This window comes from Salvelinus alpinus, chromosome 9 (assembly GCF_045679555.1).
Source record: "Salvelinus alpinus chromosome 9, SLU_Salpinus.1, whole genome shotgun sequence".
NCBI lineage: Eukaryota > Metazoa > Chordata > Actinopteri > Salmoniformes > Salmonidae > Salvelinus > Salvelinus alpinus.
This window is the reverse complement of record NC_092094.1, coordinates 76,876,055-77,020,233: the sequence shown is the minus strand read 5'-3', so window position 1 is coordinate 77,020,233 and position 144,179 is coordinate 76,876,055. Positions and strand designations below refer to the sequence as shown.

General features: G+C 42.9%; 3 protein-coding genes, 2 long non-coding RNA genes and 1 pseudogene across 5 annotated transcripts; 3 read left to right on the top strand and 3 right to left on the bottom strand.

Moving 5' to 3' along the window:
• Positions 1–410: 410 nt before the first annotated feature.
• LOC139530651 (uncharacterized) lies at positions 411–2,200 on the bottom strand. The gene is made up of 2 exons (XR_011666091.1): positions 1,934–2,200; positions 411–1,262 (listed from the first exon to the last, which is right to left on the bottom strand). It is a non-coding gene; the product is annotated as an uncharacterized lncRNA (long non-coding RNA).
• Positions 2,201–27,165: 24,965 nt separating this feature from the next.
• Positions 27,166–29,567, bottom strand: LOC139530650 (uncharacterized). The gene is made up of 2 exons (XR_011666090.1): positions 28,596–29,567; positions 27,166–27,980 (listed from the first exon to the last, which is right to left on the bottom strand). It is a non-coding gene; the product is annotated as an uncharacterized lncRNA (long non-coding RNA).
• Positions 29,568–29,858: 291 nt separating this feature from the next.
• LOC139530991 (isoleucine--tRNA ligase, mitochondrial-like) lies at positions 29,859–38,359 on the top strand (annotated as a pseudogene).
• A 6-nt stretch (positions 38,360–38,365) lies between these two features.
• Positions 38,366–65,896, bottom strand: LOC139530649 (rab3 GTPase-activating protein non-catalytic subunit-like). Its single transcript, XM_071327236.1, has 34 exons — positions 65,491–65,896; positions 64,552–64,634; positions 58,527–58,647; positions 58,314–58,395; positions 58,032–58,079; positions 57,841–57,916; positions 57,648–57,749; positions 57,445–57,544; positions 56,023–56,121; positions 55,610–55,758; positions 55,366–55,445; positions 55,003–55,092; positions 54,669–54,808; positions 54,311–54,500; positions 54,021–54,164; positions 53,805–53,887; positions 53,635–53,699; positions 53,441–53,531; positions 53,210–53,337; positions 49,383–49,596; positions 48,767–48,864; positions 48,398–48,503; positions 47,926–48,086; positions 47,672–47,846; positions 45,147–45,314; positions 44,951–45,057; positions 44,612–44,678; positions 44,444–44,514; positions 44,039–44,074; positions 43,838–43,912; positions 41,308–41,523; positions 40,919–41,221; positions 40,616–40,780; positions 38,366–40,451 (listed from the first exon to the last, which is right to left on the bottom strand). Exons 1-34 carry the CDS (start codon positions 65,597–65,599, stop codon positions 40,299–40,301), a joined length of 4,095 nt encoding a protein of 1,364 aa, XP_071183337.1. The 5' UTR covers positions 65,600–65,896; the 3' UTR covers positions 38,366–40,298.
• An 8,372-nt stretch (positions 65,897–74,268) lies between these two features.
• Positions 74,269–92,352, top strand: LOC139530648 (mitogen-activated protein kinase kinase kinase 7-like). The gene is made up of 15 exons (XM_071327235.1): positions 74,269–74,537; positions 74,644–74,726; positions 75,131–75,241; positions 75,539–75,604; positions 75,838–75,883; positions 78,655–78,793; positions 79,068–79,196; positions 79,363–79,487; positions 81,744–81,874; positions 86,706–86,793; positions 86,986–87,113; positions 88,675–88,825; positions 88,992–89,053; positions 89,297–89,412; positions 89,721–92,352. The coding sequence occupies exons 2-15, from the start codon at positions 74,664–74,666 to the stop codon at positions 89,890–89,892; spliced, it is 1,527 nt and encodes a 508-aa protein (XP_071183336.1). The 5' UTR covers positions 74,269–74,537; positions 74,644–74,663; the 3' UTR covers positions 89,893–92,352.
• A 6,242-nt stretch (positions 92,353–98,594) lies between these two features.
• LOC139530647 (transcription regulator protein BACH2-like) lies at positions 98,595–143,507 on the top strand. The gene is made up of 5 exons (XM_071327234.1): positions 98,595–98,912; positions 123,984–124,265; positions 133,861–135,414; positions 138,998–139,204; positions 139,443–143,507. The coding sequence occupies exons 1-5, from the start codon at positions 98,910–98,912 to the stop codon at positions 139,944–139,946; spliced, it is 2,550 nt and encodes an 849-aa protein (XP_071183335.1). The 5' UTR covers positions 98,595–98,909; the 3' UTR covers positions 139,947–143,507.
• The last annotated feature ends 672 nt before the right edge of the window (positions 143,508–144,179 follow it).

Genomic DNA, 144,179 nt, shown 5'->3' with positions numbered 1-144,179 from the left:
GCAAGACCAAGTGTCAAGAAACTAGTTAGTTCAAACATACTTTACAGCCAGCCTTCCCCTGAACATCTTTGTAGGCTAGTTTGTAAATGACTGGTCACAGGGCAATGTAGCTAGGGTAAAGTACAATCTAATTAAAGCAGCCTACAAGTGAGTCTACTGTCAGGAAGCTTAACTGTTTAGGCCAAGACATGTCCTAGTTGACATGGCATAAATGTCACAACTGGCCAAAGGCGAACATTCCTATACCCAATTCTAAAATATGGATTTAAATTGTGGCACGTCAAACCTAGTCTACCTTATGAAATCCCTGGGCTTAGCTATGTGATCAATAAAGGGGCTGGAGACAAGTGGAACAGAGCAAATTACTTGGCAGGTCAAGCTTTAGAATTTAGAGACAAGAGAAGGCAACATTATGTTAAAGTATTTTTATTATACAAGAAAATTGTCACAAGTTGCCTACATTTCAAAGGTTTATTGAACCTGGCCATAAAAACAAATCTAAGCATATCACATCATGATTTACACAATTAAATCTCACATATGCTAACTCCATATTCTAGAAATAAATCACAAGTGTACATCAAGCCTCTGACAACGTACTCACTGCAGTTGCAGAAATACCACTGTTAGTGCATTTATACCTTATTTTCAAAGTGCCTCAACCAACATTTCTTTAGATATGTTAACTTCTTAAGAAATTACTAAACTACCCCCTGGTGTCTACACAGGAACAGCGGGACCAAACGGTTCAAAGAGCAGAGTTCCGTACAGTACATCCTCATCATGGACTGCCTCCATGGAGAGGACCGTACCGTTCGGCCTATGGGCATGGGGCCAGTGTGTGAGGTGTGAAGGCCTACTGGTTTGAAGCGGCCGGAAGGTGTGAGGGCAAATAACAATTCCCATCAGTGAAGTAGAAGTGGGTTATCCTCCAGCACGCAACTCCACCCAATCTCTTCGGTTAGGAGCGCACATGACTGCCTTTCTGAAATGCATTTAAAAAAGTGTTCCCCATCTGTTAAAGTCTTGCCGGTGTCTGTTCACTGCTCAACAGCCCTCTAGAAGCGCCCCTGTAGTGAGCCCCCCACCATGATGGGTATGATGAGCGCGACCGAGCTGGACTGAAAGGATGCACTGGCTCCTTTGGGAATGTTGTTGTTCTTGGTGACCTCGGGCATCTTGGTCATGTTGGAACTCGCGCCGCCAGCTTTGGTCGTAGCATTCATGGCAGGGGACTGTGTGGTAGCGTTTTGCGCGTGGACCTAAAACAGGAGAGCAGAGGGGCTTGTCACATGTGAAAAACACGTAAACCTGAAACATTTGACATATCAAGATAATCAATAGGACCTACTTCCGTCCAACTAATTTAAAAAAGGGCAAACGTTCAACTAGGCACACGGAGTAGCCTAGGCAGTAAAAACACAATAGCCCTATGGCAATATGTTCCAACAAAATGCACCTTAGAAAACTTAGACATGTCGTAAGTGCCATCACCTTGTGGACAATGTTTTCCATAGCCTATAGGGTAACGGGCAACGTCCTGCATTTGAATTGCGCAGTGGAGGATTAAATAAATTACATTAGCCCTCCTACGCATGTTGTAGTAACTTTACATCAAGGATTCAGTAGCCTATCTGAAGAGGCGTCACCGTTCCACATTGCGCTGGCACTCTAGATTTTGCCAACATGTCGTCAATCATACTGACTGAAAACATCTGAGGCCAATTATACGCGCCATCATTCGCTTGTCAATGAGAACAGTCAATTATACATGATACATTTATGGTAACAAATGTCTGAGCCATATTGAATGTTGCACCTGTCCTGTTGAAATGCATTTGCTTTCCAGAATAATGGGTAGTCTAATTCAAATCTGGGTTAATCTGAAACAAACATGGTAAAAAGTACATCATTTTAGAAGAAAAGTTCTTACCTGTGATGAAATATGCATGGCAAGGAGAAGAAATCCAATGCAAGCCATCCCAATTTTAGTCATCTTGTTATCGGTTTCTTCCCAGGCACAATTACGCGTAATGTAGCTTTCCTGCCTCCGGCTTTTCTCAAGATGAATGACTGGAGGACAAACCCAGGGGATTTTATACCACCACCGAGTGTGACGTTAGGCAACACTGCGCATCCCCCAAACCACCTGTACAGCCTTCCAATCAAATGGAAACCTACAGTTTATCAGAAACTTCCCATAAACTACACCTCTGAGACCTCTTCTTCTACATCTTAGGGTGTGACTGTCAGCAATACAAATAGCCTTTGTGTTTATAATCATTGTCTTTTGATATGAATTCACAAGTAGCCTTTGTGTTTATAATCATTGTCTTTAATATGAATTCACTGGTTTACAATTTGAAGAGTTTGAGACAATTATTCTCTCTACCTTCCTCCTCAGAGAAGGTTGATTCCATGAGCATGATGGGGACATTTTTCAAACAATAATAATTATACAGGTAGTCTAGTTTATGTTGTTCAAAATATATTTATGGGGATATTTTGCCTGGTAAATGGCAAAGAAAAGTTTTACACACAAGCAGCTCTTATAGCGACCTCTTGCGGTAAATATAAGCTTTTTGCCACAACGCAATTCGGTTCATATGTCCATTCCTCGTCCGTAGTAGTAGGCCTATTGGTCTCACATGGAAGCTATAATTCACCGGCGGTGACTAAAGTCAAGTGAATACTCGAAAAGTACATTTCCTAAAGAAAATGTGTGCGCTTGCTAGCTTGTCTTGAAGTAATATGGTTGATAGAATAGGATAGCTGGAACAGGTGAAAGTTGGTTGGGTGTCTCTAGCTTGAACGGTTCTAGAGTTAGACCTATAATATTACTGTTGGTGGGTTATTTATGCTAATTTATGAACATGTAAATAGTTATAATTTATAAAGTTTTGAAAATGTTGAAGTTGTTTTAATGTTTGTAGCTGAAATGGTGAAAGAGCAGTAGCATTTCAAATGTCTATCACTGTGTCATTATGGTTGGCATTGGGAGATTCTCAATTGGTCTAAAGCCCATCCTCCATAGCTGCAGGAAGTAGGGGGGCTGGGGCTGCGGTGGAGATGGAGATGTAGTTCTTTGAAATCAAATCAAATTTTATTCATCACATGCTTCGTAAACAACGACATGAGGGGAAACAGAGGGTTAAATACACATGTAATTGATGGGGTTGGAACCAGGTGTGACGGAAGACAAGACAAAACCAATGGAAAATGAAAAATGGATCAGCGATGGCTAGAAGGTCGCCGAACACCGCCCGAACAAGGCGAGGGACCGACTTTGGCGGAAGTCGTGACAGAATGGTGTGCCTGTTGAACAAGTTGAGAGTAAATTACTTACTGTTACCTTAGATTGTAAACTGTCATGGTCAAAACATATATATTCAATGTTTGTAAAGATGGGGAGAGGTATGACCGTAATAAAGAGATGCTCTGCTTCTTTGACACCACCCTTGTCGTGGCTGAATCAGAATTAGTTAGGTAACATATATAAGATGTTTTAGATATCTTTATGCTTGTCATTAGAATGTCTTCTTTTGGACTATACTGTTGGCAGTTGAATTTTCCTTTCTCTCTAGTGAAAAGTCACTTGGGGCCCAGAGAGGGGAGAGGTCAGGCTTGTCTTTTACATGTCTGGTAATATGTGAATCATCTGTGAAACCATGTGAAGGGCTCCATTATGTCTGTAATCCAGTCACTCCCTTCTTTTTCCTTTCTGGGGAGGAGTATGGCAGTGTCTGGAACCATTATACCACCTCTTCTGATGTTGAACTTATCTTTCATAGTATATGACCTAGAGGTTCACTCCCCTTAGTGAGCTTCTCCAGGAGAGGGGAGAAGAGGGGGTGTATTTGAGATGGGGGTATCTAGAATTGACAATTGATATATGCCATTGGATGAGGTAATGTTTTGGTACCAAGCACGAGATTGGAACCTCGTTTTAGGAGACCAAACTGAATGATAATTTATAGCTAATGCTATCTAGCTATGGGATACTCCTCTTTCAAGTAAAAGGTTCTTTGTAATGTTCCTAAGATCTGTTATTCGTCTTGTAAGTTGAGAGGGGTGTATCTTGACTATAAAATATTCTAAGAATTGTGTTGTAAGCACTCTCAGAGAATTCATTCATAGACACTGAATTGACCAGAGTCAAAAAGGGCTATGGTGAAGCTCATATATAATTAAAGATGGACTTTATAATATAACTGACTTGTGTGTGGTTTGCTCTCTCTCTCCATTGAGTAATACAGGAAATTACCACAACACCCTCCAAAAAGCAAGTCCTGCAGGTTCTAGTTTTGTCTGATCTTGATTATTGTCCAGTCGAGTGCTTCAAGGAAAGACCTAGTGAAGCTGCAGCTGGCCCAGAACTGAGCGGCACGTCTTGCTCTTCATTGTAATCAGAGGGCTGATAGAAATACTACGCACGCCAGTCTCTCTTGGATAAGACTTAAGACCGACTGCCTCACCTACTTTTATAAGAAATATTGTATTGACAAGTCCAAATTATTTGTATAGTCAACTTACATACAGCTCTGACACACACACTTACCCCACCAAACATGCCTCCAGGGGTAATTTCACTATCCCCAAATTTAGAACAAATTCAAGAAAGCGTACAGTATTATATAGAGCCATTATTGCATGGAACTCCGTTTCATCTCATATTGCTCAAATGAACATGGTTTTAAAAAACAGATAAAGCAACACTTCATAACACAATGCCTCTCCCCTATTTGACCTAGATAGTTTGTGTGTATGTATTGATGTGTAGGCTTTTGCAACAGCTAATGGGGATTCTAATAAAATACCAAATACCTCCTAACTAGCTACCAAGCCATTTTAGGCTATCAATCCAGTTTGAGTAGCTTGTCTATTTTAGTTGGTATGTCTGCTAGACTTTTAAAAAAGCAAGCGATTAAATATTCTTCTCAATATTTTAGCGGAGATGCAGATTTAGTATGAACCACCAGTCAGGATACAGCTAGCTCAAGGTGAATGCTTAAATATGCAGAAAGATACTTGGTTTAAATGGAATCTGGCATCTTATGAGTATCCTAGCAACGGTTCCATTTTGGAATCTCAATGACAGAGGTTTTAGAAGATAACAGGAAATGGGTTACTAAAACGGCGCTATCTAGAAATAGTACACATGATTCCAAATCCAATTCCGGATTCGAAAAGCATGGGAATGTTTTGTATCTTTGAAAATGTCTAACTTATTGCGTTAGTGGTCAAAACGGTAGTTGTTCAGGAAAAGTTGTTAAAGCTGTATTGCAAGTTCCATGGTCAATATTTTGATCCCGCGAACAGACAGACATGAATATCAGAGAAGTAGAAAAATACTACATACCCTCTAACTTTGTCTGAGGTAGTGGTCAAAACAGCAGTTTGCAAAAATGTTAGATTTTGATGCTGAAACTTTTACTTTATCAAAATACATTTTGTTCCAACGACAGATTGTAGTAGCGGAGATTTAGACGATGTGCAACTTTGTCTAAGTTGTTGCAAAGTGGAATTAGCTGATGTGGAACACCGTACAAAACACAGCTATGCTTCCGCCATAGTGAAACACCAATCAGTGACAGCAGAAAGGGTTCAAGTACAGCTTGACAACCACAAGTGTGACTCTTACAATGTGGGAGTAAAAGTACATATAATTCTACAAATGTATTGTAAAAGCCCATCAATGTGTGCGAAACTGAGGCAAAGAAACGGTCACGTGAAGTCATATTTATAAGTTTGGTAGCCTACTCAAGGATGCATCTTGAAATATTTGAACACTACACCTTATATTTTAAAATGTTTAGTTAATCACTTAGCACGAGGGGAAGTGGAATAAGTATTTCTGAGCAGCCTACTAGAGAAGTCTTGCATTTAGCAGGCAAAGATGAGCATGTTCAAAGTGCCATGAAACTGAAAGTTGAGCTAGGCACAGAAGGCAACCCAATTAAGCTAGTCACATGTAGTTAATGGCTGAAAACTTGCCCAAAAGGCAGACATGACACTAGAGCCCATGCTGCAGGCCTAATTGTGGGAAGTCAAGACAGTTAACTTTGAAAACCCTAGATGTGTAGGGTCTGGAGACTAAAAAGTGACAGCCAATTAGTTGGCATTTCAAGCTTTAAAATACTAAGGACTATGTTCATTTCAAATGTTATTGTAGCCTATGAGAAAGTGGAAACATACATTGTCACAAGTACATGTCAACTTTATTGAACAATCTATGCGCATATTAGGCTGCAACAGTTATATATCATGATGAATTTACAATATAAATGTGATACGCAACTAAAATCACAAGTGTACATCAACCCTCTGACAAAGTATACTTTGCAGTTGCAGGAATAGAAATACCACTGTATGGACACATGCAACAGGTCAGACGAATGGATGCTTAAGCATCAACCAACATTTTCCCCTAGCACAGCAAAAATGTACACTGCAAAACAATCAACGACCCCTGTCGTCTGTACACAGGAACCAAACAATTAAGGCGTTTCGTACAGCCTCATGGCCTGCCTCCATAGAGTGGACCACACGTTAGGCCATATGTGCTTGGGGCCAGTGTCGACGGAATGGGTAGGCCTACTGGTTTGAGGCCTACTGGTTTGAAGCGCAAATATGAATTCCCATCCGTGAAGTAGAAAGGTGTACTCGTCCGGTACTTGAACCTCTTAATTTGCGCACATGACAACCCTCAACAGAATTGTAAAAATTGATTTGTGAAACAGTTTGCCCAGCTAGGCCGCCGATGTTAATCGTGGCTGTGTGTTCAGTGCACATAAGTCCTCTAGAAGCGGCCCTGTATGAGCGAACCCGCCACCGCAATGTGGATGAGGAGCGTGACTGCGCTGGACTGCAAGGACGCACTGGCTCCTTTGGGAATGGTGATGTTCTTGGTAGTGACATCGGGCATCTTGGTCGTGACATCGGGCATCTTGGTCGTGACATTGGGCATCTTGGTCGTGACATTGGGCATCTTGGTCGTGACATCGGGCATCTTGGTCGTGTTGGAACTCGCGCCGCCAGCTTCGGTCGTAGCATTCATGGCAGGGGACTGTGTGGTAGCGTTTTGCGCGTGGACCTAAAACAGGAGAGCAGAGGGTCGCGTCATTGACTGAGGATTGGCGACACACTTCACATGTTAAAAACAAGTCAAGCTTAAGCAATTGACGATTCGGGACAATTCGCAATATGCCTACATACCTTCCGATTAAATCCAAACGGCAATAAACATGTGCATTATGTTCGTAGAACATATTGCCATGCGCTTTACAAAACTTAAGACATGTCGTAAATGCCATCACCTTAGGGGAATGTTATCCACAGCCTATAGGGTAACTGCCAATACCCTGCATTTGAATTGCGCAGTGGAGGAGAAAGAACGTCACTCTCAAGTTACATTAGCCTATGCATCTTGGAGTAACTTTATAGCAAGGATTCAGTATTTGATGGGAGGTGTCACCGTTTCACATCGCGCTCGCACGCTACATTTCGCCAGTCAATCAGACAAAAAACATCGGATACCAATTATATGCGCCATCATTAGCTTGTCAATGAGAACACCCGTCGATAGTCTAAATAAAGCCTACATTGATTCATTTTCTATGGTTCATCAACAATAATCCATATTGAATGTTGCAGCTATACTGTTGAAATGCCTATACAGAATGGATAGCCTAATTAAATACACTTTGTTCAACCGAAACAAACATGTTAAAGAGTAAGTAATCTTAGAAAAGTTCTTACGTGTGATGAAAACTGGATGGCAAGGAGAAGGAATCCAATATAAGCCATCACAATTTTCGTCATTTTGTTATCCGTTTCTTTCTCAACCTCAATTACGCGTAGTGTGACTGTCCTGTCTTTTCTCACCGGGAATGACAAAAGGACAAATCCAGGGGATTTTATACCCCCACAGAGTGTGACGTCAGGTCAAAAGTGCACATCCCCCAAAACCAACTGTCTGGCCTACCCCTCAAATAGAAACCGATAGTTGATCAGAAACCTCCCATAAACCAAAGGGCTGAGACCTCTTCCTATATACAGTATATCATCTTAGGGGGTGACTGTCAGCAATACAAATAACCTATGTGATTTTAATTACTGTCTTTCTTTATATAATGTCAGTGAATATTAGGCAAATTCACAGTCTAATAATTTGAAGGTCAAGACTATTATTCTCTAAACCTTCCTCGGAGAAGGTGGACCTCAATGAGCATGATGGGGACATCTACAATACTACTCCTATAGGTAGTTTAGTTTATGGTGCTGAAAATATATTTATGGAAGATATTTTGCCTGGCAAATGGCAAAGAAAAGTTTTACACATAAACAGGTCTTATAGCAACCTCTTGCTGTAAATCAAATCAAATCAAAGTTTATTTGTCATGTGCACCGAAAACAACAGTGAAATGCTTACTTACAGGCTCTAACCAATAGTGCAAAAAAGGTATTAAGTGAACAATAGGTAAGTAAAGAAAAAAAAACAATATCAACTACTTACCACAATACAATTCGATTCATACATTATGTCCCTTCCCCATCCGTAATAGTAGGCATACTGGTCTCACATGGAAGCAATGGCGGTTCTAGCTTGTATCGCTCTCTGGGCGAACCCCCCCTTCAAAAATGCAACAATATGTCTGTGAAACTATATATTCACACTATTATGAATGAATTGTGGTTTAATTTGGTAGCATTATTACTGTACAAAGTTAGAGGTGCGCTATTTGATAGATTCCCCTGCTCCCCCTACCTCGGGCTTCCAGTGGGGAGACCTGAGGTCAACCTACCCCCGCACCCCCTCCCCATCTCGTACTTTGAGTGCGAGACCTTCCCAGGCAGTAGCCTACCTAGCTCACAAACTAGAATCAGGGCGCCCACGCCGATAAGGTTAATTGACCTACAGTCCCACACGGTCACATAATATCATTGACGTAATGTGCAAATGAGAGATAGAAAACCGATCGCGCAAATGTCACAATTCCAAATTTTTTTGTGCGGGCGCCCCGTGCCGCCCCCAGCAAGATGACGCCCCGGGCAGCTGCACATGTCGCCTATACCTAAATCTGCCACTGCATGGAAGCAACACTTCACTGGTGGTAACTAAGGTCAAGTAAAAACTAAAAGTACATTTCCTAAAGAAAATGTGTGTGCTTGCTAGCTTGTCTTGAAGTAATATGGTTGATAGAATAGGATAGCTGGAACAGGTGAAAGTTGGTTGGGTGTCTCTAGCTTGAACGGTTCTAGAGTTCGGCCTATAATATTACTGTGTGTTATTTTATGTTATTTTATGCTAATTCATGCAAATTTGAATAGTTCTAATTTATAAAAGTGTATCCATTTTTTATGTTGTTTTAATGATTGTAGCTGAAATGTTAAAGAGCAGTAGCATTTCAAATGAATATCACTGTGTTCTTATAATTGGCATTGGGAGATGCTCAATTGGGTTAAAGTCCATCCTCCATAGGGGAGCTCCAATACCCTCTGTGGTGAAATGGCAAAACGGCAGCACCCGCTGCAGAAGAGGTAAGAATTTGTGTTGTTGCATTAAAAAAACATTGCAACTATTTTTCTGTTGCATATTTGATATAAATAATAATGTGATTGGAGTAGGGGAGAGAGAAAAACATGGGAGTTCTTTGAAGCAGTGGCTGTGGTGCAATCAGAAGTGGAGAGAAGATTCGACCAGGAAAAGCTTGGGATATACGCAAAATAAGAGAAAACCATAATTGCCGCAGCAAAAGGAAGCACAACTCAACTGGATGCACAATCCCTTGACTCCCTTCACCTCCCCATGCAGCTAGACATAGACCGCCTGCTGCTCCAACTCCAACTGTTGCGAGAAATTACTAAAAATATCCCTTGCAGCACTGTCCCATGGGTTACTTCAACTCGCCCAACTTCACCCACAAACAAGAGGTCTCTTCAGAGAAGTAGAAACCCTAATCATACTTTGCCTCTGTCTTCCGATCTCTGTCGTGTCCTCGGAGAGGACGTTCTCCACCTTTCGCCGCCTAAAGGCGTGGATGGTCTGCTTAGTTCATTGACTGTATATGAACCACAAAAAGGAGGGACTGGGATGTCTCGCTTCCTATTCAGTATCTGGATGGACGTGTTCGAACACTTTTCCATGAGAGCAGAAGTCATGTTCTGATAATCACGCCAACTAGTAGGGAGTTTCAAGACAACTCTGGAACTCTGAGTTAAAATGTACATACGTTTTTTGCGTAGTGCTTCCTATTGGTCGATTCTGATATTTTCCAAGTAGGAAATTTCAGAGTTTCTGAGTTCTGGGTTGTCTTGAAAAGGGCGTTAATCACGTGTTTGACTGGGTGGTCATATACAGTTGAAGTCGGAAGTTTACATACACGTTAGCCAAACACATTTAAACTCAGTTTTTTGCAATTCCTGACATTTAATCCTTGTAAAAATTCCCTGTCGTAGGTCAGTTAAGATCACCACTTTATTTTAAGAACATGAAATGTCAGAATAATAGTAGAGAGAATGATTTATTTCAGCTTTTATTTCTTTCATCACATTCCCAGTGGGTCAGAAGTTTAGGTTTGTAGGATCCTTGCTCGCACATGCTTTTTCAGTTCTGCCCACAAAGTGTCTATAGGATTGAGGTCAGGGCTTTCTGATGGCCACTCCAATACCTTGACTTTGTTGTACTTAAGCCATTTTGCCACAACTTTGGAAATGTGCTTGGGGTCATTGTCCATGTGGAAGACCCATTTGCGACCAAGCTTTAACTTCCTGACTGATGTCTTGAGATGTTGCTTCAATATATTCACATAATTTTCCTACCTCATGATGCCATCTATTTTGTGAAGTGCACCAGTCCCTCCTGCAGCAAAGCACCCCCACAACATGGTGCTGCCACCCCCGTGCTTATATGGTGTTTTTCGGCTTGCAAGCCTCCCCCTTTTTCCTTCAAACATAACAATGGTCATTATGGCCAAACAGTTCTATTTTTTTTCATTAGACCAGAGGACATTTCTACAAAAAGTACGATCTTTGTCCCCATGTGCAGTTGCAAACTGTAGTCTGGATTTTTTATGGCGGTTTTGAAGCAGTGGCTTCTTCCTTGCTGAGTGGCCTTTCAGGTTATGTCGATATAGGACTCATTTTACTCTGGATATACATACTTTTGTACCCGTTCCCTCCAGCATCTTCACAAGGTCCTTTGCTGTTGTTCTTGGATTGATTTGCACTTTTCGCACCAAGTACGTTAATCTCTAGGAGACAGAACGCGTCTTCCTGAGCGGTATGATGGCTGTGTGGTCCCATGGTGTTTGTACTTGCGTACTATTGTTTGTACAGATGAACGTGGTACCTTCAGGCGTTTGGAAATTGCTCCCAAGGATGAACCAGACTTGTGGAGGTCTACCATTTTTTTGTCGGAGGTCTTGGCTGATTTCTTTTGATTTTCCCATGATATCAAGCAAAGAGGCACTGAGTTTGAAGGTAGGCCTTGAAATACATCCACAGGTACACCTCCAACTGACTCAAATTATGTAAATTAGCCTACCAGAAGCTTATAAAGCCATGACATTGTCGTGTCTTTGGTATCGTTAAATTGAAGACTTTTAGTTTTATCATAGATTCCTGTAATTAGGGATTACGCGATCACTTTAGTAATAACGTAACTAATTAACTATGAATTCGAGGGCACCAGGGAAAGTTATTAGATTACAAAGTTATCATTTCCCAATATAACCTTTCAGATATTTCATATCTGATCAATGGTCTTCTAATTAAATTTGTATTTACTCTACCTTACGTCAGTCTCATTCCAAACGTCGTAAATCGCTGATCTGCACGAACCCAGTCTTCACTATGAGTCATCCATACATCAATTGTCTTAAATCATTTATTTATTACTAACTAATTAATTCACAGAAATGCATAAACAAACAAACTTAAAATAAAGTAGTTACATGAAATGATGGGAGAAAATATGCCCTAGTGGGCTAAACCGGCATGGCGGCTGTTAGACAAAGGGAAAGTTGCGTTCGACTAAGAATTCACTACAGAGTCCATAATTATAACAATTGACATGCTAATCCTTACACATGAACGCTCACTCATTCGGGAACAATTGCAATCAATATATATATAGTTACGTCCAGTGTGTGTGTGCCTTGGTCGTTGGAGAGAAGTTCGTTTTGGTTGGAGTGAAGTTCTGTCTCGGTTGTGGATTGTTCAGAGGGACATTCGTTATAGAATGATTGTTTCGGCGGTTGTCTTTCTTCGCGTTCAATGATACCGAATTCCTAGCTGCAGACTAGAAGTCAATATCAAAGACTTGTTCTCATTCGTCTTAAGAGTTTAACCACGTGGTATGGTTAAAAGATTCCGCAGTCTGGTCTCAAACCTTGGCCCTCTCGTTATCGAGGTAAGCTGGTCTGCAACCTTTGTCCTCTCGTGATTGAGAGAAACATGGTCTGGGGTAATTTCTTAAGAGTTGGCTTTTATTCAGATAGCAGAGAGGGGTGGTCCCATGGTCTCTGACCCAACTGGCTCAGGGGCGGTCCTTGGATTTAGTTCAAATACAACCAAATAGTTCAAATACAAATACAATTGTATTTTCCTTCATTAAACAGTTCAAAATCATATTACACAATTATACAAACAGTATCATACTCACTCATTCATTTTATACAACAAACAGATGTTAACCTCATATCTGAGGTTATTATATAAACAGCGCTATGGTAATGTGGTCCCACAGTCTCACGTGAGTTTCCCACGTGGTGACAAATGGACATGTTCATAGCTGGACCTTCACCGATCATTCCTACTTGTGCAGGAATATGAAATATGTTCGTACCTCAAGTTCTGTGAGGTGGAAGAGAATTCCTTTGTCCTGAAAGTTTACCCTCTGTCTTAATACTGTTTGTGGTGGGGAGATTCTCAGGAATTTACGACATCTCTCTGTGATCACAGCATGGGTTGAAGGAGTGGAGGCAGGGAGAGGGGGATGGGGTTTGCTATACCCACGCAGGCAACGTCATGACAACATCATTTTCTGGAATTTTCCAAGCTGTTTAAAGGCACATTTGTGGCCGGCTGGAGGTCATTTTGCAGGGCTCTGGCAGTGCTACTCCTTGCACAAAGGCGGAGGTAGCGGTCCTGCTGCTGGGTTGTTGCCCTCCTACGGCCTCCTCCACGTCTCCTGATGTACTGGCCTGTCTCCTGGTAGCGCCTCCATGCTCTGGACACTACGCTGACAGACACAGCAAACCTTCTTGCCACAGCTCGCATTGATGTGCCATCCTGGATGAGCTGCACTACCTGAGCCACTTGTGTGGGTTGTAGACTCCGTCTCATGCTACCACTAGAGTGAGAGCACCGCCAGCATTCAAAAGTGACCAAAACATCAGCCAGGAAGCATAGGAACTGAGAAGTGGTCTGTGGTCACCACCTGCAGAATCACTCCTTTATTGGGGGTGTCTTGCTAATTGCCTATAATTTCCACCTTTTGTCTATTCCATTTGCACAACAGCATGTGAAATGTATTGTCAATCAGTGTTGCTTCCTAAGTGGACAGTTTGATTTCACAGAAGTGTGATTGACTTGGAGTTACATTGTGTTGTTTAAGTGTTCCCTTTATTTTTTTGAGCAGTGTATATATATATTTCACCTTTTTTTTAACCAGGTAGGCTAGTTGAGAACAAGTTCTCATTTACAACTGCAACATGGCAAAGATAAAGCAAAGCAGTGCGACACAAACAACAACACAGAGTTACACATGGAATAAACAAACGTACAGTCAATAACACAATAGAAAAAATCTATATACAGTGTGTGCAAATTAGGTAACATTAGGGAGGTAAGGCAATAAATAGGCCATAGTGGCAAAGTAATTACAATTGAGCAATTAAACACTGGAGTGATAGATGTGCAGAAGTTGAATGTGCAAGTAGAGATACTGGAGTACAAAGGAGCAAAAAAACAAAAAAACAATATGGGGATGAGGTAGTTGGATGGGCTATTTACAGATGGCTATGTACAGGTGCAATGATCTGTGAGCTGCTCTGACAGCTGATGCTTAAAGTTAGTGAGGGAGATATGAGTCTATAGCTTCAGTGATTTTGCAATTCGTTCCAGTCATTGGCAGCAGAGAACTGGAATGAAAGGCGGCCAAAAGAGGAATTGGCTTTGGGGGTGACCAGTGAAATATACCTGCTGCGTGCTACTGGTGGGTGCTGCTACGGTGACCAGTGAGCTGAGATAAGGCGGGGCTTTACCTAGCAAAGACTACAGTGACCTGGAGGCAGTGGATTTGGCGATGAATATGAAGCGAGGGCCAGCCAACGAGAGCATACAGGTCGCAGTGGTGGGTAGTATATGGGGCTTTGGTGACAAAACGGATGGCACTGTGATAGACTGCATCCAATTTGCTGAGTAGAGTGTTGGAGGCTATTTTGTAAATGACATCGCCGAAGTCAAGGATCGGTAGGATAGGCAGTTTTACGAGGGTATGTTTGGCAGCATGAGTGAAGGAGGCTTTGTTGCGAAATAGGAAGCTGATTCTAGATGTAATTTTGGATTGGAGATGCTTAATGTGAGTCTGGAAGGAGAGTTTACAGTCTAACCAGATACCTAGGTATTTGTAGTTGTCCACATATTCTAAGTCAGAACCGTTCAGAGTAGTGATGCTGGACAGGCGGGCGGGTGCGGGCAGCGATCAGTTGAAGAGTATGCATTTAGTTTTACTTGCATTTAAGAGCAGTTGGAGGCCATGGAAGGAGAGTTGTATGGCATTGAACCTCGTCTGGAGGTTAGTTAACACAGTGTCCAAAGGGCCAGAAGTATACAGAATGGTGTCGTCTGCTTAGAGGTGGATCAGAGAATCACCCGCAGCAAGATCATTGATGTATACAGAGAAAAGAGTCGGCCCGAGAATTGAACGCTGTGGCCTACCACTGTTGTGTCATCGGCAAACTTAATGATGGTGTTGGAGTCATGCCTGGCTGTGCTGTCATGAGTGAACAGGGAGCACAGGAGGGCACTGAGCACGCACCCCTGAGGGGCCCCTGTGTTGAGGATCAGTGTGGCGTATGTGTTGTTACCTACCCTTACCACCGGGGGCAGCCCATCTGGAAGTCCAGGATCCAGTTGCAGAGGGAGGTGTTTAGTCCCAGGGTCCTTAGCTTAGGGATGAGCTTTGAGGGCACTATGGTGTTGAATGCTGAGCTGTCATCAATGAATAGCATTCTCACATAGGTGTGTTCCTTTTGTCTAGGTGGGAAAGGGCAGTGTGGATGCAATAGAGATTGCATGATCTGTGGATCTTTTAGGGCGGTATGCAAATTGGAGTGGGTCTAGGATTTCTGGGATGATGGTGTTGATGTGTGCCATGACCAGCCTTTCAAAGCACTTCACGGCTACAGATGTGAGTGCTACGGGTCGGTAGTCATTTAGGCAGGTTACCTTAGTGTTCTTGGGCACAGGGAATATGGTGGTCTGCTTAAAACATGTTGGTATTACAGACTCGGACAGGGAGAGATTGAAAATGTCAGTGAAGACACTTGCTTGTTGGTCAGCGCAGGCTCGCAGTACACGTCCTGGTAATCCGTCTGGCCCTGCGGCCTTGTGAATGTTAACCTGTTTAAAGGTCTTACTCGCATCGGCTGCGGAGAGCGTGATCACACAGTCGTCCGGAACAGCTGGTGCTCTCATGCATGTTTCAGTGTTATTTGCCTCGAAACGAGCATAGAAGTAGTTTATCTCGTCCGGTAGACTCGTGTCACTGGGCAGCTCTCGGCTGTGCTTCCCTTTGTAGTCTATAATGGTTTGCAAGCCCTGCTCATCCGATGAGCATCGGAGCCGGTGTAGTACGATTCGATCTTAGTCCTGTATTGAAGCTTTGCCTGTAGGATGGTTCGTTGGAGGGCATAGCAGGATTTCTTATAAGCTTCCGGGTTAGAGTCCCGCTCCTTGAAAGCGGCAGCTAGCCTTTAGCTCAGTGCGGATGTTGCCTGTAATCCATGGCTTCTGGTTGGGGTATGTAATAACGGTCACTGTGGGGACGACGTCATCGATGCACTTATTGATTAAGCCAATGACTGATGTGGTGTACTCGTCAATGCCATCGGAAGAATACTGGAACATATTCCAGTCTGTGCTAAGAAAAAACAGTCCTGTAGCTTAGAATCTGCTTCATCTGATCACTTTTTTATTGACCAAGTCACTGGTGCTTCCTGCTTTCATTTTTGCTGGTAAGCAGGAATCAGGAGGATAGAATTATGGTCAGATTTGCCAAATGGAGGGCGAGGGAGAGCTTTGTACACGTCTCTGTGTGTGGAATACACGTGGTATAGAGTTTTTTTTCCCTCTGGTTGCACATTTAACATGTTGATAGAAATTTGGTAAAATGGATTTAAGTTTCCCTGCATTAAAGTCCCCGGCCACTAGGAGCGCCGCCTCTGGATGAGCTTTTTCCTCTTTGCTTATGGCGGAATACAGCTCATTGAGTGCGGTCTTCATGCCAGCAACTTCTTGCTAGCTTGTTAGCATAATCAATTAATCAAAAGTATTTATAAAGCCCTTTTTACATCAGCCGATGTCACAAAGTGCTATACAGAAACCCAGCCTAAAACCCCAAACAACAAGCAATGCAGATGTAGAAGCATGGTGGCTAGGAAAAACTCCCTAGAAAGGCAGGAACATAGGAAGAAACCTAGAGAAAAACCAAGCTCTGAGGGGTGGCCAGTCCTCTTCTGGCTGTGCCGGGTGGAGATTATAACAGTTCATGGCCAATATGTTCAAACGTTCATAGATGACCAGCAGGGTCAAATAATAATAATCACAGTGGTTGTAGAGTGTGCAACAGGCCAGCACCTCAGGAGTAAATGTCAGTTGGCTTTTCATAACCGAGCATTCAGAGTTCGAGACAGCAGGTGCAGTAGAGAGAGAGAGTCGAAAACAGCAGGTCCGGGACAAGGTAGCACGTCCAGTGAACAGGTCAGGGTTCCATAGCCGCAGGCAGAACAGTTGAAACTGGAGCAGCAGCACGACCTGGTGGACTGGGGACAGCAAGGAGTCATCAGTCCAGGTAGTCTTGAGGCATGGTCCCAGGCTCAGGTACTCCTGGAGGGGAGGGAGAGGGAGAGAGAATTAGAGGGAGCATACTTAAATTCACACAGGATACTGGATAAGACAGGAGAATTAGGTTTATTTTCTCACCTGCGTATTCTCGTCAGGGAGCCCGCTCTTGCACCGTCACTTCCCCTTTTGAGTCCCGGGGATTAGGGTCCGAAATGTGCAGTACGTCCACAGCTGCCGACTCGTTGAAATAGAAATCTTCATCCAAATCGAGGTTCGGGATCGCTGTTCTGATGTCCAGAAGTTGCTTTCGGTCATAGGAAATGGAAGAAATATTATGTACAAAAAAAGTTACGATTAGCGTAAAACACAAAATAGCAGAATCGGTCAGGAGCCTGTAAGACGGCAGCTATCGGTTGCAGCGCTGTCTTCATAATATAATTTGTTTCCACGTTCCCTCTCCTCGCTGCCTCTCCTTGATTACCTTTTTCAAAATGAGGTGAGGAGAGGACGAGGCAGGAGGCGAAGAAAACCAACTAAGATTCTCCCATTGAATCAATGAAGTTGCATATTTATGCCAATTAATTGTTTATAGTTTAAAATGAATAAATTGTATCAAAAAGCTGTATACACGTAAAGTTGCATCAGTGTGCTCATTTCAACATTGATTGATTTGATAGCTTAAGCGGTTCAAGAAGTAGCGTCTAGAATTGTGAACGTTTGACCATTAAAGTAGATGGTCATTGACATGCATTGAGTTTCATACAAATATGGTATTACAAAAAGTATAAATAGTATCAAGCAGTCTAAGTTGGGGCCATCTGTGCATTTTAAAGTTGATTGTGTTTATAGTTTAAAGCGTTTTAGTGCTCGAGGAAAAACAGAATAATAATAAAAGTAAGTAAGAGTAGCCTACTAGACTAGTCTTGCTTTCAGCAAGCACACAAAATGTCGACCAAGATTACAGTTTACAGTGCCTTCAGAAAGTATTCACACCCCTTAACTTTTTCCACATTTTGTTGTGTTACAGCTTGAATTTAAAATGGATTAAATTTAGATTTTGTGTCACTGATCTACACACAATAGAATACCCCATAATGTCAAAGTGGAATTATGTATTTAGAAATATTTACTAATTAATAAAAAATGTAAAGCTAAAATGTTTTGAGTCAATCACTATTCAACCATTTTGTAATGGCAAGCCTAAATAAATTCCGGAGTACAAATGTCCTTAACCTATTACAGTCTAAGCCGGGGGAGGGGGCTCTACTAAACTATATGGAATTGTTTTAAGGTCATACCAAGGATAATTTTGCTGTCCCCCCAAAAAATCTAAAGGAAATTTGTTATGAAATATCTGTGCTATGCCTGAGAGATAAGATCAGGAAACATTTGTTATTTCTTTTTACATGTATTTAACCCCTTATTTTTGGTACTAACCAGTCTAAGCCCTGTCTAAGCCGGGGAGCGGGACTCAGAATAAAATTATTCCAAAACATGCATTCTGGTTTGCAATAAACAAATATTATTGGTCGAGTACACATATTTTGCAGATGTTTCCATGGATGTAGTGAAATGCTTATGTTCCTAGCTCCAACAGTGCAGTAATACCTAACGATACAAAACAATACACACAAATCCAACAAATAAAAATAAAGGAATTAAGAAATATAGAAATATTAGAACGAGCAATGTCAAAGTCCGTAAAATAAATATATACACTGAGTGTACAAAACATGCTCTTTCCATGACATAGACTGACCAGGTGAATCCAATGGCATTCAGAGGGTGAATGGGCAAGACAAAATATTTAAGTGCCTTTGAACAAGGTATGGTAGTAGATGACAGGTACACTGTTTTGAGTGTGTTAAGAACTGCAACGCTGTTGGGTTTTTCACGCGCAACAGTTTCCCGTGTGTATCAAGAATGGTGAACCACCCAAAGGACATCCAGCCAACTTGACACAAGTGTGGGAAGCATTGGTGTCAACACGGGCCAGCATCCCTGTGGAAAACTTTCTACACCTTGTAGAGTCCGTGCCCTGATGAATTGAGGCCGTTCTGAGGGGAAAATGGGGTGCAACTCAATATTAGGAAAGTGTTCCTAATAGGTAAATCACAACAAACAAACCTCCTGCAGGTTGAGTTCATTAACTACAGGCAGAGATGTACGGTGAGATGCCGGAGGAAGCTTTGAATAGGTCAGTAGCTTACAGAGTAATATGAGAAGAATACAATTGCTACATTTATGTAGATATTCTAAACTAAGTGTTTTGATAACTTTCAAATGCCGTAACAGGTCCATGTAAAATAAACAACCCTTTACATAATACCATAGAAGCAGTGGTCTGCTAATATAACAATGTGCACCTTTCATCTTTCATTGTCATTCTCAGCTGATACAGATACTGTGCCTATCAGCATTTTGTCTGGTGGTAATGGGGAAACCATGGAAAACATGTCAGGGTGGTCATAACTTCCCGTGTGGTGTCCAGTATACAATTGGAGTTCCCTGATCCTGGTGCAGAATACACAGGGTTTCTCACTCCCCAATTGACTGACACCATTCAACTCAATAAAAAAAAAGACAACACAAGTATAAGTTGTGTCTAGTAACATTTGTATGCAGAGTGCCAAGTCTCTCTTCATTCAGAGACATCAGTATCAAGTATGTGCTGGCTCCATACTTGTTTTTGTGAACACATACTGTACACACATAGTCACTGTTCTACCAGTGGCAGTTAGGATAGGTAATATCTGACACACAAAACAGCTACTATGTTCCCCCTCAGGAGACTGAAAAGATTTGGCATGGATCCTTAGATCCTCCAAAAGTTCTACAGCTGCACCATCGAGAGTGGTTACATCACTGCCTGGTATTGTAACTTCCCAGTACATCACTGGGGACAATCTTCCGGCATAGTTCAGCTTCTGACCCCTCAAAGATACTGTCTCTCTCACTGATTACATTACATTATGATTAGCCTGGTGGAACCAACCTGATCGCTGCATTCCCCTTTCTATTTCACTTCAGACATCATAAAATGTGAAGTGAAATAGAATGGTGAACTCAGTGATCAGGCTGGTTCCACCAGGCTAGATTATGCCTTGGACACTATACTGCCCTACCAAGCAAAAAGGCAGTAACTGCTCAAAGGGTGGAACTGAAAAAAATGGCTTCAAAGTTTTTTTAAATTGTCCAGCCAAGTGAATTCTAGGGAGATCATCGGAGATGTAGTGATCTGTTGTCTTACTATGAGTTAATGTTTTATTCATGTTGACCCTGACATGACCTTAGACCCTTAAACAGCAGTTACTGCCTTCTTCCTTGGCATGATATGATACAAATTGCAGTGTAATACCAAAGCAAAGAGCAGTATCTACCATTTTAAATTTGTTAGTTTACTATACTTCTCATTTATGCTATTAATAAAAAGCAGTGTAATTACTGACAGTGTAGCAGAGTTGAAGCTGCATCCTTTGTGTATCTTCCACTAAGATACCAGTTTCATTTCCATAGAGATGTAGGTTCTGGTCAGTCCCAATACATACTGTGTTTGACAAGTAGCCCATGTCTTGTTATAAGAATGTGAAAAGCAGCACTGCAGTTGTTTGAGTTACATTAAATGATGAACTATCTTGTAATATACAATGATGTATTGGAACATGATAGAGGTATGATGTAGGGTAATACTAATTATAAAAAATGCCCATGATACTGCAAATTAAATTATTTGTATAGATTTTTTTTTGAATGACACTTACATAGACAATTTTGAATAAATAACAGCTTTAAGAATTAATTTTAAACATATTTACATATTCATAAGAGGACACAAATTACATTTAGCTACAATTGATAAAATGCTGAATAGTTTTTATATGACATTTAAAAAAAAAAAAAATTTAAGTAAAACTTCTTCAGTGCTCTTCCATATCACTCCTCATCCTCAGCAATTATGTTCACAGCCAAGGCAAATCGAAGAACTGCCTTCGATTTGCAGGCATCAGAGGGCACAGCTTGGTGATGATGTCCATCTTTTTGGACTCTTATAGCCCTAATGCTTATTTAGATTGCATGGACGGACACTGACAGGAATACAACTTAGTACTGACGTGGTTGTACAGTCCTAACGCGCCCTCACATGGCAACTTTGATCCGCATAGATACTATTTTCATCTAGGCCACAGGGATTGGTGGAAGTCATTTTGGCAAAACAGTTTTTTCCCGCATTCATGTAATGATGGCACCGAAGCAGACACGTTGAGCACACATTTGGCATGCCAAAGCTTGGTGTGCTAATTACAACAAAGGTGATTGATACAATTTGGGATTTTAACTTTCCTGACTGGGACAGTCACTCAATACTGGAATATAAAAGAACTAGAAACCCTGGAAATGTGACTAAATATATTATTAATGAGGTAGCAATGCTGTGCGTGTGCTCAACCGGAAAATTATCTACGAACATAGACAGGACTCTAACTCCCCTAGCTCCACAATGAAATAGGGTGCAGGCTAGGCAGCAGGCTGTTAGCCAGCCTGCCAGCTTAGTGGAGTCTGCCACTAGCACAGTCAGTGTAGTCAGCTCAGCTATCCCATTTGAGACCGTGTCTGTGCCTCGACCTAGGTTGGGCAAAACTAAACATGGCGGTGTTAGCCTTAGCAATCTCACTAGAATAAAGACCTCCATTCCTGCCATTATTGAAAGAGATTATGATACCTCACATCTCAAAATAGGGCTACTTAATGTTAGATCCCTCACTTCCAAGGCAGTTATAGTCAATGAACTAATCACTGATCATAATCTTGATGTGATTGGCCTGACTGAAACATGGCTTAATGGATGAATTTACTGTGTTAAATGAAGCCTCACCTCCTGGTTACACTAGTGACCATATCCCCCGCGCATCCCGCAAAGGCGGAGGTGTTGCTAACATTTACGATAGCAAATTTCAATTTACAAAAAAAAAACAGACCTTTTCATCTTTTGAGCTTCTAGTCATGAAATCTATGCAGTCTACTCAATCACTTTTTATAGCTACTTTTTACAGGCTTCCTGGGCCATATACAGCGTTCCTCACTGAGTTCCTATCGGACCTTGTAGTCATAACAGATAATATAAAAAATGTTGTTGACTTTAATATTCACATGGAAAAGTCCACAGACCCACTCCAAAAGGCTTTCGGAGCCATCATCGACTCAGTGGGTTTTGTACAACATGTCTCCGGACCTACTCACTGCCACAGTCATACTCTGGACCTAGTTTTGTCCCATGGAATAAATGTTGTGGATCTTAATGTTTTTCCTCATAATCCTGGACTATCAGACCACCATTTTATTACGTTTGCAATCACAACAAATAATCTGCTCAGACCCCAACCAAGGATCATCAAAAGTCGTGCTGTAAATTCTCAGACAACCCAAAGATTCCTTGATGCCCTTCCAGACTCCCTCTGCCTACCCAAGGACGTCAGAGGACAAAAATCCGTTAACCACCTAACTGAGGAACTCAATTTAACCTTGCGCAATACCCTAGATGCAGTCGCACCCCTAAAAACTAAAAACATTTGTCATAAGAAACTAGCTCCCTGGTATGCAGAAAATACCCGAGCTCTGAAGAAAGCAATCAGTTTGTCTCTGTGGATGGTTTGTCCTCTGACAAATCAACTGTAAATTTCGGTGTTCCTCAAGGTTCCGTTTTGGGACCACTATTGTTTTCACTATATATTTTACCTCTTGGGGATGTCATTCGAAAACATAATGTTAACTTTCACTGCTATGCGGATGACACACAGCTGTACATTTCAATGAAACATGGTGAAGAACCCAAAATTTCCCTCGCTGGAAGCCTGTGTTTCAGACATAAGGAAGAAGATGGCTGCAAACTTTCTACTTTTAAACTCGGACAAAACAGAGATGCTTGTTCTAGGTCCCAAGAAACAAAGAGATCTTCTGTTGAATCTGACAATGAATCATGATGGCTGTATAGTAATCTCAAATAAAACTGTGAAGGACCATTAGTTAGTGCTAAATACGGCTGCTAGAATTCTGACTAGAACCAAAACATTTGATCATATTCCTCCAGTGCTAGCCTCCCTACACTGGCTTTCTGTTAAGGCAAGGGCTGATTTCAAGGTTTTACTGCTAACCTACAAAGCATTACATGGGCTTGCTCCTACCCATCTTTCCGATTTGGTCCTGCCGTACATACCTACACGTACGCTACGGTCACAAGACGCAGGCCTCCTAATTGTCCCTAGAATTTCTAAGCAAACAGCTGGAGGCAGGGGTTTCTCCCATAGAGCTCCATTTTTATGGAATGGTCTGCCTACCCATGTGAGAGACACAGACTCTGTCTCAACCTTTAAGTCTTTATTGAAGACTCATCTCTTCAGTAGGTCCTATGATTAAGTGTAGTCTGGCCCAGGAGTGTGAAGGTGAATGGAAAGGCACTGGAGCAACGAACCGCCCTTGCTGTCTCTGCCTGGCCGGTTCCCCTCTCTCCACTGGGATTCTCTGCCTCTAACCCTACTACAGGGGCTGAGTTACTGGCTTACTGGTGCTCTTCCATGCCGTCCCTAGGAAGGGTGCGTCACTTGAGTGGGTTGAGTCACTGACGTGGTCTTCCTGTCTGGGTTGGCGCCCCACCTTGGGTTGTGCCGTGGCGGAGATCTTTGTGGGCTATACTCAGCCTTGTCTCAGGATGGTAAGTTGGTGGTTGAAGGTATCCCTCTAGTGGTGTGGGGGCTGTGCTTTGGCAAAGTGGTTGGGGTTATATCCTGCCTGTTTGGCCTTGTCCGGGGGTATCATCGGATGGGGCCACAGTGTCTCCTGACCCCTCCTGTCTCAGACTCCAGTATTTATGCTGCAGTAGTTTATGTGTCGGGGGGCGAGGGTCAGTCTGTTATATGTGGAATTTTTCTCCTGTCTTATCCAGTGTCCTGTGTGAATTTAAGTATGCTCTCTCTCGGAGGACCTGAGCCCTAGGACCATGCCTCAGGACTACCTGGCATGATGACTCCTTGCTGTCCCCAGTCCACCTGGCCGTGCTGCTGCTCCAGTTTCAACTGTTCTGCCTGCGGCTATGGAACCCTGACCTGTTCACCGGACGTGCTACCTGTCCCAGACCGGCTGTTTTCAACTCTCTAGAGACAGCAGGAGAGGTAGAGGTGCTGACCTGTTGCACCCTCGACAACTACTGTGATTATTATTTGACCCTGCTGGTCATCTATAAATATTTGAACATCTTGGCCATGTTCTGTTATAATCTCCACCCGGTACAGCCAGAAGAGGACTGGCCACCCCTCATAGCCTGGTTCCTCTAGGTTTCTTCCTAGGTTTTGGCCTTTCTTGAGAGTTTTTCCTAGCCACCGTGCTTCTACACCTGCATTGCTTGCTGTTTGGGGTTTTAGGCTGGGTTTCTGTACAGCACTTTGAGATATCAGCTGATCTAAGGGCTATATAAATACATATGATGATTGTATCACAATAAAATGTTTTGATACCAAGGTAATTGGCAGTAACTGTAGCCAAGGGCAGGTTAAAACCAAGCCAAAAGGCAGTAAGTTCAGTTACTGCCATTTACCTTGGTTTCAGTAACTCTTTACAGTTACTGCTAATATGACCCCCATTTTCTCCAAAACAATACAGGATACTTGTCCACATGATTAAGCATGTATTTAATGTAGCAAAAATAACTCATTTTTGACCAAATGAGCAGTTACTGCCTTTTTGCTTGGTAGGGCAGTATAGGCATCTAAGTAGAAAATAATAAAATGTCTGTTAACCCAATTGTGAAACATTTATGTAAAATGTAAAGTAATGAAGTGGGTTACCGTTTGTATTTGTACAAATGAGCCTGTGAAAGCCGTTGCCGCTGACAGGTGAAGGTTGCTGGCCAACATGTGGCCAGCTGTTCCATTCACAGGAATGCTCACAGCGAGGGCATGTCTGCATGATGCTAATGAGGGCCCCCTTTTATTTAATCAGGTAGGCTAGTTGAGAACAAGTTCTCATTTGCAACTTCGACCTGGCCAAGATAAAGCAAAGCAGTGTGACACAGACAACACAGAGTTAGAGTAAACAATAAAGTCAATGACACAGTAGAAAAAAGAAAGTCTATATACAGTGTGTGCAAACCGCATGAAGTAGGCAATAAATAGGCCATAGGAGCGAATAATCACAATTTAGCAGATTAACACGAGTGATAAATGAGCAGATGATGTGCAAGTAGAGATACTGGTGTGCAAAAGAGCAGAAAAGTAAATAAAATAAAAACAGTATGGGGATGAGGTAGGTAGATTGGGTGGGCTATTTACAGATGGACTATGTACAGCTGCAGCGATCGGTTAGCTGCTCAGATAGTTGATGTTTAAAGTTGGTGAGGGAAATAAGTCTCCAACTTCAGCGATTTTTGCAATTCATTCCAGTCACTGGCAGCAGAGAACTGGAAAGAAAGGCAGCCAAAGCAGGTGTTGGCTTTGGGGATGACCAGTGAGATATACCTGCTGGAGCGAGTGCTACGTGTGGGTGTTATGGTGACCAGTGATAAGGCGGAGCTTTACCTAGCATAGACTTATAGATGACCTGGAGCCAGTGGGTCTGGCGACGAATATGTAGCGAGGGCCAGCCGACTAGAGCATACAGGTCGCAGTGGTGGGTGGTATAAGGTGATTTGGTAACAAAACAGATGGCACTGTGATAGACTGCATCCAGTTTGCTGAGTAGTGTTGGAAGCTATTTTGTAGATGACGTCGCCGAAGTCGAGGATCGGTAGGATAGTCAATTTTACTAGGGTAAGTTTGGCAGCATGAGTGAAGGAGGCTTTGTTGCGAAATAGAAAGCCGATTCTAGATTGGAGATGTTTAATATGAGTCTGGAAGGAGAGTTCAGTCTAGCCAGACACCTAGGTATTTATAGTTGTCCACATATTCTAGGTCGGAACCGTCCATGGTGGCGATGCTAGTCAGGCGGGCAGGCGAACGGTTGAAAAGCATGCATTTGGTTTTACTAGTGTTTAAGAGCAGTTGGAGGCCACGGAAGGAGTGTTGTATGGCATTGAAGCTCATTTGGAGGTTAGTTAGCACAGTGTCCAAGGAAGGGCCAGAAGTATACAGAATGGTGTCGTCTGCGTAGAGGTGGCTCAGGGAATCACCCGCAGCAAGAGCGATATTGATATATACAGAGAAAAGTCGGCCCGATAATTGAACCCTCCCCCCCCATGCTGGTCTTCTCTAGGCTGCAAACTGGACATTTCAAATAACTGCAGCAGGCAATCTGGTAGGTCCCGGCGTCCGTTCAGAACTAGGAGATCAGTCTGGTATCCAACTGTGCACTAACAGAAACAGAGTCAATGATTGTCATCCCTCAATTATAAAAATAGCTTGAGAAATACTTGGACGCTAATGTGACACTTTAGATGTAGACTGGGTCCTGAATGGATTAGATTCAGGCCAGTGACACCAACTGACATGTTTGCTATGGCCCTGGGTTGTTTTAGTTCTGCTGCTCAGTACACTCGTCAGACGAGTACCACCATAACTGCATTCATTTTGTGCCCTAGACTGCACCCCAGGCTAATGTGACAGTTGTCAAATTACACTTGGTGGCATAACACCGTACGATGACATTAAAGGCAAATTAGGAAACTGCCATGTGAAATTTACTTTAGACGGCAATGTTCCAATTACTAGCAAATTGTCAAAAATAGCTAGCAATGCTAATATTTGCTAGCTAAAATAATTCCAATCTTAAGGGTGTGTTCAAGCCTAGCGGTACCTATTTGTTTTAACCCCATCAAACCTTATCCGTTATAACATTCAAAAAGAATAGCTAAACGTAATGTTTCAACCCCATCCAAAACCTTAACTTCTAAAGGTGACAGAAACTGAGTACTGCACAGGAGTCAACCCAGGGTGTCAGACATTGAGAAATTGTCAAATTGGTGAAACCAAGAGATCGTTGCATAAAGTATCAAGCAAGGTGTTCAGTATGCGCCGTTCCTACTAGGCCTAGATAGCCTAGCCAGGTCTGGAGACAAATGGAACAGAGATATTTAGTTGACACGTCAAGCTTTAGACTAGAGACACAAATCAGTTAGGCCCATGTAATTTTATTGTAGCCTACAAGAACAAATACATTTTGTCACAAGTACATTTCAAAGAATTAGTTAACACATGGCAATTTAAACAAAAATGATATTCTTCAAATAATAATCACATACGCTTTAGTGTCCATTGCAGGATTAGAAACACTACCGCTAAAGCCATGCATGCCAAAGATCAGACAACATTATGTTCCACAATACACCTCAACCAACTTCTTTATATTAGTAGACTACCCAATCACTGTGCAAATTTACACTTCATAAGTTAAAAAAACGACCCTGCCATCTACACAGGAACAGTGGTAACAAACGAGTCAGAGTCCAGTTTCACACATCCTCATCATGGCCTGCCACCATGGAGGGGGTCCACACCATAGGCCCTGTGCACAAGGTGTATAGGCCTACTGGTTTGAAGTGGCCAGGGAGGTGGGAGCCCAAATAAGAAATCCCATCAGCAAATTAGAAATATGTTCTTGCAGCACCCCAATTACACTGAATCTATGATTAGGGGTACACATTACTGCCTTTAAGTTATAAAAGTGTGCTCTTTCTAAAACAGTTTTCCCCGTCTTTGCAGTGTACAGGAAGGAGCCTTCTAGAAGCGGCCGTGTAGGAGAGCGCCAGCCAACACTATGGGAAAGAGCGTGACCGAGCTGGACAGCAAGGACACACTGGCTCCTTTGGGTATGGTGATGTTCTTGGTAGTGACAACATCGGGCATCTTGGTCATGTTGGAACTCGCGTCGCCAGCTTCGGTCATAGCAGTGATGGCTGGTGATTTTGTGGTACTGTTTTGCGCGTGGACCTAAAAGAAGCATGGGAGCGTCACTGACTGAGCATTGGCCACAAAGTTCACATGTGAAACTATTTAAAAAGTAAATGAAACATTTGAAAAATCAGTAAAATTCCCAATACATCATACTTTCGTCAGACTAATTAAGTTGCAAAAAAAGCATGCGTAAAGTTAAGATCTAGGCTACACTTGGTGTAGTCCTGTGCCTAAGAATATAACCCCACGGCAAATGTTTCCCAAACAAAATGCACTTCAGATAAAATGGTTATTAAATTAAGTCGAGCCCTCACCTTGTGGGAAATGTGTTCATAGCATATAGGTCAACTGTCAAAATCTTGGATTCAAATTGCGCCGCCTAAGGCACGTTAGATTTCGAATACATTTTGGCATTATAATAAGACTCATCCGAGGACAAGTATCCACGCCATCATTAAGTTATCAATGAGAAAACCCACCAATTGCCAATAAACCCTAAAATTAGATTCAGTATGATCCATTTATGGTTTCAAAAGCCAATGTTGCACCTGTTGAAATGCATTTATTATACACAATGGACACCATAATTAAAACAGATCATTAGAAACAAACATGGTAAAGAGTAAGTCAATTTATAAGATTTTAACCTACCTGTGATGAACAAGGCAAGGCAAGGAGAAGGAATCCAATGTAAGCCATCACCATTTTAGCCATTTTGTTGTCGGTTTCTTTCTCAGCCGCTTAGTGTGACTGTCCTGTCGATGGCTTTTTCATGGTGAATGACTGGAGGACAAATATATGGGATTTTATACCCCCACCGTGTGACGTCAGGTCAAAAAGGCGCATCCCCAAAACCACCTGTCTTATCCTCCAATGGAAACCTACACTTTATCCTAAGACCTCTTCTTTGACAAAATGTAAGGGTGTGACTTTCAGCAATACAAATAATAGCCCTTGTGTTATTAATCATGGTCTTTTTTTTAGGCCTATATGCCTGTAAAGGTCAATGAATATCCCTATTAATTCACAGGTTTATAATTTGAAGATCTTGACATATTAGGCTAGGGTCTCCCTTCCTCCTAAGATGTATCACGGTTGTTCTCCCTGAACATGATGGGGGAATTTTCTACAATACTATTATAGGTAGCCTATGGTGTTCAAAATGTTGGCTATTATGAAAGACATTCTGCCTTAAATGGCAAATAAATGTTTTACACATAAACAGTTCTTATGGCCACCTCTTGCACTAAAAATAAACAAATTAACACAATGCAATTCAATTAATTTGTCCCTTCATAGTGTCGGTATAACTCTCTTATGGAGGACCATATCACAACAACAAACCAACCAAACGGTCTCTTTTTAAAAATTTTGGTAGCTAGATCTGAAAATTACAAAGTGCTTCCTCTCCATGCTGCTGTGCCGCATCTCAGCAGTGACCCTGACCGTAGTGAGATGGTGACCGAGTGCCCGGAGAGGCGCCCTACTCCACCCCCGCACTCTCTTTCAACTCCAGCTGCTGTCAAAATGTCAGCTCCACCGAAGGCACCGTTCTGTCTGCAGCCGCCGTTCATCTCAGGATCTGACTGTTTGTTCTTGTGTTGTCATTTCCAGGGGCTGATCGACCAGGACTATACACCAGTGTCCTGGTCTCCTTCCTCCCCGTAGGCAGCACTGAGTGCCTTCTGGATATCACAAGTCTTTGCTACACACCTTTGGTGGCTTTCTCTGTCCCTCCTCATTCTTAGCCCCCCTCTCACCCCTCCTTCCATTCTCCCCCTCCATACTTCTATTTCTTCCTCTACCTTCTATCTCTCCAGGACGGCTCTTTCGGAGGCAGAACTAGAGTATAACCCCCAGCATGTGAGCAAGGCAATCTACACCACCTTCGCCCTGGTCAACCTGCCTCCTAACATGGCAGAAGCTGCAGGGGAGTTGGGCAACATTTCTGTGTTGGTGTGGACCACCCAACCATGGACCATCCCAGCCAACCAGGCTATCTGCCACTGTCAACAGACTACCTCCAGACTGCACATTCACTAGAATCACTAACATGATAAGGTATATCTCCTATCTGTTGTAAATGTTGGTGCTCCCAAGTGGCGCAGCAGTCTAAGTCACTGCATCTCAGTGCTAGAGTCATCACCACAGACCCTGGTTCAATTCCAGGCTGTGATTGGGAGTCCCATAGGGCGGCGCACAATTGGCTCAGTGTTGTCCGGGTTAGGGTTTGGCCGGGGTAGGCCATCAATGTAAATAAGAATTTGTTCTTAAATGACTTGGCCACAGAGTGCGTTTCGAGCCTGGCAACTCTGCTGGGCACAGAGCTGGAGAGTGTTGGCACCTTCACAGGTAAACTATACAAACACTCACCTGTCATTCTAAAGCTTTTTCTTCCCATCCCCACCTCTAGGTGCAGAACTTGAGGGCGCAGTCTGCCAGCATCCCACCATTTCCGGGAAGGAGGTTCCATTGCTTCCAGCTAATCTTTTGACCATGGGAAAAGGAACAGGATTGGTCCACACAGCTCCTGCCCATGGGATGGAGGACTACAGTGTGGCCTCACAATTTGAACTAACAGTGGTGCGTTCTTTTAGTTGACTGATATAGCAGCTGGATTGACAGAGCTGAGTGAATTCACCAGCTTGGATGCCAGTTAGTATCTGATGCGCCAACTCCTGAAACAGTCTGGCGTCCAGGCTAATACAGTAGGTTGTAAGTCTTTATGAACTTCCAATGATATATGTACGGCTGTGTGTGTTTCTCCCGTTCCAGGAGTGTATGGTGGATGAGGAAGGTAGGTTCAATGAGCTAGCTGGGCCTGAGCTACAGAATCAGTCTGTGATGGGGGAGGGATACGACACGGGTAGGAAGAAACTGTATGTGTGTGAGCGACAGAGAGTTCTAGTTCAGCTTCTGCCACTCTGTACACGCTTTTGTTTGTTTTCTGTGTGTGTGTGTGTCAGTGATTTCCATGCTGAAGGCGGTCGGTGCTCTAGTGAAGGAGGAGGAGTGTGTCCACAGCTATCCGGACGACCGGGGGAGTAAACAACCTGTAGTCATCAGACCCAGCAAATAGTGGTTCATCAACACCGCAAGCCTCAAAGACAAGGCGAAGGTAGGAGTCGTACACTGGGAATAACTCTTATAAACAGCGAATGATTCTCAGTTCTCACTGGGATAAATGTAAGAAATATTATTTCAAACAGGCGATGACTCTAACTCACTTAACTTAGAACAAGTCCCACACAGTTAGTTGGACTCTTAGAAACTGAGAATGTGTCTTGCTCTAGGATTAAGAAACTCTTTCTGACTGTGTGTGTAGGACGGGCTGGCAAAGATGCGTGTAATGCCAGAGTCAGCGAGAGGCAGTCTGTTTGCAAAGCTGGACAGGAGAACGTCCTGGTGTATCTCTCACCAGAGAAGCTGGGGTATGCCCATACCTGTTTTCTACCACATAGAGACATGAGAGCCTCTCATGAACAAGCAATTACATACACGCACGCACACACACAAACCACAACCCCACTCTGACCCCTGCACTCTCCCAATGTGGCCCAGTTGTTCTCAGAGAAGGGAAGTGACTGCTGGTGGGAGCTCCCCCTGGAATCCCTACTGCCCTCTGAGGTGCTCAAGAAGGTGAGTCACTGCAGTGCAGAGCAGGGAACAGTAGATATACAGTGCCTTCAGAAGGTATTCACACCCCTTGACTTTTTCCACATTTTGTTGTGTTAAAAAGTGGGATTAAAATGGATTGAATTGTAATTTTTCTGTCAACGATCTACACAAAATACTCTGTCAAAGTGGAAGAAAAGTTCTGTATTTTTTTATGAATGGAAAATAAAACACTAATATATCTTGATTATATAAGTGTTCAACCCAGTGAGTCAATACATGTTGGAATCACCTTTGGCAGTGATTACAGCTGAGAGTCTTTCTGGTCAAGTCTAAGAGCTTTGCAGACCTGGATTGTACAATATTTGCCCATTATTCTTGAAAAAATGTGTCAAGCTGTGTCAAGTTGTTGATCATTTTACATTACATTTACATTACATTTTAGTCATTTAGCAGACGCTCTTATCCAGAGCGACTTACAGTAGAGTGCATACATTTTATAACATTTTACATACTGAGACAAGGATATCCCTACCGCAAGCAGTTACAGTTGATCATTGCTAGACGGACATTTACAAGCCTTGCAATAGATTTTCAAGACGATTTCAGTCAAAACTGTAACTAGGCCACTCAGGAACATTCAATGTTGTCTTGGTAAGTAACTGCAGTGTATATTTGGCCTTGTATTTTAGATTTTTTTCCTGCTGAAAGGTTAATTTGTCTCCCAGTGTCTGTTGGAAAGCAGATTGAACAAGAATTTCTTCCAGGATTTTGCCTGTACTTAGCTCTATTCTGTTTACTTTGTCCCAAAAAACTGCCTAGTCCTTGCTGATTACAAGCATACCCACCACCATTCTTGAAAATACCCAGTGATGTGTTGTGTTGAATTTGCCCCAAACATAATGCATCGTGTTCAGGACAAAAAGTTATTTTCTTTGCCACATTATTTACAGTATTACTTTTGTGCCTTATTGCAAACAGGATGCATGTTTTGGAATATTTTCCTTCTTTTCACTTATTTTAGCATTGTGGAGTACCTACAATGTTGTTGAGCCATCCTCAGTTACCTCCTATCACATCCATTAAACTCTGTAACTGTCTTTAAAGGTCCCAAACAGTCATTCTGATTCCCATGTAAAACAGCCTTTTTAAATGACTAAAATATCACCCATAATATTTTGGGGGGATGTAAATGCTCAACATTTTTGAAAAAGTACTCTTTTTTTTTCATGGCTAACTACCAGGAAGTTTGAAAAGACAAGCTGAGTGGGAGGGGAGCTTATATTCATGAGCTCGCCTTGACTGACAGATCTTTGAAACGCCTATGTTAAGAAACTTGAATGCAGTGAGCCGTGTTGCAGTAATATCATCTCAAGCAAATTTGGTGATGAACAAAGCAACTCAAACAAAATTGATAGCTTTTTTTTGTTGCACAAAGCAACTCAAACAAAATTGATTGCATTTTTTTTAATACATCTCCCATTTGGCATGTCTCTTGTAATGCAGTTCATAACAGCACTGATGGATGTGTTGACATGACAACTGCGTCAGAGTTTTGAATGACCCTCCCCTCTTTTGTTCCATGCCGGCTGAAGACCTAGCTAGCCAATAACTAGCTAACACCAGACACAGACAAAAGTATATTTGCCATAGATGAATAGTGTAAACTTAATTATATTTGCTAACACCCTACAGTAAAATTTTGGCACCAGTAGAGTAGATATCTAGCTATATAAACCACGCCCATCCAAACACCTTTTCCACTGTTGGTTACAAGGGGGTACTTATTTAGATTAGGTAAGAGAATATCATGTTACCATTGGTGTATTAAAATTAGAGTTAGCGTGATGTCACCCTATCCCCTTAAAAATCCTGCCTCCTAAATCCAAATGTTTGAAATGAGAGAGTGGACCAGTAACTTTATGATCAAACTTTATCAATGTAGAAGACACAGTCATTTTTAATACTTTGATCTGGTTTCATCCAAATATCACCCAATTTCATGAAAAACATGATTTTGACTGTTCATGACCTTTAAATCACCATTGGCCTCATAGTTTAATCCCTGAGCTGTTTCATTGCTCTCTGGCAACTGATTTATGAAGGGCACCTGTGTCTTTGTAGTGACTGGGTGTATTGATACACCATCCAAAGTGTCAAATTAATAACTGCACCATGCTCAAAAGGTATTCATTGTCTGCTTTTTTTTACCCATCTACCCTTTGCAAAACATAGGAAAACTTCCCTGGTATTTGAGGTTGAATCTGTGCTTGAAATTCACTGCTCGACTTGTGGGGTACAGAGTTGGGGTAGATTTAATAATCATGTTAAACACTATTATTGCACACAGTGAGTCCATGCAACTTATTATGTGACCTGTTAAGCACATTTTTACTCCCAAACTTATTCAGGCTTGCCCTAACAAAAAGGTTGAATACTTATTGACTCAAGGCATTTCATTTTTAATTCATTTGTAAACATTTCTAAAACGTTATAGGGTATTGTATGTAGATCAGTGACACAATCTTAATTTAAGCCATTTTAAATTCAGGCTGTATAACACAACAAATGTGGAAAAAGTCAAGGGTTGTGAATACTTTCTGAAGGCACTGTAACTGCTACATTCACTCACAAGTCAGTGAATACAGTTGTATAATTTGGAGATGCTTTTAGCGCCGTGTGTGAAGGTTAACATGTTGTGTGTTTGTCAGAGTAAAGCAGGAGTAGGTAACAGACTATGAGCGTGGAGAAAATGTGTTGGACATCTGGTTTGACAGTGGAACCTCCTGGGCTGCTGTTTTTGAAGGTGAAGCTCAGTGTTAGCTACCCTGGCAAAGCTACGTACTACTGCTGCCAATTATTCTTACACTAGTGATTACTTTAATTTCTTAGAATTCAAGGTTGTTTCTGAAGGTTGCGTCTTCTTAGTTAGGGCTAGCTAAATCCCAATTTGGTAAGTGCCTACCTATACCCACACAGCCAGTAATGCTAAGTCTCCTTACTGCACTACACAGTTACTGAGGACTTACAAACTGCCTGGTAATGCTGTCTCTATTTGCCACATTGATCATTGTGAATAGCAATTACTTAAACTCTATCTCTACATAATATGTAGCAGCTTAGTCCTCTTACATCAACAACTAGCTTAGTCTCCCTGTGGAACACAAACTGTGACACCGTACATAAGTATTTATTGTTGATGGTGAGGATGATTGTACAAAACATGAAGAACTGCTCTTTCCATGACGAAAATGTGTATTCATTAGTCATTTCCCTCTCTCAGGGCTCTAGTGGTACATGACTGTGGTCAGTGAGAGAAGGTTTTAGGCAACTTAGTAGACCCAGATACAGCCATCCACAGCGGGAAGGTGAGAGGCAGTGGATATTATTCATTTTTTGTATTTTTTCCCCACCTTTATTTAACCAGGTAGGCCAGTTGAGAACAAGTTCTCATTTACAACTGCGACCTGGCCAAGATAAAGCAAAGCAGTGCGACACAAACAACAACACAGTTACACATGGGATAAACAAACGTACAGTCAATAACACAATATAAAAATCTATGTACAGTGTGTGCAAATGTTGTAAGGTTAGGGAGGTAGGGCAATAAATAGGACATAGTGGCAAAATAATTACAATTAGGCAGATGAGATCCACTTACTGGAGAAACAGATACACACTCATGGGGTGGTAAGGCCCCGATCTCTGTCTAGTTCCCTCTCTCTCAGGACCCCAGTGTGTCTCCTGCCTATGAGGCGGATGTTTTGCTCTGGTGGGTGGCAAAGTCCAAGGTCTTCTCTGAGGTCCAGATTGGCTCGATCGTGCTCAACTCAGCCAGAGACAACATCGATAAGGTGAGTCTCTCATGGTGTCTTCTGTGTGTGTCTGTTGGTCTGTCAATTTGTCTGAAAATATGTCTGTCTGTGTGGAAGTTTGCCTCTCCCTGCATTAGGCGGCAGCCCATGGCGGCAGATTGACGAGGGCGGAATTAACTGAGCTAAACTGACCAAGACGCACCTTCAACAACAACACAAAACCTCACATAATGCTGCCCCAAAACAATTACAATTTCTCTCAACCAGTGGCATGAGGGTTTTTTAGGTGAGGGTTGATGCCGCCCTGTGATAAGCAGTGCTCACTTTGTCCCAGGGTGCTGTTGGAGAGACGCATCGCTGCGGCGCTCCACCAACGTTCCGTCAAAGAAATCATCTCACATGAATCATGTAGCAGAAAGAGTGTGTGTCCTTTTCTGTAGCCTACAGGCTGGATATAAAATGGATGACAATGTAATGAGACAGACACTTTTTAAATCATGCAGATTTCTCCAATCAAATAGCCTAACCTAAATGGCACCCAATCAAATAAAAAATGCCTTGTCATGTTAACAAACATCCTAAAAACAGGACAGATCAATGTCAAATGGACAATATGGAATGGACAATCACAACTGTTGTCCAGGAGTTTCACCGCATTGTCATAATCAGTGGTTTCAAGTTTGTATCCGTCAATTTTTGACAAGCTGATCATAGTGAAAAATACTCCTGCATTTCCTGCTGTGTAAACAGACTAGACTCACTATAACTCCTGATAAAGTTGGGTAGCTGATATTCAGAGCTTAAATAGCCAAATTGATTAGTCACAAGAATCAGGACTAATGCCAATGCAACGGCCTGTTTTACAAATGGTGGCCCTACCACATGGACGAGCCGACGTCTTTTTTTGTTTGTTTTACAAATGGCAGGCTTACCACAGATGGGCATTCATAAAATTCAATTTCAGGCAACACTGTAGGCTACACCTCAGTAAGCACGGGCAGATGCCTTTTGGACTTCTTTTTTTGGTGCTGTCTGGACCAGCGTTGATTTCCACATCCAAATCTGAACCAATCATAGACATCTATTTGGTTTCAGATTTTGTCAGGTCTGGACCAGCCTTGATTTTGCCCAAACATAGACATCAATAAATTACGTCTTTTCATCTTTCATTCAAATAAAAAATGAGCCTAAAAAATTAGCCTGATTTCAACATCCGGAAAATGTATTTTTAAACAGCTTTTCAATGTCATTTTGCTTACTGGGACTATTCTAGTTTGGCGGGGGAGGCATTTTGTTTGGTCTCACCTAGGGTGGCAGAACGGCAAGGACCGGCCCTGACTCGATTACACTGTTACTAGAACACTACTACTAATGCACTGTCATTAATGAATAGTCTGATACGTCTACTCTTCCCCCTCCCAGGTTGTACTGTGAACCTGAGGACTCGTTGGGTCGGCGGTCCTGTCAGATGGTTGTAGAGGCGATTCTGGACGCTCCCATCCTGCCTCACCTGGTCGAGGAGGTCTACCTACACACCTCAGGACATGACGGTATGGCCATGTGTGTACGACTTAGTGACTCAAAGTAAATCCCTGTATCTCCAGAGGGGGAGACCCTGTTCAGGAGTGGCTGGATTAAGAGCAGTCCTGTGTGGCGGAAGCATGTGCTATCAGGGATTCCTTCCTGTCCTCTATACCAGGACGCAGCGCAGCCGAGTATGAGCTGACCATAGAGATTGAGCCTGGCCTACTGTTCGAACTCATTCAGGTAAGGGGGCAGAATGCACTCTGATGTCCTCATAATCACTATACCACAAACAGCTGAGCTGTAGTTGTATGAAAATGACAGTCCTGCCACTAACTGTACCTATCTACTCTCTCTCTTTCTTCCAGTCTCTCCAGGACGAGCCTACTTCCTCATACACCCAGCTAACGGAGCTGATGGTGTCATCATGGACCACCCTGAACAGCGCCCTGCTCGGAGACATGCCCTTGCCGATGCCCTCATCAGCAAGGTCAACTTTCTCATCAACCTGGAGGGTGAGTCCCAGACAAGCCGCTAACACTAACAAATTGACAGTACTGTGGCAGCTGTCTCCATAATGAAACATAGTGAGTTCAAAAGACCCAAGTATTTTAGAGGTCATACAGTAGCCTGGGTCATATTCACTACTGGAGACACTAAATGGAAAAAAAATGGACCAAAACAGAGAGTAACTACCTGATCTTTTCGAATAAGAAGTGTTTCTGCTACAAAATCTTTTACTACGGTGTGCACTAATTAATACGACCTTGGTAAGCTTCCTAATCATAGCCCCTAGTAACCTTCCTTCCCTCTGTCCAATCAGATGGGGTTATCCGTGAGGACAGTACTTCCCAAGTAGCGGCAGTGCCCACCTCTATGGTCCGGTGCCCGAGGTGCCGCCGTTACACCTCAGTCTCCCCGGACTGCCCCTGCCAGACCATCCTAACCAGGGCGCAGTGACACCCTCACCCGTCATCATTACAACCTGCAAATGACCCTCTGATCCGGTCGGTCTGCTTGAACTTAGCCCAGACAACCAGGGGTCAACAAAGAAACACGCCCTGGTTAGCAACAGTACTGAGAGCGACAGCCACTGTCTAGCAGTGCCAAAACGACATTACCCACAATACTTTAAGTGACATTGACTCTGGCATGTTGTTACTGCATGCAGACTGAGGATGAATGGTTCAGCACTCATTTTGTGTTATTTAAGAAAGGAGAGAATTATCATCTGCTGTAAGAGCTATGCAGTCCTTTTGGATTGACACGACACCTCTCCCAAAAAAGGGCACATGTCAGTGATGTTCTCTGGAAAGGGAAACATATTTACTTCTGAATCACTCCTATGAGGCACAGAGTACAGTAAGATACCTACTGAGAGAATCAAGTCAAAGAGCAGACATGAAGTCAGATTAAAGTTTGTGTGTGTGCGTTGAGAGGATATATAGGGGATGGTACAATTCTGAGTAGATTGGTTTTTATTTTTATTCAAGTTTAATGTTGAAATGGAAGTCATAATGTAACTCATGTTATAATGTGACAAGTAAAAAAAGAATGTGGAAGAGATATTTGAGTTCATTAACAAACTATAATGATTATGGTTTTGGGTAATTGTTCTTCCATATTTTTACTTGTAAATGCAAACCTCTGTATTATACGCCTATACCAAACTCATTAAATAATGAATTATTTATTTTAGTTTGAATATTGACGAACACAATACACATGGAAGCCAGATATGGTATGTTGGGAATTGCGCTATCGTACAGTAATCATTAAATAGTCGGTGATTCCCATCGCCCTCTGGATGAGGTCAGTGAGCTACTGTACAAATCCAAGAAAAAAACTGTCACTCATTAGGGTACCACCCACCACTGCGACCTGTATGCTCTAGTCGGCTGGCCCTCGCTGCATGTTCGTCGTCAGACCCACTGGCTCCAGGTCATCTACAAGGCTATGCTAGGTAAAGCGCCGCCTTATCTCAGTTCACTGGTCACGATGGCAACACCCACCCGTAGCACGCGCTCCAGCAGGTGTATCTCACTGATCATCCCTAAAGCCAAAACCTAATTTGGCCGCCTTTCCTTCCAGTTCTCTGCTGCCTGCGACTGGAACGTTGCAAAAATCTCTGAAGTTGGAGACTTTTATCTCCCTCAACAACTTTAAACATCTGCTATCTGAGCAGCTAACCGATCGCTGCAGCTGTACATAGTCCATCGGTATATAGCCCACCCAATTTACCTACCTCATCCCCATACTGTTTTTATTTATTTACTTTTCTGCTCTTTTGCACACCAGTATCTCTATTTGCACATGATCATCTGATGATTTATCACCCCAGTGTTAATCTGCTAAATTGTAATTATTCGCTCCTATGGCCTATTTATTGCCTACCTCCTCATGCCTTTTGCACACATTGTATATAGATTCTCTTTTTTTCTACCATGTTATTGACTTGTTTATTGTTTACTCCATGTGTAACTCTGTGTTGTTGTCTGTTCACACTGCTATGCTTTATCTTGGCCAGGTCGCAGTTGCAAATGAGAACTTGTTCTCAACTAGCCTACCTGGTTAAATAAAGGTGAAAAAAAAAAATATATATATATGTTTACGAAACGTTATACACAGTCTGTCTACCTGAATGGTCTGGAGAGAATACTGATTGGAAAGTACCACCATGACCAGCGTTGACTGCTCTTACCCCAGACCCAGAGAGAAAGAGACCAAAGATAGACCATGCTGAACATTAAACCTATTTAGTCTGTTCTGTCTGCCCCCAGTGGGGTTCCTCAGCCAGGGTGTAGAACTACAGAACAGTACAGAGGGTACAGGCACAGCTAGTACAGTACTGCAGCATGTATAAATAACCAGATCATCCATTCTGTCTATCATACACCATCATTACTAATCTGAGGGACAGGTGAAGAGAAAGGGATGCTTACTAAACAATGATATGGCACACAAACACACTCTGCAACCCCCTTTGATTGGATCGTTAAGTCTGTTAGAATGGGCAGTACAGGGGCTGCTAGGTATAGCTGACAGACAAAGTAAAAAATAAGTAGGAAGTGACAAAAACAAATGGATATATAACACCATGCTCATATAGCATATCCCCTTCAGAAATGCAGACTTCAAACAAAACAATTATCCCTCCATCTTTCATTTACAATTTGATTCTTTCAACTGAACACATGAGCCTCCTCTCAAACAGGGTGGCCATTTCCCTGACATCTCCTTCCTGTACATGATAGGTGTATAATCCTATATATTTCCTACTTCAACAGTTTACTACCTCACTCGCTCACTCCTATCCTGGATATTAGCAATGAAAGCAGGAACGGAATTGCACACAGGCCATCTCTCTTCCTGAGCCTCTTGCTCTCCTCCCCCCTCTCACTCAGTCCTCTCCCTGCAGGACCTCCACAGCCTCCAGTAGGTGTAGTGCCAGGCTGTACTGGCCGTGGTTCTCAGGTAGGATCTCCATGAGGCGGCTCACCAGCCTGCTGGTCTGGCTCAGGGGCACCGACGGGCACCCCAGCTCACTGGGATCCTGGGGATAACACACACAGATAAACACACACACACAGAGATAAATACAAACACCATCAGTAAACCAGGCAACACTAGCGGGTTGAATTAGGCTAAGAGAGATGCTTTGAATCACCTTGAGACAGTTGTTCTAGCATGTTGTAAGGTAACAGAGGTTGGTCTCACCATAGCCTTGAGCCAGGTGCAGAGTGTGGGGGGGAGGCGTGCCAGCAGCTCCATGGCGGGCTTGGTCTGGGTCTGGGTGTGAAGCAGGGAGTAGCTCAGCCTCTGGCCTGTTAGAACCAACAGCTGAGAACCCAACACGTCCTTATCCTCCACCTCCAACATCACCTGACAGATAACACACACACCGGCTAGCTTCCGCTTTTTTAATATACTTTATGAGTGATCATATTCATTTGATTAATGTGTGTATAATGTTACTTGTATTTTGTAGTGAGGGAGTTGTTGGTGTTTATGACTACCTACCTGCTCTGCCCGGGGGTCCAGGCCCTGGTTGTACAGCTCACACACCAGGTGTCTGCGCAGGATGTCTGGGTTGACTTGCAGCAGGGTCCCCAGGTCCAGACACAGAGAGGGCCACGTCTCGTCCCCTGAGTCAAGGTCCAGCCGGGTGGATGCAGGAGCCGTCCCTGCCTCACTCTGGGTCTTCACCCAGCCTGTCAACACCCTGAGCAGGAACTCCTGTCTAAGAGAGACCAGTCCAGGGTCCATATCTCCGCTGGGCATCAGCTGGATGGACACCAGCTCTCTGAAGAAGGCACTCTTACCCTGGAAGAAGGAAAGACTTGCAGTGAGTATACTGTAGGTGTTATGCATGTGTGTACTCTTTGGTTTACGCCACGTGTTTGTCTCACCTTGCTGTCGAACAGGCTGAGTGGTTTGACCCGGAGGTTGAAGGTCATAGCAGTGTGTAGTAGAGTGGCCAGGAGACAGTGGTGTTGTACAAGGGGGTAGTGGATTCCCCTCTGCTCCAGGGCTAACTCTACTATGGAGGCAGGACCCTCCGCTCCGCCCCACACCTCCTCCACACACAGCTCTGGAGGGGTCACCTCTTCTATCCCTGAGTCTGCCTGGAGGAGGGGGGAAGGGGTTCAGAGTTACCAAGGAAAAGCCTCACTTGCCACTATCAATCTACAAATGCTTTAGTACAAAGGTCATTTTTCAATGCTGCAGCAATGGTACCAGGGCTCGCGACTAACTTTTTCCCTCACCGTCCCGAAGTGCAATTTCAACTGTCCCAAACTGAAGTTGAACTATCCCAAAATTAAAATATCATTATATATATATTTTTTAATGGTTTTGATATGCCAACATGGGTCTAGGTCATTTGCAGTGCTTTTGTTGTGTGTGTGTGTATTTCTGAGACAGATACAGTCTATATTATTTATTTAAGAAAAAAATGTTGAGCATCTTAATTAAAACAGACAAACATGCATTACATTATTAATAATAATAAATTAATTGAACACGTTAACCATATGTATACAACATATCTGAAAGAGAACTATGCTATTGTGAACTGGTTACTGAATAAACTTAAGTTAGCGACATTACATTCCACAACCAGCTGCCCCATTAAACAACATAACACAACAATAGCCTATACAATAAAGAATGTGTGTTCCCCAGCCTTCACTTTCTCTGCTTCACCCTCCCTCTTCAGTCACTGAAGAATGGTGGCCTTGACCTTTTTGAGCACCACCACTTACATAACAGCCAGGGCCTAAAATGTACTTTTTGTACATAACAGCCACTGTGGCAGGTAGATTGAAAAATCTACCAGCCACTCATATTTCTTACCAACCAAAATAAAATAAAAATCTCTCAAATTAAACAAACAAAACAGACAAAAAAGAGATGAGCATGCTTTGTAATGTTTCTAAAATAATACATGCATAACTAGTAAGTAGTAATGTGGTATATTGTTTAATGAACATGTTTTCTTTGAACACAAAATATCACAGACGAGACTAAATGTTCACCTGCCGCTTTAAAGGAGGTTACCTTGGTAACGCGATTTGAGTCATGTTCGTGACTGAGATTAAGAGTGACTAGTATCCGCGTTGCTTCTCTTCCCTAGCTGTTGAAACTCAAACATTAAAAAACAACCTAGCTTGTGAACAAAACAATGTAAATAGCCAAGAAGCCCAAGGACAAAATGTTACTTCAGTAGACTTTCGTTTAAAGTAAATTAAACAAACTGTTATGCCTGTGCGCGGCGCTTCAAATCTTTTTATCTGTCACTCAGCTCTCCACGTGCGCACACACAGCCACCAGCCAGGCAGTATTGCAGCGCGAGGAAGAAATACTTTGCAAATTTTACAGTGTGCATTCGATACAGGCCACGGAGATACAACCATATTCTCTGGAATACCATAGTAGCTAGCCATAGCGTAAAGACAATGCAAATTCCACAGCAACTCCCGGCACACGCAACCTAAACTCCAGGCCAGCAGACAGGCTGGGAGAGAGTAGCATGTACATTTCAATAGGCCTATTTGCCCAACATTGTAATGATATTTTAATATTAAACATTTCCATAACCAAAATAATAACATATACAAAGCCTAGACAGTCATATCATTGTTGGACGTTTTACATAGCCTATTTTACCTTGCTTTTAATAGCCTACAACTAAAATTAGACCATAGACCATTGAAACCAAAGGCAGTAAGGCACAATCCTATTGTTGCATCTTTAGATATTCCCTCTTTCCAAGTTTCTACCATTAGGCAGTATATCCCGTCTGTATCACAACCGGCCGTGATTGGGAGTGCCACAGGGCGCCGCACAATTGGCTCAGCATCGTCCGGGTTTGGCCGGTGTAGGCCGTCATTGTAAATAAGAATTTGTTCTTAACTGACTTGCCTAATTAAATAAAATAAAATATCCATCTCCATCGCATTTTAAAAACCGCTCGCATCAGGTGCACGTTTGGGAATGCTGTTCTCCCGTAATAACATTTTGGAACATTCACGCATATGCCTGAGAGGAGTGAACACATTGCTGCTCCTGTAATGTGAATTATTCATAGTTTAGCAACTTTTAAGCTAAATGTTGTGATCTGTTTCAGCAGCCTCGTCTTTGTGTTTAAACATTTTAGTATGGAACCACTGTTGTATGCATTTTATATTTTTCTGGCCTATCGTCCCCCAACTTCTATTTAGAACCGTCCCAACGTCTGTTTTGAACTATCCCAGACAACAACAAAAAATATTGTGCCCGGGAAGACGGGACACCCTTAATTTCGAGCCCTGAATGGTACATCATTGCTGTGACAAATCCTCTTCTACTTACATCCACTTTGCATGCAGCACATGCTTTTTACCTGTGCTGCAGTTAATCTGCCTAACTGTATGCATCCATCCATCTATTTATGTGTACCTCCATCAGAATCTGTAGCAGCTCAACACAGGACCCCAGGAATGATGTCATGGCACCGTCTCCCATTCCCACATCCTGAATACACACAGAGACACCACGAATGTTATATACTGTTATGTGCACGTCTATTCACAGCCCAAGCTCAACAAGTCTCAATCAGAGAGGTAGACGTGTAGCTGAATAGAGCAGTGCTCTGCTCACCCGTCGACACAGGCGGTCTTTAGGGGCCTTCCCCACCTGTGGAGAGGAAACACAATCTTTCATGAAACAAAAATATAGGACACCAGTTTTCTTTTCTGTTAAAAACAGAACCCATTTGAGTCCCACACTATGAAACACTAATCTTGTAACAGTTGTAATAGCGTGAGGATGTTCAGCTATGCAAATATATTGGTACATTTCAGCTGATGTCTGCAGAAAACCCTACAACTTCGACCAAACTAAATGTAAATCATATTTCTACACAAGTGAAATGTTAGTTATCGCCTTTAGTTGGCTAGGTAGTCACAAGTGAAAAGCATTATAAAAATAATTATGATCGTGATGTTTCATGCATCAGAACTCTCTCACATACAAACACACACAAAAAAATGAATTGCTGCTCACCTTCTCCATAAGGAAAGCAGCAGCTGAGAAACGTTTAACGATGAACGTGTTCCACATCATTGAGGAGATGCCTGCAGGAGAAAGAGAGAGAGAGTATTATAGTACAAACCAAGGGACACACTGAGGAAACACCGCGTGAATATTAAATACGATTCTGTATTGTCTGACCCAGCTGGATGTGAGGACTAGAGACTAGCTTCAGGTGTTCCACTGCACAACACAGATACCGCCCCTCCTTCAGAGAGAGAGATAACAAAACATTAGATTTTACACCTTAAACTGTGTGTGTATAGATGTGAGTGTGTATAGATGTGTGTGTGTGTGTGTGTGTGTGTGTGTGTGTGTGTGTGTGTGTGTGTGTGTGTGTGTGTGTGTGTGTGTGTGTGTGTGTGTGTAAGGGAAAGGGGGATAACCTAGTCAGTTGTACAACTGAATGCATTCAACTGAAATGTGTATAGATGTGTATGGATGTGAGTGTCTGTGTGCTGGTACTGTTTAGAGCCAAACCTCTGGGTATTTGTTCCACTGCACCACGTACTCCCAGCAGCAGTGGGCAAAAAGCAGGTCAGGAGAGAGGGAGTCTGGGAAACGCTGACACACAGACACCAGCAGCTCTGGAGGAACACAGTAAACACACTCTTTAATACAACAACCACACTTCCTATAGAGGAATCAGTTTAGTGACCATAGAGTACCCACTCACCTGCTGCCCTATTGAAGTCTGCATCCTCCTGGCTTTTCTCCCTCAGCACTGGCTGGGAGGGCTGTTCTGTTCCCTGGGCCTCCCCCCTCCTCTGCAGCATGTCCTTCAGCTGCTCAGGGGCCAAGTCCTGCCTGAACACCCACTTAGCCACACTGTCTGCTATACCACCTGAGAGAAAAAAAGGGGGGGGGGGGGAAGAGAGAAAAAGGGATCTACTGTTCATGTGATTGGATTGGTGAAAGCAAAGTTTCACCAATCCACTCTCACCAATCCCAAGCCTCTCAGATCTGAGGTTCCTTCAAGGATTTAAGGTAAGGATTATGGGATTTTTATTCGAAGTGGCTGCGGATCTGACTTTTCTAGATCTTTCTTCCTGGGGGTTAAAGGTCTAGAAGCTTCTGCGCATGTGTGGGATTCTGTACTTTACACACAGTCTCTGCTCTACTCGTAGAGAACAGGCTACTCTGGCAAATGGTGCTTGTTTATTAGTTACCGGTAGATCAAAGCTGAATCAGTGTCTGCAAGATCACAATGACAATATATAATAGCATAGTATACCGTTATTGGAATGAAGCTGAAACGGTCTAACCACAAGGACACCGTAGTGAAGATGCACGACAGCGACTCTTCAACCTCAGGATGCTAAAGAAATTCGGCCTGTCCCCGTGGGCCCTCTCAGTGTTCTATAGGAGCACCATTGAGAGCATACTGTCGTGCTGCGTCACAGCCTGGTACGGCAACTCCACCGCCGTGGACTGCACGGCTTTTCAGAGGGTGATACGTGCAGCCGAACGCACCATTGGGCGCACACTGCCTACCCTACAGGGGAAGGCCAAGAGGATCATCAGGGACACTGACAAACACTGACAGTAGAATGGCCTTACTGAAGAGCTCAGTGACTTTCAACGTGGCACTCTCATAGGATGCCACCTTAGTTCGTCAAATTTCTTCCCTGCTAGAGCTGCCCCGGTCAACTGTAAGTGCTGTTATTGTGAAGTGGAAATGTCTAGGAGCAACAACAGCTAAGCCACGAAGTGGTAGGCCACACAAGCTCACAGAATGGGACCGCCAAGTGCTGAACGCGTAGCGAGTAAAAATCGTCTGTCCTCGACTGGAACACTCACTACCGAGTTCCAAACTGTCTCTGGAAGCAACGTAAGCACAAGAACTGTTCGTCGGGAGTTTCATGACATGGGTTTCCATGGCCGAGCAGTCGCACACCAGCCTAAGATCACCATGCGCAATGCCAAGCGTCGGCTGGAGTGGTGTAAAGCTCGCCGCTATTGGACTCTGGAGCAGTGGAAACGTGTTCCTGGAGTGATGACTCACCCTTCACCATTTGGCAGTACAAAAGACGAACCTTGGTTTGGCGGATGCCAGGAGAACGCTACCTGCCCCAGTGCATAGTGCCAACTGTCAAGTTTGGTGGAGGAGGAATAATGGCCTGGGCTGTTTTTCATGGTTCAGGCTAGGCCCCTTAGTTCCAGTGAAGGGAAATCTTATCGCTACAGCATACGATGACATTCTAGACGATTCTGTGCTTCCAACTTTGTGGCAAAAGTTTGGGGAAGGCCTTCTCCTTTTTCAGCATGACAATGCCCCTGTGCACAAAGGGAGGTCCAAACAGAAATGTTTTGTCAAGATCGGTGTGGAAGAACTTGACTGGCCTGCACAGAGCCCTGATCTCAACCCCATCGAACACCTTTGAGATTAATTGGAACGTAGACTGCGAGCCAGGCCTAATCGCCCAACATCAGTGCCCGACCTCACTAATGCTCTTGTGGCTGAATGGAAGCAAGTCCCCACAGCAATGTTCCAACATCTAGTGGAAAGCCTTCCCAGAAGAGTGGAGGCTGCTATAGCAGCAAAGGGGGGACCAACTCCATATTAATGCCCATGATTTTGGAATGAAATGTTTATTCCTAATAATGGTGTGGCGCCATTATTCCTCCTCCACCAAACTTGACAGTTGGCACTATGCACTGGGGCAGGTAGCGTTCTCCTGGCATCCGCCAAACCAAGGTTCGTCTTTTGTACTGCCAAATGGTGAAGGGTGAGTCATCACTCCAGGAACACGTTTCCACTGCTCCAAAGTCCAATAGCGGCGAGCTTTACACCACTCCAGCCGACGCTTGGCATTGCGCATGGTGATCTTAGGCTGGTGTGCGACTGCTCGGCCATGGAAACCCATGTCATGAAACTCCCGAGAGAACCAGGTGTCCACATACTTTTGGTCACGTAATGTATGTGCTTTGATTAAATCAAAACACTTGTATGCTGCAGTTTGTTAACATCATCTGCTCAAAAGTTCGCTCCAAAAAATAATTATCATTCACGATTGACAGTGAGAAAAGTGTCAAGGGAGGGAGGGTGAACACACAAATTTGTGCGCCAAGTAACACATGCGCAGAACGTGATCCGGATCTTTCCATTGGGTTCTAGGGGGGTGAGACGGGGCGGAAAGGGGCGGTTAACTACGGATTTGCAGCCACAGCCTTTTTATTTCTCAAGTATTCGTTCAGTACCTCGGCCCCCCTCCAGCAGGGCTTTGACTGAGCAGTGTGGTGTGGCGCCCCCTGGTGTTCCTTTAAGAGGCGCCACACACAGCAGCGTCTGCAGGGCCAGCACGTCCTCCAGCTGTCTCACACACACCGCCCACTGCTCCAGCTCCAACGACACAGCCTCCCACTCTGACTGAAACTGACACACACACACACACAGAGAGTCAGTGACGAAGCACACACACATCAGTGTGTGTGTGTGTGTGTGTGTATGTTACCTTGGTCTCGGCCAGGCTGGTGATGTTATCCTTGGCAACGCGGTGAGCCACTATTGCAGCCAGCAGGGCAGCAGCAGCACTGTGTGACTGGACACAGGCAGACCGCACCTGCTGCCACCAGGGGGAGACACACTGCATGTCCCACGACGACTCCACCGCACCTAAGGAGAGGAGGAAATACAGACGTCTCTGAAAGTCAATGGAAGTCCACCACAGGATGCTGCTGAGGGGAGCATGGCTCATAATAATGACCGGAACGGAACAAATGGAATGGCATCAAACACTTCGAAACAATACGTGTGATCCCATTCCACAATTCTGCTCCAGCCATTACCACAAACCTGTCCTCCCCAATGAAGGTGCCACTACCCTTCCTGTGGACTCCACTACCTATTATCTAACCACAACCCAACTGCTAACTCAATTGTATCACAGCACAGACCACCTTACAAAATCCGATGTGATCGCACACCTTTCATGGAGCTGAGGGCAGTGAGGAGTGTGTGTAGGTGTCTGACGGCCTTTGGTTTCTTCAATACTTCCTTCTCTCTGTGCAGCCATACACTCAGCAGCAGAGACTGAGGGAAAGAACACACACATAGACAACATGGATGAGTTACATTTCCTTCTATTTGAGTCTATTCTTCCTCCCATACCCAAATCTCCCCTTCCTTGAATCACAGGTACGGATCAAAAAAGATGGATGAATACATAGTTGGGCAGATGAAAAAATGTCCCTGCGCTGAAGCACAGGTAAAAAGCATGTGCTGCATGCAAAATGGATATTAGTGCACGTCACACTCCCATCCTTTTGCCATACCGCCCTCCTTCCTCTCCTCACCAGTAAATGCTGTGGGCTGATGCCGGTCTCCTGTAGTGTGTCACAGACTTTCTGTAGAGGGCTCTCTCCTATCAGACAGCCCCAGAACAGAAAGCTCCCTACAGGGTAAACAACAACACAGTCTTACCCTTTATACTCATAGGTTTCAAGTTTCACGTTTTAATGTCGCGTGCACAAGTACACATTTTGCCATGGAGCGAAGGGAAAATGTAGCAGTTTTAAAGCCAATTTCCTGCAATTTTACACATTTTCAATGTCACGTGCACAAGTACAGTGAAATGCCTTTCTTGCAAGCTCTAAACCCAACAATGCAGTAATCAATAACAATGTAATACTACAAATAATAAGGTATAACAAAAACACACCAGATATAAAAATAAAAACACGAGAAAGCAAGAATACTATATATAGGGTCAGTCAGTTCCAATATCATATTTACAGTGTGCAAGAGATACTGGAGTGATAGAGGTAGATTTGTATAGGGGTAATGTGACTATGTATGTATGTATGTATGTATGTATGTATGTATGTGTGTATGTGTGTATGTGTGTGTGTGTGTGTGTGTGTGTGTGTGTGTGTGTGTGTGTGTGTGTGTGTGTGTGTGTGTTCATCCTACCCAGTTGTGTCCAGTCTGCGTCGGGCCCTGGGACCACCCTGATCTCCTCTCCTTCACACTCCATCTGTGACAGGAAGCCGCGTACAGGAAGTGATGCGTCAGGGGAGTCCTGGGCAAATGAGACGGAGGGGCGGGAGCCGGAGGTGAGCTCTGTGTAGCGCTGCAGGATGAGGGAGACACGGGCTAGCTCCTCCTCTACACCGGCAACCTCCGTCTGGATAGGAAGAGGAGGAGAAAGAAAAGAGAGAAAAGAAGAGTAGTTCAGAATGCTGTACTCACGGGTTTAATGTGTGTGTGTGTGTGTGTATGTGTGTGTACTGTATATGTGTGTGTATGGGTTGGTTCTTCTATCCTTGTGGGGACCCACATTTTTTTAATTGACAAGTTTAGCAAACATATTGTAGGCATGACATGCCAGCAACAAACGCTGACACTACACATCCTAGTATATCTGACCAAATTATGAAAGACAAGAATTGTAATATTACATTTCATAAAGTGAGTGTGGAAGAGGTGAAAAAATGATTGACAAGACAAGCCACCGGGGTCAGATAACTTGGATGGAAAATTACCGACGATAATAGCAGACGATATCGCCACATCTTCCATTTAAGCCTACTAGAAAGTGTGTGCCCTCAGGCCTGGAGGGAAGTGAAAGTAATTCCGCTACCTAAGAATAGTAAAGCCCCCTTTACTGGCTCAAAAAAATAATTGTTTGACCAGATACAATGCTATTTTACAGTAAACAAATTGACAACAGACTTTCAGCACCCAGCACTGATGATTGGCTGAGAGAAATTTATAATAAAAAGACTTGGGGGACTGTTTAGTTAGACTTCAGTGCGGGTTTTGATATTATTGATCATAGTCTGCTGCTGGAAAAACGTATGTGTTATGGCTGCTATATTGTGGATAAAGAGTTACCTGTCTAACAGAACATAGAAGGTGTTCTTTAATGTAAGCCTCTCCAACATAATCCAGGTAGAAATCAGGAATTACCCACGGCTGCTGTCTAGGCCCATTACTTTTTTCAAATCTTTACTAACGACATACCTCTGGCTTTGAGTAAAGCCAGTGTGTCTATGTATGTGGATGACTCAACACTATACACATCAGCTACTACAATGACTGAAATAAGTTAGTCCTAAATATTTCAAAAACTAAAAGCATTCTATTTGGGACAAATCATTCACTCAACCCTAAACCTCAACTAAATCTTGTAATAAATAAAGTGGAAATTGAGCAAGGTGAGGTGACTAAACTGCTCAGAGTAACCCTGGATTGTAAACTGTGATGGTAAAAACATATTGATACAACAGTAGCTAAGATGGGGAGAAGTCTGTCCATAATAAAGCGCTGCTCTATCTTCTTTACAGCACTATAAACAAGGCAGGTCCTACAGGCTCTAGTTTTGTCGCACCAGGACCACTGTTCAGTCGTGTAGACAGGTGCCACAAAGAGGGACTGTCAACGGCTGGCCCTTGGATGTACACAGAGAGGAAACATTAATAATATGCATGTCAACCTCTCCTGGCTCAAAGTGGAGTAGAGCTTGACTTCATCACTACTTGTATTTGTGAGAGGTATTGACATGTTGAAAGCACTGAGCTGTCTGTTTAAATGACTAGCACAAAGCTCAGACACCCATGCATACCCCACAAGACATACCACCAGAGGTCTCTTCACAGTCCAAGTCCAGAACAAACTATGGGAGGAGCACAGTACTACATAGAGCCATGACTACATGGAACTCTATTCCACATCAGGTAACTCACGCAAGCAGTAGAATCAGATTTAAAAAACAGATGGAAAAAATACACCTTATGGAACAGCGGGGACTTTGAAGCAACACAAACATAAGCACAAACACATGATAACATAGGCACTATACACCCACGTACACATGGATTTTGTGTTGTAGATATAGCGTGTTGTGAAATCTGTTATGAATGCATTGTAATGTTTTTAAAATGGTATAACTGCCTTCATTTTGCCAGACCCCAGGAAGAGGAGCTGCTGCCTTTATGGGGATCCATAATAAATACAAAATCCCCAAATGTCCCCACAAGGATAGTAAAACAAGGAAAATTCTCTTCTAAACTTAACCCTAACCCCTAAGTTTAAAATAGCCTTTGTCCTCGTGGGGATGTGGAAATTGTCCCCACGAGGACAAAGGCTATTTTAAACTTAGGGGTTAGGGTTAAGTTTAGAATTAAGTTAAGGCTAAGGGGTTCTTAAACTTCTTATGGCTGCAATCCCGTTAACGGGATTGATATGACAACAGCCAGTGAAAGTGCAGGGCGCCAAATTCAAACAACAGAAATCCCATAATTAAAATTCCTCAAACATACATGTATCTTATACCATTTTAAAGGTAATCTTGTTGTTAATTCCACCAAATTGTCCGATTTCAAATAGGCTTTTCGGCGAAAAGCACCACAAATGATAATGTTAGGTCACCGCAAAATCACAGACAAACACAGTCATTTTCCCAGCCAAAGACAGGAGTCACAAAAAGCAGAAATAGAGATAAAATTGATCATTAACCTTTGATGATCTTCATCAGATGACACTCATAGGACTTCATGTTTCACAATACATATATGTTTTGTTCGATCAAGTTCATATTTATATCCAAAAACCTCAGTTTACATTGGCGCCATGTTCAGAAATGCCTCCAAAATATCCGGAGAAATTGCAGAGAGCCACGTCAAATAACATAAATACTCATCATAAACTTTGATGAAAGATACATGTTTTACATAGAAATAAAGATACACTTGTTCTTAATGCAACCGCTGTGTCAGATTTCAAAAAGCTTTACGGCAAAACACAATATTCGATAATCTGAGAACAGCGTTCAGCTACAAAAGGAAGCCATACAGTTACCCGCCAAATTGTGCAGTCAACAAAACTCATAAAAAGCATTCAAAATCTTCACTTACCTTTGCTGATCTTCGTCGGAATGCACTCCCAGGACTCCCACAAGAAATGTTTGTTTTGTTCGGTAATGTCCATCATTTATGTACAAATAGCAATTTCTGTTAGCGTGTTTGGTAAACAAATCCAACGTCAGGAAGCGCGTTCACTAAAAGCTGACGAAATGTCCAAAAGTTCCGTAAGTCAGTAGAAACATGTCAAACGATGTATTGAATCAATCTTTAGAATGTTTTTAACATAAATCTTGAATAACGTTCCAACCGGAGAATTACATTGACTTCAGATGAGCAATGGAACAGAGCTCCCTCTCATGTGAACGCGCATGGTTAGAGCATGGTCAGTTCCTGTTTGGATTTTTTCTCAGGTTTTTGCCTGCCATATGAGTTCTGTCATACTCACAGACATCATTCAAACAGTTTTAGAAACTTCAGAGTGTTTTCTATCCAATATGAATAATAATATGCATATATTAGCAACTGGGACTGAGGAACAGGCAGTTTACTATGGGCACCTCTGTGCACCTTTCATCCAAGCTACTCAATACTGCCCCTGCAGCCATAAGAAGTTAATTAGATTTATTTTATTTTATTTAACCTTTGTTTAACTTGGCAAGTCAGTTAAGAACAAATTGTTATTTACAATGAAGGTCTACCGGGGAACAGTGGGTTAACTGCCTTGTTCAGGGGCAGAACGACAGATTTTTACCTTGTCAGCTCGGGGATTCGATCCAGCATTTCTGTTACTGGCCCAACGCTCTAACCAATAGGCTACTTGCCGGGTTAGGGTTATGGTAAGGGTAAATTTGATTTTGAATGGAAATGAATTTTTGATCCCAACGAGGATAGAATAACAAAATGCGTGTGAACGCGTAGTGGCTCTGCACTCACAGGTTTAGTGTGTGCATCTGTGCTAGCCTCCACAGTAGAGTGCAGTTGTTGGATGTCGGTGTAGAGCTGGAGCAGTTTCAGCTGGGAGGAACACAACTGGAGCAATGCGTCATCTACCGCCTCAGGGTCTGCAGGGACAACACACACACACACAATCACCCTTAAGACACATTTGTACAAAAACATGGTTTTGATATTAATTCTCAATGAATGTCCAGAAACGCACAGTACCTTTCCCCCTGAGACGGGCCAGTAAGAGTCGGGTGATGTTGGTCAGACAGGAGACTGGAGCATTTTTATTGGCTAGCAGAGACTCCAGGGCCTAAAGGGCAGGACAGAGAGCAGCAAGTAATAAGAAACGACATTCCCTGGGTGTGCTGACCCCCCCTCTGTGTCTGAGTGTGTGTGTGTGTGTGCTCGTTGACCTGTTTCTTAATGGCAGGGTATTTGATGTCCAGCAGTATACGCTGGGCCTCGCTCTCCAGGTAATCTGAGGAGAGAAGGTCAAAGGTAAGAAAGAGCTCGTCGTTTGCCCTGTCGAAATATTTCTGTAAAGGGCTTCCTTCAACCTCTTCATGTTCCCCCTCCATCTCACCTGGTTCCAACTCTCTGCTCTTCAGTAGTGTGGTCAGTCTCTTCAGCAGGTGCAGATCCTTTGCTCTCTCACTCTTCTTATCACTGAAACAGGAGTCAACGCTGTTTTGCGTGTGTATCTTTGCCATGTATGACAATCGAGAGACCACAGTGTTCGAAATATCTTTTCACGTTCAAATAATTGTACCCCTGATACAAAGTGTGTGTATGTACTCACCTGAGGGCCAGATGGAAGGGGACAGTGACAGTGCGTAGTGCTCCAGTAGCAGGGTCGAACAGACACACCTGCTGTGTGTGGAGCTGCCAGCCTTGACTGGTCACACTGTTCACCCCCATCAGCCGGTAGCCTGCATACAACAACCTGACACACACACACACAAGAGAAGGGAATGGTTACAACTGCTTTAATCAGAACTGCTTTAATCAGAACTGTGTGTGTGTGTGTGTGTGTGTGTGTGTGTGTGTGTGTGTGTGTGTGTGTGTGTGTGTGTGTGTGTGTGTGTGTACCTGCAGTGTTTCCCGACAGTGAAGGCTCCTACTCGGGGGCCCTGCTGTGTGCCCCACACCTCCAGGATGCCTCTCCTAGGGGCGTAGATGACCAGGAACTGAGCGTGGCGCCGTGGGAGGGGCGTGGACGGGGAGGACTCGCCCCTCCCCTCAGACACCTGCACCCAACCCAGCTGGGCGTCCCGGTAGCCTGGGGCAGGGGACACTCAGAATTAGATTAGAACTAGATGTATAACCAGGGCCTTTTTCAAATTCAACAAAAACTAAACCCTACAGAATGTTTTCTGTCTTTATAATAAACCAAAAAACTCAGTTACTGTTGAGTGTCAAAGGGAAACTCTATTTTTCTCCCTCTCACCCTTCCACATGCGGATGGCGATGCCTCTCCCCACGTCGAGCAGCATGACCCTGCCAAAGTCGTCCGTGACCCCAGCCAGAGTGTTACAGGGGGACAGACAGATGGACTCCCCATGACGCCGTGAGTCTGGGAGACCAAACCTGGGGCCGGGACAGAGAGGAAGAACAGGGTGAGGATGGGCTAGGTAATCAGTTCACTTAGAAATGGAAAACAAGCCAATTGATTCATTTGTAAGTGAAAGTGGTAAGGTAACTAGGCAAGTTGACTGTGTCAGAGTGCATGTGCAGAAGAATCAATTTCCTAGTTCTTCTAATAAGAGGGACGTGTTAGTCACCTGACTGCCAGGGGCGTGGCCGGTTCCACCTTGGGCTTCTGTTTCTGAGTTGGCTCCTCCTCATTCTGTTTCTTCCAGCCCAGCCACCCACTGAGAGAGAGAGAGAGAGAAAATTAGATGGAAGAGAAAGGGTACAGAGGCAATGAAGAAGAAAGAGAGTGAGAAGAGACAGAAGGGAAAGGAGAGGAAAAATACACGGCAAACCAAATGCATAGACGGAGCCCTGAGCTGGAGAGAATTGTAGATATTTAACTCATGGTTATAAGCAGAATCATAGCACCCCCCCCCCCCGTGAGGGTATTGACAATCATGGTACATGGTATACAGCCCGAGCCTAACATTCACTGAGAAATACACACATACCTGGCGGCGGTGAATAAGGCCGATGTGAGTTTGCTGGCCACAGCCAGAGCAACGTGGGAGAGGAGAGGCTGGGAGCTGCCCTAGAGGGAGGGAGAGAGAATAGGAGAGTCAGGAATCCCTGCTACTGGTCTGAACTAATGCTGACTGTTTTCTTAGCTAATAGTAACTACAACTTTCTCTCAGAGATAAATAGACATGTGTGAGGTGAGAAAAAGATGGACAGCAGCCAGACACAAACACACACCTCTATGGCATAGTAAAAGCCTGTGTAGGGTCCTCCCCCCACAGTTATGTACTGACTCATGGCGGGGAGGCTGCCCTTCACAGAGGCATGGAAACCCCCCAGGATAGACGCATTCCTCATCTGGTCAAACACACACAGGGTCATTATACCTGTGTAGGGAGGTACGGAGAGAGAGCACAGTTAGAATGGAGAACATAGCTACACTTTCACTTTCATTCAACCAGTATCCATCCAATCGATTCTTCATGATCTTCTCCCCCTTTCTTCTCCACTCCCTGTCCTCCTTCCCCCTCCCCCACTCCGTCCTCCTTCAGCCCCCCCACTCCCTGTCCATCCCCCCCATCCTCCTTCCCCGTCCAGCCCTCCCACTCCCTGTGCCCATCCATCCAACCCTCCCTCCTCCTGTCTCTCACCCACGCTGCTGTGGTCTACGATAGCATCCATGTCCTGTAGACCCCACTTCTTATAGGCCAGAGGAGGAGGCTGGACCACCTCACTGCCTGCTGCTGCCGCTGGGGAGGAGAGAGAAGACACGCACAGAAAGTTAAGAATAATGACAAAGGGAAGGGTTTTGGAGGAAGAGAGGGTAGACAGAGAGAAAGAGGAGATGAGGAAAAGAGTTGAGTAAATGGTATGGAATTCCAGTATACTGTATATCACCTCAAGCTACAATACACAAAATATACAAAACACACTACAGGTACTATGCTAAGTGTCAAAGACTAGCTTGTGTGTGCGTGTCAGTACCTGCATCCTTTCTGGCGAACCCAGCCAGCAAATAGAGAAGATGGTTCTATTAAAACATAGGATTTCTTTGACTTTTGCATTGAAATTTCAGAAGATTTTTTTTTTTTAAGAAAAAGTAAATAGCAAAATAACTAATAATTAAAGAGCAACAATAAAATAACAGTAACGAGGCTATATACAAGGGGTACCGGTACAGAGTCAATGTGCAGAGACACAGGTTAGTTGACGTAATATGTACATGTAGGTAGAGGTAAAGTGACTATGCATAGATAATAAACAGAGAGTAGCATCAGCGTGGGGGTGGGGGTGGTCAATTCAAATAGTCCGGGTAGCCATTTGATTAGTTATACAGGAGTCTTATGACTTGGGGGTAGAAGCTGTTAAGAAGCCTTTTGGACCTAGATTTGGCATTCTGGTACCGCTTGCCGTGCGGTAGCAGAGAGAACAGTCTATGGCTAGGGTGGCTGGAGCTTTAGGCAATTTTTAGGGCCTTCCTCTGACACCGCCTGGTATAGAGGTCCTGGATGGCAGGAAGCTTGGCCCCAGTGATGTACTGGGCCATACGCACTACCCTCTGTACAGCTGTTTGAAGCTAGTGTACCAAAACCGAAAGTAACTTACCATGAGCTTAAAAAAGCTGTACAAATTATATTTTTTTATTGAAAATATATTTCACAGAGATTTACATGGCACAATGATAAACTGAAATTGAGCGAACAGTGTAGAAATTTTGCAACCAGGAAATGACACAGATAACACAGTCTCAAAGTCAAAACCGCTTTCCCAATTTGACAACAGAAATCAATAGGCGAATACCACAGCCAATCACAACACTGGGAGGGTAAGTAATACTGTGAAACACTATCATTAGATTACTAGCGACAGATATACTATGGATATTTTCTGAAATGACAATGCAATAATTGTAAAAAATGTACATTTTACATTTTAGTCATTTAGCAGACGCTCTTATCCACAGCACCATTAATGCATTACTAAAACTAGTTTTACAACTACTGCTACCATACCTGTACTGCTACTATAGTACTTTAACAAACAGACACAAAAACACACACATGCAGCAGTACCTCGAGCCACCTGGTTTCTGCAGGCCCGTAGAGACTGGAAGAGACTGAAGCCGTCGATGGTGACCAGGGCTGCTGGGTAAAGGATACTCAGCTCCTCATGCTGACACAGAGACAAAGACTCATAAATACTAAGTGTCACCAAGAGAACCTTGGTCTCCAGGCCCAGACAGCAGTCAGTGTTTCGATGCGTGCTATAGTTGTACCTGCTCGGTGACACCTGGGTGGCGGGGGATCTCATAAGTGCGACACTTGAGCCTCAGGACAGGGTCCTCATTCAGCAGCTGGGCTAGGAGTAGGACCCCACTCTGACAAAACACACACCACCGTTAGATTAACACCAGCCAGACTCCTGATGATATTCTGCCTTCCAGGTCACAGAAATAAATGCTGCTATACCTCGGTGTAGAAGCGTACATAGCCAGATGAGAAGCCCACTACAATACATGTCCAGTCTGGTCGACCCGTGGAACTCCTGAACGCAGAGAGAGAGAAGGTTAATACTCATCAATAGAACAAACTTAAGATACACACACATTGATATGTGCACAGAAGTGAACACACATGGATGGACACATTAGGTGGCTTACCTCTTCTGGCTGGCCAAAGGTATACAGATGACGTTGCTCACACTCTCCCTGTAGAGACACACACAGTGAATCTGGAATCTCGTCTTCTTTCTGTGTCCTTTCCTCTCCTCACATTCCTCTCTCATCCGCCCCTATGTTTCTTCCCCACCTCCCTCATCCCTCTGTTCTCCCACCCCTCCTCCCCCTGTTCTCTCCCCCCGTCTCATCCATCCACCCCCATGTTTCTTCCCCTCCTCCCTCTCGTCCCCCGGGTTCTACCACCCCTCCTCGCCCTGTTCTCACCCCTCGTCGGTGCTGAGAGTTCCACTCCAGGACACAGCCAGCGTCATCCCCTCTCTGCCGCCGTCATCTGTTCGCCACTTCGCTGTCGGAGAGGAGAGAAAACGGCAACACACACCACCCCCAATCAACAGCAGTGTATCTGTGTCATGTCTGTGCACGTGCGTGTGAGTGTGTGTACATTAAATCTGAGCGTCTATGTTTTGGGAGACATACCTGAGAGAAACACAGCCTTGCTGCCTTTGGCGACGACCATCAGGTCTGAACAGGGAGACAGAGACACCACACAGTCCTGCAGCCAGGGGGCGCTGACTGCTGCAGTGTCCTCCTCCACCCCCTGAGGAACACACCACAACAGGACCAATCCTCAGAGATCACTGACGGCTATGGAAGAGTGCTATCTGATTTTTGTGCACAGGACAAAGGCATAATGGACGTTCAGGGATTTTTCTGCCATTGTGATCCTTGGGCGGGCCGCCTAAGCGTTTTTTTCTCCTTCTTTTTTTCCCCCCTCGGGTCGCCTAAGTCCAAACAGTGAAATAATAAACATTTGGGATGGAAAAAAGCTTTCAGTGTAAATTTAAACAACTAAAACCAGATATAAACTATAAGCCACGTGACTCACTGTCTGTAGGAGTGAAACATTTTCGTGAACAGGGTGGTGTACCTAATAAACCGCAAAAGGAGTCTATTTAAAAATATATATACACTGCTCAAAAAAATTAAGGGAACACTAAAATAACACATCCTAGATCTGAATGAATTAAATATTCTTATTAAATACTTTTTTCTTTACATAGTTGAATGAGCTGACAACAAAATGACACAAAAATTATCAATGGAAATCAAATTTATCAACCCATGGAGGTCTGGATTTGGAGTCACACTCAAAATTAAAGTGGAAAACCACACTACAGGCTGATCCAACTTTGATGTAATGTCCTTAAAACAAGTCAAAATGAGGCTCAGTAGTGTGTGTGGCCTCCACGTGCCTGTATGACCTCCCTACAACGCCTGGGCATGCTCCTGATGAGGTGGCGGATGGTCTCCTGAGGCATCTCCTCCCAGACCTGGACTAAAGCATCCGCCAACTCCTGGACAGTCTGTGGTGCAACGTGGCGTTGGTGGATGGAGCGAGACATGATGTCCCAGATGTGCTCAATTGGATTCAGGTCTGGGGATGGGCGGGCCAGTCCATAGCATCAATGCCTTCCTCTTGCAGGAACTGCTGACACACTCCAGCCACATGAGATCTAGCATTGTCTTGCATTAGGAGGAACCCAGGGCCAACCGCACCAGCATATGGTCTCACAAGGGGTCTGAGGATCTCATCTCGGTACCTAATGGCAGTCAGGCTACCTCTGGCGAGCACATGGAGGGCTGTGCGGCCCCCCAAAGAAATGCCACCCCACACCATGACTGACCCACCGCCAAACCGGTCATGCTGGAGGACGTTGCAGGCAGCAGAACGTTCTCCACAGCGTCTCCAGACTCTGTCACGTCTGTCACGTGCTCAGTGTGAACCTGTTTTCATCTGTGAAGAGCACAGGGCGCCAGTGGCGAATTTGCCAATCTTGGTGTTCTCTGGCAAATGCCAAACGTCCTGCACGGTGTTGGGCTGTAAGCACAACCCCCACCTGTGGACGTCGGGCCCTCATACCACCCTCATGGAGTCTGTTTCTGACCGTTTGAGCAGACACATGCACATTTGTGGCCTGCTGGAGGTCATTTTGCAGGGCTCTGGCAGTGCCCCTCCTGCTCAAAGGCGGAGGTAGCGGTCCTGCTGCTGGGTTGTTGCCCTCCTACGGCCTCCTCCACGTCTCCTGATGTACTGGCCTGTCTCCTGGTAGCGCCTCCATGCTCTGGACACTACGCTGACAGACACAGCAAACCTTCTTGCCACAGCTCGCATTGATGTGCCATCCTGGATGAGCTGCACTACCTGAGCCACTTGTGTGGGTTGTAGACTCCGTCTCATGCTACCACTAGAGTGAAAGCACCGCCAGCATTCAAAAGTGACCAGAACATCAGCCAGGAAGCATAGGAACTGAGAAGTGGTCTGTGGTCACCACCTGCAGAACCACTCCTTTATTGGGGGTGTCTTGCTAATTGCCTATAATTTCCACCTGTTGTCTATTCCATTTGCACAACAGCATGTGAAATTTATTGTCAATCAGTGTTGCTTCCTAAGTGGACAGTTTGATTTCACAGAAGTGTGATTGACTTGGAGTTACATTGTGTTGTTTAAGTGTTCCCTTTATTTTTTTGAGCAGTGTATAATCTTTGAGAACTAACAATCACCAAAATAAAATCTAGACAGGCAGGGAAAATATAAAATGCCCAAAACAATACATTTAGTAGTATTGCTTTTGTTATTATGTTTGAGTAAATGAACACAGCCTTATCCGTTGCAAAATGCATAGAATTGCAGGAAATTGGCTTTAAAACTGCAACATTTTCTCTCAGTTCCATGGCAGTGTGTAGAATTGCAGGAAATCTGCTTTAAAACTGCTAAACTGTCTCTACACTGCCAAGATGGGGGCTTATAAAATCTTCCCTACAATTTAGCTGCGCCGCCTGGCAGACCAAGGCCATTGCCCTTTTTGATCCAGAACAACCCTGACGTTATTTTATAAGAAAGACTACTGGGAGAGAGCTGGACAGAAGGAGAGTGTTGGAGACGTTGTGGCCTGTTTATGTGTTGCGTATACAGTTGAAGTCGGAAGTTTACATACACCTTAGCAACATACATTTAAACTCACAATTTTCACAATTCCTGACATTTTAACCTAGTAAAAATTCCCTGTCTTAGGTCAGTTAGAATCGCCACTTTATTTTAAGAAAGTGAAATGTCAGAATAATAGTAGAGAGAATGATTTATTTCAGCATTTATTTCTTTAATCACATTCCCAGTGGGTCAGAAGTTTACATACACTCAATTAGTATTTAGTAGCATTGCCTTTAAATTGGGTCAAACGTTTTGGGTAGCCTTCCACAAGCTTCTCATAATAAGTTGGGTGAATTTTGGCCCATTCCTCCTGACAGAGCTGGTGTAACTGTGTCAGGTTTGTAGGCCTCCTTGCTCGCACACACTTTTTCAGTTCTGCCCACAAATTTTCTATAGGATTGAGGTCATGGCTTTGTGACGGCCACTCCAATACCTTAACTTTGTTGTCCTTAGGCCATTTTGCCACAACTTTGGAAGTATGCTTGGGGTCATTGTCCATTTGGAAGACCCATTTGCAAACAAGCTTTAACTTCCTGACTGATGTCTTGAGATGTTGCTTCAATATATCCACATAATTTTCCTTCCTCATGATGCCATCTATTTTGTGAAGTGCACCAGTCCCTCCTGCAGCAAAGCACCCCCACAACATGATGCTGCCACCCCAGCGCTTCACGGTTGGGATGGTGTTCTTCTGCTTGCAAGCCTCCCCCTTTTTCCTCCAAACATAACAATGGTCATTATGGCCAAACAGTTATATTTTTGTTTAATCTGACTAGAGGACTTTTCTCCATGTGCAGTTGCAAACCATAGGCTGGCTTTTTTAAGCAGTTTTGGAGCAGTGGCTTCTTCCTTGCTGAGCAGCCTTTCAGGTTATGTCGACATAGGACTCATTTTACTGTGGATATAGATACTTTTGTACCTGTTTCCTACAGCATCTTCACAAGGTCCTTTGCTATGGTTCTGGGATTGATTTGCACTTTCACACCAAAGTAAATTAATCTCTAGGAGACAGAACGCCCCTCCTTCCTGAGCGGTATGACGGCTGCGTGGTCCCATGGTGTTTATACTTGCGTACTATTGTTTGTACAGATGAACGTGGTACCTTCAGGCGTTTGGAAATTGCTTCCAAGGATGAACCAGACCTGACTTCTTTTGATTTTCCCATGATGTCAAGAAAAGAGGCACTGAGTTTGAAGGTAGGCTTTGAAATACATCAACAGGTAAACCTCCAATTGACTCAAATGATGTCAATTAGCCTATCAAAAGCTTCTAAAGCCATGACATCATTTTCTGGAATCTTCCAAGCTGTTTAAAGGCACAGTCAACTTAGTGTATGTAAACTTCTGACCCACTGGAATTGTGATACAATGAATTATAAGTAAAACAATCTGTCTGTAAACAATTGTTGGAAAAATTACTTGTGTCATGTACAAAACTATAGTTTGTTAACACATTTGTGGAGTGGTTGAAAAACGAGTTTTAATGACTCCAACCTAAGTGTGTGTAAACTCCCGACTTCAACTGTATGTTGTCTGACAACGGTTATTTTTACTTGTTTTGTACACTAGAGGGCACTATATGTTGGGGCCATGGGTCAGGTAGCTGTGTGTGTGTATATACAGTACATTCAGAAAGTACTCAGACCCCTTGACTTTTTCCACATTTTGTTACATTACAGCTTTATTCTAAAATGAATTAAATACAAAATTTTCCTCATCAATGTACACACAATACCCCACAATGACAAAGCGAAAACAGGTTTTTAGAAATGTTTGCAAATGTATATAATGTTTTTATAAAAAACATATTTACATAAGTATTCATACCATTTGCTATGAGACTCAAAATTGAGCTCAGGTGCAACCTGTTTCCATTGATCATCCTTGAGATGTTTTTACAACTTCATTGGAGTCTAACTGTGGTAAATTCAATTGATTGGACATGATTTGGAAAGGCACACACCTGTCTATATAAGGTCTATATACAGTTGACAGTGCTTGTCAGAGCAAAAACCAAGCCATAAGGTCGAAGGAATTGTCCGTAGAGCTCGAGACAGGTTAGTGTCGAGGCAAAAAATCTGGGGAAGGGTACCAAAACACTTCTGCAGCATTGAAGGTCCCCAAGAATGCAGTGGGCTCCATCATTCTTACATGGAAGAAGTTTGGAACCACCAAGACTCTTCCTAGAGCTGGCCGCCTGGCCAAACTGAGAAATTGGGGGAGAAGGGCCTTGGTCAGAGAGGTGACCAAGAACCCTATGGTCACTGCCAAAGGTGCTTCAACAAAGTACTGAGTAAAGGGTCTGAATACTTTAGTAAATGTGATATCTATGTTTTTACTTTGTCATTATGGGGTATTGTGTGTAGATTAATGGGGGGGAAACGATTTCATCAATTTTAGAATAAGGTTGTAACGTAACAATGTGGAAAAAGTCAAGGGGTCTGAATAATTTCTGATTGGACTGTAGGTAGCACAGGTGACCTGGAAGGGTTAGCACAGGTGACCTGGAATTGTTAGCACAGGTGACCAGGAAGGGTTAGCGCAGGTGGCCTGGAAGGGTTAGCGCAGGTGGCCTGGAAGGGTTAGCGCAGGTGACCAGGAAGGGTTAGCGCAGGTGACCAGGAAGGGTTAGCGCAGGTGACCAGGAAGGGTTAGCGCAGGTGACCAGCAAGGGTTAGCACAGGTGACCAGGAAGGGTTAGCACAGGTGACCAGGAAGGGTTAGCACATGTGACCAGGAAGGGTTAGCGCAGGTGACCAGGAAGGGTTAGCGCAGGTGACCAGGAAGGGTTAGCGCAGGTGACCAGGAAGGGTTAGCGCAGGTGACCAGGAAGGGTTAGCGCAGGTGACCAGCAAGGGTTAGCACAGGTGACCAGGAAGGGTTAGCGCAGGTGACCAGGAAGGGTTAGCGCAGGTGGCCTGGAAGGGTTAGCGCAGGTGACCAGGAAGGGTTAGCGCAGGTGACCAGGAAGGGTTAGCGCAGGTGACCAGGAAGGGTTAGCGCAGGTGACCAGGAAGGGTTAGCGCAGGTGACCAGGAAGGGTTAGCGCAGGTGACCAGCAAGGGTTAGCACAGGTGACCAGGAAGGGTTAGCGCAGGTGACCAGCAAGGGTTAGCGCAGGTGACCAGCAAGGGTTAGCACAGGTGACCAGCAAGGGTTAGCACAGGTGACCAGGAAGGGATAGCACAGGTGACCAGGAAGGGTTAGCACAGGTGACCAGGAAGGGTTAGCACAGGTGACCAGGAAGGGTTAGCACAGGTGAGAGGAGAGCACGTACAGTTCTTACCGTATCACAGATACAGCTTATAGAATGCATCTCTGCACCTTTAGTATAGGAATGTGTTTAAACTATGTATATTTTATATGCACAATAAATTGGAACTTCACCCAAAAAGATTAACGTTTGGAAATCTGATTTGAGGACATGTTATGGATAGCTCTCTCCTGTGCCAGTGGCTTTTCATAGGGAATCGCCACTACAGAGAACAAGAGTGTAAGAGACAGACAAACTGACCGTGGTGTCCCCACTTCCAACTTCTTTGGCCTCAGGGTTATCCCATGACCCCCAGTTGGAGTTGTCCCAGGCCAGCTCATTCTCTGGGGGGGAGAAAGGCAATCACAAATTATTTGAAGGTGCAATCCATAATCAATTGTCAGTTTTAAAGGCTATAAAGGCTATAAAGTTGAACATTTATTCAGACCAGGTGATGATACACATACACACACACACACACTTGTAAAACATATTTCGAACTGGCGGGGTCACACTAACAGAGAAAGCGGAGAGAGAGAAGAGCATGAAGGACAAGAGAATTCCCTTGACCCAAGAGAGAAAATGGATGAAGTTGGAGATGCTATAAATATCAGTGAGTGGGAGGAGAGCTATTGACAGAACTCCTAATGACAGCCAAGGAGACGCCTGTTGCTATGGTCTGACTGAAACATGCATGCACAATGGCTCAGGGTTAAGAGCATGCATGTGGATTGTGTGTGTGTGTCTTCTTTTGTCCAGTATCATGCGGTAATCTGTTCAGATGCCCTCCTAGGATGACTCATAGCATACGGCAAAGGGCAAAACTCCCCTCCTCCCCCCTCTTTCTTTCCATCCCTGTCTGCCTCCCGCTGTCACTGCAGAGCGAAGCAACTATCCGGCTCACCTTCACTACACCTTGCGCATATCAACTGCTATAATCTCTAATTATATTATTCATTATGTGACAGGCCAAGGATTTAAAGAGATGCATTGTTTACATTCCGTGCCCCTGGCATTTCTAACATCTAGAACACGAACAAAAAGTGCGACTTCGAGAGCTGGCAAATTCTGCAGACACGAGATGATAGGTGACTTCGCCCATAGCTAAAACATTAACGTTTGCAGTCTCTTTTTGAAAAGCAAGCACACAAGTTGGTCATAAACAGTAACTTCTCTCTCCCAGAGCTAAGCGTCAGCTACCTCCTTTCTTGTCCGCCGAGGAATTGTTGTTTTTCTGCCTCTGGAACAAGAACTCCCGGACTGCTTTGAGTTCTTGGACCCGACAGTACTCGAACAGGCAGCAGGACATTTCGATGCAGTCCCGACCAGAACGGATACAGGGATTTAGCCAGCTAGGCTAACTAGCAGCTACAGTCCAACAGGGGGGGAAACAACGTTGCAGTACGATTAAGTTTTCGCTAATCTATACAATAAACAAGACGTCCTCGGCGATATGTTGTGTTGATATCTGTAACGTTCCCAGGAATATCGGTAGAAAATGAAGTGTACAGGCTGTTGCCGTCAGTGGTTTTCGTTACTATTTGCACCGTTTCCACTCTTTACTTGAAGTGTTTTGGTGACGACACATACCGTTGTGAAACAGGCAAGAATAACTTAACACTTTCGGGTCACGGATTTTTGGAATAGGCTACTTCAGAATAAGAGTCCCGTCCTGTATGCTTTGTAAATTGATAATTAGGTAAAAAATGATGGAAAATGTGCACAATTATCATAATACATTTTACATTTACATTTACATTTAAGTCATTTAGCAGACGCTCTTATCCAGAGCAACTTACACATTTTTGTACACGTTATCATACAAATAATAATTTAAAGTATTTCTATAAGATATTTTGTGATTTTTTCTTCTTCTTTTCAAGCATAAATGGTCAACAATGTTTTGTTGTGTGTGTATGCCTTCTCCTATAATTTATTATTTTACAAAAAAAGATAGAAGTTTTGAAACTGCAGTAGAAGTGTAGTAACTGCAGTCAACTGTGGTATTTTGGAAGCAGTAATTGCAGAATATTTGCAGTTTACTGCAGTTGAACTGCAAAATTACTGTAGTAAAAAAACAGTGTTTTTTGGACGCAGTATTTGCAGCATACTGCGGGATCCGCTTTAAAGCAGTATGTTTTTCATATTGGAGATACATAGGCCTTTGGCACCGTACACAATTTCCGGTACATTGTGTTAAATTAAAAAGGGTGATCCATTCTACTCAGGAGCCCAATCAGAATCGTTTTTTTTCATATAAGACCGATAGGTTATATTTACACAAATACATGTGCCACAATGGAGAACTTTTCAATTGAAGTGCAGTTTTCATAAGATAGGAAGGAAAGGAAATAAGGAAGGAAATAAACATGATTAAAAGATAAACATATTACCGTTTGTTTTATGAATTTGGAGCAATTTCCTCAAGTATGTGGTACATTTTCACAAGTCTAAGCACAGAAACCTAAACAGATCATCAAAACGGCTCATTTTTCAAAACTTTAAGCAAACGTTAAGCACAACAATTCACTTATCGCGGATCATTTTGTGGCCATTAAAGAGTGGCAAATCAGTTGAAATGCAGTACATTTTGCATATTTAACTCTGGATATATTGTTTGTTGTTCTGTTGCATTGTATTGTGTTGTAACATACAGTTAAATACCTGCAATGACTGGGAAGGTATAAGAGAGTTGGATGTGTGTGATATATGTAGGTCTCTGTATTATAGCCTATTGCTAGTGCCTTCAGATGTATTCAGACCCCTTGACCTTTTCCACATTTTGTTATGTTACAGCCTTGTTCTAAAATGGATTTAAAAAACAAATCCTCAGCCATCTACAGACAATACCATATAATGACAACGTGAAAACAGCTTTTTAGAAATGTTTGCAAATTTATTAAAAATAAAAAACAGAAATAAGTACTCAGACCCTTCGCTATGAGACTCGATTTTTTTATTTCACCTTTATTTAACCAGGTAGGCCAGTTGAAAACAAGTTCTCATTTACAACTGCGACTTGGCCAAGATAAAGCGAAGCAGTGCGACAAAAACTACAACACAGAGTTACACAAACAAACGTACAGTCAATAACACCAAAAAAAATTTAAATAGAAAAATCTATGTACAGTTTGTGCAAATGTAGAAGAATAGGGAGGTAGGCAAGAAATAGGCCATAGAGGCGAAAATAATTACAATATAGTATTAATACTGGAGTGATAGATGTGCAGATGATTATGTGCAGGTAGAGATACTGGGGTGCAAAAGAGCAAGAGTGTAAGTAATAATATGGGGATGAGGTAGTTGGGTGTGCTATTTACAGATTGGCTGTGTACAGGTACAGTGATCAGTAAGGTGCTTTGACAGCTGATGCTTAAAGTTAGAGAGGGAGATATAAGGCTTCAGAGATTTTTGCAATTCATTCCAGTCATTGGCAGCAGAGAACTGGAAGGAAAGGCGGCCAAAGTATGTTTTGGCTTTGGGGATGACCAGTGAAATATACCTGCTGGAGCGCGTGCTATGGGTGGGTGTTGCTATGGTGACCAGTGAGCTGAGATAAGGCGGGGCTTTACCTAGCAAAGACTTATAGATGACCTGGAGCCAGTGGGTTTGGCGACGGATATGTAGTGAGGGCCAGCCAACGAGAGCATACAGGTCGCAGTGGTGGGTATTATATGGGGCTTTGGTGATAAAACGGGTGGCACTGTGATAGACTACATCCAGTTTGCTGAGTAGAGTGTTGGGCGCTATTTTGTAAATTACATCGCCGAAGTCAAGGATCGGTAGGATAGTCAGTTTTACGAGGGTATGTTTGGCGGCATGAGTGAAGGAGGCTTTGTTGCGAAATAGGAAGCTGATTCTAGATATAATTTTGGAGTAGAGATGCTGAAATTGAGCTCAGGTGCATCCTGTTTCCATTGATCATCCTTGAGATGTTTCTATAAATTGATTGGAGTCCACCTGTGGTAAATTATATTGAATGGACATGATTTGGAAAGGCACACACCTGTCTATATAAGGTCTATATACAGTTGACAGTGCATGTCAGAGCAAAAACCAAGTGATGAGGTCAAAGCAATTGTCCATAGAGCTCCGAGACAGGATTGTGTCGAGAAACAGATCTAGGGAAGGGTACCAAAACATTTCTGCAGCATTGAAGGTCCCCAAGAACGCAGGGGCCTCCATTCTTACATGGAATAAGTTTGGAACCACCAAGACTCTTCCTAGAGCTGGCCATCCGGCCAAACTGAGCAATCGGAGAGAAGGGCCTTGGTCAGGGAGATGACCAAGTACCCGATGGTCACTATGACAGAGCTCTAGAGTTCCTCTGTGGAGATGGGAGAACCTTCCAGAAGGACAACCATCTTTGCAGCACTCTACAAATCAGGCCTTTATGGTAGAGTGACCAGATGGAAGCCACTCCTCAGTAAAAGGCACATGACAGCCCACATGGAGTTTGCAAAAAAGGCACCTAAAGGACTCGAAGACCATGAGAAAAAAGATTCTCTGATCTGATGAAACCAAGACTGAACTCTGGCCTGAATGCCAAGAGTCACGTCTGGAGGAAACCTGGCACCATCCTTAAGATGAAGCATGGTGTTGGCATCATCATGCTGTGGGGATGTTTTTCAGCGGCAGGGACTGGGAGACTAGTCAGGATTGAGGGAAAGATGAACAGAGCAAAGTACAGAGAGATCCTTGATGAAAACCTGCTCCAGAGCACACAGGACCTCAGACTAGGGCGAAGGTTCACCTTCCAACAGGACAACAACCCTAAGCACACAGCCAAGACAACGCATGAGTGGCTTCGGGAAAGGTCTCTTCATGTCCTCGAGTGGCCGAGCCAGAGCCCGGTCTTGAACCCATCAAACATCTCTGGAGAGACCGGAAAATAGCTGTGCGGCGATGCTCCCCATCCAACCTGACAGAGCTTGAGAGGATCTGCAGAGAAGAATGGGAGAAACTCCCCACTCAAGGCTGTAATCACTGCCAAAGATGCTTCAACAAAGTACTGAGTAAAGGTTCTGAATACTTATGTAAATGTGATATTTAAGTTTTTTTAATAAGCAACACTTTCTAAAAACCTGTTTTGTCTTTGTCATTATAGGGTATTGTGTGTAGATTGATGAGGGAAAAAACATTGTAATACATTTTTGAATAAGGCTGTAACGTAGCAAAATGTGAAAAAAGTAAAGAGGTCTGAATATTCCGGGAAAACTCGAGGGCTGGATGACATACCAGTTGAGGTATATCAAACCTTTTTTGATGTACTCAGAGGAGCATTATAACTGTAGCATGTTTTAACCACTCCTATAAAAATTGTAGATTATCAGATAAGCAAGAAGAAGGTCTGATTTTACTATTACTGAAACAAAACCCAGGTGCTTGTCACGGCCGTCAAAGGGAGGAGACCAAGGCGCAGCGTGGCATGCGTACATACTTCTTTATTACAAAGAACGAACACTAAACAAACTAACAAAATAACAAACGAACCGTGAAGCTATACAAAAATGAGTGCTGACAGGCAACTACACATAGACAACTACCCACAAATACAGGTGGGAAAAGGCAACCTAAGTATGGTTCTCAATCAGAGACAACGATAGACAGCTGCCTCTGATTGAGAACCACACCCGGCCAAACACACAGAAATACAAATTCTAGAAAAAGGAACATAGAATGCCCACCCAAATCACACCCTGACCAAACCAAAATAGAGACATAAAAAGCTCTCTACGGTCAGGGCGTGACAGTAACCCCCAAAGGTGCGGACTCCGGCCGCAAAACCTGAACCTATAGGGGAGGGTCTGGGTGGGCATTTCTCCGCGGTGGCGGCTCTGGTGCGGGACGTAGACCCCGCTCCACCTCTGGCTTGGCCCACTTAGGTGGCGCCTCTAGAGCGGGGACCCTCGCAGCGGTCCCCGGACTGTAGGGCGACTCTGGAGGCGCCGGGCTGGAGGCCGTCTCTGGAGGCGCCGGGCTGGAGGCCGTCTCTGGAGGCGCCGGGCGCAGGCACAGAAGGCGCCGGGCTGGGCGCAGGCACAGGAGGCTCCGGGCTGGGCGCAGGCACAGGACTCACCTGGCTGGGGAGACACACAGGAGACCTGGCTCTAGGAGCAGGCACAGGACTCACCAGGCTGGGGAGACATACAGGAGGCCTCTTCCTTGGCCGAGGCACCGGATACACTGGGCCGTGGAGGCGCACTGGCGGTCTCGAGCACAGAGCTGGCACCACCCGTTCTGGCTGGATGCCCACTTCCACTCGGCAAATGCGGGACGCTGGAACCGAGCACACCGGCCTGTGAATGCTCAGCCGAGACACAGTGCACATCACCCCATAGCACGGGGCCTGACCAGTCACATGCTCGCCACGGTAAGCACGGGGAGTTGGCTCAGGTCTCCAACCTAACTCAGCCACACTCCCCGTGTGCCCCCCAATGTTTTTTTGGGGGGCTGCCTCTCGGGCTTCCTTGCCAGCCGTGTTCCCTCATTACGCTGGTTCCCTTTTCCTGCTACCTCCGCTCTCCTGGCTGCCTCCACCTGTTCCCATGGGAGGCGATCCCTTCCAGCCAGGATCTCCTCCCATGTGTAGGATCCCTTGCCGTCCAGGATGTCCTCCCATGTCCAGTCCTCTCTTCCACGCTGCTTGGTCATTTGGTGGTGGGTAGTTCTGTCACGGCCGTCAAAGGGAGGAGACCAAGGTGCAGCGTGGGATGCGTACATACTTCTTTATTACAAAAACGAACACTAAACAAACGAACCGTGAAGCTATTCAAAAATGAGTGCTGACAGGCAACTACACATAGACAACTACCCACAAATACAGGTGGGAAAAGGCAACCTAAGTATGGTTCTCAATCAGAGACAACGATAGACAGCTGCCTCTGATTGAGAACCACACCCGGCCAAACACACAGAAATACAAATCATAGAAAAAGGAACATAGAATGCCCACCCAAATCACACCCTGACCAAACCAAAATAGAGACATAAAAAGCTCTCTACGGTCAGGGCGTGACAGTGCTAAATATCAAGATCCAGTCCATTTTAAAAAAAGAAAACGGAGGTCCCTTACACTTCAGTGTTGTGACACAAAAATTCTAGCAAAATGCATAGCACATAGAATTAAAAAAGGTATTGTTGGATATTTTTTATCGTAATCAGACAGGTTTTTTACATCGACGATACATTGGAGATAATATAAGACAAGTACTGGAAACAACAGAACCTTATGAAAAATCTGGGAAATGCCTGAAATATGTCAATATTGGAGAATCTTTTATACAATGGGTTAAAGTTATGTATAGTAACCCTAGGTGTAAAATATTAAATTATGTCTACTTCTCAGAAAGTATTTAACTGTGAAGAGGAGTAAAACAAGGTTGTCAACTATCGGCACATCTATTCATTATTAAGGCCATCGAAATGTTTGCTATTAAAATCAAGGGGCTAGAAATCCAGGGCTTAAAAACAAAGGTGTCATTGTACGTTGATGATTCCAGTTTCGTCTAAATCCACCATTTGGATCCCTCCATAGCCTCATAGAGGATCTAGATAATTTTACTAACCTCTTGTTTTGCTTAAGGCCCTGCCTACACCTAACGACTTGTTTTTTAAATGATATGAGCAAAATATATTCAATTATATTTGGAATGGCAAGACAGACAAAATTAATCAGGCCTATTTATATAATGATTATGAATTCGGAGGCCAGATATTATTAAATATTATAGCATTAGACCTCTCACTAAAGGCTTCAGTCAAGAAAAGCTATACTTAAATCCGAATTGGTTCTATAGCAGATTAGTAAGAATGGCTCATCGCATGTTCAAGAATGGCCTTTTCCCTTTATTCAGATTACAACCTCTATCTTTCGGTTATTTGAAAATGAAATAATCTCCAAAATATCGCTATTTTTTAAACAAGCCATAGAAAGTTGGTTGCAATTTCAGTGTAATCCACCAGAAAAGACAGAACAAATATTACAACAAATATTATGGTTAAACTCAAATATAATAATTGATCAAAAAAATGTTTTATAATGGTATAATCTTTGTAAATTATATTATAAAAATTAGTGTTGGAGTTATGTCACACATGTAGCTAATATATGGGAATTGCAGCATTACCACAAAAATGGAAGAGGCAAGGGGAAGGGGGAGAAAGTAAGGAACTTGTCTGTCGGCCCTGCATTAAAGACCAAAATTGGTTAAAGAAAATTGTGATAAATAAGAATGTATACTAGTTTCATTTAAGGACCAAAAAATTGACCGCTGTGCTATACAGATAGAAAAATAGCTGTGAAGAGATTTTCGATGTAGCGAAAACCCACAGTTTTTAGTTATTTGACTGTATTTTGTATTTATTTTGCTTTCAATCTTCAATGACTCAATCTTCAAGTCCATGGCTTATTTTTGTGTGAAATATCGTAATATATTTATTGTTTTTATTTCATCTTTAGTAGCTCTTACATAAAGCATGCCATGACTATGAAAATGATGTTTTCTGAATCAGGGGAGGATGGACAAAAATCCACAGAATTTGTTTAAAAAAAAATATTTTGTCGTTTAAAAAAAGTATTTTGTGCTTTCAATCTTCAATAGCTCTTACACAAGCATGCCATGACTATGAAAATTATATAATCTGAATTGGGGCGGATGGACCTTATATAGACAGGTGTGTGCCTTTCCTAATCATGCCCAATCAATTGAATTTACCACAGGTGGACTCCAATCAACTTGTAGAAACACTGAGGATGATCAATGGAAACGGGATGCACCTGAGCTCAATTTCGAGTCTCATAGCAAAGGGTCTGAATACTTATGTAAATAGGGTATTTCTGTGTTTTATTTTTAATACATTTGCAAAAATGTCTGAAACCCTGTTTTTGCTTTGTCATTATGGGGTATTGTGTGTAGATTGATGAGAAAAAAATGAAATCCATTTTTAGAATAAGGCTGTAACGCAACAAAATTTGGAAAAAGGGAAGAGGTCTGAATACTTTCCAAATGCACTGCCTCCGCTCTCCTGGCTGCCTCCACCTGTCCAATATGAAAAGCGTACGTAACATTGTGCAATACAAATGGGTTAATTAACAATGTGATTTAAATTATAAATATAATATAATAACTAATAATATATATATATAATTATTTTTATATTAATATTGTTATTGCTATTATTATTAACAGTAGCATTATACATAATTTTTGTTTATTTGGCCCTCATAACATCATGGCCACCTAATCCTCCCCAGTTTCCAATTGGTTCATTCACCCCCACCCACCCTCCTCTCACCCTGTAACTATTCCCCAGGCCATTGCTGTAAATGAGAATGTGTTCTGATAAAATAAGGGTCAAATAAAAATTGTATTAATGATTTGTATTACTTTTGTTACCATAATAACTATCTAGTAATTATTCATTTTAATGCTGTTAAGTATATTGTCAATGTTATAATATTATATGTACTTTGAAAGCCATTAACTATTGACCTTTTTTGATCAATTCGAAGTATGCTAACATTTCCTAATAAAATTTTACGAATTCCGACCATTTGTATAATTTTATATCGTAATTTCCCGGAACTTTTATTTTGAATCGAAATCGCCGAGGTCACGTCGTTATTTATTGCTAGGTCTTGCTTATTCTTGGTCACTTCTCAGCGGTATGACATGTACTTTGACACATCACTAACCATTAAAAAAACAGGCACGTATACAGAGGCGCTCTCGTGTATGTCGCCCTCTATCGCCCAGGAAGGCAGATGCAACAATAAAAGTGAGCTTTGTTTAAGATCAGCAAAGGTTGACAACCCAACAAATACGCTCACTCCTACAATAATAATCTGTGATATCTATCAGACCTTTGTTGCAGGTTCTCCTCTTTTCAATCTGGGGTTGAGCCTGGAATGTATTTTGAGAGTCCCGCACCGACTGTTGTTAATATGTAAGAGTTTACTGTTCTTGAATGCACCCCAAGGCTGCGAACATTTCACTGCGCAAACCATGGAACAAACGGCATTTGTTTGGACTCTTCTCTGACATTAAACCTATAAAACTCGTACTAATTTGCTCTTCACTCCATTGGGTTTTCCACGTAGGATGTAACAAACTTACTCAGACATAACGCTGATAAACAGCTGTTCATAGTTTATCGTTTTTAATAAAATGTAACTCTTCGTCCTGAGTGTTCGAAACAGCGGCTCGTCTAGGAACGGACAACCAACTCATACTTCCTGTTCTGATGTATGTTTCAACAGCGAATGGAAACGATTACGGAGGGGTTGTGACATGAAATAACAAGGTTTTAACGATAGACAGTACGTTAATACAATATGTTGTTGTTTTCTAGCTTATTCTAAAGCCGTCAAGATGCTTGAGACACCTGGATATCCATTTGAAGAGATAGAATATGAGGATATAGAAGTTGAAGAGGTAAGTGTCGTATGATAGCTATACATACCAAACCATCAGCCTTCAATGAGTGAGAAAATTAAGACAGGCAGGGGTGAGAGAAATCACACTAGCTAGCCTAGTTGAATAGTAGAGAAGTAGAGTTTTGTGTTCATCCATGTAACTTGTGAATGCCCATTTCAACTATGGAGCCAAGATACATATTTCAAAACACCAGCTACAGTATCTAGAATGATTTGTAGATTATACAGAAAAGAATGAGACAGACCACCACTCAGAAACATGTCAAATTATAGCCTAGAGGGGAGCCTGTCTGTCCAAGACTCTCAGAAGGGACATAAATGAAAACGCAAGGTCTTCCTTGAAAACATGCTACTGGACTAGAGTTGCAGTGTTTTATGGATGTGTGACATTTGTTTCTCCAGGTTGTTGGCAGAGGAACATTTGGAGTTGTCTTCAAGGCCAAATGGAAAGGCAAAGATGTGGCCATCAAGACCATAGAGAGTGAATCTGAGAGGAAAGCTTTTGTAGTAGAGGTACAGGAACATCCTTGCCTGAAAATACCTTTTTTTGTGTGTAAGCCTGGTTTTGGGTATAGTGTATTGTTGAAATGAGTTTGTCTTGTTATCACAATAATGTCCATCCTTTAAAAAAAACACTAACATTTATTGACACATTTTATATTAGGTAGCAGCAGTCAAATGATATCCAATTACAATGGAAATGAAACTATATATGTATGTATGTATATGTATGTATATATGTTTAGATGTGTATATATATGTTTAGATGGTGAGATCCATTTCACTTATCCATGTCTCTTCTTCATCCAGCTCCGCCAGCTTTCCAGAGTAAATCACCCAAATATTGTCAAGCTCTATGGTTCATGTCATAATCCAGTAAGTACATTCAGGAAAGTTGTCTTCTTAGTATGATTTGCCTGGTGTTCAACAATATACTGTAGTGTCATTATTCCTTTATTAGTTGTTATTATTATTAGTTATTATTCATTTATTAGGTCTACACTTTTTCGTCTATATTAATTTGACACCAGATTTGCAATCCCATACAGTATGCCTACTGTAAGTGTTTTCCCCCTTTTGATCACAATGATTGTAACATTCACATACAGGTCTGTCTTGTTATGGAATACGCTGAAGGTGGCTCTTTATACAATGGTAAGAAATTTCTCTTTAACTCTCCACTGTCGGCATATCTATTTATTATGGCCATCGAAATGTTAGCTATTAAAATCAGATCCAACAATAATACATAGGGGTGTCATTGTATGCTGACGACTCAAACGTCCTCTTAAATCTGCAATCTGGATCCTCCACAACCTCAGAGGATCTAGATCATTTTTCCGATCTCTCGGGATTACAGCCAAACTAGGATAAGTGTACCATATTACATATTGGATCGCTAAAAAAACTGCTACTTTTACATTACCGTGTAGTTTACCAATAAAATGGTCTGACGGGGATGTGGACACACTCAGTATTCATATCCCTAAAGAAATAAAGGAGCTTACTACAACACATTTCAACAGAAAGTTTGCAAAAATAGATAAGATCTTGCTACCATGGAATGGTAAATACCTATTTGTGGAAAAATCACCCTGATTAATTCTTTAGTCATATCCCAGTTTACCTATTTACAGTGGTGGGAAAAGTACCCAATTGTCATACTTGAGTAAAAGTAAAGATACGTTAATAGAAAATTACTCAAGTAAAAGTGAAAGTCACCCAGTAAAATACTACTTGAGTAAAAGTCTTAAAGTATTTGGTTTTAAATATACTTAAGTATCAAAAGTAAATGTATTTGATAAAATGTACTTAAGTATCAAAAGTAAAAGTATAAATAATTTCAAATTCCTTATATTAAGCAAACCAGATGGCATCATTTTCTTTTTTCTTTTTTTAAATTTACGGATAGCCAGGGGCACACTCCAACACTCGGACATAATTTACAAACAAAGCATTTGTGTTTAGTGAGTCCTCCAGATCAGAGGCAGTAGATGACCAGAGATGTTCTCTTGACAAGTGCGTGACTTGGACCATTTTCCTGTCCTGCTAAGCATTCAAAATGTAACGAGTACTTCTGGGTGTCAGGGAAAATGCATGGAGTAAAAAGTACAGTATTTTCTTTAGGAATGTAGTGAAGTAAAAGTAGTACAAAAATAGTAACGTACAGATACAAAAAAAACGACTTAAGTAGTACTTAAAAATATTTTTACTTAAGTACTTTACACCACTGCTCAATTGAGAGAATTTCCACACTGCCACATAGGGCTGCACGATATGGGCAAATCATAAGGACTTATTTTTAACCAAATGTTGCAATTGCGATTTGACTTGCCAATTAGAGCATAACTGTTGGAATCATGGAAATATAAAGACTAATCCAATTATATAGTTAGAATATAATACTGGGCACTTTGAATACCATGTTGTTTGAGATGACAACACATTAAAATGCCAGGGAGGAGTTATTGCGACAGGGTAGGAAACAAAGTGTTGATAAGTGTTTCCTAGGGGATCCTAAAAGTTTTGGCTACATTGCATGTTTTCTCTTAGCTACTTCATGTAGCTAACATATAATCTTGCTTTGCATATTCCTCTTTGATTTAGAAGATACTGTTGCACAAACAACATGTTGATTTAGGTATACACACACCATCGCTGGTATTATCTGTCTGTATTAGCTAGCTACGTTTGCTTTTAGTACATTTATTAGCTAGCTAGCTATTAGCATCTCACAAGATTTAGGGCAACTTGCTAAGAAAAGACAAACTAGCTTTTGCTGATGTAAGAAACACAAACGAATGGTGTCAGTATAGAATGCTAGTGGATTTATATTAAGAAGCAAAGTGATAATAGCATTGTTGTCATCAACATTGTTGTATGTGCTGCGTTGACTGCAAGTGTCTCGTGGTTGAGGAACATCAAATGCGTTCCTTGAGTGACAGGGGGCGTGGCTTGGTCTGTGTGGAAAGTGGCACGGAGAGAAAGAGCGGAGAGAGATGACTCAAGTAGCGAAGTAAACTATAAAAATTGACATTACACATGGCGTATCATATTTAACAAACCAAACATTCAAATACCGGTATAGAAAGTTAAGTAAAAACCCAAACCGGTACCTGCATCAATTACCTGTACATTATTTTCTTTGGGAATGTAGTGAAGTAAAAGTTGTCAAAAATATAAATAGTAAAGTAAAGTACAGATACCTCAAAAAACAACTTAAGTAGTACTTTCAAGTATTTTTACTTGAGTACTTTACACCACTGCCTATTTTCTATTGGCCCTGCCTATGCCAAACTATTTGTCTTTTAAATTATTTTAACAAAAATGATTTCACTTTATTTGGAATGGCAAGCCAGACAAAATTAAACGTGCATATTTATATAATGAATATGAGTTCGGGGGGGCTAAAATTATTAAATATTAAAGCATTAAATTTCTCACTAAAATTATCAGTATTACAAAAGTTATACTTAAACCCAAACTGGATCTCCAGTAGATTAGTAAGAATGGCTCATCCCTTGTTCAAAAATGGCCTTTTTCCATTTATCCAGATTACAACCTCTCACTTTCAGTTAAATGAAAATGGACGCTCTTTGAAAATATCGCCCTTTCCAAAACAAGCCATTCAGTTTTATCCTCCAGAAAAGACAGAACAAATATTCCAATAAATAATATGGTTAAATTCAAATATACGGTGTAGTTATGCCACATGTGCAGCTAACAAACATATATGGAAATGTTTACTCTGTCCAAAATTACAACCAACTGATAAAAGCAGTACTACAAAAATGGAGGAGGCAAGTGGAAGGGGGAGAAGGTAGGGAACTTTTTTTTTTTGCCCTTTATTGTAGACCAAAATTGGCCCCAAAAAAGTGTCATAAATAAATAAAACAATTGACTGTGTTGTGTCTGTCCATTCCCAGTGCTGCATGGAGCTGAGCCCCTGCCCCAGTACAGTGCATCCCATGCTATGAGCTGGTGTCTGCAGTGTGCTCAGGGGGTCTCCTATCTCCATGGCATGAAACCTAAGGCCCTCATTCACAGAGACCTCAAACCACCCAAGTATGACCCTTTTGTGTGTGCTGTTCCTAAACTGTCTGTTTTAGGGTTGCAACATTCTGGAAACATTCCCAAATGTTCACAGTTTTCCTAAATATTCCTGGAAGTACGGGGGAATAAGCAGGAACTTTGGGAATCCTCCAACCAGGATTTCTGGAAAATGGGGGAATTGTGGGAAAGTTACCAGAATTTCATAAACACAAGTCTGTTTACAGTACTTACATATTTAATGAAGTTGTTGCACTCTCTGAACCTAAACCATAGACATTTGTTTCAGTCTGCTACTTGTACAGGGGGGCACAGTGTTGAAGATCTGTGACTTTGGGACAGCCTGTGACATTCAGACACACATGACCAACAACAAAGGAAGTGCAGCCTGGATGGCACCAGAAGTGTTTGAAGGCATGTATCCTATAGCAAGGAGCTTTCCTCCTTTCATTCAAAAGCGAAAGACGAAAATGGTCTGAGCACCAATTCTCTCTGTGTCACCAATAGAACAATCTAGGGTCTCAGTCTAACCTGTATTCCTTCACTCACCTATATTTCTCTCTGTGACTCTGTTGTCCAGGCAGTAACTACAGTGAAAAGTGTGATGTGTTCAGCTGGGGTATCATCCTGTGGGAGGTGATCACTCGCAGGAAGCCCTTTGACGAGATCGGAGGATCGGCCTTCTGCATCATGTGGGCCGTGCACAGAGGTGAGAGGTCACAGAGCCATAGACTCTTAGTGAAGTTACATACATACATACACACAGAGGAATAAATCCGAAAGAGAAAAATGTACAGTATCAGTCAAAAGTTTGGACACACCTACTCATTCAAGGGTTTTTCTTTATTTTTTAAAACAATTTTCTACATTGTAAAATAATAGTAAAGACATCAAAACTATGAAATAACACATATGGAATCATGTAGTAACCAAAAAAAAAAAAAAAAAAAGTGTTAAATCAAAATATATTTTATATTTGAGATTCATCAAAGTAGCCACCCTTTGCCTTGATGACAGCTTTGCACACTCTTGGCATTCTCTCAACCAGCTTCATGAGGTAGTCATCTGGAATGCATTTCAATTAACAGGTGTGGAATTTCTTTCCTTAAGGCGTTTGAGCCAATCAGTTGTGTTGTGACAAGGTAGGGGTGATATACAGAAGATAGCCCCATTTGGTAAAAGACCTTGTCCATATTATGGCAAGAACAGCTCAAATAAGCAAATAGAATCGACAGTCATTCCTTTAAGACATGAAGGTCAGTCAATCCGGAAAATTTAAATCACTTTTTTTTTAAAGGGAACTTTTTTGGTTCCTACATGATTCTATATGTGTTATTTCATAGATTTGATGTCTTCACTACTATTCTACAATGTAGAAAATAGTAAAAATAAAGGAAAAACCCTTGAATGAGTAGGTGTGTCCAAACTTTTGACTGGTACTCTGTGTAGTGAGGTGGAATATACACTACTGTTGAAAAGTTTGAGGTCACAAATTTGTTGTCCATTAAAGTAACATCAAATTGTTAATGTTGTAAATGACTATTGTAGCTGGAAACGGCAGATTTTTTTAAATGGAATATCTACATAGGTGTACAGAGGCCCATTATCAGCAACCATCACTCCTGTGTTCCAATGGCACATTGTGTTAGCTAATCCAAGTGTATCATTTTAAAACGCTAATTGATCATTAGAAAACCCTTTTGCAATTATGTTAGCACAGCTGAAAACTGTTCTGATTTAAAGAAGCAAGATTGTACAGCGTTGTACAACACAGCGTTGTACGAGATCTTCAGTTTCCTGGCAACGAGTTTCAGGAGAAACCTTCACAGAAGGGAGTAGCTGGCTCTAACCAGAAAAGCTGGTTAGCTGGCTCTAACCAGAAAAGAAAAAGGAGTGGGAGGCCCCGGTGCACAACTGAGCAAGAGGACAAGTACATTAGAGTGTCTAGTTTGAGAAACAGACACCTCACAAGTCCTCAACTGGCAGCTTCATTAAATAGTACCCGCAAAACACCAGTCTCAACGTTAAGAGTAAAGAGGCGACTCCAGGATGCTGGTTTTCTAGGCAGAGTTGCAAAGAATAAACCATATCTCAGACTGGCCAATAAAAATTAAATATTAAGATGGGCAAAAGAACACAGACATTGGACAGAGGAAGATTGGAAAACAGTGTTATGGACAGACTAATCTAAGTTTGAGGTGTTCGGATCACAAAGAAGAACATTCGTGAGACACGCAGAAAAAAATGAAGGCAATGTGATGGTCTGGTGGTGGTAAAGTGGGAGATTTGTACAGGGTAAAAGGGATCTTGAAGATGGAAGGCAATCACTCCATTTTGCAACGCCATGCCATACCCTGTGGACGGCGCTTAATTGGAGCTAATTTCCTCCTACAACAGGACAATGACCCAAAGCACAGCTCCAAACTATGCAAGAACTATTTAGGGAAGAAGCAGTCAGCTGGTATTCTGTCTATAATGGAGTGGCCAGCACAGTCACCGGATCTCAACCCTATTGAGTTTGACCATATGGTACGTAAGAAGTGCCCATCAAGCCAATCCAACTTGTGAGAGGTGCTTCAGGAAGCATGGGGTGAAATCTTTTCAGATTTCCTCAACAAATTGACAACTAGAATGCCAAAGGTCTGCAAGGCTGTAATTTCTGCAAATGGAGGATTCTTTGACGAAAGCAAAGTTTGAAGGACACAATTATTATTTCAAATAAAAATCATTATTTATAACCGTGTCAACGTTTTGACTATATTTACTATTCATTTTGCTGCTCATTTCATGTATGTTTTCATGGAAAACAAGGACATTTCTAAGTGACCCCAAATTTTTGAACGGTAGTGTAGGTTTGAAGAAAACCTCACCTATTTGTTAAATGAAGGAAAGAAGGTGAGTAGAGGAAGCCACTTTAGACTGACATTCCTCCACTGACAGGTTAGTCTCCTGTATGTGTTCTCAGGTACTCGCCCACCCCTGATAAAGGACCTCCCGGAGCCCATTGAGGGCCTGATGACACACTGCTGGGACAAAGACCCTGCCCAGAGGCCCTCCATGGAGGAGGTCAGAAACACCATGGCAAGCCTCATGAAGGTACAGTACTGGAAAACCCCACAGACCCATGTTCTCAGAATGTCACACTCACAACTCTAATAATAACCCATATATGTTAGTAATACCTGCAATTTCAAGACTTCACTCTTAGGGGGGAATTCAGACCCAAGTTACATTGAACTTTATTCCCTTTTCTCTGAGTATTCTGACCTTGAACTTAAGTATGAGGAAACACAGCCAGCTATATGTTTGGGGTGGAGGTCATAGAAATGTAGGTGTGGCAAACGTGTGTCTACAGGAAATCATGAATAAGGTCGAGCACCTGTCGTTTCCAAGTGGAAAAGCATTGACTATTTCCAATAGAAATAACACCATTCTCCATGCACTGAAATGTATAAATTGATAAGAGCTTGGTTAATTATTTATCCGTTTGGAGAAAGGGATTATAACTAGGCCTACAAATGGCAATTGTAGTAGGCTGTAAATAGCTGTGCCTTTATTCACAATTGTTATTGTATGTCCTCATAATTTGAGGGGATGAAAGCGCCTAACCTACCGAGTAGATTTATGCACTCTAGAATGTTTTAATTATATGCCCGGGCTTTTCTCCGTTTTTTTAAACAATTTGTATCATATACAGTGCCTTCAGACAGTATTCACACCCCTTGACTTTCCACATTTTGTTGTGTTACAGCCTGAATTTAAATGGATTAAATTGAGATTTTTTGCCACTGGCCTACACACAATTGTGTTTTTCGAAATGTTTACAAATTAATTACAAATGAAAAGCTGAAATATTGAGTCAATAAGTATTCAACCCCTTTATTATAGCAAAACTGACATTCTGACAAGACTGACAAGACTGACAAGTCACATAATAAGTTGCAATGTGTGCAATAATAGTGTTTAACATGATTTTTGAATGACTACGTCATCTCTACCCCACATATACAATTATCTTTAAGGTCCCTCAGTCGAGCAGTGATTTCAAACACAGATTCAACCACAAAGACCAGGGAGGTTTTCCAATGCCTCTCAAAGAAGGGCACCTATTGATAGATGGGTAAAAAAAAGTGTTATGTTTGGGGCAAATCCAATACAACACATTACTGAGTACAACTCTATATTTTCAAGCTGCATCATGTTATGAGTATGCTTGTAATCGTTAAGGACTGGGGAGTTTTCAGGATAAAAAAGGCACAGGCAGAATCCTAAAGGAAAACCTGGTTCAGTCTGCTTTCCACCAGACACTGGGAGATGAATTCACCTTAAAAAAACAGGCCAAATCTACATTGGAGTTGCTTAGCAAGAAGACAGTGAATGTGGCTGAGTTAAATCTGCTTGAAAATCTATGGCAAGATGGGAAAATGGTTGTCTAGTAATGATCTACAACCAATTTGACAGAGCTTGAAGAATATTGAAAATAATAATTTGCAAATTTTATACAACACAATCCAGGTTTGGAAAGCGCTTAGAGCCTTACCCAGAAAGACTCACAGTTTTTATCGCTGCCAACGGTGATTCTAACATGTATTGACTCAGGGGGTTGAATATTTATCTAATCAAGATATATTTTTTCTTCCAGTTTGGCATTAGAGTATTTTGTGTAGGTCGTTGACAAAAAATGACAATTGTAACACAACAAAATGTGAAAAAAGTCACGGGGTGCGAATACTTTCTGAAGCCACTGTATATAGATGGCTTTCTGTAATTGATCCCTAACGTTCTGAACCCGTTCTCTCTATATATTATATTGAGTCTGTTGAGAAAATTCTAATGAAAGATGCACCGTATTTAAAGGGAAGGCTTTAGATAAATGTAATAAACTCCATGAGGAAATCTGTTGGACAGCAAGTGGGAGGGTTTTTCAGCGATTTAATGGCATTTATTCAGAGCACATAGAGCTCGTTGCGCACCTGCATAAGGTAAGTCTGAATACCAAATACTGAGAAGTGCTTCAATCAAAACGCATTGAAAAGGCGCATACATTTCTGACTGAAGTCTGAATCGGGCCCTTAGTTATTAAGAAATGGTGTCTTTGTTCCACAGTTTGAGTGTTTGATTTTATATCTACATTGAACAACAATATACAGTTGAAGTCAGAAGTTTACGTACACTTAGGTTGGAGTCCTTAAAACTATTTTTTCAACCACTCCAGAAATTTCTTGATAACAAACTATAGTTTTGGCAAGTCGGTTAGGACAATTACTTTGTGCATGACACAAGTAATTTTTCCAACAATTGTTTACAGACAGATTATTTCACTTAATTCACTGTATCACAATTCCAGTGGGTCAGAAGTTTGCATACACTGAGTTGACTGTGCCTTTAAACAGCTTGGAAAATTCCAGAAAATGATGTCATGGCTTTAGAAGCTTCTGATAGGCTAATTGACATCATTTGAGTCAATTGGAGGTGTACCTGTGGAGGTATTTCAAGGCCTACCTTCAAACTCAGTGCCTCTTTGCTTGACATCACGAGAAACTCAAAAGAAATAAGCCAAGACCTCAGAAAAAAAAATTGTAGACCTCCACAAGTCTGGTTCATCCTTGGGAACAATTTCCAAACGCCTGAAGGTACCACGTTCATCTATACAAACAATAGTATGCAAGTATAAACACCATACGACCACGCAGCCGTCATACCGCTCAGGAAGGAGACCCGTTCTCTCTCCTAGAGATGAACGTACTTTGGTGTGAAAAGTGCAAATCAATCCCAGAACAACAGCAAATGACCTTGTGAAGATGCTGGAGGAAACAGGTACAAAAGTATCTATATCCACTGTAAAACGAGTCCTATATCGACATAACCTGAAAGGCCGCTCAGCAAGGAAGAAGCCACTGCTCCAAAACCGCCATAAAAAATCCAGACTACAGTTTGCAACTGCACATGGAGACAATGATCGTACTTTTTGGAGAAATGTCCTCTAGTCTGATGAAACAAATATAGAACTGTTTGACCATAATGACCATCGTTATGTTTGAAGGAAAAAGGGGGAGGCTTGCAAACCGAAGAACACCATCCCAACCGTGAAGCACGGGGGTGGCAGCATCATGTTGTGGGGTGCTTTGCTGCAGGAGGGACTGGTGCACTTCACAAAATAGATGGCATCATGAGGGCGGAAAATTATGTGGATATATTGAAGCAACATCTCAAGACATCAGTCAGGAAGTTATATCTTGGTCGCAAATGGGTCTTCCAAATGGACAATGACCCCAAGTATACTTCCAAAGTTGTGGCAAAATGGCTTAAGGGCAACAAAGTCAAGTTATTTAATTGGCCATCACAAAGCCCTGACCTCAATCCCATAGAAAATTTGTGGGCAGAACTGAAAAAGCGTGTGCGAGCAAGGAGGCCTACAAACCTGACTCAGTTACACCAGCTCTGTCAGGAGGAATGGGCCAAAATTCACCCAACTTATTGTGGGAAGCCTGTGGAAGGCTACCTGAAACGTTTGACCCAAGTTAAACAATTTAAAGGCAATGCTACCAAATATTAATTGAGTGTATGTAAACTTCTGACCCACTGGGAATGTGATGAAAGAAATAGAAGATGAAATAAATAATTTTCTCTACTATTATTCTGACATTTCACCTTCTTAAAATAAAGTGGTGATCCTAACTGACCTAAGACAGGGAATTTTTTCTAGGATTAAATGTCAGGAATTGTGAAAAACTGAGTTTAAATGTATTTGGCTAAGGTGTATGTAAACTTCCGACTTCAACTGTAAATACAACATTAAAGGAGTTGGTCCCATATTTTATGAGCTGAAATAAAATATCCCAGAAATATTCCATACGCACCAAAAGCTTCTTTCTCTCAAATTCTGTGCACACATTTGTTTACATCCCTGTTGGTGAGCAGTTCACCTTTGCCAATCCATCCACCTGACAGGTGTGGCATATAAAGAAGCTGATTAAACAGCATGATCATTACACAGGTGCACCTTGTGATGGGGACAATAAAAGGCCTCTAAAATATGCAATTTTGTCACACAACACAATCCCACAGATGTCTCAAGTTTTGAGGGAGTGTGCAATTGGCATGCTAACTGCAGGAATGTACACCAGAGATTTTGCCAGAGAATTGAATGTTATTTTCTCTACAATAAGCCGCCTCCAACGTTGTTTTTAATAATTTGGCAGTACATCCAACTGGTCTCTCAACCGCAGACCATGTGTAACCATGCCAGCCCAGGATCTCCACATCCAGCTTCCTCACCTGTGGGATTGTCTGGGACCGGCATAAGCTATGGATAATGAACACAATTGCATTTTATTGATGGCAATTTGATTGCACAGAGATACCGTGACGAGATCCTGAGGCCCGTCGTGCCATTCAACCGCCGCCATCACCTCATGTTTCAGCATGATAATGCACGGCCCCATGTCACTAGGATCTGTACACAATTCCTGGAAGATGAAAATGTCCCAGTTTTTCCATGGCCTGCATACTCACCAGACATGTCACCCATTGAGCATGTTTGGGATGCTCTGGATCGACGTCTACGACAGCGTGTTCCAGTTCCCGTCAATATCCAGCATCTTCGCACAGCCATTGAAGAGGAGTGGAACAACATTCCACAGGCCACAATCAACAGCCTGAACAGCTCTATGCAAAGGAGACGTGTCATGAAGGAAACTGGTGGTCACACCAGATAGACTGGTTTTCTGATCCACGCCCCTACATTCTTTTTATTTTTATAAAGGTATCTGTGACCAACAGATGCATATCTGTATTCCCAGTCAAGTTAAACGAATTTACCTCAGTAAAATCTTAGAAATTGTTGCATGTTGCGTTTTTATATTTTGTTCAGTATACAATTCCTGTAAGCATTGTGCATTGCACTCTTCCTCCCATGTGTCTGCAGTACTTCCCAGGGTCTGATGAGCCTCTTCAGTATCCCCACCAGTGTCCAAGCAACAGCAGGAGTGGCTCCTCCTCAGCCACAAGCACAGGTGAGTTCCATAGATTTAGATACGCTTTGAAAGTTTATGGATTATATAAAAATTTGGAGACAAGTAACACTTTATCTTGTATTAACATTATGAGTAATTGCTTTGGAAATGCATATTAATGAAGTTCAGAAGTTGCTGTTATTACAGAAGTTTCTGGAAAAACATTTTAAAAAGCCATCTTCTCTTCTGTAGGTTCCAATGCAGACAACACTATCAACAGCTACAGATCCGAAAGCAACATGGAGCATGGAACAAACTGTCAAGAGAGAGATGACACCCTGAAAAACGAAAAATTTCCACTTCAGTTCAAACCATCAAAGGTGATGCATTTATAAACTCAGCAAAAAAAGAAACGTCAACTGCGTTTATTTTCAGCAAACTTAACATGTATAAATATTTGAATGAACATAAGATTCAACAACTGAGACATAAACTGAACAAGTTCCACAGACATGTGACAAACAGAAATGGAATAATGTGTCCCTGAACAAAGGGGGGGTCAAAATCAAAAGTAACAGTCAGTATCTGGTGTGGCCACCAGCTGCATTAAGTACTGCAGTGCATCTCCTCATGGACTGCACCAGATTTGCCAGTTCTTGCTGTGAGATATTACCCCACTCTTCCACCAAGGCACTCGCAAGTTCCCGGACATTTCTGGGTGAATGGCCCTAGCCCTCACCCTCCGATCCAACAGGTCCCAGACGTCCTCAACGGGATTGAGATCCAGGCTCTTTGCTGGCCATGGCAGAACACTGACATTCCTGTCTTGCAGGAAATCACTCACAGAACGAGCAGTATGGCTGGTGGCATTGTCATGCTGGAGGGTCATGTCAGGATGAGCCTGCAGGAAGGGTACCACATGAGGGAGGAGGATGTCTTCCCTGTAACGCACAGTGTTGAGATTACAGGCAATGACAACAAGCTCAGTCCGATGATGCTGTGACACACCGCCCCAGACCATGACGGACCCTCCACCTCCAAATCGATCCCGCTCCAGAGTACAGGCCTCGTTGTAACGCTCATTCCTCGACGATAAACGCGAATCCGACCATCACCCCTGGTGAGACCAAACCGTGACTCGTCAGTGAAGAGCACTTCTTGCCAGTCCTGTCTGGTCCAGCGACGGTGGCTTTGTGCCCATAGGCGACGTTGTTGCCGGTGATGTCTGGTGAGGACCTGCCTTACAACAGGCCTACAAGCCTTCAGTCCAGCCTCTCTCAGCCTATTGCGGACAGTCTGAGCACTGATGGAGTGATTGTGCATTCCTGGTGTAACTCGGGCAGTTGTTGTTGCCATCCTGTACCTGTCCCGCAGGTGTGATGTTCGGATCTACCGATCCTGTGCAGGTGTTGTTACACGTGGTCTGCCACTGCGAGGACGATCAGCTGTCCGTCCTGTCTCCCTGTAGCGTTGTCTTAGACGTCTCACAGTACGGACATTGCAATTTATTGCCCTGGCCACATCTGCAGTCCTCATGCCTCCTTACAGCATGCCTAAGGCACGTTCACGCAGTTGAGCAGGGACCCTGGGCGTCTTTCTTTTTGTGTTTTTCAGAGTCAGTAGAAAGGCCTCTTTAGTGTCCTAAGTTTTCATAACTGTGACCTTAATTGCCTACCGTCTGTAAGCTGTTAGTGTCTTAATGACCGTTCCACAGGTTCATTAATTGTTTATGGTTAATTGAACAAGCATGGGAAACAGTGTTTAAACCCTTTACAATGAAGATCTGTGTGCCCATGGGTTTATTTGGATTTTTATATTTTTATTTTTATCTTTAAAAGACAGGCTCCTGAAAAAGGGACGTTTCTTTTTAGTTTAGTTATCGCAAAAGCTCAAGTAATAACTCACCCCATCCATGTTCATGCTGTTCATGTTCTTTCTCAGGGGGGAACATTACGCCCCAGCCTGCCCCTATCCAGAGGGCCTAGTATGGAGAGCCTGCCTGAGCGTACCCAGAGCCCTGCCCCCACTGAGGTCAAAGGGCAATGTGCTGGCCAGTCAGGGCCAGAGCTGAGAGCACCTATCAGTCCCACAGGTATGGGCCCTATTTAGTATTGGTTGAAACAATAGAGCTAGTTTACCAAAGATTGTAAATGCATGGAACCTAATGTATTTCTGACACTGTCACTACAGTGTTCACCAGGGGGCAGTACCATACAACATACATTATATGCTCACCATTATGTTTTCTATGTCCTCAGATATGAATGGTTTGGACAGCTCCATCCCCATGGCTTATCTGACACTAGATCACCAGCTGCAGGTACTGTTCTTTCTCCATTCATCCTCAATCCTGACTGATGTTAAATCCTCATACTGATAACCAACTAGCAATGTTTTACATACTTACATCTCAATAGCCTACTCACTGCCCTGTTTGGATTTCATGTGTCCTCCACTTCAAATATGAAATTTGTTTAAAAAGTGAAGTACTGTTCATTATAAGAATGTATGTGTAAATTGTAAGTGCATGATGGTGATGTGTGTATTCCTGGGTTGGGTTTAGCCCCTGGCCCCATTCTCAAACTCCAAAGAGTCCATGGCTGTGTTTGAGCAGCACTGCAGAATGGCCCAGGAGTACCTGAAAGTGGAGACTGAAATTGCCCTACTCACCCAGAGAAAGTAAGTCACATATGAGCCCAGCATTCCCTATGCGGAAGATGTTTGTCCAATATGTACAAACTGTACTGAAGATGGCACTGCAATCTGGTGTTATGTCTAATGAATTACTGTTGAAGATTTCTATTTGTTGTGATACCAGTTACTCTTAACATGAATAAATTCATTAGAATTAAATCTAATAACATTGTTTCCTGTACAGAATATTGTAGTATTTTACTGTATGTAGTAATTAGTTGTAGAGTGACAGTGAATGTAGGCTACCTAAATGCTAAACATGTTCTCTCTCCCTTTGTCGTGGTGATGTGTAGGAAGGAGTTAATCTCTGAGCTGGACCAGGATGAAAGGGAGCAGCAAAATACGTCTCGTCTGGTTCAGGAGCACAACAAACTGTTGGACGAGAACAAGAGCCTCTCCACCTACTTCCACATTTGTAAGAACAAGCTGGAGCGGATTCAGAGTCAGCAACAACAGAAGAGTTAGAATGCCTCTTGATGTGTGCTTGTTGCCCCAGATCTGTCCTCAGATCATCATCAGCCAAATAGACTGTCAAGGGGCCATTTTGTGATGTCTTCTCTGTAGACCCTCAACTGTTTTGGGATTTGCAGCCAAATATACCTGCCATATTTGTGATGACTGCTTCATATTTCTCATCAACTGTTTTCAGATTAGCAGCCCAAGAGACTGGCCATTTAGTGAACTCTTTCCTGTTGCTCTTAAGCTGTTCCTGGATCAGTGGCCAAAGCGGAAGGCCATGTCATTATGAATGCTTTGTAGATCGTCAACTGATCCACAGTCAGCAGCAGACTGCACAAAGCATATCTCCCCTCAGATTCTTGCTCCCCAATGCGCTGTACAGCAACAACATACTCCACCTGTCTCAATCCAGAGCTGCGTTCAGTACAACAATGTTGCGAAATGTTGTGCAAGACCTATTAAGAACAGCTAAGTTAATTTACATGCATGTTTTCGGAAGGACGTCATTCTATTCTGCCAGAGGTACACTGGACTAGTTGAACAAGGAAAGTCTGGAGGCCCTGTAAAGTCATCTCCTACAGTAGTTATTGACATCCAGAGGAAAATGCAGTTGCCCCTAGAGACTGATCTTGGGGCAGTTTAGTTACCCCCCCCCCCCCTCTCACCATTGTGCCTAAGGGCAACTTCTGCCCATAGCTCAACATCCAGGAATTATCAGAAAGGCTTTGTAGAAAATGATTGATGTTGTGAAGGGGGTTGACTTGCAGTAACACCTCAGATGACTTGAGGTGTTTCCTGTCTTGTAGCAGATGACTGTCACTATACCCTCCCCAGGACTGTTCTAGAGGTGCTAGTTGTAAAAGAAGTGACTCAGCTTGTTTTCACCGTCTGACTCTGGCCTCTCTGTGACAGCTAACTTGGTATGGAGATGACAAATAGATGACTAAGTTGTGTTTTTAAATGTTTATGCTCATTCTTATATCTGTATTCCCTTTTTACGTACACAGAGTAAACAAAACATTTGGAACACCTTCATAATATTGCATTGCACACCCTTTTGCCCTCAGAACAGCCTCAGTTTGTCAGGGCATGGACTCTACAAGGTGTCGAAGGTGTTCCACTGGGATGCTGGCCCATGTTGATTCCAATGTTGGCTGGATGTCCTTTGGGTGGTGGACCATTCTTGATATACACAGGAAACTGTTGAGTGTGAATAACTCAGCAGCGTTGCAGTTCTTGACACACTCAAACCGGTGCACCTGGCACCTACTACCATACCCCGTTCAATGGCACTTAAATATTTTTTCTTGCCCATTCACCCTCTGAATGGCACACATACACAATCCATGTCTCAATTGTCTCAAGGCTTAAAAATCCTTATTTAACCTGTCTCCTCCCCTTCATCTACACTGATTGAAGTGGATTTAACAGGTGACAACAATAAGGGATCATAGCTTTCACCTGGATTCACCTGGTCAGTCTATGTCATGGAAAGGGCAGGTGTTCCTAATGTTTTGCACTCTCAATGTATATGCAGTGGCTCCTTGAGAAGCAATGACAATATTTCAAAAGGATCTTTGTTTTTATTAATTTTATGTAGCCTGTTTTTTGAGGTCTTTTTCAAGTCTATCTGCCTTAGATGTTTTCGATATGTTTTCTCATAGAATACCACCACCACGTAGTCCACTCAGTATTAGTGTTTATATTTTGTCAAATATTTCACTTTTGTATTCACTCCTAAATGTGTATGTGCTGGTTGTGGACTTGGAGTTTGGTCTTGTTCCAGTACTTCCACAAATGTGTTATACACTTGTTTGCTTGATTTGCCCTCTGTGTGCGTGTGTGTTCACAGGTTGCCTTAGGTTATATCTCACTATGTATTGTATTTTTCTAAATAGCGTTTTGACTTGCAAAATCGGAAAGGTTGTCAATGCACTTTTGAATGTATATCTTAAGAACTTCAAAAGTACTGAAATAGAAAAGTGAATGCACACAAGAAAAGGCTGCTTTTACATTCTTGGTATAAAGGCATTCATGATTGAATATAATATAATCTGTTGCCCTCGCATATCTTTTTGATTTCATCTGCACTTTGTGTGTCACTTGGCAGTTCTGAAACGCCTGTATGCTTGAGTGCATAAAACATTTCCTATTATCTATGTTTTCAATGGTTTGATATATTCTTAGAAAAATATTTATTTAGATAGTATTGTTGGGAAGTAGAATAATATCAGCATAAATGTCCTTCATTTCAATTGACTTGTTCCCCCCTTTTTGTAAATTGGTGACACCCTTTGAGCACAGTTGTTTTTGTTGTGTATCCTTTATTTAAACATTGTGCTTGGTCATGCGTTTATGCATACCAAATCATTTTGGTAGCCCCTCTTCAAGATAAACTTATGTGCATATGGCCATTTGCATGCTCATCAAACGTACTGAATAAAGTCATGAACTCCTTTACATCTATATGAAGCATATGAGTAAGGTATGGAACAAATCTGAAACAATTTTTATGTTTCTGAAGTATGTTTTGTCTCCCAGTTGAAACAGTGTGATGACAAAGGGCTTGCTCAGTCCTGACAGAGGGGGTTTGCTTTGTCTGCAGTGCAGTGGGGATATGATGGCTAAATCACTGGCTAGTGATTAACATGACTGGCTTGTGTTGTCGAAAAAGACTGATGATCTCACTCTCTCTGTCATTCCTGGCATTCCTGTTACAAGCTGGTCTTCATACAGTCGTCTTCCCTGCATGTTGAGTATGCTTTGCCTTTGACCCTTACATTGACTTGTTCTGAGTATGAAGTTCTTTCCAAAAATGTAAATGTTATTTTGCGCAGTACAGATGTGGGATCTTAATTTGAGCCAGTTTGCTACAGCAGGAAAATAATCCTGCAGCAACAGGAAAGGTAAATTATTATGTGGATTGTAATTATTAAACATTTTTGTAGGGGTTGATACATTTTTCGTAAGAGAAAATCAATTCAAATTTCAAAGTAGAAATTATTTCAGAAGCCTTTTTAAACCTCAAATACACTACAAGTTCTCCTGCAACAGGGTGATCAAATTAAGATCCTTCATCTGTATGTATGATAGATATTGTGTTCATAATGTTTGCGAAACCAATTTACTTGAAAGTGTTTCCATAGTTACCAAAGTAGGCTATTTCAGTAGCTTAATTAGGTCAAAAGGAGTATGATAATCTTGGCTGCAATAAGACTGTGAATCCTGGCAATTTGATAAGGTTGTTCGATTACATGTTTTGTGTATGAATGCTTCCATACAACCCTCAGTCTTAAACAAAACATTTGGACTGAGTTTGAACCCAGTTACCCACCCACCAACCTGCCCACGCAGGAATGTAGCCTACATGTTTCCATCAAGAAAAATAACAAGCTGATCTGTCACTGCTGTGTCATCTTTAATCTCTCCTTTAAAAGAAAGTAGAGGAAATGAGAGAATTGACAGCAGAATTTTGTTCAATTTCAGGTCATGTTCAAGTGTAGGCCATGGCCTCTTGGGGGACTTGTCAGTTTGGCTGTGTGTAATTGTGTCTCCCTGTCTCCATTATCTGTTGCAGAAATGCATTTTTGACAGTCGCTTACATGGGATATGACTAGCAAAGCAACATCTGATAATTTTCTAATGTTTCTTCATTGTCAATTTTACACTGCATTTGAAGCAAGTGTAAAATGTGTGATTATTACCATCACTGGCTCATTGCATTACCACTTAGTACACCATGTCCAGCTGTTGAGCAGATAGATCTGCAGTGAGAATCAGCTTTGGTTATTTATACCACTTGACATTGAAAATGTGGGCCAATCTGAAGACCACACGTCAGGGGCGGATTGCCCATCTGGCAATTCTGGCAAATTCCAGATGAGCTGGTCTAAATTGACATACACGAAAACATATTTTTTTTAATATAAAAGTAAATAAATGACAAGGTGACATAGCCGGCAGCCCATGGGCCTGTTATCATCATGGATCGTAAAAATGGAAAGGGTGCCTATTCATGGGTTGCATATTTCGTTGCAGTATTGTTTTGAACATTCGTTTTGGACTGATGCCCGACATAGCATTCTACTCAATGCATCATCAATGAACACTGACGAAGATTTCATCAGAAATACTTTACAGTGGCTTGGAAATACAATGGCATTCAAAAGGAGGCAAATAATTAGTAGAAAAACATTTTGATGTCACCAGAATGACTTTAGGTGCAGTATATCATTTGCTAGCTAGCTAGCTAAGATTGATGGGAGGCCACCAGATTTTAGATAGCTAACGTTAACATATTTTTTACAAACTTTGCTAGTTAATGACAACATTGCCATCTGTCTAAAGTAAATTTGACAACATGATAATGCTGGCAAAGTTGTTTCCTGCTAAATATTTGACTACTTTAGAAATGGCATATTTCCAGACACTATAGTGTAATTTAGACTAAACAGTAGCTAGTTAGCCTCTGTCCGATATGACTGGGCTTATCACCACTTTAGGACACCACTATGGCGCCACCGATAGTGGGCGGTTTGAGAACGTTCATAACAATGGCATGACGCGACCAAGTGACAGAGGTGCGACCTATGAATAAACAGAAAAAGCACATTCTACATTGTCACCTCACACAAAACGTTCTATTTTTGGATGGCTAAAACCATGATTTGGTCAAACAGTAAAGCATTATTCTCATGATTTCTGTAATGAAAGTGTGTGTCCTGCCCCTGTGCCTGTTTCGTGGGACTTGCTGCTATAATGAGCGAGCCACTCTCCTCTCCCGCGCTCGAGAGATAAGTGTGTTCTGATCATATAACATTTCAGGCTTCGTTCCCTTGTCCCTAGTGAAGAGAGGAGTGCCTCAGCTATCTGTAGGTATAATAACTGATTTCTTAATATTCAGCGCAATAGCAACTATTTTACAACCAAGATATTTGATAAGGCTTTGAGATATGGAGCGGCGCGCACACGAAATGGCCCTCACAGGCCACTGTGAGGGCATAGGCCTATAGGTCTCATGGGTAGTAGCCTACAACTGCAATGTTTTTTAAAGACATTACATTTACTGTTGGATAAATACATGGCTACTAGCAGTGAGTAGTATATTTAGAGTAAGTGATCTAGTTAATGTGTAACCCCAAATTAATAAGCCTATGATATTAGTTAGTGCACATTTTATTTCACCTTTATTTAACCAGGTAGGCAAGTTGAGAACAAGTTCTCATTTACAACTGCGACCTGGCCAAGATAAAGCAAAGTGTCACGCCCTGACCGTAGAGAGCTTTTATGTCTCTATTTTGGTTTGGTCAGGGTGTGATTTGGGTGGGCATTCTATGTTCATTTTCTATGTTTTGTATTTCTTTGTGTTTGGCCGGGTGTGGTCCTCAATCAGAGGCAGCTGTCTATCGTTGTCTCTGATTGAGAATCATACTTAGGCAGCTTTTTCCCACCTGTGTTTTGTGGGTAGTTGTTTTCTGTTTAGTGTTTTGCACCTGACAGGATTGTTTTGGTTTCGGGAATTCACTTTGTTATTTTTGTTTAGTGTTCAGTTTAAATAAAAAGTCATGAACACTTACCACGCTGCGCTTTGGTCCAATTCCTCTTCATCCGACGACGACACCCGTTACACAAAGCAGTTCGACACATATAACATGACCTGGAGCCAGTGGGTTTGGTGACGAATATGTAGTGAGGGCCAGCCAACGAGAGCATACAGGTCACAGTGGTGGGTAGTATATGGGACTTTGGTGACAAAACGGATGGCACTGTGAAAGACTACATCCAGTTTGCTGAGTAGAGTGTTGGAGGCTATTTTGTAAATGACATTGCCGAAGTCAAGGATCGGTAGGATAGTCAGTTTTACGAGGGTATGTTTGGCAGCATGAGTGAAGGAGGCTTTGTTGCGAAATAGGTAGCCGACAGACAGAGAGAACAAAAGAAGCACAGAGTGACAGCAGAGAAGATGCTGAGACAGATAGACAGCACAACAGGGAGTTAAACAAAATGGCTAGAGCAGAGGCCCAGTTATAGTGATGAGTTGTATCTCCAGTGTGTTGTTACAAATTTGTATTGGTTTTAAACATGAGCTGGTTAAACAAGAGGAGGACCATGTCTCGCCAGTCACTGGTACAGGAATGGTTGAGAAACGTTGTACTGTCCTGCCAAAGTTATGGGTCAGCATGACTGCATGTGTCTAAGTCAGGGTCAGGGTGTAGGGTCCCTCCAGTCTGCTTTCCGCCCCCTCAAAAGTTGTCAATGACCTCCTCACCTCTGCTGGTGCCCTCAACATTCTGATTCTCCTCGACCTGAGTGCCGCATTTGACACAGTGAGCGATCAGATCCTCCTCATCAGGCTTGAGGGTCTAGGTATTGAGGGATCTGTACTGTCCTGGCTACAATCATACCTCACAAACCGGACCCACTACATCTCCCTCAATGGCCACACCTCAGATTCAGCTGCAGTTACACAGGGTGTCCCCCAGGGCTCTGTGTTAAATCCCTTACTCTTCATCATCTACATCAGCCCCCTCGGTCAGATCTTCCGTCACTTCAACCTTGACTTCCACTGCTATGGCGATGACACCCAGTTCTACAACAGCACCAAATCCCTCCTCAACCCACCTCTGACACACATTGAATCCTGCCTCTCTACAATAAAAACATGGATGCAACAAAACTTACTCAAGCTTAACAGTGATAAAACAAAACTCCTCCTCATAGGCACCAAATCCAACCTCACCAAAACTGGCAACCTCACCATTGACACCACTGTCTCTTCCTCTCCCCACACACGCAACCTTGGTGTCATCCTGGACTCCACCCTCTCCTTTGACCACCACACAAGACAGACTGTCAAATCCTCATTCTTCCACCTCTGCAACATTGCCAAAGTCAGGTCCTCTCTCTCCCATCCTCTCCCATCCTGCCGCTGAAACCCTCATATATGCATTCATCTCTTCCCGTCTTATTGACCACTGCAACTCAGTACTCTGCAGCCCGACTCCTCACCCACGCTAAGTCCTGGCAGCACATCACCCCTTCCTTTGTGAACTCCACTGGCTCTCTGTCTCCCAACGCATTGATTACAAGACCCTCCTTCTGACCTACAAAGCCCTTCACAATCTTGCACCCCTCTTACCTTTTTTCTCCCCTACCAACCCACGCGTGCACTCTGTTCCACCACAGCAGGCCACCTTGTCATCCCCAGGACGAAGCTCCAGAGCTTCGGCGACATGGCCTTCTCCAGGGTTCCTCCTAGGCTCCAGGAACTTCCTCCCTGTGTGACTCTGAGTCCATCCCCATCTTTCAGTCCTTTCTAAAGCCAACCCCATCTCTTTGACAAGGCCTACCCTTAAGCCCCCCCCCCCTCCCACACACACACATACAAGCAAAGAAATACACTACAAAGACACTCCCCTCTCCACCATACTGAGCATATGAGTTGGCAGCGTGCGCATTGATGTGGGCTGGTGTGGATAAAATGCCTGGGCCGAATTCTTGTCCTAGCCAGCCCATGCCACACAGGGAAAATAAATGGGCTCCAGGAGCAGCAAGTCTGTGACAACCTGATAAAACGTTATAGCGTGCAAGCTCCTTGGGGATCCGCTGTCTCTATATTAGAAAACACACTCTCTCTGCCTGACTATTGCTGCCTTGTTCAACCTATATTAGAGTGGCCTCCATACTGAACCAATATGTTTCTGCATAATGCAGAGGAGTGGACAGTCTCATGTCTGCTGTAACCTCTGAATTATATTTGTCTAATTATGTAAGAAATGGCTGTTGAATATTATTGTCTAGAATTGATCATTCAAATGAATTGTAGGTAGTTTTTTTGTCCAGTGGAGAGATTTGCCATGATATTTCACGCACATTCTGTGTTACAGCCTGAAACAATTATCTTGAAATAGGATTTCTGTGTAGGCGACTATAACAAGCATGTATCATGTCAAAGCCCACTGTTTCCTGCCTGTGGCATTCTCACCTTTAGCTGCATGCTCAAACAGACACATAGAGGGTCTGAAACTCATAGGCCATAATATGATTTATTTTAGAAAAATATACTATCAGTAGCATTACCATTATATAGCCTATATCATTATCACTTGATGGTGATTGTGTAGGGTTTTAGTAGCATAATGGGTAATGGAGTTGTGAACACTGCTGATGCTGGCTATTGTTCAGTCAGTCAGTCATGGATCTGTAGCAGGATGAGATCATGCTTTCTGTGTACTGAGGTCTAACAGTGATGTGAATAGAGTCTGACAAGCATCTCTGCTGCTCAAGCAGAGGCTGGTGATGTGCAATAGGGGGATTGTTTGCTCTGAGTGATGATAATCACTTAATGGGGGGTTGGTCATAAATGTGTTTAAATGTGTCATCAGTGAGATGCATTATTATTATTATGATTTTTATTTTTTATTATTGTAGCTTTTTTATGGCTTCGGGCTGGTATGACGATAGGATGTTATTTTGTCCTTTATTAATGGTTGATCATCATAGGATCATCGTCATTGTATGCTGTTTTCATTCCTAGCCATCCTCCTGTGCCTCGCTCCGCGCTGAATCAAACACTTCTATAGCCAAACCGGGACTTACGGTGACATGATTGTAAGGCCAATTCACCAACCTCAAGTGCGTCCCGCTATTTTGAGTAAAATGTCAAAGCGACGGGGGCTGTAGCGTAATTTCTGCACAGCGCATTGTTGTGAATGAGTGACAGGGTGACGTCAGCCCTCGAATGTCAACAATGTAGCTCCTGGGAGAAGGCGTTTCATAAGCGATACAAACAGCAGAGGAGGCTGCACGCTGTCTTTCAAAGGAACAAAAACCGTAACATTCACCGAATAGCAATTGTAATAGTGTAAGCACACTTTTACACGTTATAAAACAAAATATTGATGACTATTGAAAAACACGCGGTTTCAGCAGTTTGGAGGGGGTGCTGCTGAAGTCACCATGTGGAACCATTCTAATTTGTAAGAGACCAACGGAGCGCTGACGTGCAAGAAAACGGGAAAGTTATGGTGAGCTTATTACTGCTTATTACCTATAACTAATTACATTATGGCTTTGGTTTAAAGTGCGTTCCTTTCCCCGATTGCATTGTTCAATTTGCAGTGATTGTTTTATACTGATGTTGCCGCGCATTGCATTACATTTCCCATAAGTTCTTTGTTGACATCAAATCATATGCATACGTAAATGCATAGAGACGCGTGTATTTTTTATTTTTTTTACTTTGTTAATCAGCATAGCCAACGAATATCCTTCATTTGGCTGTACCTTGAAGTGCTCGTCCCATTGTGCAGAGCCGTGACAGTGCGCTTTGTTGTGGGGGGCATGTTTTCGAACGGTCAAAGCGCAGAGGCTGGGTGGTCGCTGCATGGTCAACATGACTCGAGCTTCCATAACGATGAGGGCACTGTCATTTTGCGGAAAGGGGGGGCAGAGAGGGACAAAGGATCACATCTCGTAGCTCCTATTCCCGCCCTTGGCCGCGCTAGAAGGACATTTTATTAATGTTTTTCAACGAATTAGTGACTTTCAATCATGCAATATAGATTTTTACTCACAAAAAACGGGAAATAAATTGCACATTGACAATTTTTGTTTCACGGCTAGATGTCACTCTGCTCCCCACGTGTTAGGCTACAAACACCAATTACAGATGACAATACATCTTATCATATGTAGATGAATGTCTGAAATTATTATTTTTAAATGATCAATGATTGAATGTCCTAATCTTATTTTTTTGGATTCATTGCATTGATTGATTAATTTGATTTAATATAACGGATTTTGTTTCAGTGCCATGCATGAATATCGTCTACCCCTCCTGGCCATCTAATACTATTGTAATCTTTCAATCTGGAATGTGGTGTCACTCGCACTCCCTGACCTGTTACTTGAGCAGTCTTTGAACAGCTGCCTCTTTGTTTTAATCTAATCATACTAAGGTCACTTGCTTTCCCTTATCTTTCCTTGTTTATGGTCTCACATGACGGGGAAAGGCGGATTTGGGTGCAACAGCAACTCAGACACTTGAGAGTGGAACATTTTTAGCACAGCATCTGATTCCGAGGAAGCGGATTTGCATCATTGTTTTGAAATGAATGGATAGAGTGAGGGAGAGGGGAAAAGGAGGAGGTGGGACTTGGACGACCCTGAGTTGTTGTCAGTCTGCCAGAGCCAGTCAATGAACACATTCAACCATGCATGGGGAAGCTAGCTATATGCACACAACCACGCACCAGGATCATGCCCTAAATTGAATAGAACGTGGCATGTGAGAGATGACTTGTGAACAGTGGCGTGTATTCATGGATGCCAAGTGAAGCCAGGTTTCCCCCCAAAATTGACCAATAAAATAATGTATCTTTCGTCTCTCTGTGTTTCATAATGTTTCATCAATTCGCAAGCGGCTGAATGTATCTCACCGGAGAAAGCATTCGAGCGAGCGAAACAGCGCCCCTCGGTCTTTGTATGTGTTTCAGCCCATCATTTCGTATTATTCTGTACATAAATCTGAGACACTACATTTAGTATGATATGTTACGTTTTGTATGGTATGTATTAATTAGTGGATTTCCATAACTCATTTCGTATGATAAATTACAATTAGTATTATATGTTACGAATTTGCGAATGTACAATATGTTACACATTTGCAAAACGTATGATATGTAACGATTTTTGCTAAATGTATGATATGTTACGAATTCTAGCTAGGTGGCCCGCTAACGTTAGCTATGGGTCAGGGTTAAGTTTAGGATTTAGGTTAAAGGGTTAATAAGGTTAGCTAAAATACTAAGTAGTTGCAAAGTAGCACGTAGTTGAAAAGCTGCTAATTAGCTGATGTTGTCCGTGATGAGTTTCGAACTTGCAACTTTTGGGTTGCTAGATGTTCGCGTTATACACCCAACCGTGTGGTGCTGTAATAGTGGTGCCAGCTCCTGCTTTCTTTGCGACTTGCAGTAACTCCATGGTTCTAAATCAATAGTTGTTTAGTAGTCCGAAAATGTCGAAAACATTAACTTGCTTGACCATGCTGTAGGTCATTTAACTGTTTGTTACATGCAATATGCTTTGTGGACTTCACAGAGGTTGCTCTATAGTTTTGTGATGAAACAAATGTGTGGTTTAATTTATTCTGCCACTGTGTCTTCTTATTGTCTCGGCCTCAGGCCTATATATCACGGTGTCAAAGGCATATGAACTAACAGGTTATAGAGCAAACAACGCAATTATCACACCACATAGGTTGTAATATGGCTTTTTTGGGGGGCTTTTTTTCTGTGATTTTACCCGTGCATTGCTACTGCTTGTGAAACTGAAATATTCAGCATAGCTGCTACAGCATTTTATGAATGCATCAAAAACAAGTCTGAACCTAACCTAACCTTCTTTTTTACCTCACCTTTTTAAAACAACATTCTCAGTAATTGAACCATATAACCACAAATACTACTGTAAAATGTAATGTTGTTAAAATAGCAGTTATGATAGTCGAGGAGGATATAATCGTGTCAAGTGTGCAGTGGTGATGTGTGGGTATAATAACTGAGGAAGCCAAGCCAGGAAAAATTCCATAATACAACCTATGTTGTGATAATTGCGTTGTTTGCTCTATGACCCATTTGTTCATACACCACTGGGATATACAATAAGCCAGAGACAACAAAAAGACAACAGTAAATTGAGGCGGAGTAAATTCAACAGCACATACATTTCTTTCATCACAAAACCGGAGAGCAACATCTGTCCGGTGATGTCCATAAGGCAAATATTGCGTGTAACAAACATGACATACATCATGGTCAAGCAAACGTTTCCGACAGTTTACTAAACGACTACTGATTTAGAACCACAGAGTTACCTCAAGTCAGCAAAAAGTAAACTGGAGCACTGCCTCCGCTATTCCAGCACCATTTCAACTTAAAAATGTAAGCATCATTAAATCAACTAGGCCTAATACAGTGAAAACAAAGTTAAAGATAGCAATAAACGATTTAGTGCAATCAATGTTGCTAAATAACATGTGGCTGTCCATGGTAGCCTAACTCCTCACATGAGCAACAATGAACAAGCTAAGTTAGCTTTCTAATTAAAGGTGCAATATGCAGAAATCGATCCGCCATTTCCTGGTTGCTAAAATTCAAAGAGTTCACTTAATTTCAGTTGATGTGACTGGACGACGACATTATCAACATACAGCTGGCTGGTTATACGCTGTATCGGCAGGATGGAACAGTGGAGTCTGGTAAGACAAGGGGTGGCGGACTATGCATATATGGAAACAACAGCTGGTGCACGATATCTAAGGAAGTCTCAAGGTTTTGCTCGCCTTAGGTAGAGTATCTCATGATAAGCTGTAGACCACACTATCTACCTAGAGAGTTTTCATCTGTATTTTTTGTAGCTGTCTACATACCACCACAGACCGATGCTGGCACTAAGACCGCACTCAATGAGCTGTATTCCGCCATAAGCAAACAGGAAAACGCTCATCCAGAGGCGGCGCTCCTAGTGGCCGGGGAATTTAATGCAGTGAAACTTTAAATCTGTTTTACCAAATTTCTATCAGAATTCCCAACCACCTTTATTCCACAAACAGAGACGCGTACAAAGCTCTCCCTCGCCCCCAATTTGGCAAATCTGACCATAATTCTATCCTCCTGATTCCTGCTTACAAGAAAAAATGAAAGCAGGAAGCACCAGTGACTCGGTCAATAAAAAGTGGTCAGATGAAGCAGATGCTAAGCTACATGACTGTTTTACTAGCACAGACTGGAATATGTTCCGGGATTCTTCCTATGGCATTGAGGAGTACACCACATCAGTCATCGGCTTCATCAATAAGTGCATCGATGACGTCGTCCCCACAGTGACCGTTATTACATACCCCAAACAGAAGCCATGGATTACAGGAAACATCCGCCCTGAGCTAAAGGCTAGAGCTGCCACTTTCAAGGAGCGGGACTCTAACCCGGAAGCTTATAGGAAATCCCGCTATGCCCTCCGACGAACCATCAAACAGGCAAAGCTTCAATACAGGACTAAGATTGAATCGTACTACACTGGCTCCGACGTTTGTCGGATGTGGCAGGGCTTGCAAACCATTACAGACTACAAAGGGAAGCACAGCCGAGAGCTGCCTAGTGTCACGAGCCTACCAGACGAGCTAAACTACTTCTATGCTCGCTTCGAGGCAAATAACACTGAAACAAACGTGAGAGCACCAACTGTTCCGGACGACTGTGTGATCACGCTCTCCGCAGCAGATGTGAGTAAGACCTTTAAACAGGTCAACATTCACAAGGCCGCAGGGCCAGACGGATTACCAGGACGTGTACTGTGAGCATGCGCTGACCAACTGGCAAGTGTCTTCACTGACATTTTCAACCTCTCCCTGTCCGAGTCTGTAATACTAACATGTTTTAAGCAGACCACCATATTCCCTGTGCCCAAGAACACTAGGGTAACCTGCCTAAATAACTACCGACCCGTAGCACTCACATCTGTAGCCGTGAAGTGCTTTGAAAGACTGGTCATGGCACACATCAACACCATCATCGCAGAAACCCGAGACCCACTCCAATTTGCATACCGCCCTAACAGATCCACAGATGATGCAATCTCTATTGCACTCAACACTGCCCTTTCCCACCTGGACAAAAGGAACACCCCTATGTGAGAATGCTATTCTTTGCTCAAAGCTCATCAATAAGCTAAGGACCCTCGGGCTAAACACCTCCATCTGCAACTGGATCCTGGACTTCCTGACGGGCCGCCCCCAGGTGGTAAGGGTAAGTAGCAGCACATCCGCCACGCTGATCCTCAACACAGGGGCCCCTCAGGGGTGTGTGCTCAGTCCCCTCCTGTACTCCCTGTTCACTCATGACTGCACGGCCAGGCATGACTGCAACACCATCATTAAGTTTGCCGATGACACAACAGTGGTAGGCCTGATCACCGACAACGACGAGACAGCCTACAGGGAGGAGGTCAGAGACCTGGCCGTGTGGTGCCAGGACAACAACCTCTCTCTCAACGTGATAAAGACAAAGGAGATGATTGTGGACTACAGGAAAAGGAGGACCGAGCATGCCCCCATTCTCATCAACGGGGCTGTAGTGGAGCAGGTTGAGAGCTTCAAGTTCCTTGGTGTCCACATCACCAACAAACTAACATGGTCCAAGCACACCAAGACAGTCATGAAGAGGGCACGACAAAACCTATTCCCCCTCAGGAGACTGAAAAGAGTTGGCATGGGTCCTCAGATCCTCAAAAAGTTCTACAGCTGCACCATCAAAAGCATCCTGAAAGGTTGCATCACTGCCTGGTATGGCAACTGCTCGGCCTCCGACCGCAAGGCACTACAGAGGGTAGTGCGTACAGCCCAGTACATCACTGGGGCCAAGCTTCCTGCCATCCAGGATCTCTATACCAGGCGGTGTCAGAGGAAGGCCCTAAAAATTGTCAAAGACTCCAGCCACCCTAGTCATAGACTGTTCTCTCTGCTACCGCACGGCAAGCGGTATCGGAGTGCCAAGTCTAGGTCCAAGAGGCTTCTAAACAGCTTCTACCCCCAAGCCATAAGACTCCTGAACATCTAATCAAATGGCTACCCAGACTATTTGCATCCCCCCTCTTTTACGCCGCTGCTACTCTCTGTTAGTATCTATGCATAGTCACTTTAATAACACTACCTACATGTACATATTACCTCAATTACCTTGACTAACCGGTGCCCCCGCACATTGACTCTGTACCGGTACCACCTGTATATAGTCTCGCTATTGTTATTTTACTGCTGCTACTTGTAACTTTTATTTCTTATTCTTATTCGTATTTTTTAAACTGCATTGTTGGTTAGTGGCTTGTAAGTTAGCATTTCACTGTAAGGTCTAAACCTGTTGTATTCAGCGCATGTGACTAATAAAATTTGATTTGATTTGAAACACGCAATGTGTAGAGAATCATTGTAATCTAAACTGCTGTGAAATATATTTTCAATAACCAAAAATATTGTATTTTCAGCTGGTTGAAGCTGGTGTACAAAACCAAAAGTAAAAGACGCAAAAACTAAACTTAAGAACGGGAAGCATAGAAATAGCGCACATAGACAACATCTATCGCTTCTTAGAATTGCTTTCAATGACAGATCTGTAACTCACATTTCTATGTGAATTTGGATTTGCATCCTGTGACAGACATACATGTGGTTGGGAGGAGAGTGAAACACACTTCCTGTGCTGTGTATGTACGGAGGCGTATTGCCACTTTCACTCGCTTAAATAACAGGATTCGCTTGTGGTAACTTCTCACTGCCATGCCATATCAGCAACACATCCAAGATATATGGACATGCACTGTACAGAAAAGTAAAATCAGTAGCGTTTTGACAGTCACATTTATAGTGGAAATTGTAGATTGTGTCTAAATTAAGATTAAAAATGCACTATGCAGAAATCGCTCCGCCATTTCCTGGTTGCTAAAATTCTAATAGTTCCCCTAATTTCAGTTTATGTGACAAAACAAGCAGGTGCAGTGTAGAAAATCATTGTATCATCTAAACTGCTGTGAAATATCTTTTCCATCACCAAAAATATTGTATTTTCAGCTGTTTGAAGCTGATGTACCAAACCGAGAGTTAAAGACGCAAAAACAAAACTTAAAAACGGGAAGCATAGAAATAACGCGCATAGAACAGATATACCGCTTCTTAGACTTGCTTTCAATGAGAATGACAGATCTGTAAATCACATTTCAATGTGAATTTGGTTGGGTCGCCCCAAAAATTGCATATTGCAGATTTAAGATTAAGATCACTTTATTTGTCTTAATTGTATCAAGGTCAAACAGAAATTTGACTTCCGCTTTGGGGTGGCAGATAGCCTAGTGGTTAGAGCGTTGGGCCAGTAACTGAAAGGTTTCTAAGATTGAATCCCCGAGCTGACAAGGTCAAAATCTGTTGTTCTACCCCCGAACAAGGCAGTTAAACCATTGGAAATAAGAATTTGTTCTTAACTGACTTACCTAGTTAAATAAAGGTTAAAAAAAACAAATATCCCAGCCTCTCAGAAAGATACACATGGAACAGGGTGCCACTATACTATGGGGCCCATGGAGTAGTTGTTTTCGGGGGGTTAAGTGCCTTGCTCAAGTCCACAACAGCAGGCGATGGTATCTAAGATTTGATACCAGCAACCCTCCGGTTGCCAGCTCACTTCCTGCCAGATTTTTCTTGTCAGACCTGGCATTTGAACTGGCAACCTTCCGGTTGCCTCTCAAACCACTATGCTATCTGCCGGCTGCCGACCCGTATTTTGTCACATCGTAATAAGAATAAATAGGACTAGCTGAACTGAATGCAGGTCTATTTTCATCTTAGATTCGTCATGTGAGGACATTGCCAGAGGGTGTTTTGTGTGTGTTTGTCCACCTTTGTGTCTGTATACGCCTGTGTGTCTGTGTCCGCTTCTGTGTGTGTGTCTGCTGCGTCTTTGTGTGTGCGTGTGTGTGCCTGTCATATTCCACTCATAGTCATTGTTTCCCTTAGGATGTATTTCAGCAGCGGTGGCAAATAGAGTGTGTGTGGGGGGGGGGGGGGGGGGTGTTAATCACTTAATCAGTAAAAACACTATAACTAATTGAGAGGTCTACCATTACTTGTTACTTTTGTGAATTTTCATTATCCTCTCCTCATGAGGGAGAGAAATTAGAAAATATCTTAAAGATATGTGGGTTTTTGGTAACGGAATTTCAAGGTACAAGGCAATGTTTCTTAAACTTATAGAAGGCAGAAACATTTCTCCTAAACTAAATATAAGTGTTGATATTAGTTGGAAGGGGTCTTTACTTCAACATTATTCTGTTTTGATGTATTTCTAACACCCTTTAAGACTTTTTCTGGTAGATGTTTTCTAAGACTCTTTTCCTTCTGTTTGACCAGAATCAAAGCCTTTGATTATTTCTAATTTATAGGATGGAAAATTGTTGAAAGATGTATACAGTATATGCCTTAATTTTCAAAAATATTGACTCTTAGCTTGCATTTGACAGCCAATTGGACATGCTCCTATGTTCTTCACATGTTGGTGCACATTGGCCCTTTTACATGGAAATAGACAATTACATTATGTATGGTGAAGCACTGTGAGGCATTTCTCGGTGCTGTCACACAGAGGGAGAACGTCTGTATGATAGACAGACAGTGGTACCAATGCATTGGATTCAACTCCACTGGAGAAAGACATAGTACAGAATCTACCGTTACCCATGCGGAATCTATCCATATGAGACATCACCTCGTATGTTATTCTTCCACACACTGTCTGGCAGGCAGTATTGAAGCACAGCCCCCTAGTATGTACAGAGTACAGATAGTGCTGTGAGGTACATGTATAATTTACAGTGTAGAGCGTAGTGAAAGTCAAGTGCGGGTATGACTGAGTGTATCAGGATTCCCGTCTCTCTGAGAGGTTTGCTGAGGTGCAGGAAAAGCAGTCAGAGCGACGCCTCACCACCTCCTCTCCTCTCCCCATTATCACTCCCATCAATCCATCCAAGGTGATAAGGACAGACTGTCTCTGGGGACGCCCGAGTGCCAGAGCGCTCCAGGGCAGACAGACCAAACCGTGGAGAGAGGCTGTAGATGAATATCCCTCTCTTTCTATCTATCTATCACTTTCATTGTCTTTTTCTTTCTGTATTCTCTTTAGCTTTCCCTCCTTTATGTACCTTTATTATGCTTTATATCTCTGTCTCTCTCTCTTTCTCCCTCTCTTTCTCTCTCTTTCTCCCCCATTAACAAATTGTCTGTGAATGCAGTAGAGGGTTTAATGGTGCTCAAGCAGCGGTGTCTGTCATGTGATTATATTTCACACATGAATCCCGTGATTTTTCATCATGACTGTCAGCAAACATGCATCGAAACCTATATTCCATCAAATTCTTATATGAAATAAAATGTTTTTTTTAATGCAAAATGTATGGAAGTGCACACATTGATAAAAACGTATTGACCTTTTGTGCTATTTCTTATGAAATGTGAATCGCCCATAAGTTTGAAAAAAATCGAGATATGATTTTTAGGCCATATCCCCCAGCCCTACTAGCACAGCAGAAATGTGTATTTTTATCAAAGTGTGAAAGGATGTGTACATCCTACGTCCTGATGCATGCAGTTCCCTCCCACTGGGCACAGACTGGTTGAATCAACGTTGTTTCAATGTAATTTGTCAACGTATTGTGATGTGGAATCTTTGTGGAAAATATATTGGATTTGAAAAAAGTCATCAATGTATCAATTATTAATTTGTATACAAACTGGCATTAAAGCCAGACTAAGTCAGTGGTGCATCAAGTGTTGATATTTGGTTGCGTTGACAACCAAACAATTCAATATCACTTTTGAAATGCAACAAATAGTCTAATAAGTTGCCGACAAGTTAACAAATGATATGTTGGATTCACGTCTCCAACTCAACCACAAATAAAAGTTAAAGAATGTGATTAAGCCAGTGGCTCAGATGGAACTAACCAAGCAGTAGATATATCTAATTTAAAAGATATTGATATTTGGTTGCCTTGTCAAACAAACACAATTCAATATTACTTTTGTAATACAGCAAACAACCTAAAGTTAAGGTTATCTTACAAACGAATGTAACATTGGGTCAGTAACAGAAAGGTTGCTGGATGGAGTCCCCGAGCTGACAAGGTAAAAATCAGTCGTTCTGCCCCTGAGCAAGGCATTAACCCACTGTTCCCTGGGCACCGAAGACGTGGATGTCGATTAAGGCAGTCCCCCGCACCTCTCTGATTCAGAGGGGTTGGGTTAAACGCGGAAGACACATTTCAGTAGTACAACTGACTAGGTATCCCCCTTTCCCTATCACATCCATGGCCACATTTTGAGGTTACTGTAACTATACATGTCTTCTTATGTAATCATATAAGGCGTGCATGTTCAACATAGCATGCAAAGGTCTTCGCAGGTCTGTGGAGATCTTCACAATTTCTGTAATAATCTGCGCAGAATCTCATGGCATTGATCATTTGCACCATGTACTTTTAATGTAATCACGTCTCCAGTCCAGACCATTTGTTTCTGCTATTAGATGAAGCACATTGATAACCCATTAATCTGTTGTATAAATAAACAACATATCTGACATTGTATTCCCATTTGAACTTTGTTGTGCTTTTAAATGGTTGAATGTGCAATGATAGACATTTGGGTGGTGACTAAACCGAAAATGAGACATTGTTTTTCCGTTGGAATTTGGTTGTGGTTTTAGACAGGGATGGGAGGTTCAGCTCTTTTAATCTGATCTTTTCAACTCGTTCAGTCAAAAAGAAGAAATCTTTCGACTCATTTTGTTCATTTGAGTCAGTCATGCCCAGAGCACGACTGGTGAACGATGAACTGAAAACTCGAAAGAGTCATGGTTCGACAAGCCTCTCGTTCACGTCATTCACAATAGGTGTCTTATTGGAGCTGTCATTTGTGACTGAGACTTGCAAACGTGTGCTTTTAACAATGTACATTTGTTGATCACTAGGCATACAAATGAGTTGAGGTCTAGTGCGGGCCGCAACCGGACTAGATTGTGAACGACTCTTGACAGAGTGCATTGCTTGACTGCCGTGAGGGTGATAAGCGTGATGTCGTTCGGCAAACTGCAGACCCCCTACGATTCTTCCCTTGAGTTCAGGTTTGTGGAGGTTCTAGAGTACGAGTGTTCCAGTGTGTTAAGGTTCTAGAAAGCTCTGTCCATCATAATATTCAATCATCAATGAATTGCGTTCACTCTTGCACCATGCACAATCAATGATCAATTCTTAACATGTCTTTTCCCTCTATGCTCATGATCTATTGTCCTGCGCACATATGACAGACAGTTGGTGGTCGGAGCACATCTCTGGAGCCGCTGAGCAGGAGTAGTATGTATTAATCCGGCTGTAAGACTCATTGTGGCCAGCACTAGCAGGTCACACGAATGACTAAAATGAACGAGTCGCTCAGAAAAACAAGTCATGACTCGCGAGTCAGTAAAAGGAGTAATTCAAAAAGCACAAATCGTTCGCGAACTGCACATCACTAGAAACCATAGTGATAACACATTGGAAATTCAACAAACATTTGGCTGTCTTTTTGAGTGGGTGAATATAGTTTCTAATCTCATTGATCAACATCTCAATCAAATATTACCTAATTATCCATGTTGATATGATGTGGTGTGCCCAGTGGGCTGTGCTCGTATCTGTGCCACCAGTACATCACGTTTAATAGGCATGGAATTGACAATTCATGTTCACAGCATGACAGTTGTTTTCACATTGTGGTTGAATTTTGGCGTTTCTTGACAGATCATTCCACATTCATGTATTCATCCGGACCTACCGCTGGTAAGAATTGTGCTCGCCGGATTGTAGGATTTTGACAGCATATTAGGGGATGCTTATACATTTTGGCAGCATAGTTTGACACAGACCACCATTGTCATATATTTCGTACAGTCCAGAGGCTGTATGTATATGCTCTAATGTGTACGCATTGATTTAAGAGAAAAGCCCTCTTGATTGCCCAATACCAGGCTAGTCTGCTTTATAGAAACTAGAATGTCCCCAGTCCGGCCATTCTGGCCCAGTATTGGCACAGCTGATGGCTGGCTGGGTTGGGGTTGGATAACCTTGCCATATATCTGGCAGCCCATCTGGCATGGCAGGGCATGATTAGTGGAGCCGGGGCAGATGGTGACGAGATCATACCCTGGGTCTTTGTTGTTTTGGGGGGTGCATTAATCCATGGATTCCATGGGTGGACCCACCAGATAAGCCAAAGCCCATGTTGTTTATTCCCATTCTCTCTTGCTTGTTTATAGGCCTCCAGATACATATAGGTTATATTTGGTATGAGTCATGGCACCACTGGGCAAAACAATGACAAAGGCCTTGCAGTCGACGAGCCAGTGTGAAGCCAGTGAACAAGGCAGTAGGAAAAAGGCCTGTAGAACTCATCAAGCTCGGTGTGAGTGTGTGAGCGAGAGAGAGAGAGAGAGAGAGAGGAAACCCTTGAGAAGCTTCATGCAGAGAGAGGAGTTAGACAGGAAGGCAGGCATGGAATCCTCACGAACCACAGGAAGAAACATAGGCAGGGCGCGAGAGAATGAGCTGGATTCTTGGAATGCACTTTAGCTGGGGCTACATTCTACAGGCTGTCAGTCATTAACCAGCTGAACCCAGTGAACCTGAGTGGGGCTCTAAGGTTCTTCCTGGGAGCTAAGTTACACCGGCCAGCCGGCCAGTCAGACTCTATGACAGAGTCATGTGCTCCACGAGGAACGAGGGGTCATTGAGGGGGAAAACCACTCCAATCAAGGGAACAAAAACAAACACAGGTCATTGCTCTGGTCTGTTTGTTATGTTTGATCACTTAGTCAGCGGTTCCACCTCTTTCATTTTAATGTGGAAAGAACAGGGTTGTGCATTTCTCCTCACGCATTCTTATTCTACAAATACTATTATTGCAGCAGCTGTGGTAAATGTTGATAAGTTATTGAGTATTATAAACTGGGTGGGTCGAGCCCTGAATGCTGATTGGCTGAAAGCCGTGGTATATCAGACCGTATACCACGGGTATGGCAAAACATTTATTTTTACTGCTCTAATTAGGTTGGTAACCAGTTTATAATAGCAATAAGGCACCTCTGGGGTTTGTGATATATGGCCAATATACCACGGCTAAGGGCTGTGTCCGAGCACTCCGCGTTGCGTTGTGCTTAAGAACAGCCCTTAGCCGGTTACACTGGCCATATACCACACCCCCTCAGGCCTTATTGCTTAAATACTCTCGTGTTAATACAGTGCAATACAATACAACATTGGATGTGAGATTGTGCCCTATGTGGTGGATATTACACCTGTCTTTTTACATTATAATGCTTCCACATTCCTTTCCATGTTTGTGGCTGAAAGAAGACATATTTTGGTCTTTGATGTGAGGGGATTAGTGTTTGTGAGCCTCGACGGTTCTGGGACAGATGATATAGTACAGTAGGAGGTAAATAAACAACCGCTTGGTTATACTCGTAGGAAGTGACGCACCACCTTGCTTTTACCCTCCAATCCTTTACTTGGAATGTTCACTGCAACAAAACATTGTCTCTTTTTAGTTTCTTGGTCAAGTTAGAACTCTCACAAGCCCCTGCAGTGCTGTCATACACATCCGATATGACAGATAATACACTACCCACCATTGCGACCTGTACGCTCTCGTTGGTTGGCCCTCGCTTCATTCTCGTCGCCAAACCTACTGGCTACAGGTTATCTACAAGTCTCTGCTAGGTAAAGCCCCGCCTTATCTCAGCTCACTGGTCACCATAGCAGCACCCACTCGTAGCACGCGCTCCAGCAGGTATATCTCACTGGTCACCCCCAAAGCCAATTCCTCCTTTGGTCGTCTTTCCTTCCAGTTCTCTGCTGCCAATGACCGGAACGAACTGCAAAAATCTCTGAAGCTGGAGACTCATATCTCCCTCCCTAGCTTTAAGCACCAGCTGTCAGAGCAGCTCACAGATCACTGCACCTGTACATAGCCCATCTGTAAACAGCCCATCTATCTACCTACCTCATCCCCATACTGTATTTATTTATTTATCTTGCTCCTTTGCACCCCAGTATCTCTACTTGCACATTCATCTTCTGCACATCTACCATTCCAGTGTTTAATTGCTATATTGTAATTACTTTGCCACCATGGCCTATTTATTGCATTAACTTACCTCATTTGCACTCACTGTATATAGACTTTTTGTTTTCTTTTGTTCTACTGTATTATTGATTGTAAGTTTTGTTTATTCCATGTGTAACTCTGTGTTGTTGTATGTGTCGAATTGCTATGCTTTATCTTGGCCAGGTCGCAGTTGCACATGAGAACTTGTTCTCAACTAGCCTACCTGGTTAAATAAAGGTGAAATAAAATAAAAAAATAATCAAATTTGAGAGGCCCCATAGAGATTGCCGTTACACATGCCTCTCAATGAATGTCTGACATATCTTAGGCAGCTGTGAATGTATTACAGATAATGATGAAGAAATGGCTGCTGTGTCACGTTAATTGGCTGCTGTGTCATGTTAATTGCGATGTGAGAGAGGCACAATCTGCTCATTTTGTGATGGCACGAGACAGTGGTCTTTTGGGCTTGTGTTAATATTCCTCATCATGTTCCATTAACACCGATGGAGCTGTGGAGGCCCTGAGATCAGCTTCTTTTGGCGTAGTCTAATGACTTTGGTAGGGACAGCGAGCATAGGGACCGTACCATATTTTGACGCATAGGGTAGATGGAGAGAGATGTAGAAGATAGAGTTGTTAGTTGGATTGATGTCGGACATTGTTGGGGAAGTACATTGGTCCACAACCTTTCTTTCTTACTTGTTTATATCACCCATATCTTATTTTGGATGGATTCCCAGCCTCTAACATTTGTGTTGGCACTAGATGCTCTACCATTGCATGACTCTACAGATGTGAGACATCCAATCATTTTTTGGGTAACACCTGAGTTTACCAGAAACCCTAGAGTGTGCAAGATATGGAGACTGAAGCAAAAGACCCCAGGCCATAAATGATGTCAGCCACAGAGCAGAAAGAAGAGGAGAGTGGATGACTTAAATCTGGAAATGGACTGACAGCCAATAAAATCTCCCCACAGATGGAAACTCCCCTGCTTGTGTGAGGACAGGTGTAATGTATACACACACCTTGTCACAGAAGCTGCTCCCTTTTTATTAGGGACAGTTGTTATCATCACTGTTCCTGTGAGAAGGGAGGATGAAACTACGAGGGGGGGGGGGGGGGGGGGGTGCTTCCACAGAGATGCTTTTAGTTGTATTGTTTGTATGTTGTTGAATATAAAATTGTGTGACTGTTTTTGTCTATCAGTGTTTTGTTACTTGTCGTGTTTTATATATTTGTTTGTGGACCCCAGGAAGAATATTCACGGCTTCTGCTAAAGCTAATGGGGATCCCAATAAACCAAGATGCCACTGAATATCTTTTCTTAATAATATCTCTTCCCAGCTGCATCCTGACATCCAGTAACCAGGTCACAGTGACTCAGTTTCTGGATGAAATACACCAATGGATTACGCTCGGATTTCATCAATACATTTTCTCTTTTTAGGGCTAAAGTGTATCTTGAGTTCACATGTGTAACCTGAATGTCCTGTTGACCTCAATGCATGATTTGACACAAATATCTGAGTTAGGATTTGGTCCTTACAGAATACATTTCCAGAATCTGACAGAATATCTGCTGCGCTGTGAAAACAAACTTTCTGAGTACAATTCAGATCATGTCATTGTGTACTGTATTATCTTGGTAGATTTTCCTTTATGGAAACACTGTAGGTGTGCAACGACCCACACATGTACTTTCGTTTTTCAGCTGCAGAGGATGTTAGTGTTAGCCAGTGAATGAAATATCCCACATGAAAGTGGTTGGCACAATTTTCCTCTCTTTGTGACTCATTTGTCAACAGAGAGGTTTCACACCCTCAGGGTTATCAGTCAATCTCTTTTTACATGTATGTGGATTTTGTCCCCATACATTAATATCAGTTATCATAAATTGCATATAAGCTAAATTATTAAATACCCAGAGATATTTTGCCACTACTAGTCTTCAAGGATACAATTTTGGGATGTATTGATTATTGATTAAAGCTGATTGTTTTCAGTGATGTTACGTTTCCATGTATGTTTTAGAGGAAGTGGAAATGGAAGCTGTTGGCCATCTCCATCCTTGTCTAACCTCTCAGAGGTGCCAGAGAGTCATGTTCCCTGTTTTTCATCTTCTATGAAAGTACCTCAAAACCAGAATGTATTTAACAGAAAGTCACCCTGTGGTCTTGTCTCACACCTTCTCTCACTTCCGTCACAATTTTGGCCATTCATTTCCTCCTGACTTTCACTGCTGTGATATTTCGCTAGGTCCTCCCTCACATTGACATTAAGGTATCGTTCCGTGTCATAGCTCCAAACCACATTTCCTCCCCCAGACTATTTCCACTTGATCTGAAAACGAATGCTATGCTATGGAGGCGTGATAAACTGTGAAAGCATGTCACTGTTGTTCCTGACCTGTACTGTTTTGAGCTTGTTAACCACAGGACATTGCAGATATGAGTGGACCCCTGATGGCATTTCAATTTCTTTTAAGGAAAATGACAAATATTTGGTATTTGACGTTTTCATATTTGTAAGTTACATTCCCCCACTTCCCCACCCCCCTCTCTCTTTCGCTCATCTTTCTCTCCCACACACACACACCGGCTGTTGTGAGGTCGTCACCCAGCTCTGGGGTGAAACGTGATCAGCCACAGTTCTCCTGGTTTGCCGCCCGCACCAGCTTTCTCGCTCTCTTTCTCCTAATCAGGCCTCTGTGTCTGAGGATCCATCCAGTCATTAATGGGCAGCGGCGGTATGGCGGGTGCTGAGACTGCCGCCAAATTACCACCAGGGGGTGTCACATGGCAGGGGGTCAGCCTTGATACAGACCCCGAGGAGACATGTAGTTCTTAGGGTTCACACAAAGCCTTTACAATCACTCCTGGATGACTTTGGTCATTTATTAAGCAACTTTGATGTTTTAGGAACCGTTGATTCTGAGATGTTTTTCATGTTTTGCCTGTTTGCGGAATTTTTTAACTGAAATCCTTGTGTGGTTACTGATACATTCCAAGAATGGTCTGTTTGTTTGTCTGTTTTGTCAAGCATTAAGCAGCCATGCAGACCCCCCCCCCCACACACACACACACACACACACACACACACACACACACACACACACACACACACACACACACACACACACACACACACACACACACACACACACACATACATACATACATACATACATACATACATACAAACACACACATATATACACACACTCATCCATTCAGTAGCCTGTCCATGTTTGACCATGAATGAATGCTGGGCGGCCGTGTTAGTTCTCTACACACACTGACTGATTGCTGGGGGTTATTCCTGGCCAGAGCAACAGTGTACGTTTCTGTCACATGGCCGCTCGGCTAGCTCTAAGCTGTCTGTTACCATTCTAAACTGGGCTGTGGTGGTGACTCACCCTGGGCTGGCTGGGCTCCGACCAACAAAGCGCTGAGCTGTGGGAAGTCATGATTCACTCCTCCTGCTCCCTCCGTTTAGTTCACTTTAGTTTAGTTACCACCACACGCCCAAAATACTCTCCAGGCTACTACGACGTGACCGCGCTCCCCACTGACTGGCTGGCTAGCATGGACAGACTGCTTTTCTCCAGCACCACCATGCATTTCTGCTGTTACCTATGGGGAATATCTGCTCTGGCCCACTGAGAGAAAGGGTTTACTAGGCCTAGGGTGCATTTAACTGGAGTCACTGACCCTGACATGGACTGGAGAGAGACATTACGCAATTGCTCTGTAAAGGTTTCTGAGGTATGCACTGCATGACTCATGGTTGTGGTGGATGTTAACTCTTTAGTGAGTGTGTTTTTGTCCTTTCATGGAGTGTCCAACTATGCACCATTACAAAGATGTTGTTTTTAGGGGAGAAAGAAAGTGTGCAACTTTAGTAGAATACAGCTGTGGAGTGGAGACCCAGCTATCTTGGGCTGACTAAGTTTTTGACCCACATCGTGGGTCCATTGTTTGTGCATGACTTTCCCTCAGAAAATGTGTGCGTGTGCATGTGCGTGTGCATGTCTGTGCGCTGAAGTAGCGAGCAAGGTGAAAGTGACTATTGATAGTCAATGGCCAGAGATGGGAGCCAATGTTCAATGTATCATGTCAGCGTCTAGAGGGGAGTAGATTGTAAGTTACACCACTACTACTACTGCACACACTACACACACACACACACACACACACACACACACACACACACACACACACACACACACACACACACACACACACACACACACACACACACACACACACACACACACACACACACACACACACAGTCTCCCTCTTCTTCCTTATCTCTCGCTGGTTCTTTCTCTCTATTCTGTAGTTAAATCATGAACTACTCATAATGAAGGATCTCTCCTCTCCGTGATGAATGAATTTCAGATGCCGTGTGCTCTAACCTAGTTCATCTGAAATGAACCAGGCCCTTCATTAAACAGACTGGCTGTGCACAGGTCGACTCACCCTTCAGTTGCGTCTCGAGTAACCCTTGAATATGCCATTTTCCTGTCTGGAGGGCCAGTGGGGAGCTCGTTTGCAGTAAATCCAATTTCACTTGACAATGCCTGGGTGCCTTATAGCCGTAAAGAAGATTGAGACTTGCACAAACAGTGTAAGGTATGACCTCAGATGACATACTGTATGTCATGGGTTTCACTGACCTTCTGAAAGTGAGATCTCCTAACCCTGATTCTGGAACAAAGAGGTTTTGTTAAATGCAGATGATGATGTGACTGGTGCATTTCCGGCCCAGCAGCCCTCAGGGGAAGGCCCATGGTAATGGACCCTGTTGCCCAACTCCTTTTGCTTTCTCAATATCACTGGTCTTATGATGTTTCATCCAACCTAATGCCCCTTTTGATGACTAATTATAAAAACAAATGTGTTATATGTTCTTCCCCAATATGTGTTGGAACGAAAGAAGTCTGACATTGTTTTATTGATTGGGCTATGTGAGCTGGGCTATGTGTGTTTTGGTCGAGATCAACCTCACATAAAACCCACTTTCATCACCTTCCTTTTCTTATTCTCTCTCACACACACTCCCAACGCACACACACCACACACATACACGCACACATTGTCGTGAGTTGAAAATAAGACATAATCAGGGCAGGAAGAACACAGGGTGGAGGGAAGTAGGGCATAGCAGTTGTCAGTGGTGTATAGTGTACTGTACATCACCACCAACATCGGCCTTCAAGTGGGAAGCCCTGAATTATTACTGTTTGTTAATTAATATTTCTCTGCCAGCCCAGAGGAAGACTGGGGCCCCACTCTCTGTGCTCTGTGCTAAATAATTCACAGCTAGTTGCTGATAATCCTGCTGGTTTACTTTCGATCACAAGGTTGTTTTCTTCCTCCTTCTTACTCAGGGGGCAGCCTTAGATGTGGGGGTGTTTTGATAGATGCAGATGGATTGAATATAGGCTAGCCTCACTTTAAACTACGAATGCCATGTTATAATATTGCACTAAATTACTCAAAGGTTTATGTGCATTCCCTGTGGAAACTCCAGGTCGAAACAGGGATGATAGATCATACAATTTGTTTTGTAAATTATCCTTGAAAAATAAATGCACTGTAAAAACTGTATTTTTCTTCTTTTGATTTGGTACTATGGGTAGGGTTGCAAAGCTACCGGTAATTTACTAAAGTTACTGGAATCTTCACAAATTTTGCTAATTAACAGAAAATCTATGGCAATCTATTGTAACTTTGGTCATTTATACTTGAATAACTTTTAAAATATCTATTCATATATAGTATTCATTTTTATATCAGTGTCTATATTGTCCACGAGTTTCTAGTAGATAGACCATGTGGTTCAAGAGAAAATAGCCTAATTAATGAAAAAAACATCAACAATGGCATTATTTTGCAACTCTTTCAACTATTGACTTTTTTCACAACTCCCACCATTTTGATGCCAAAACATTGACAACAAATACATATTGACATCGTAAAATAAATAAAAGTGTGTAAAACATTTTTTAAAGGATTTCATGCTGAAACCCTCATATTGTGAAATTGTTAGATTACTTGTTAGATATTACTGCATGGTCGGAACTAGAAGCACAAGCATTTCGCTACACTCACATTAACATCTGCTAACTAATTTGTATGTGACAAATACAATTTGATTTGATTTGATTAAATACCAATGGTATTCACTAAGTTTATGGTTTATATTTAGGATAATGTTTAACAGCTTTGTCATTAAATTTGTTATAAAAAATATTATTATTTAATCATTTCATGTGATAAGGCCACACAGAGGGCCAGAGATAATTACAGACACCTGTGATAATCTGAAGGACCCAAAAGGGACACTAAATGTCTTGTGATAGATTACATCAGCTGGGCTAGACAATCTGGACCCTCTCTTTCTAAAATTATCCATCGCCATTGTTGCAGCCCCTATTACTAGTCTGTTCAACCTCTCTTTTGTATCGTCTGAGATTCCTAAAGATTGGAAAGCTGTCGCGGTCATCCCCCTCTTCAAAGGGGGTGACACTCTAGACCCAAACTGTTACATACCTATATCTATCCTACCCTGTCTTTCTAAAGTCTTCGAAAGCCAAGTTAACAAACAGATCACTGACCATTTCGAATCCTACCGTACCTTCTTCGCTGTGCAATCCGGTTTCCGAGCTGGTCACGGGGGCACCTCAGCCACGCTCAAGGTACTAAACGATATCATAAAAAACAGTACTGTGCAGCCGTCTTCATCGACCTGGCCAAGGCTTTCGACTCTGTCAACCACCGTATTCTTATCGGCAGACTCAACAGCCTTGGTTTCTCAAATGACTGCCTCGCCTGGTTCACCAACTACTTCTCAGATAGAGTTCAGTGTGTCAAATCGGAGGGCCTGTTGTCCAGACCTCTGGCAGTCTCTATGGGGGTACCACAGGGTTCAATTCTCGGGCCAACTCTTTTCTCTGTATATATCAATGATGTCGCTCTTGCTGCTGGTGATTCCTTGATCCACCTCTACACAGACGACACCATTATGTATACATCTGGCACTTCTTTGGATACTGTGTTAACAAACCTCCAAACGAGCTTCAATGCCATACAACACTCCTTCCGTGGCCTCCAACTGCTCTTAAATGCTTGTAAAACTAAATGCATGCTCTTCAACCGATTGCTGCCCGCACCCGCCCGCCCGATTAGCATCACTACTCTGGATGGTTCTGAATATGTGGACAACTACAAATACCTAGGTGTCTGGTTAGACTGTAAACTCTCCTTCCAGACTCATATTAAGCATCTCCAATCCAAAATTAAATCTATAATCGGCTTCCTATTTCGCAACAAAGCCTCATTCACTCACGCTGCCAAACATACCCTCGTAAAACTGACTATCCTACCAATCCTCGACTTCGGCGATGTCATTTACAAAATAGCCTCCAACACTCTACTCAGCAAACTGGATGCAGTCTATCACAGTGCCATCCGTTTTGTTACCAAATCACCTTATACCGCCCACCACTGCGACCTGTATGCTCTAGTCGGCTGGCCCTCGCTACATACTCGACTCCAGGTCATCTATAAGTCTTTGCTAGGTAAAGCTCCGCCTTATCTCAGATCACTGGTCACCATAACAACACCCACCCGTAGCACGCGCTCCAGCAGGTATATCTCACTGGTCATCCCCAAAGCCAACACCACCTTTGTCCGCCTTTCCTTCCAGTTCTCTGCTGCCAATGACTGGAACGAATTGCAAAAATCGCTGAAGTTGGAGACTTATATCTCCCTCACTAACTTTCAGCATCAGCTATCTGAGCAGCTTACTGTACATAGCCTATCTGTAAATAGCCCATCCAACTACCTACCTCATCCCCATATTATTTTTATTTACTTTTTTGCTCTTTTGCACACCAGTATTTCTACTTGCACATCATCATCTGCACATCTATCACTCCAGTGTTAATTTGCTAAATTGTAAGTACTTCGCTACTATGGCCTATTTATTGCCTTACCTCCTTACTCCATTTGCACACACTGTATATAGATTTTTATAATATGTTATTGACTTTACTTTTGTTTATCCTATGTGTAACTGTGTTGTTGTTTTTTGTTGCACTGCTTCGCTTTATCTTGGCCAGGTCGCAGTTGTAAATGAGAACTTGTTCTCAACTGGCCTACCTGGTTAAATAAACGTGAAATAAAAAAAATAAAAAAACATAAAATCCTTGAAAGATACCAAAATTCTGGTAGTTTACTGGTAAACGTAGAAAGTTTCCAGTAATATAACCCTCCATTTGCAACCCTAACTATGGAAGATGATGTGGATCGATGTGGCATTCCTTTGAGTTGAGCTTCTGAGGCTAACCCATTGAGATCAGAGTCTCATTCACAACGGTGCCCTGATCACAGTAACGTAAAAATCCAAAATCCAATATGAAACAAAACAGCGATCAATACAATGTACAATTTTATAAGAAAAACAATTACATTTCTCAGCTACTAGGACCTCAATCAATACTTTAATTTGCCCGAGTGGCACCAGAACATCCAATTGTAATGAGTTTTGTAAATCGTTCCAGCAGTGAGGTGCGTTAAAACTAAATGCGTATTTACCTAATTCGGTGGACAACCGAGGAAGCTCAGGAGTTAACCAACACTGTGAACGGGTTTGGTAACTAATGTTTTTATACTTCAACAATGAAGTTAGGTAAGTGCCTATCACAGCTGTGCTATCTAGTGCTGCGCTTGTTCATTTGAACAGAAGGCAGAGACAGTGAGACCCAGAGGAGCTGTTCAATATTTAATTGTTAATTGTTGTCGCTGATACTGTACAGCTTCATAAAGTCATCTACAAAGGAGACTTAGGGAGACCCTCCCACTGTGCCCTTTGTTAATGTGTTTGTTTATTGTAATGTCACACGCACGCATGCACACACACACACACACACACACACGCACACACACACGCACACACACACACACAGTTCCTCACTGAGTCGTTGCTCATAATAATAGTGTTGTATCACCAGCTGATTATTTCATTCTGAAAGACGAATTCTCTTCCTCGTTGTTAGTCTGTTGTACTCTAAAATGACAACTGATGTTTATCTCTGAGTTGATGTCTGATTTTGCCCACGCAACCTCCGTGTACACTGTAGCCAATTACAATCTAGTCACCTACAGGCACACCAAGGCAAAACAGTCCTACAGCACTTTCTATACTGTGTATACCCCGCCAACCTCAATTCACGTCCTGTTTATTTCACCCAACTAGCTCTACCCTCAGTCTGAACCAGCCAAAGCTCAATTATCTCCAATATGATCCCAGAACTGTGACATGCTGAGAGTGGAACGAGAAGGGATAAGAAGGAGGGGTGAGCAGGGGGATATGCTCTCCTCCCCTGGCTCTCGTCAAGTATTAACAGTTGGACTCCCAGAAGCCTGGAGTAATGATTATACAGTTAGCTGCCTGTCTGTCTAGAAGCTGTCTGTCTGGCAGACAAATATGATGTAGAAATATGTCATCCACACACAACAGACAACATGATGAAACGACCGGCAACGGTTTGTTTACAGAAACAGACTGTTTTTTAATATTCATCTGGTGTTTGTGGTGAGTTAATGAATTTGACTTTGAAGATCAAGTGTCAAACATAAGAATGATAGCTAGTCTAATTTACAAAGGTATGTCATGTGGTTGCTAGTCTAATTCGCAAGGTATTGTAAGGGTATTGACACTGGTTTGAAGTTATGGCTCATTTCCATTGACATATCGGTGTATTAAAGATAATGAGGGAAGGTTGTGGTTGTCCTGTAGATGAGCAGAGAGAGATGGAAGGCGTGGAAGATTAGGCCATGGAAAGGGAACAAGCTCTTTGTCTGTGGATGGTTTGTTGTTTTGTCCGAACTTTTTGCCCTCCACATTTATCAAACCGTTAAAGAGAAAATTGTTCTGTTCTACTGCTGGCCTGCTTAGCTCACAGAGACTACGAATGAGGGCAATCAATCTGTTCAATCAAGGGCTGATTCTGTTCAATCAAGACCGATTAATGGCATCACGCGTATTACTGTAATAGTACTAGTCAACAATGCTCTAGAAAAATACAGTATTTTGACAAGGGGGAAAATATAAATGCTGAAATGTATATTCTGTAATAACCTAAATATTATGAGGAGAGGGACACCAAAGTGGCTTATTAATAGCATTTGCAAGCATCACCGTTTATTTATTGAGCTACAAAGAAAGGGAATATTATGATGCTATTGTGAGCCTTTTCTCCCCTAGTCATAAAGGTAACCTGAGGGCAAATAGTAGACGATTTAGAATTCTGAGAAGATTCCCCTCTGGAGTCTGTTCCTCTGCGGCAGGCCCCTGGCTCCAGGCTCTGCACATTAAAACACCGTGACACAGCAGAAAGAAACCCCTCCAAGCATGATGAGTCCACACACACACACACACACACACACACACACACACACACACACACACACACACACACACACACACACACACACACACACACACACACACACACACACACACACACACACACACCACACACCACACACTCCTGGGCTCAAATAGACAGACTGCAGCCTCAGCTGTCTGTAGGGCTGCAGGAGCTTTAAGTGCTCCAGTGTTGAGATGAGCACAATGAAAAATGCCTCCGCATTGAACCACTTTGAATCCATGTGGAACCATACCGAGTGACGCTACCTTAGACTTCCTGCACATAACGTATTTATTTTCTATGCTTTTATTGTCACATCATATGATTTCCAATGTGCTTTACATTTATAATTTTTTTTACAATTAACGCTAAATCGTTGTTGTCTGTAGCGTGCTAGAGCCCTTAACTAATGTCATCGTTGTCCTTTCCTAGGTATCAGCACAACAAGATAATGCTGTTTGTGCTGTAGGCTAGTAATCTCAAATCGCCATGAACGTCTGAGCTATGAATGTGGGTCAAGAGAGACTAGTCCAGAGACTACATGTGTATCCTATTAGGAAATGATCACGGGATGTACGTCAGGTTTGTTGAATCCAGGATTCTCTGTTGAAGCTAGTGGCGAAGAGGTGATAAAAACATATTTGAGGTATGTCATTACTGTGGTATGTCCCCTGTCTAACTGAACACCTGAACAGAATACAAGTTTGTGCGCTTGTGCGTGCATGCACGTGGGCACGTTTGTACGTGTATGGAGGAGAGAGAGAGCGTTTTCTTTTCTCCATATTTGTAAAAGAAAGAAAGAAAAAAAGAAACCTCAGAGAAATTAGGTCCTTTGCATCCTTTGGGTCCATTGACTGTGTATCCAACAAACATCTTGTCTGTGTGTTGTGCGCTCTGCAGGACGTGAGCAGGATGTCTGCGGATGAGGGGGCTCATGCCCACGTCAGGTCCGGGGATGCTCCCATGTACGTGTATGAGTCGACGGTGCACTGTGCCAACGTGCTGCTGAGTCTGGAGGACCAGCGGCGGCAGGACATCCTGTGTGATGTGACGGTGGTGGTGGAGGGGACGGAGATCAGGGCCCACAGGGCCGTCCTGGCAGCCAGCAGCAGATACTTCCTACAGGTGCTGCTGGGACACACACACCCCGAGCAGGAGCCAATCATCAGCCTGTCTGACAAGGTGGGTAATGACCAATCATGTACATGTATATGTATGTCTAACAGCCCTTAGAAAGCGCTATAACTTGACTTGAAAGACTTTATGCGCCCCTGGGCGTGGCCGTTTTATACTGTTACAATGTATTATTACACAGCCCTTCCATTACATTCAGATACCTGCAATAGAGTGGTAGAAAGGACGTGTCAGTCAAAGAGAGAGACAGAGAGAGAGAGAGAATCTAGACTTATTGAGTACTCAAAATTCATGATCTTTTGTGTCTGTGTGAGGCAGAGTGAGATAGAGACAGGGAGGCGGCCGGGTAGCTTGCTCAGGTGTCACACTGAAGCATTCCAATAGCTTGTTTACCTAGTGTTGGAAGGATTCCTGAAAACCCTGTGTTAATTTTCAGAATCAGTGATACGTTATCTTTCCGCCATTTCCGCCGCTATATGTAATCGCGGGCGGAACAGCTCCGGCCCACATCCCAGTGGCCACCATTAGCATATAATGTCCTAGATCTGTCAATTTGATTATCTCTTTGACTCTACCTCATATAGTAATCACTATCAATGCCTGAACCACTTCACATGTCAAAATCCATCCTCTAATGACTAGAAAGCATGGCTTATTTCAGTTGTTGTTTGTTTAAAAAAATATATATCTTTATTCAAGTTTTGCACATTTTACAATCATAAATAATTCACATGAATTCAAATGAACTTTCACATCAATACATTTAAGTTCATAATTACATAGCATGGTTTACAGATTTAATAGTTACCATAGAGGGTTTTTTTCTTCTTGTTTTTAGTTTCATTTTGGTTTGTAAAATAAATAGTGTTTGAACAATAATGTTGTTTTATAGTCTTATAGACATCTTGTCTTCCACATTTTACTGTTCATAATGCATATTATTGTCCACAATATTTGTTTAGTAATGTCAATGCATAATATTGTTCACCATACTTCTTTAGTAAAGTAATCCATGTAAATATCGAAGACACCTTGACTTGGGATTTATACATACATCAAACCCGATAATTCTCATCAGATCCCATATTTCTTTACTTCTGTAGTATTTCACTTAAAGGTGTTCTAAATTCTCTTCATCATGACAATTAGGCATAGGACAAAATTAACTTTTGACAAAACAACTCCACTTTACTGCAGCACGCACTGGTCATTTATTTCAAAGGAAAAAGGGCAAATTAAGTCATACAATAAAAATTTTGACACACAGCTCCATATATGCACACATGGAAATGAACATGTGCACACACACGCAACACACAAACACACAACACACACAATTCCTAACTCTGGCACTCATTGTTCTAAACTGACCTGCCTAATTGGCCTCCCATCCTATTCTAACCACCTCTCGCCGTCTTTGTATTCATGTTACCTGATGAAATTGCTGTACAATATGATCTTGTTGCCATCTGATGCACATTCAGATGTCATAAATCAGCACTGCAGATCTCTCCCTGTCCTCTGCCGTGCCTTGATTGTATTACTGTTGATGATATCTGGAAATGTGCATGTACATCTACTGTTGCTAGCCCCAATTCTGACTTGTGCTCTGATATCTGCTTCACTGATTTCTGCTCTCATAAAAGTCTGGGTTTTCTGCACGTTACCTAAAATGGATCAATTGAAAGTGTGGGTTCACAGCTCACAGATGTGTTGGGCATTACTGAGACGTGGTTAAGGAAGAGTGTTTTGAAAACTGATGTTAACTTTTCTGGTTATAACCTTTTTCGGCAAGACAGATCTTCCAAAGGTGGGGGAGTGGCAATCTTTACCAAGGATCACCTTCAGTCCCCAAACAATTTGATTTGCTGGTTTTAAGCATTAAACTTTCAAATAGCTCTTGGTTGACTGTTGCTGGGTGCTATCGTCCTCCATCAGCACCGGCCTGTGCCCTACCCTACCTGCCCTAAGCTCTCTCCTGGCCCCTGACACTAAGCCTGAATTTGTCTTGCTTGGTGACCTAAATTGGGACATGCTTAAACCACCTGACCAAGTCCTGAAGCAATGGGACTCCCTAAATCTTTCTTAGATTATTACCAATCCCATTATTACCACTCCCCCCTGACTCCAAACACCCAGAAAAGGCTACTCTCCTCGAAGTTATCCTCACAAATAATCCTGATAGGTATCAGTCTGTTGTTTTCTGTAATGACCTTAGGGATCACTGTTTTACAGCCTGTGTTCGTAATGGCTGCTCAGTGAAACGACCTGTCCTGATTTGTCATAGACGATTGCTAAAAAACTTTAATGAGCAAGCCTTCCTTAATGAACTGGCCTCTGTTAAATGGTATAGAATCAGCTTGATCCCCTCCGTCGAGGACGCTTGAACCTTTAAAAAAAATATATTTTCAGTGTTATTGTTCACAGACAATAACACTATAAAGAAAATTAGAATTAAAAACAGGTTCAGCCCCTGGTTCGACCGTGATCTTGCAGATGTCACGTATACTCCCTCTCCGGCCTCTAGGTCATCAGGCTACTGATTATCCCGCACACCTGTCACCATCGTCTCGCCCACCTGCGCCTCATGACCCTCACCTGGACTCCATCACCTCCTTGATTACCTTCCCTATATCTGTCACTCCCCTTGGTTCTTTCCTCAGGTGTTATTGACTCTGTTTTCATGTCGGTGCGTTGTTTGTGTTTCGTGTATATTTTATTTATTAAAACACTCCCTGAACTTGCTTCCTGACTCTCAGCGCACTCGTTACAGCAGAGTTACTCCACCTCAAGAATTGCATTTGGTGAAAGGCTCAGCACACGCATACTCAGGCTGACCGGCTATCGTTCAGGCAAATGAGAAATAAGTGCACTCAGGCTATCCGGAAGGCCAAAGTTAGTTACTTTGAGGAGCAGTTCTCTCTCTGTGGGTCTAACCCCAAGAAGTTCTGGAAAACGGTTAAAAACTTGGAGAATAAACCCTCCTCCTCACAGCTGCCCATGTCCCTTAATGTTGATGATGTGGTTGTTACTGACAAGAAGCGCATGGCTGAGCTCTTTAATCACCACTTCATGTCAGGATTCCTATTTGACTCAGCCATGCCTCTTTGCCCATCCAACATTTCCTCATCTCCCACCCCTTCTAATGTGACTACTCTCCCTCTTTTTCCCCTGCCCCGCTACAAAGTTTCTCCCTGCAGGCAGTCACCTAGTCCGAGGTGCTAAAGGAGCTCCTTAAACTTGACCCCAAAAAACCATCTGGGTCAGATGGTTTAGACCCTTTCTTTCTTAAGGTCGCTGCCCCTATCATCGACAAGCCTATCTACAACCTTTTTAACCTGTCTCTCCTTTCTGGGGAGGTTCCCATTGCCTGGAAGGCAGCCATGGTTGGTCCTTTATTTAAAGGGGGAGATCAAGCTGATCCTAACTGTTATAGGCCTATTTCTATTTTGCCCTGTTTATCAAAAGTGTTGGGAAAACATGTAAATAATCAACTGACTGGCTTTCTTGATGTCTATAGTATTCTCTCGGGTATGCAATCTTGTTTCCGCTCAGATTATGGATGTGTCACTGCAACCTTAAAGGTCCTCAATGATGTCACCATTGCCCTTGATTCTAAGCAATATTGTGCTGCTGTTTTTATCGACTTGGCCAAAGATTTTGATACGGTAGACCATTCCATTCTTGTGGGCCGGCTAAGGAATATTGGTGTCTCTGAGGGGTCTTTGGCCTGGTTTGCTAACTCGTGCAGTGTATAAAGTCAGAAATTCTGCTGGCTCAGCCACTGCCTGTCACCAAGGGAGTACCCAAAGGCTCAATCCTAGGCCCCACGCTCTTCTCAATTTACATCAACAACATAGCTCAGGCAGTAGGAAGCTCTCTCATCCATTTATATGCAGATGATACGGTTTTATACTCAGCTGGCCCCTCCCCAGATTTTGTGTTAAATGCTCTACCACAAAGCTTTCTTAGTGTCCAACAAGCTTTCTCTACCCTTAACCTTGTTCTGAACACCTCCAAAACAAAGGTCATGTGGTTTGGTAAGAAGAATGTCCCTCTCCCCACAGGTGTGATTACTACCTCTGAGGGTTTAGAGCTTGAGGTAGTCACCTCATACAAGTACTTGGGAGTGTGGCTAGACGGTGCACTGTCCTTCTCTCAGCACATATCAAAGCTGCAGGCTAAAGTAAAATCTAGACTTGGTTTCCTCTATCGTAATTGCTCCTCTTTCACCCCAGCTGCCAAACTAACCCTAATTCAGATGACCATCCTACCCATGCTAGATTACGGAGACGTAATTTATAGATCTGCAGCTAGATGTTCTTTAACATTTGTTTGTCAGATTTGCCACCAATGCTGCTAATAGGACACATCACTGCACCTATACTCCTCTGTAAACTGGTCATCTCTGTATACCCGTTGCAAGACCCACTGGTTGATGCTTATTTATAAAACCCTCTTAGGCCTCACTCCCCCCTATCTGAGAGATCTAATGCAGCCCTCATCATCCACATACAACACCCGTTCTGCCAGTCACATTCTGTGAAAGGTTCCCAAAGCACACACATCCCTGGGTCGCTCGTCTTTTCAGTTCGCTGCAGCTAGCTACTGGAACGAGCTGGAGCAAACACTCAAACTGGACAGTTTTATCTCAATCTCTTTATTCAAAGACTCAATCATGGACACACTTACTGACAGGTGTGGCTGCTTTGTGTGATGTATTGTTGTCTCTACCTTCTTGCCCTTTGTGCTGTTGTCTGTGCCCAATAAAGTTTGTACCATGTTTTGTGCTGCTACCATGTTGTTGTTGTGTTGCAACCATGCTGTGTTGTCATGTGTTGCTGCCTTGCTATGTTGTTGTCTTAGGTCTCTCTTTATATAGTGTTGTGTTGTCTCTCTTTTGTGATGTGTGTTTTGTCCTATATTTATATATTTTTGTTTTTTTAATCCCAGGCCCCCGTCCCCGCAGGAGGCCTTATGCCTTTTGGTAGCCCGTCATTGTAAATAAGAAGTTGTTCTTAACTAGCTTGCCTAGTTAAATAAAGGTTAAATAAATAAAATAAAATAAAGGTTAAATAAAACCATTTAGCAGCCTACACAATATATAACTAATATTGATAACTATCTGTCGTACTGAAATCACCCAGGCAGTATCTCTGAAATGTTTCGACAGTTGTGCACAGAGTAGAATTGTTAATAAATTATTTAGTTTTTGCAGGGGTCAGGTTGCGGTATGCCACTTCACCACTATTGTCAAGATCATTGTTAGAAATGGACCAAGGTGCAGTGTGGTAGGCGTACATTTTAATTTATTAAATGAACACCGAAAAAACAACAAATACGAAACATAACGTCTAGTAGGGCTAAACAGCACAGTACCAAAAACAAGATCCCACAAAGCACAATGGGGAAATGGCTGCCTAAATATGATCCCCAATCAGAGACAACGATAAACAGCTGCCTCTGATTGGTAACCATACCAGGCCAACATAGATATATATATATTCACCTAGATAACCCACCCTCGTCACACCCCGACCTAACCAACATAGAGAATAAAAAGCTATCTTTGGTCAGGGCGTGACAACTATATAATTAATCAGAAATCACTTTATAAATAGTTTTGTTCAAAAGACTGTTCCAGTTAATATTTAAATGTCTGAAATTGCCTGAGATACCCGATCATTAGGTTCTGTCAGAGTATTCAAATCCCTACATATAATTACTGAATATCTCACACATAAATAGCCCCTAGTTTCATAAATAATATGCTGTGTATACATTTATCGCTCTTAGTTTCATTCCTCTAAAGTAGCAGTCCAATATTAAATAATCGATGTCTGCAAAGTCTGTTATTCTTTTAGATTATTTGCTTACCTTCTACTGGGGACTTGGTTTCTCATCTTTATTTTTAACTTTGCTTTGGATTGGATTATGTGAATGGGGTTTCAATCCACCTGCTTGAGTGGTGGGGGGAACTAACTCTGGCGGGGAAGGGAGCAGAGAGAATGTGGGCAGGTCGGGACGGGATTCATTGTCATCTCTCTCTCTCTTTCGGGGGTCGCGGAATTAATACTAAAGTCTGACCCGCTCGTCTCCTCAAAGGACTCTTCTTCCTCACTCTCACTGCAGCTGGATTTGGGGATTGGATAATCTCGTTTACACTTTCAGCTCCCTCTACACCTACACCTCTGAGATCTGGCCGCCCTAACTTTTCGATTCCACTCCCTCTGCTTCTCTCTCATTCACTAGCATCTGCCTCTAAGCTGCGCTTGAACCTGTAGTGGTGAACTCGCGGTCTGTCGTGGCGTGGGGGATGGAACTCACTGTCGGTGGCGGTGGCCCTGTCTCTCGCTCTCTCTCCTCTCCCGGGGACAATAGCAAGATGGCGCCGACAGAGAGGGTCGCCTCGCTTCTAGTCCTTAGGAAACTATGCAGTATTATTTTTTTTTTAAATGTAATATTTCTTACATTGTTAGCCCAGAAAATCTTAAGTGTTATTACATACAGCCGGGAAGAGCTATTGGATATCAGAGCGAAGTCAACCAGCACTACGACCAGGAATATGACTTTCCCGAAGCGGATCCTTTGTTCGAACAACCCAAGGCATTCAAACGGATTCCAGAGGCTGACCCAAAACAATGTCGCCACAGAAGAGGTAGACGGAGCAGCCTTCTGGTCAGACTTTGGAGGCGCACCCCCCCCACCGCATCCGAGTATATTACTCGCCTATGTCCAGTCTTTAGATAACAAGGTAGATGAAATTAGGGCAAGGGTTACTTCCAGAGAGACATCCGGGATTGTAACATACTCTGTTTCACGGAAACATGGCTCTCTGGGGGACATGCTGTCAGAGTCGGTACAGCCACCGGGATTCTTTGTGCATTGCGCCGACAGGAATAAACATCTCTCCGGGAAGAACAAGGGCGGGGGTGTATGTTTCATGATTAACTACTCATGTTGTAATTGTAACAACATACAGGAACTCAAGTCCTTCAGTTCACCTGACCTAGAATTCCTTACAATCAAATGCCGACCGTATTATCTCCCAAGAGAATTCTCGTCGGTTATTGTCACAACCCTGTATATCCCCCCTCAAGCCAATACCACGACGGACCTCAAGGAACTCCGCTGGACTCTATGCAAACTGGAAACCATATATTCTGTGGCTGCATTTATTGTAGCTGGGGATTTTAACAAAGCAAATTTGAGAACACGGCTACCTAAATTCTATCAGCATATTGATTGTAGTACCTGGGCTGGCAAAACACTGGATCACTGCTACTCTATCTTCCGCGATGCATACAAGGTCCTTCTCCGCCCTCTGTTTGGCAAATCTGACCACGACTCCATTTTGCTTCTCCCCTCCTATAGGCAGAAACTCAAACAGGATGTACCCGTGACAAGGACCATTCAATGCTGGTCCATTGAAAGGACCATTCAATTTTACTCGGAACTGGAAGCACAAGCATTTTGCTACACTCGCAATAACATCTGCTGTGTGTATGTGACCAATATCATTTGATTTGATTTGATTTGAAGCCCTTGCTTTGTAGACATAAGACTGAGGGACACTTGAAGAAGTCGTGGGCCTCTTTTGCACACAGGGTGCACATGCTTGGAGACTCAGGGTCTCCACGTCTCCAACACTTCTGGGCACTGACCTGATGGTCCAGCCTCTGGGAGATGTAACATTGAGGGGTCTGTCTAGGGTAGGAGATCTTCCCGTTGTACGGGCCCAGGAAGATTGAGTTAGGGATTGTTATCAACTGCCCACTTGTGGTTTTGCGCATGCACACTTTGTACTTGCATACCCCATACCATATCCCGAACTTCTGCACAGGTTTCACTGCAGGTTGTAAAATGGTGCAATTATTGGACTATTATTATTGGAGATAATTGATATATACTTTGGTTCGTCATGTACAACCGCGAGGTCGGCCAGACAGTGTTTGCTCAAGCGACCGAATGGCTTATTTTCCACATCTCTCTCTTCTCTTTCTCACCAGACGTCCTCTCTCTCCCTCTCCCTCTCTCGCCTCCTTTATTCTTTGTAGTGTGAATTTTCTCACTCACACTAATTTTCTCTCTATCCATCCTTTCGTTTGCCTCCTTTTTGCTTTGTAGTGTCTCTCTCTATCTCTTCCTCTCTCTCTCTCTCTCCGTTGTCTCTCATTCTGTTTTCCCTGTTTCTTTCCCTGCCTTTATTAGGAAGGATTGTAGTAACATTAAAGGTAACTCACCTGGCTTCTGTGTGTTCATAAAGACATGCTTCTGTGTGTTCATAAAGACATGCTTCTGTGTGTTCATGAAGACATGCTTCTGTGTGTTCATAAAGACATGCTTCTGTGTGTTCATGAAGACATGCTTCTGTGTGTTCATAAAGACATGCTTCTGTGTGTTCATGAAGACATGCTTCTGTGTGTTCATAAAGACATGCTTATGCAGGCATAGGAGGCAGCTGCTGACGCAATGAAAACAGAGCCTCAGAACACTCAGCACTCTACCCCCCCCCCCCCACGCACATACACAGGCACACGCACACGCACACACATAAACAGGCACAGACACACACACACACACACACACACACACACACACACACACACACACACACACACACACACACACACACACACACACACACACACACACACACACACACACACACACACACAGGCACACTCAGACACACACACACACATATTCAGAAATGCACACGCTGCACGCACACACACACACCAGGCCTGCTGGCTATCAGCTACTATGAGAGAGAACAAGAGATGATGAGGGACAGGAGAAGATAGGGGGAGCTAAGAGGGGGGGAAGAGGAAGGTGCTAGGAGGTGCTAAAGTGGAGGGGAGAGATAGCGAGCTGAAGGGGGAGAAGACGACAAGGGAGGGAGAGACATATTTTAAGGTTGGGTGGCTTTCACCTTCAGACACGGACGAGCCCCCAGGTATTTTTTGGGATGATGGTGGAGTAGGGGGGAGGTATGGAGGTGATGTGCTCCAGTTAGTTTGTTCTCTCCCCTCTCTCTCTCTCTCTCTCTCTCTCTCTCTCTCTCTCTCTCTCTCTCTCTCTCTCTCTCTCTCTCTCTCTCTCTCTCTCTCTCTCTCTCTCTCTCTCTCCCTCTCTCCCTCTCCCTCTCCCCCTCTCTCCCTCTCTCCCTCTCACTCTCCCTCTCCCTCTCTCAATTCAATTCAAGGGCTTTATTGGTGTGGGAAACATATGTTAACATTGCCAAAGCAAGTGAAGTAGATAATAAACAAAAGTGAAACATTACACTCACAGAAGTTCCAAAATAATAAAGACATTTAAAATGTTATATTATGTCTATATACAGTGTTGTAACGATATTTTCTCTCTCTCTCTCTCTCACTCTCTCTCTCTCACTCTCTCTCTCTCTCTCTCTCTCTCTCTCTCTCTCTCTCTCTCACTCTCACTCTCACTCTCACTCTCTCTATCTCTCTCTCGTAAAAATGTCTAAATAAAAACATGAATGGGTAGTCCACACTGCAGTGTTTGTTTGCCTGTGTGTAAGGAGTGTAAGCAGCAGCTTTCTCCCCACACAAAATCCCCAGGACCAATAACAACACAACAGATGTTAACACTGCGTTTCCTCCTTTCCTCCCCTAACCAGGTCACAGCCAGGGGGTTTGCCCCGCTGCTACAGTTTGCCTACACAGCCAAGCTGGTTCTGAGCAAAGAGAACATCCATGAGGTGATCCGCTGTGCTGACTTCCTAGGCGTTCACAACCTAGAGGACTCCTGCTTCCGCTTTCTGCAGGCCCAGCTGCACAGCGACACCGCTGATCACAACAATGGCCTTCTCTGCCGCAAGGAGTTACCACCGTCGGCGCACACCGATGACTTCATCACAGAGATGGACGGTAGTGGTGGTTCCGCATCGTCGGAGAAGCTCAGGGTGACGTCATCCTCAGCAACGAGGCGGCGGCCCAATCACTCAACCCTCACGTCCCTCACCAGTAGCCTGACCTCTGACCTCCCACGATGCCCCAAATACAGGAAGTACCAGCAGGCATGCGCCAAGCACAGCGAAGAGAATGACGACGATGACAGCGTCACCTCAGCCGCCTCGTCACACTGCCATACCTCAACCCCCCCAGGCCCTCTCTCAGAGACCAGCAGCACCCGTCAAGGGGGACAACCTCACCCTCTCTCCCCCTCCAGAATCAAAGAGGAACCCCGTTCCTGGGGCGAGGGGAGTCCCCCAGGACTGTCAGAGGATAGCCAGGATGTCCTGGAGATGGAGATGGAGATGGGTCCGGAGCCCTCAGAGCGTCCCCCCAGCAGAGGCTCACCATCCTGCCTGAGCTCCTACCTCCAGAGGGGCCTCAGTAACCCAGACAGCACTCTACCTACCACTCCTCTCACCCAGCAGCTACTGAACAACGAACTCTCATTAGCCCATAACAGGGATAGGGACAGGAACAGGGGGGCATTTCAAGGTGAGGGTGGAAGGGACCTCAGGGCGGTGTCTGCAGGGACAGTGCATTCGTCTGTGGATGGCGTGACCATGCAACCTATGCCCTCAGACGGACTCAGCAAACAGGAAGTAGAGTTGGATCGCCGTAGCAGCGTCATCTTCTCCTCCGGAGTGTGCGACCGCCTGGGAACACCGTCTCAATCCTACTGCGACCGGAAGTCTCTGGAAAAAGATCTTTTGGAGATCACATCAAAATCCCTGTGGACAGGTGTTAGTCAGTCCTTCCCCTGCCGCCAGCCTTACTCTCCCCTATCCTCCAACACCCTCACCACGGCCCTCCAGGACCCCCTGCCGACCGTGGCCTGCCGAGCGCAACCCACCACCAGCTGTCCTCTGCCCATAAAGATTTACCCCCGCTCCCCTCCATGCGAGCCCCGCACACGCACCTCCAGCTCCTGCTCATCTTTCTCCTACCTGGAGGACGTGGGCAGCGGGGACTCGCCCTCCAACATGCCCCAGTTTGAGTTCTCCTCCTCCCCATGCTCTGTGTCGGGCTCTGGCCTGGCTCGCTGTCTGGTGGGGGAGCAGAGGGAGCACGGTGGGATGGTGGTGGGGGAAGCCATCTTCTCTCAGGGCCGTGCCAAGATCAAGTGTGAACGTTCGTACGGGGCCAACTCCAGTGATGAATCTGGGTCCTTCTCAGAGGGAGACAGTGAGTCCGGCCCTGCCAGAGAGCCAGGCCCTGAGGTCAGAATACTTCATCTACACTCTATATTACAATTGCAATCTGTGCGATGGGTTTCGAAATTGGTTTGCTCTTTGAAGATATTACTAGTGTTATGGTTAAAATGATGAACTTCACCCTTAGAAAAAAGGGTTCCAAAAGGGTTCTTCGGCTATCCCCATAGGAGAACCCCTTTTGGTTCCAGGTAGAACCATTTTTGGTTCCAGGTAGAACCGTTTTGGGTTCCATGTAGAACCCTCTGTAGAAAAGGTTCTACATGGAACCCAAAAGGGTTCTACCTGCAACCAAAAAGGGTTCTTCAAAGGGTTCTCATATGGGGACAGCCAAAGAACCCTTTAAGGTTCTAGATAGCACCTTTTTTCTAAGAGTGTGTTGTGGAAAATATGTTCTGATGGTTGGAAATATACTTTTTTAAACCAAAGGGGCAACATTTCTGAACAAAATGCTACGACCACTCCACTTTATGAACTGCTATGAAAGCAGTGGTGGAGACAAAAGACACAGAAAGAGACAGAGAGACAGTGGTAAATGAATGTACTGGTTATTGGTATGACAACCATTGTTCTGGGGAAGAAGAACCTGGAGAGTTTAGAACAGTACTAGTCATCTGTGATGCTATTCATCTCTAAAGCTCTAGTCATGGCCCATCCATACACACACCGTCCATACTGGTACACACCATCCATCCACACAGCCTCTTGAGGATAAGACCTTGACTGCCTTGACTTCACACTGCCTTGATTTCAAGAGAACCGCAGGGGTTGCCATGGCAATGTTTAAGCTCACACTCAGTCTCTCATGTTGCTGTGTGGAGAGACATTTGATGATTCCTCCTGTGCTGCACTGTGGGCTAAAGCCTGTCATTCAGCTTCTCTCTGAGAGACACACACACAGCAGCTTCTTCTATTAACTCATCTGTATCAGCGTCCTCGTTTGATTCAAGTCCCTATTTCAGGACCAGTGATGAGTCAGTCAGTCAGAAGCCGTTGGAACGGGTGTGCGTGGGAAAGAGATTTATGTAATACAATGAATGTCTGCTGAAAATACACAAACAGGGATAGAATTGTTCAACTTTTTTAGGCACTGTTTTTTTTAGATGAACGGAAGGAAATTGAAGTAACTCTCAGTCACATAGCTCCGTAGAGGTGTCATTTTTTAATTAGTGTAATAAAATGATATTCTGTTCATAATGAGGGTTGATGCTTTAGCGATTTTTCTCACTCAAGTCTGAAAGGGAGGTGAGGAGTGTGTGTGTGTGTCCATATGCTCATACCAGTTCTCAGCGCTGACACACTTAGCTCAGACAGAACAGACACACACACACCCCAGGATCCACAGTGACCAGGTACAAGGTGTTGTGTCCCTGTACCCTCTACCATCTGGCACCCTCCCCCAGTTTAGACACTCCTAACTAGGACAGTCCACTATGCAAGCCCCCTGCCTGGAGACAGAGCACCAGGCCCAGAACCTGGCCCATATAATACAGACACACACCAGTTGATACAGATGAGGCCTACTTCTTAGAGCTGACCCACTCACAGAGCGGAGTAATGAACTGAATAGAGGGAGGCAGAGTTAAAAATGGAAACCAGAACAAGAGAGAGAGAAGGACAGGATTTACGGCTGTGTCTGAAGCTCACTCTGTCATCCTAACCTTGTTATGGGACTGGTGTGAGTGGAGGGGCTATATATAGATGTCTATCCAGCTCTGAGAGATAGAGAGATAAAGAGAGAGAGAGAGAGCCCCCCTCCCCCAAGGTCACAGCTGAAACCGAGCACTCCCTAAGTCCCCTGCCTCTCCCCAGCTCTCTCTGAGACATGACAAAACGTCACACAGCATATACTGACCCATTAAACACTGAATACTAGGACTTTCAATTGGGAACATCATGCAGCCAACTATTTACGTTGGAGGAGTTCCTTATGACGTTAACAGAGATAACTTTATTGAATCGTAAACATCAGTTTGAGAACATTAGTTAATCTGTATTTTTCAAAGTACTTTTTGTCAACTGGAAGTAAATTAATATCTTCGTCCCACTGTTTTTGACTAATATAAACTATTGATTTATATCTGCTCTTCAAATACACTATATATACATAAGTATGCGGACACCCCTTCAAATTAGTGGATTCTGCTATTTCAGCTACACCCGTTGCTGACAGGTGTATAAAATCGAGCACACAGCCATGCAATCTCCATAGACAAACATTGGCAGTAGAATGGCCTTACTGAAGTGCTCAGTCACTTTAAATGTGGCATCGTCATAGGATGCCACCTTTCCAACAAGTCAATTCGTCACATTTCTGCCCTGCTAGAGCTGCCCCGGTCAACTGTAAGTGCTGTTATTGTGAAGTGGAAAAGTCTAAGAGCAACGACGGCTCATCCACGAAGTGGTAGGCCACACAATCTCGCAGAACGGGACCGCCGAGTACTGAAATGCGTAGCGTGTAAAATTGTCTGTCCTCGGTTGCAAAACTCACTACTGAGTTCCAAACTGCCTCTGGAAGCAACGTCAGCACAATAACTGTTCGTGGGGAGCTTCATGAAATGGGTTTCCATGGCCAAGCAGCCGCACACAAGCCTAAGATCACCATGCGCAATGCCACAGCTTGCCGCCATTGGACTCACGAGCAGTGAAACGCGATCTCTGGAGTGATGAATCATGCTTCACCATCTAGCAGTCCGATGGACGAATCTGGGTTTGGCAGATGCCAGGAGAACAATAATAATGGCCTGGGCTGTTTTTCATGGTTCGGGCTAGGCCCCTTAGTTCCAGTGAAGGGAAATCTTTACGCTACAACATACAATGACATTCTAGACGATTCTGTGCTTCCAACTTTACGGCAACAGTTTGGGGAAGGCCCTTTCCTGTGTCAGCATGAACATGCCCCTGTGCACAAAGCGAGGTCCATACAGAACTGGTTTGTTGAGATCGTTGAGGAAGAACTTGACTGGCCTGCACAGAGCCCTGACCTCAACCCCATCGAACACCTTTGGGATGAATTGGAATGCCGACTTCAAGCCTAATTGCCCAACATCAGTGCCCGACCTCACTAATGCTCTTGTGGCTGAATGGAAGCAAGTCCTTGCAGAAAGGTTCCTGCATCTAGTGGAAAGCCTTCCCAGAATAATGTAGGCTGTTAAAGCAGCAAAGGTCGGAACCAACTCCATATTAATGCCAATGATTTTGGAATAAGATGTTTGACGAGCAGGCGTCCACATACTTTTGGTCATGTAGTGTAAGTGGAACATCATGTACAGGCTACGACCATCTACGAGAGGTAGAATGACAGTGTCACCTAGTGGACTGAGTGGGTACACCCTGGGCTTCTTTAAACTGTGTGTGTGTGTGCGTGCTTGTGTGTGTGTGTGTGTGTGTGTGTGTGTGTGTGTGTGTGTGTGTGTGTGTGTGTGCGTGTGTGTGTGCGTGTGCGTGTGCGTGTGAGATGTGTGCTATCTGGGGGAGTTGAGTAATTAGAGCAGAGGACACATTTCACTTGTTCACTGTAACATGGACAATAAAGTTGTGTTGAATTGTACACCAGAGAAGATAGAAACTTATTTTGTTATTTGTCTGCCAGGTCAAACTTCCATTCCCGGTGGATCAGATCACCAACCTTCCCCGTAATGACTTCCAGATCATGATAAAGATGCACAAACTGACCTCAGAGCAGCTGGAGTTCATTCACGACATCCGGCGGCGCAGTAAGAACCGCATCGCCGCCCAGCGCTGCCGCAAGAGGAAGCTGGACTGCATCCAGAACCTGGAGGGGGAGATACGCAAATTGGTACGTACATTGTTTTAACATGAAGGTCTATTTATCATAGGAAGGTTCATCTTTACGGTTAGCATTTGTAGGACTGTCAGTTGTTTTAATATTTTGAGAGCAGGTTTTGGTATACTGGTTATGCACTGTATACGAATGGATTTTCTATGTGTTTGTATTCCATGAGAGTAAGCTGTGTGTCTATTCTCTATGTACTCATAACATACATGTACTGTACTGTATGTGTGTTTCCTTGCAGGTGCATGAGAAGGAGAAGCTACTGAGTGAGAGGAACCAGCTGAAGGTGTGTATGGGTGAGCTGTGGCAGAACCTCTCCTACCTGTCCCAGGCTGTGTCCCAGGAGGTGTGCAGGGAGGTGCAGGGGAACCCCGAGAAGACCAAAGCCCTGCTCCCTACACACAGGCCCAGCGATCCCACCGCTCCCACCAACAGCATCTCCATCATGGCCAGCATCGACCTCACCTCCAACCCAGGCTCCCCAACCTCAGAGGGCAGCCTGACCAAGTCACCCTGCTCCTATGAAAGCCCTGTGGAGAGAGATGTTGGCTCTGGGCAGAGGCTTAGGAGGGGGCAGGGCGGTGTGGAGACAGAGGTGTCTGTCCTGGGGCAGGATAACCCTGAGTCTTCCCTAGAGCCTGGAGCATCTCCGGGTGTGTGTAGCCCCACTGTTTCGGTGGATTTCTGTCAAGAGATGACTGAGAAATGCACGACAGAAGAACAGCCCGGACAGGTCTGTACCTAGCTAGCTACGACTGAATAGCTAGCAACCATTTGTCTTTTTATTGTTATTATGACACACATCTCTACCTTGATATGTATAAAGTTTGAAATACATTTGTTATCTGTGTTTTTTAAAGGATGACACTACAGTTGTCTTATCAGCAATACTGTTAAAACAGGTATTTGGAGTTATCAAACTCCTTAAGACATAGCACTGGCAGCTTCCCCCTCTCTCTTTATCTCTCCACCCAGCTAGCACATTTAATTCCTTGGAAGTTGTGGGAATGTATGTTTTTGGTTTCACATTCGTTGTGGGAACGAAGCCATACGTTTCCTGACTGGTAAAACTGAACGTTTTTTAAACGAGAACAGAAGGGAACATTTAGCCTGTTCTGGGAATGTTTATTTTTAGGTTGCAGGGAGGTTCTGATAACTTTTTACTCTGGTTCATTGAAAGTTTTCCTGGGAGATTTTATTAACGCTCTGAGAACAGAAATTATAGGTTATTTGGAGGTTTTTGAATGACTTCCTTAAAACTTTCATTAAGATGTTTAATAACACTGCTAGCTTATTTTGTGTTAACTTTTTTGAACTCCAAGCACAGATAAGACACATGGAAATGTATTTCCTTAGGCATTAATCATGCAAACGCAATTATATTTTATTGTGACACGGCATCAGTGAGATTCAAACCTTTAGTTTTCTGTTCTCTATCCATGGAATTAGTCCACTGCACCACCAGGATGGAGCTAGCATGCCATGTTTTTTACGCATACAAATCTGTTCATTTTTGTCTGTTCTAACAGACCCCATTTCAAGGAAAACAAGCGATCATTAAGACCAGGTGTGGCCGATAAGTGGGTGCGGTTAACACACCTGAACACGCTTAACAAGATAGAGGATAGAGAGAGTTTTGTTGTTGCTGAGAACGGAATGTATATGTTTACGTGTATATGTTACTAAAGTTTTCTTGTGGTTTTTATGGAAAGTTTTCTTCACCTTCTGAGAATGGAATGTATGTTTTTAAATAACATTCTTAGAACGTTCTCTGAACGTTAGTAAAGTTCTCTTATGTTTTTTTTTATGGAAAGTTTTCTTAACGTTTTCTGAACAATTTGAGAACATGACTTTAAATGGAACCATGAGGAAACCTGTAGGAAACGTTATACTGAAGTACCGAAATTCCCACAGAAGAACATTGTTTCTTAATGTTCTCTGAACAATTTGAGAACATTCCCAATGTCAAACCAGTTGGAGAATATTCCTAGAACATTACCAAAATTGAAATTAAATGTAACCACGTTTGAACTTTTAGGAAACGTTCTCTTAAAGTAATGAAATACCAATAAAATAACTTATTGTCAAGTTCCTTAAATGTGCTGAGAATGTTCCAAAGCCAAGCAACTATTCTGCACCATTCCCATAAAGTTGTGGAAAGGTTGTATGCAAAATAACCATAGGACAACCACGCTCTCACCAAGCTCTAAAAAACATATGGTTCTCAGAACATTATGTGCTAGCTGGGTATATATTTCTCTCTCTCTCTCCCTCGCTCACTCCCTGGCTCTCATCATGGGAGGTTAAACTCAGGAATTCCTCTGAATGTTCAATAATGTCTCTGTAAAAAGCTATTTCATTACAAATTGTACATCTGAAGAGTTCTTCTGTACAGCTGAGAGTAGAATTAACTCTCATATGCAAAGTTTCCTTCAGTTCTTATTTCTCACTTTCTTTTCCCATGTTTTTTATGAACATTTCTCTTTTGCCTGTGACACACAGTAGCATCTGTTGTGAAAGAAAGAAAGAAAGAATGAAAGAAAGAAATGCAGGAATCAACATACTGTAGCTAAAGATGGAAATGGGAATAAATAAAAATGTACTGTACCATTCAGCACCTCAAAGAGGTAACATATCCCTACCAAATGCATTGAAATTGGCACTTAGAAATTAAAACTCCCAAGCCAAGTACTTACTAAACTTATATTCAACAAATATTCATGGTGTCAAAGACTATCATACTTATCTGAACCATATTGCGCTTTTAGGGGTAGAAATGTACCTTCCCACATGTAGTGAAAATGTAGTATTTCGTCCTGAGGTATTTCCACTTACATTTAGTGTAAATCAGATGTATTAAAGTATTGGGACGTAAGTGGAAGGTACCACATATTCCTTGTTTGATAATCCATGTAAATTCTTAAATATAAGAGTGCAATTTATCCTCTAAACTTGTCCAGTATTCCTAATGGTGTATTATCAAGTGAAATGTTAAAAACGAATTCAAAGAGATGCTTAGATAGTTGTTGGTCCATGGTAATGCCAAATGATTCCATTGTGGAAGATAGTTCTGTAGCATGTGTCATGGTTAGCTTAGTGGTTTCTTTGTTGTTTTCTCTAGGAACTTTCAAATGTCACATTCGGGGAATCTCATTGACATCCGTTAGTTTTCCTCATAGTAGAAAGTACCAATGACAGAGCTCCACAGAATGTAACTGTTACTCTAACTACATTGAATATACTTATCACCCCATTTTGATATTTTTGAATTTAGAAAAGAAATATGGACATGTTAAATTAATTTATTTTAACAATGTTTCTATGAGGATTATTTGTTGGTACAAATGTAAACCTCCTAATATTGATTCTAGTGATTTTTAATGGTTGTTTTTACTGACATTTTGGATGAAAGACAAGTCTTTTGTGTGTTGTATAATTCACAATGTCCTTATTTAGTACAAATTAAGCGATGGTTTAAAAGAGGTGAAAGTGTTTACAAAAGGTTTTGTTACATGTTTTAGTTTTTTAAGGATTTTTCCATGACAAGAGACTTTGCATAATTGGTTCGATAAGTTCGATTTTTTTAACTGTTTTTAAAATGGAACATACAATTGTAAGTGGATGATGTGTTCACACAAGATTTTAAAAGTACATGTTTGACAAATGCAGCTCCAAGTCTTGCCTTAGAGGTTTCAGAGGCCAAACTCATGTGAACGGGAACGGAAGGTGTCAATTTAAAACCATACTGTGGGAAAATAACATTCTGTCCGTACCATGAAAAATGATTGATTTGAGTACAAACAAATTGTTTACTTGTTGGGGAAAAACATAATAGCATTTTTCTTTTAATGTGCATTAACAATGTTATTTTTTCACCAGTAAAGGTTTGATTGAATCCCAGCCTGAGTGTATGCGGAGGTCATGCCTCGTAGGAACATAATGGACTCTCACACTTATCTACCTGTAAAATTCGGCATACCTCTCATTTTGGGTCTAGGACTGTATTGTAGGAATAAGTTGTATGTGGTGGTGTTTCTATTTTTACACACACAGTGGTTATTATTGTATTTGTAGATTTTTGGTGATCCATTTTTTATGTGTAATTTGAATAAACTGCAAAACTGCAGATTCAGCTGTTTCGCTTTCCCCATTTTATCTTTGAATGTTCAAATTGCCTGAGTTTGCTATATTGTAAATAGGGTGTAACTGTGTTTTTTGTTCATTTGATATCCAAGTGTTTTTGAAGAAGAAACAATGTTTTGTAAAGACAACATTTCTGTTTATGGATTAAAACAAATAGCATGTGTCGATTCTTTGTTTTTTCTTCTGTGAAATATCTCAAATAATACTTTTAACCCATCAAAGAGGATGACAAAAAGTGATTTTCAGTTTTAGTAAATGAGCATTTAATGTCATGAGTTCAGATTGTATATCAAACAACTAAAGACACATTCCTTAGCATAACAGTCTCTTGTTGAATGTTTGAGGCCTGGATTCAATGTGGGCTGTGAAAGATCTGCTTTATAGCGCCATTAACACTTAATTTCCGATTGAGCCGACATATCAAGCATTTATCATGAATGCAGTCTTCACTAACGTGGGAAAATTGCTTTTAATATAGTGTATTCCGAAAGGGTTCAGACCTCTTGACTTTTTCCACATGTTGTTACGTTACAGCCTTATTCTAAAATTCATTAAATTGTTTTTTTTTCAGACAATAACTCGTAATGACAAAGCAAAAACAGTTTTTTAGAAATGTTTGCAAATGTTTATATAAAAAAAGGAAAAAAATCGCATTTACACAAGTATTCAGACCCTTTACTCAGTACTTTGTTGAAGCACCTTTGGCAGGGATTACAGCCTCGAGTCTTCTTGGGTATGACACTACAAGCTTGGCACACCTGTATTTGGGGAGTTTCTCCCATTGTTCTCTGCAGATCGTCTCAAGCTCTGTCAGGTTGGATGGGGAGCATCGCTG

What these genes read in the sequence shown, in the direction of transcription:
- LOC139530649 (XM_071327236.1), bottom strand. Translation starts at nt 65,599, where the DNA reads ATGTCCTGCTGCCTGTTCGAGTACTGTCGGGTCCAAGAACTCAAAGCA. An exon ending in TTGGAAGTGGGGACACCACG is followed by an intron (nt 58,648 to 64,551) that starts GTCAGTTTGTCT and finishes TGTGTTCCTCAG; the next exon opens with GGGGTGGAGGAGGACACTGC. An exon ending in GCCACGCCCCTGGCAGTCAG is followed by an intron (nt 54,809 to 55,002) that starts GTGACTAACACG and finishes TCCCGGCCCCAG; the next exon opens with GTTTGGTCTCCCAGACTCAC.
- LOC139530648 (XM_071327235.1), top strand. Translation starts at nt 74,664, where the DNA reads ATGCTTGAGACACCTGGATATCCATTTGAAGAGATAGAATATGAGGAT. An exon ending in CTCCTCAGCCACAAGCACAG is followed by an intron (nt 86,794 to 86,985) that starts GTGAGTTCCATA and finishes TCTCTTCTGTAG; the next exon opens with GTTCCAATGCAGACAACACT. An exon ending in CACTAGATCACCAGCTGCAG is followed by an intron (nt 89,054 to 89,296) that starts GTACTGTTCTTT and finishes GGTTGGGTTTAG; the next exon opens with CCCCTGGCCCCATTCTCAAA.
- LOC139530647 (XM_071327234.1), top strand. An exon ending in TCATCAGCCTGTCTGACAAG is followed by an intron (nt 124,266 to 133,860) that starts GTGGGTAATGAC and finishes TCCCCTAACCAG; the next exon opens with GTCACAGCCAGGGGGTTTGC. An exon ending in CCAGAGAGCCAGGCCCTGAG is followed by an intron (nt 135,415 to 138,997) that starts GTCAGAATACTT and finishes TTTGTCTGCCAG; the next exon opens with GTCAAACTTCCATTCCCGGT.